The following is a 121,896-nucleotide window of genomic DNA, read 5'->3' on the forward strand; positions in this document are numbered from 1 at the left end:
TTGATAAGTAAAGCAAAAGCCACGCAGGCAAGCAAAGCAAAACAAAACAAGGAATTCATTCACCGCTTCCCACGGGCAGGCAGGTGTTCAGCCACCTCCAGGAGAGCTGGGCTCCATCATGCCTAACGGTTACTTGGGAAGACAAAATGCCATAACTCCAAACGTTTCCCACTTCCTCCTCCTTCCATCCATGCTGAGCATGACATCGTATGGCATGGAATATCCGTTTGGTCAGTTGGGGTCATCTGTCCCAGCCATGTCTCCTCCCAACTTCTTGTGCCCCCCCAGCTTGCTCGCTGGTGGGGTGGTGTGAGGAGCAGAAAAGGCCTTGAGAGCTTAACCACACCTAAAACCACCAGTGTGCTATCAACACCATTCTCATCCCAAATCCAAAACACAGCACTATACTAGCTGCTAATAAGAAAGTCAACTCTGTCCCAGCTGAAACCGTGACAGAAGTATCACAGCCTTCAGCCAAGGCTGGTTTGACAGAGCATTTTTAACCCATCTTATGGGGTGATCTGAGACTTGCTGCCTCGCTGAGGCAAGCAACTTTGTTCACTCACCCTAAGCAGCAAATACATGCAAAAAAACTTCCTGAGGGATAAATCTAGAGTCTGCAGCTGGGCAGTACCCAATGTGGAACATCTGGAAGAGCTGCGCTAAGGCGAACGCTGGGAACAGAAAACATCCAAGCCAGCTCACAACACAAGGGCACACACAGTGCCAGCCCTCCAACAGTACAGAGTTAATGGAAAGCTGTTATATGCTGCCTCTGTCTCTTTTTTGGCAGTCCCCCAAATTCATAATTGAGAATGATGCAAGTGTGATTAGAATATTCAGTGAAATCTGAATAGTTTATGGTTTCTACTAAGTTATTTCCCATGAATCCAAAGAGCTCATAAGATCGTTCTGAATAATAAAATAAGTTATTCTTATAGGGATAAGGTATCATTATCTAATATTCATCATGACAGAATATAGTCATCTTACAATTTATGCTGCAGTATCCAAGATATTATCTAACATTCATTACCAGCTATGTCTTCAACTGCCTATATTACGTTTATTTAAAGAAATTCAGACAGGTGAGATGTTCTACAAAGATGCCATTTTCAAACAAGCAAATGGGAAAAAAGGTATTGACTGCTATAAATGTAATAAACTCCTACTGACGTCTCAAACTCGTTACAGTTCACTAACAAGTATAAAGGCTGATTACTATGATAAAAGAAATAGAGATAAATAGCTTCCTTTCCTTTTTAGGAAAGGAAGTACAGTATCTACTCTTCGTTGGCATCTGCCTAACATGCTTCCCATACTTTTTGTTAATGCTACATTCATGAAATAACACTTTTTCCCCCCCTATTTTGCAATGCCAGGTTTTGAACACAATTTAAGATATAAGAGATGCAATTTGCAGAGCTATATTTACTATTTCTAGGGAAGTAATTTAACTGATTATTTCTTTTTCAATTCCAAAAAGTTGAAGAAATGATACAGCACAGCTGATATGCCAGTTCCTTCCTCTGGCTTACTGATAATAAGTTGCCAACAAGATGAAATTTAGCATCATGCAACTAGGCAATTGGGTGCCAAACAGGTTTTAAAAGATTTAATCCTGATGAAAACCATGCATAGAAATATAAAATCCACCAGGTATGTAAATCAGTGGCAAAACAGCCAGTTTATTCTATTGAGTCATCCTCTCGACACAAACTAGAACTAGGCAAAAAACCATGGCTTCTTTCTGCTGTGGAAATAAGCTATTTGGGAATAATAACAGCAAATATCTGTCAGATAATACAGACAGCATCCTGATCTCAAAGTACGTATCTGGAAAAGATTTTTTCTGTTGTGACTTTTCCCATGGTTTGTCCCTTGCACATCATCAGGATTTTAATCTTGCCTGAAATTTTCAGAGCCACATTCTTACTCATGATGTTGAAAAGACCAAGTCAAACTTGGTAGCCCGCAAGAGAGGGTGAGGTTTCCCTGGAGTCTGCAAGGGACTGGGGCAATTCCTCTCCAGAGTCGGGTGTAGGTGAGTTTCAGCATCTGTACTGGGGTGGACAAAGCAGGCAGAGAGGCTGAGCCCTTCCCCCTCTTCTCTCCTTTCTACCCCCAAAATCCCTCTGCTGCCACTAAAAAAGCACAATTTGACAGCGATGCCAAAATGCCTGAAGAGCAAACAGGGCAGATGTCCCATGCTGAGTGCATTTGTTCAGATGAAGCCTCTCTGGTTTTGTTTTTTTTTTTAATTATTGAACAGCAGAGTGGGGTAAGTGAAAAAGGGACCTTGGTACACTGCTGATGTCAGCCATCATTTAATGCCTGTTTTCCTCAAGGCCAAATATATAGCTTGATAATGCATAATGCTGATATAAATCAATTAATAATTTGATACACAAATGATCATTTGCTCATTTAAAGATTAGCTTTCCTTCCTTTGATCCCAGTTTGATGGTGAGACATGTGCAGCAGGTCCTTCTTAATCTCTAGCCGTGGCCACATTAGAAAAAAATTTTCTACCCAGAGCAGACTTTTTTTCTAGAATTTTTCTAAGCCAGAGCCTATGGAGTCAAGGACCCAATACACAACACAGGTGACAGTGCATCTCAGAGTAGCCTCATCTGAAACACTAGCCTTTTAGCTTTCTCCACTGAGTCTAGGAAAAGGAAAAGAATATTAAAAAATAAAACATGAAAAATAAAATAAAATTTTAAAAAAAATCACAAAAGCAAGACTACTGGGATCATTTGAAGCACTTCATCTGCTTAAATTTATCACAATTAAATATGTCCACATGGTTTTATTGATGCATCCCAAATCTGGCAATAAATGGTCCAGAGGAAACATAGGACTGAAATAGGTGGAAAAAACTTCACTATTCTGTGTTTTCCCCTATGGAAAACAGCAGGGATGATCCATCACCACTTCCAAGAGCTGTCACCAGCAACAAAAATGCTGGTTCTGCTCAGCCGTGGGGTGAGGCTTCGCATATCTCACTGAACTGAAGAGAAAAAATGCTATGGGGGACACAAAGGAAGATTCCAGCCCCACAGCCCTTTGCACAGTGGAGGTCCTCTGTGCCCACAGTGCAACTTTAGGGCTGAGGTCAGAAAACATTTAAAGAATTCCTTTCCCCATTAATTCAAGCCTTTGCGGTGCTGTTTGCAATTAAGGGATAATGCATTTAATTGCTAATTGCACCAATCAGTCTTGACTTCCAAAAAGCCAAGGGAAAGTTACTTTCCCTGAATTCCACTCACGTAATTGGCATGCACAAGCCAGTGTGCAGACTGAAATAGTAGAAGCAGTGGGTTTAGCTGTTGGAGTCTATATCCTTCTTCGATTCCAGGCTGCTTTGATGGCAACCATTCTGGCTGGATTTCTGGTCTCTTGCTGTACAGTAGTTCTATATTGAAAAAAAAAAAAAAAGTGAAAACAGAGAAAACTTTGCAAAGCAAGCTTTTCCTTTATGAAGATATCATCCTATCTTTAAAAAAAATAAAGAGAGAGAAACACAAACATGCAAAAGAAAAGGAAAAACTGTTCAATCTTTTAAATAAAAGAACAAATACCCAAATCCTAGGTCTGTAAATTGTTTTGAAAATATATGATGTGGTTCAAGCCTGGCTATAGCGCAGGAAGCGAGTCACTCTTGAAGAGAGATGCCAACAGCTTTGCAGTGAGCAATGTCATTCAAGTCTTCTGTGTGAGCTACAAGCCTCACAAAAAAGCCTCACGGTGGTTTTGAGCTGTTGTTATTATTAGGCAACAGCATATGTAAGCATCCTTGACACATTCAGCTTGTCAACACATTTCAATCTCAGAAGGAGTCTAAATAAAATCTTTGCCTCGCATGTTCAATAATGTTCTCAAGAGGCAAGAGGGAAAGGGGAGGGCAAGATTATGGCATACGAGCTGCAGCGGTCTTGGATTTTGAGTCACCCAAAGCAATGAGAATCAGCAGTGGCTTGCTTAATCTTTTATTTCCTTCCCATAATGAGCCTGCCTCTATGAATACAGTTCTCTTGCCTCTCAGCTGTTATCTGCCACTTCATAAAGCAAACACAGCTTCTAATTTGACAGCTTTCTTGTTGTTAGTATTTGTTCTGAAACCAACTCTCCTGTTGATCTATTAAGCCAGCGGCTCCCAGCCCTATCCTGTCCTGGTTATGGTCTTTTCTCTCTAGTGCAAAGATCTTCTTCAACTTGTTGTTACATTTTTTTCAATGCTTTATCTCCCACCCCATGAACCAGAGCATCTCTACTAAAATCTACACTTGCAGTTCTCCCTTATCCTTAATAAGGGAAACCTAAGCTAGAAATACTGCAGGACAGTAACAACCACAGCCTATAAACGGTCAGGTCTAGAGCTGATCAGGAATTTTTCTGACAAAACTTCAACTGTAAAAAAATTTGCAGGACGAGGACAGCCAGTAACGAATTTCACCAGTCACAGCAGCACCACAAACACCCACAGAAAAATTGCTGCTTCTATCAAACGGCTTCTGGGGGAAGGCACATTCTGGGAGTTGTCACTTCTTAAAGTCTGCAGCATATGAGCAACGTTAGCTAGGTTTGTAACATCTTGTTGGAAGAGCTATATTTAATAAGAACAGCTGCTCTGGATCTGAGAGAGGAGCCATCTACTCCACATCCAGGCTCCTACAGTAACGAGAAACAGATACCTCCGATACAGAAGAAGAACTGGGCAAATATTCCATGATACCTCCACCAGTGCAACTTCCCTTCTTCCAACTGTCTGAAGTTTGGCCAGATCCTCAAATAAAAATACGGTCTACTGCTTAGCAGCCAAAGGATTTTTCTTCTTTTGCTTTTTCTATGTTTCTAGGCACAGATAAACCTTTGGGAATAAAGCTTCCTGTAACAGTCATCTTGTGCAAGGAAGGACCTCTTTCGGTTCATTTGCAGCCTTCACAGACAAGTTCAAGACTGCTAATTCTTGTAGTATTTTCAAATTCATACTGTTAAGTTCAGTTGAGGGTCCTAGATTTTCCTAACAATGGCAAACCAAGACATACAGTCAGTTTCCAACTTTATCAAATTCATGAATAGTTTCATTTTCCGTATCAGGAATAGCGTGGCCAGCAGGAGTAGGGCAGTGATGGTGCCTCTGTACTTGGCACTGGTGAGGCCTCACCTCGAGTGCTGTGTTCAGTTCCGGGCCCCTCACTACAGGAAGGACATTGAAGTGCTGGAGCGTGTCCAGAGGAGAGCCACCAAGCTGGTGAGGGGTCTAGAGAGCAAGTCATATGAAGAGAGGCTGAGGGAACTGGGCATGTTTAGTTTGGAGAAGAGGAGGCTGAGGAGGGACCTCATTGCCCTCTACAACTCCCTGAAAGGAGGGTGTAGAGAGGTGGGTGTTGGCCTCTTCTCCCAAGGGAATAATGGCAGGACCAGAGGAAATGGCCTGAAGTTGCGGCAGGGGAGGTTTAGATTAGGTATTAGGAAGAATTACTTCACTGAGAGAGTGGTCAGGCACTGGAACAGCCTGCCCAGGGAGGTGGTGGAGTCGCCATCCCTGGAGGTATTTAAGGAACGTGTAGACATGGCACTTCAGGGCATGCTCTAGTGCCCGAGATTGTTGGTTTGTGTCTGTTTGTGGGTGGGGTGGGATGTGGTTGTGGGCGTTTGGTTTGATTTGATTTTGGTGTTGGTGTTCTGGGATTTTTTGGGTGTGGGGTTTTTTTGGGGGGGAGGGGTTTGTTTATGGTTTTTTTTGTTGGTTGGACTAGATGATCTCAAAGGTCCCATCCAACCAAAAATATTCTGTGATTCTGTGATTTTACTCTAATCTTTCATTTTCTGGGGAGCAGGGTGGGGGGAGGATATACAGAAGAAAGGAGATGAAGATATTTATAACACTTACTGGGAAAAAAAAAATCATATATTCTTTTAATTTTTTTTTATTGAAAGGAACTTCAAGATTCCAGCTGAGGAGTCGGGTATTCAAGAAGGGCCTAAATATAAATATTTTAGCAGTGGTGGCTGGCCATCTACTTTCATGCAGATCTGCTCAGCTGCAAAGACCACCATGCAAATGCTTTCTGGACATTCCCCACTAAACAAGGCAGATGTTGATGTGGCCCATCAGCTCTTTCACACATCATCTCTTCTACAGAACTGCAGACTGCAGTATTGGGCCTGCCCCAGACAGAGTCACACATGTTGAAAGGAAGAGAACATAAGAACGTGTGGAAAAAATCACATCTGAATGCAGCAAAGTAGTCAAAGATGCATTTTAGACATTTAAGAACCCAAGTAAGTTTGTTTAGGGCACTAGCGTATTATGTCAAACTCAGAAAACATACATACATACACACACTCTGAAGGCTCCAGACTATCCAGGGATGTAAACTGAAGTTAGGAGATGCAAACACATCAAGCGAACAGCCTTAAATGCTTAATAGGCTACAGTCTAAGGAATTTCGTTTATCATCTGTTGCTCTTTGCCTGAAACGAAAACAGAAAGGTGTTGGTTAGATTTAAATAACTGAAAAACACCTGACTATTCAAGATCAAGGTGCATGGCACCTCAGCCTTCTTCACTCAACACTAAATACCCCAGCAGACTGCCTTTGCTACCACTGCCCTTGTCCAAAGCGTGGACGTTCCAGTTAAGGATCATAAAATATCTGTGAAAGTACTGCTGTACTTTGTGGCGGACTCAGCAGTTACGGTGAGAAACCTCGGGTGAACCCAGCAACGCAGCAAATCCCAAGTGCAGCTGAGATAAGCCACAATGACACAAACACAAGACACGTTAAGAGCAAACTTAACATCCAGATTTACTCATCTACACTTGGGGTTTGCTCTTTACCTTAGGGTAAAGTCCCAGTGAGGGCAGAGCCAGTGTCACTCTGCCCTTACTCCAGTTCCCAGGTTGCTCAACTGGAGTCGAACATCCTCACAGCCAAACACGCCTGTCTATACGGTTGCTTCTAGATCCAAGCAACTGTCCCTAAAGCAAGGTTAATATTGCATGTTGCCCATCTGTGAATACACACTCTGCAAAAGGCTTCAAATACAGCGTTGCTTGTTCACATTTAGTGAAGTAAGCAGAGCCACGCCAACTACTCCATTTGGTCATAGAAGTGCATATGAAGAGACAGGAAAAAGATATTAAGAAAATACTCAAGGGTCTGATGATGAGATATTTCCCAGCAAATAGTGTTTGGACTTCAAAACTATTTTATGCCATTTTTATATTATTTTATGCTTGTCTAAGAATAAAAAGCCCCAACCTTGACAGTGTCAACTTCAGTAAGCTTTGGTAAAGAAGCGTGGCAAAAAACACTGGAGACGTTCCAATATTTACAGATGCAACTTTCTCCCTTTAAACTAGCAAGTTAGAAAGAAAGCTAAAACACAAAGTGCAAAACCTTATTAAAAATATCACACAATGAGACTGATCAAAACTTAATCGTGACCCGGTTAAATTCACCCAACAGTTACCACTGTAAAGCTTGTTACTAGAGTAGCCCAGGTCTGGGATTTCCCTCCTGACGACAACACCAGCAGAAATGGTTAAAAAGCACTCACCGGCAAAGCTAATTGAAAGAAAAAAGCTTTCCAGTGGTACAGGAGGGGTGTTCAGAGGGGGAAAATTACTGCTTACAGCCTTAATACGTATGGGGCTATTTTGAGTGGCACTATCTGTTCCCTCTCTTTCTCCCACACAACGCAATTGTTCTAACGATGAGCGGCGCTGCCGAAGTTAACAAGGCAGATCCAAACAAACTTGTTGTTCGTTACCTGACAAGCCCCTCAGTCCAGCAGATCAGTCTACCCCCTCCCGGTGCACTTTCACGGTTGGATGGAGGTGATCTAAACCCACGTTGTCACCACAAGGGGTAGAGCTGCTCCCAGCCACACGCTCCTGCCCTGTGCCAGCACTCCTGCTCACACAACGTCTGGCCGGCCAGATCCACGAGCTGACAGGCAGCTGAAAATCAACCTGAAAAATAAGGTTGCTGCCTAACTGAGAACAGATTAAACTCACTGCACAGCTGCCCATAAGTCAACGCTGGCCCAGGGAAAGGAGCAGAAACGGGTAGGCAGGCAAAGGGCAGAAGTAGCCATTTCAGAGGAGGCACAGACTTAAATGAACTTAATCTGTCACCAAACTACACCCCGAACTCAATCCCTGCATTGCTCAGGAGGCCCCATCTCCCAGCCATGTTGGTTTGTGATGTGCTTTGCAACAAAACACATGGTTTTGGAACAGCCAGGGGTTCCTATTCAGGGAAGTCAGAGCTCCATCTTCCCCCTGACTATCCCCTCAAGAAGTCCTATTCAATCTCCTCTGCCTATGCCCATTCATACATTGCAATGATACTTAAAATTACCTGGATCCCTATAGATTAGTACTTGAACTAAATCACTGCTAAATTTCTCAGACTACACAAAAGCATGAATCCTCCTTTTCTTTGGGGGCAGCCTCTCCTGAGAACATTTCTCTTAGGACCTTGTTCAGTGGAAGAATCAAAGTTTTCCTCTCTCTTTCACAGTCTGCCTTCTCTGATTTACCTGGTTTGCTGTAACGGAGACATTCAGCAGAAGCTACTCAAATACGAGTATGTAAGATTAATGTCAGGAGACAATAAATGAAATGTGAAAAATTATTATCTGGGTTGAATTTTTTATCAAAAGACTATCAGTTGGTCATCAACTCATTAATTAATGATTACTGTCTTCCACCTCGAAATCTCTTGAGGTTCTGCCTGAAGACCAGGGTTCCTTTCTGGTTAGCAGAAAACTTTTTTTAAACTTAAAGGTATGGACAGAAGACAAACAGCAGAAGTCGGAAGAAAACTGTAGTCTGAATCACAAACACTTCAACCACTTGGCTTCATTGTGGTATGTAGCAGGTTCTTCACAGTGAACTCTCACACCAGAGGTGCAACTACATACATTTGAAATAAGGGTCAGTCACTGTGGGACGTCTAAGCCACAGATCTACAAAACTGTCTCCTTCACAGGTCTTTCTCAGTGCTCAAGGAACAACTCTGGAAGTGAGCTACATGGGATGAAGTTCACACCAAGGAAGGGAAGGTCCAAGAACTAGACACTATAGGAATGCTTTTAAAGCCATTTAAGTCCCATGTAAGCATCATTTTGGAGGCCTGATGAGAACAAGCATTGAGTTGGTCCTCATGTTAATGCAACAAATAGAGGAGAAGACCCAAATTAAAGTTTAAGATTATATTTCTATCACACTTCAGGGCTGTAAGATTTTCACATAATGAGGTCCACAGGATATACTTAACAGACAACTCAAACAAAAAGCCAGAGAAATATTACGCTTTCCAATTTCTGAAAATAAAAATAATCAGAGAACAATTATCAAAGTTTAAGGTACTTTTTCCTTTTGAAAACAGAACAAAGCAAGAGTTGATGAGTGAGTTGTAAAAATGAATGATTCAGGCTATAACATGCCTCAGAGGAGGCAAACCTGAATTTAAAACAGTTTAAAAAAAAAAAAAAAGCCATGAAGTTGCCAGCCAACCAGTAAGGGAGATTTTGCCTCTTATTTGATTACTGGCATGAAAGTCACTAAATCCCAACTCTCCTGATGAATCACTGAGAGTGGGTTAACATAAGCCACCACTCTACATTTTTTGTTTCTTCAAAGTTATGTATTACGGTCCAATAAACAAAATTTTCCTTGACTCACCAAGTAGTCAGCTATCAGCATTAGATTTATACTCACTTGCTGAAAAGCATTAAGGAAGAGCCACTTTCACTTAAGCCAAACAACTCAGTTCATTTTTCCTAAAGTAGACAAGAAGTCTAACTTGTTCTAACAATAGAAAAGGGCAATTTTTTTCAAGAGATCATACAACATGGCTGCTTGTGGTAAAAAAAAAAAAAATTTAAAAAAGTCAACAAACCAAGATCCTTCCCAAGTACATCATTCTCACAGCTTCCAGGAAAGCCGTAAGTCATCAACACATCTCAATATCAGAGTCTGAATCTGAAGGGATGCATTTCCTTGATGATACGATTTATAGCCACTTATTACCACCGCTTGTAATCTATCCCTATTTCTCTATGACATCCATAGATATACACAGCGGACCAATGGCATCTGTAAAGATTTAGCCCTACAGGGGATTTTTGACAGCTGTCAATATCCTGTATGGTAATAGCATTTCCAAACAACTAAATACTAGGCAGAAGCTATCACATGGCCCTTGCTGGGAGGGAGAGAGCGCTATTAAACATACATCAAACCAGCTGCCATGCAAACCTAAAATATAAGAAACAAATTATAAATATATTTATAGAAAATGCCAGTGGAGGAAAAAAAAAACAAAACCAAACAATGGCTCAAGGCTAATGGTGACCACAGATTTTCAAACTATATTCACAGGCAATAAACAACAGCCTTCACAACTGACAGCATCTGCTCCCTGGTCTTTCACAGTTTAAAAGGAAAGTAGGTCCTTTAGAGTGAATCAAGGCAAAGAGAGCAGAAACGTCTCATAAAGGGAATAAAACAGTCTGTAGCTAACACTGTTAATCATGACTACACTTGAGGAGGAAGAGTGAAAAGATAGTTGATCAGGATCAAAAGGGCTAACTGCACTGGGGTCATTTTTAGCAGATTTTACCAGAACATACAATTTGACACAAGAATTGCAAAACCGACCTGGGACCCAGTTCTCAAAGGTGAAGATGCACCTTCATCTTTATGCAAGATGCATGTCATAGGAATCAGGTGTGTTCAACACCTTTCAGGATTAGGAGCCGGACCACAGCTGGACAAGAAGTACTTCTCTCTCCCATTTCTCCTTTCCTCCAACTTACTCTGTGGGTGCTCTGTCAGAACTCATCCTTGGTAAGAAACACGTTCTTTCTCACAGATGATCAGCCTTTTGAAGATATTACCATTTTTGCATTAGTCTATTCCACCACTGTTCCTGTGGAGAAAGGGCTCTTTTCAGAACAGCCATAACTTGCGAAGCTTGTGGAGTCTGCCTCCTTGGAGATATTCAAAAGCCATCTGGGCAACTGGCTCCAGGTGGCCCTGCCTGAGCAGAGGGGTTGGACTAGGTGTCCTCCAGAGGTCCCTTCCAACCTCAGCCACTCTGTGATTCTGTGATGTGCAACCTCCTCTGGGGCACCTGGAGAGGGATCTATAGTTCTGAGTTACAGAGAAAGTCTCCCTGTACAGAGTTAACTTCAGTACAGCAGTCAGCACTTTTGAGGGACCCGTCTGAGGTACACAGCCAGGAAATTCTGTCTTCAGCCCCAGTCTTTCCCAGGGCTTAAATATTTGTATCAGTGTGGGATTCACAGCGTTTTCTAGAGGTTTTCTAGATCACACCAGGTTTGATTATTTCCAAAGCAGAGCAGGAGCCATTTCAGACCTCACCTGTGAGAAGCAGCAGCAACCCCCCATCTTTGTACACCGACATCACTGCCCAAGCACCTCAACCACACTGCAGGCCAGACAGTTCCCAAAGGGAACTGACAGCCCCTACTGGGCTTTTGCAAATGTTTAGGGGGAGGAAGACTTTTAGCCTAGCAGAAGCCATGTTGTTGGACCAGAGTTGTGCTTGTTCTCATGGGTGAAAGAAAACCAGTGATGGTTTTGCATAGATGGTGAGAGCCATTTCCACTTCAGCATCCTTAAAGCATGGTGCTGAGAAGGAAATGGATGCCTGGGTCATGCCAGGTCTCTCATTTCCCATACATAAATGTCATAACCACCAACTAACCCTGCATACTTGGGGACAGGATACCACTACCCCTCTTCTACCCATCTTTTTGGGCAGGTGTGGCTATGACCACTATTTCCAGCTGACCTTTTATGTACCAGCTGCTGTCTTGCAGACACAGGGAGTGACCACAGATACCACGGAAATTCTACAACCCTTGAGCATGCCTATCACTTAGGCCCCAAGGAGGTTTGGAAACACCTGAAAATTACCTTTTAGGACTTAGACACTTAATCTTGCTAAATCTTAAATGATTAAACCTTTTTGCGGTTCTCTGGGATATGGTTGCAGGTAGGGATACACGAATTAGAAAAGACAAGAATGAGAACAGAATATTATTAAACAAGCAATAGTAATATAGGAGAATATGAATTATGTAATACCTGATAGTTTATTAACTCACCTTTTTTGGCATTCCACAGTGATAAATCATGAGGAAAGAGACAAGGCTGTTAATGCCATTTGTGGGCCAAAAGTTTGAACAGTTGAACAAGACTTGTCATGCCTTTGGAGAAACAAGTATTTCTGCATGTCAGTGTTCAAATTCGCTGACTGAAACAGGTAAACCTACCAAAAAGAGGTATCTAGAGTACTGGATGTTAAGCAAGGGCATATTTCTGCAATTTATAAACGCTACATTTAAAATTCACCTAACTGCAAGCAGAATACAACCTCCCCAATGTATCAAATCCTAAGTTTGTCACTAATAACAAATAGTATAAATTTCATCTTGATTCCATAAAACATTCTTTCTTTTTCTTAGCAATGGCCATAAAGAAACATCGTGCTAATAAAGGTAGCGAGATTTATTTTTTGAGGTTGATAATAGAAAGATGCTGCTCTAGAAGCAATCATAACATTTACCAAAGGCGCCCATAGATTCTATTGCCTGACAGGAAGATTAAGACTATATAGTCTGGGCCGCTATGAAACACCAGTGACAGACAAAACAATTCCTGCATCAAAGCCCATAAATTCCTGTTCAGACAATTCCTCACTTTCCAAGGGCTGTCTTGATTTACAGTTTTTATATCATATCACTATGCTCGTGTGACACAATGTCTATTAGCCCTTTCTGTTAAATACATTTCCCCATGTATTATAAACATGTGCATAAACAGTATATCTGTGTATACATATATATGGATTGTGAAAGTGGCTATAAATTAAGAAATTTTACATCTTTGAGTAGAATCAATTGGGCCTACACTCAAATCCTACTTGAAGGCTCCTCTTCGTCTCCCCACCACCAACCCCTCCAAATTGAACAAATCAAACTCAAACTTTTTGTTACTGGATTGTAAGAAACTTATCATCTGGGGCAACATTCTGACTTCAAGTTCTTTGTAAAAGCTGGATCACACAGCCGAATGCCCACCCAGCTGCTCATTCACTCCCTGCCCCCACAACAGGGCCTATTTACAGGGGAGTAAACAGGAAGAACAGGAAGGAGAAAGCTTGTGGGTTGAGATAAAAACAGTGAGACCGTTTACTAGTTACCCTTGCGGGCAAAACAAACTTGACTTGGGGTAAATTAACCTAATTTATTGCTAATTAAAATAGACATTTAATTATTGATTCAGGTAATAGGAAACAAAAAGGCAAACATTTAAACAACTTTTTCTCCTTCCTTTCCCATGCCCAACCTCCTTTCTTCCTTCCTGCCTCCTCTACCCACACCAAGTGGTACAGGGGTGGCTGGGGATGGGGTATTATAGTCAGTACACAGCAATTGCTCTCTGCTGCTCCTTCCTCCTCACACCTTTCCTCTGCTCCAACAAAGGCCTTCCATGGACTGCAGTTCCCATCAGGAAAGTCTGCTCCGGCACGGGCTCTCCTGAGGCTGTGGTATCTGTTCTGGAACCTGGAGCACCTTCCCCTCTAACCTTGTTTTTGAACCCTGTTGTTTCTCACTCTTTCTTCACTACTCCTCTGCCCATCCAGTGCTTTCAGCCCTTTCTTGAAAATGAATTCCCAGAAGCACCACCAGCTTGGCTGATGGGCTGTGTCCTGCAGTGGGGTTGCTGGAGTCAGCACTGTCCAGTACAGGGCAGCCCCTGTCCTCTTCTCCCAGAGGACACCCCTGCAGCCCTCTCCCTGCCAACACCTTGCCATGGTCAACCAACACAACAGGAGGCACACAGAGATGCCCCAAAAGGCATGGGTCACATCTGCACGTGTTCCCACCCAGCACAGAGAAGTCAAGAGCAGCAGCACGGGGCAGAGGGAGCCATCACCATACTATGAGGTTTTGCACCAGCTGTCTGTAAACACCCCCTTTGGGTGTCTCAGTACATACCAGGCTGAGCATCCATTTCTGAAACCTGCCACTGCTGAGGCGCTGGAAACGCAGGCAGAGCATAAGGGTTTACTACAGAAAGCCTTCTAAGAAAGAAATGAGTGAGAACAAAGACATCGGATTTGCTGCTATTTCGAGTGAACATCCTTGCTGGTTTCAAAAACCTGTCACGTAACTCAGAGAAATCCAGCCTGCGCAGACAGCAGAAACATAGAAATGAGCTGGTGAATCTGTAGTGCCAGGGAGAGGAAAGATTTTTTTTAAATGCAAAGCATCTTAAGAGAGTTTTAATAAAGTCTTTGCAAACTTATAGGCAGTTCAGTAGAGAACACTCAAGGATTTAATTTTAATACAGTTTAATGGTTCTGAAGTGGTACAGTATGAAGCCACCAGGAATGCATGTCCTCACACTGAAAACAGATGCCTAATTGTGCAAATTACATTTATCATCAATACCTGGAATAAGTGCCCTCTCAGTGTCTTCTGTCAGAAGAAACACTGAGCTCCATGGAAGCTTTTGAAGGCATCACTGCTTCACCTCGTGAAATTTGGTAAATGTTACAGCTATATATAGCATGTACTTGATGGGAAACCCCCTCATCTTGATATGATCATATATTCTGCGTCACAGCAAAAAAAAAAATCTCCAAATATGAAGAAAAAGGTTGAGATGGAAGAGACTGATGGAAGGGCTGTTCTGTATCCCAGGGAACTAGATCACATATTTATTACAGAATTTTCTTAGTCATATGAAAATATCAGACAAAAAGCTTGAGTTCACCTTGTTCTTCAGTATTAAGCAACATTTGGAGACACTTCAGGCAGCAAACTTGTGAAATTAAAAAAAAAAAAGGAAGAATCATTGGTCTGGAATTAAATCATTAAACTTGCAGCTAGAATCCAAATGATTATTCTGTTCACTTTGAGCACCTTTGTACGCCTGGAACAAAAGTCTGACCACAAAATTCTGCACTTCTGAAGACTGGGCAGCTTTCAGAAGTATGAAAACACTCAGGGAAAAATAATCTGTTTGGTTGTCCATAGCAAAACTAGAGTTTTGATTTGGTAACCGTAAAAAAACAAACCAACCAACCACAAAAAAAGGGCCTCTCCATTTTCTAGCTGTAGTCACTTTCTCTCAAGAAAATCCAAATGACATATTATTGCATCACTTGCCCAAAGGCATTATTCTCTGCTCTGACCTACTTCTTTTTTTCCCCCCCATCAAGTAATGCCCCCAGGTTTTTCTTTATTCTTATCACGGTTTTGTTTAGCAGTGGCCTTGCTACAGCAAATTCAAATAGGGCTCCCGTTTCTCAGTCAAAACTGGGTAGGTAACTAACTACTTCAAGCTCAAGGAAAACCATGAATCATCAGTGTTGGTGATGTTTTCCCATTTTTAACAAGGAAAAAAGGAAGACCCAGTAAACTACAGGCCAGTCAGTCTCACCTCTGTGCCTGGCAAAAGAGTTAGGGCTGTTCAGTCTGGAGAGGGCTCTAGGAAGACCTTATAGCGGCCTTTCAGTACTTAAAGAGGGCTACAGGAAAGATGGAAAGGTACCTTTTATCAGGGAGTGTAGTGATAGAACAAAGGCTAACATTTTTAAACTGACAGAGGACAGATTTAGATTAGATATTAGGGAGGAATTCTTTACTGTGAGGGTGGTGAGACACTGGAACAGGTTGCCCAGGAAAGTTGTGAATGGATACATGGAAGTGTTCAAGACCAGCTGGATGGGGCTTTGAGCAACCTGGTCTAGTGGGAGGTGTCCCTGCCCATGGCAGGGGGGTTGGAACTCGATGATCTTTAAGGTCCCTTCCAACCCAAACTATTCTATGATTCTATGTTCTGAAGAGCACCCAAGTGGCAGGTCATCTAAATCTGATCATAGAGAGGATCCTTCCAGTCCTCCCTAGTGCAACTACATACCGACCAGCATTTACAGAAACACACATATGTCTTCTTCCAGTGCTGTACAGCCTGATGGGAAGCAAAGATACCCAACACTTGGATCACTGACTTGTATCAGCACTGAGTCCCAAGATACAATTTCAAGAACAGACATACAGAATCATAACATTTGCTTCTAAATACATTTCCTTTACTACCTGGCTGGAAGTTATAGTGTTTATACTTTCTTTCTTCTTCATTTTTAAATCAACAGTAATATAAGCAAGTAGCTTCACAGCTTTGGGCTCAGCAAGAACAAGTTGAGCACTAGATACAATTTCAGGATCTCTGTGGCATACGTTTAATCCTCGATATGTAGGTTTTAGCATCCAAAGTCAAACAGCATTTCTGAGATTAGGCCCTGGAGAGAAGAAGACAAAGAGCAAGATAAAACAAGCTGAAGGGTTCATCAGCACAAAGCCAGCGGTGGGTGAAGGTGTGATTTTGAGCAATGAGCTGCTTTCTTCTAAACATCTGCTAAGACTGAGGGCACTGATTGAACATAAACGTGTTTGAACGGCTGCTCTGACTACAGTAATTAGTCCTACAGTTGCTGCATGCAGGTGTTTAATTATCAAGGTCCCGCTAGCTACATGCTTTTATTAGATTGGCTTTTTCCTTTTGTGGCCTTTCACTGATGTGTGTTCAGACTTGATGGGGATGGTACCCTTGAGAGAGCATGTTTTTGATCTTAAGGCTTTATTCCAGCCATCCAAAGCAAGCAGAGTAGAACAGAAGCGGTCTCAGGCATCACACACCCCGGGCTGAACACCCCGATGAGAGCGAACAGACTGTGCAAACGAAGGTTACTCACTAAGGCATGTCCTGAGGGAGATGGGGATCCCTGGTACCTTCTGTCTCTCAGGACACACATCACCTTTAACCAGGCACGCCAAGATCGGGAATACAGTTTTCCTCATTCAGGACAGCACCTAAACCATGTGCACTCTGCCAAAGCAGTTATGAAAATTTAGGGTTTCACTTTGTCTCGAAACCTCCAGAAGGACAAACTACACCAAAAAGATCTTTGCTAGTTCCCATAAAACAAGCTTAAATATATAATCCTTTGGTTTAGTGCTTTAAACAGTCTCTTAAGTGTCTTAAAAAAATCTTGGAGCTCCTTCTTAAACAACCATTTGTAGTCAGCTTCACATTTCTTTGCAGGAAGCACAAAATTCCTGTTTCAATGTTGTGAACAAAACAATCTTCATGCTGAGACTGACAACTAAGTGGTTAAAGACTGGCACAACCACTTTCACTTCCACAGCAAAAGTAACCAATTGTTTATGTGGTTTGTTATGCTCTCCTCCGGAGGGCAGGTGATTTGAAAGAAACAGAACTTAGATTTGGGCCAATAGAGTAAGCAATATCCTAAGCATTTCTGCAAATGAAATCCAATGTTAACTAGCATCTATGACCGCTCTTTATTTGCTCATCTCTCCTTCCTTCCTTTCTATAAATGCTGCCAGTGACCACAACTGAAGTTTTGAGACCCTTCCCCAGGGATTTATTCCCAAGACCAGCAGGAGTACACTTCCCTGAAGACATTTACACCAGCAGTTTCAGCACGAAATGCATCATTTCCATCAGAAGTACAACATACATTTATATAAAGATATTTAGCCCATCGATAACTGATGGGACGTCCATCACATCCAACAGTAAGTTGTCTCCTTAATTACCTTCACTGTTACATCTTGCACAACACACATTCGCAAAAATCTGTTGCAAGAGATGGCACCTCAGCGTGATGTTATCCCCTGAACCAGCCTCCTCACTGCTGCAGGCTGAACATTAATCTTCTGACCCAGTGCTCTCCTCCTCCTGCACAGATTCGGCAAAACTGACCACCAGCAGTGGTCAGAAGCACTGAATGGTAAGAAGCATTCAAGCTCTTTCACAGTTTGCAAGTTGGCCAAGCAGCTATTCCTGCACTTCTGTGTGAAGGCGACAGATCAGATGGAAAAGCCCAGTGGATCAGATCTGGCTCAGATGCTCCTGCTCAGCCCCATGAACAAGGGACAGAATCAAGTGGCTATCTGCATGCTGGTGCCACTGGTGTGACCATTCCCACAGGGGAAACATCACAAGGAGCGAGATGCCCCCTGAGCACCTCAGACACTAATGCTGACAGCTTACCCCTCCCCACCAATTATTCATAGCAAAGTTACGAGCCCCCCTCACTGTGTGCACAAGAACATCGTAGGCTTTTTTATCAAAGGAAGACTGTCAGTCAAGACCAGCTCTTCATCTAATGGGAACTAATACAGGGAAGCCTTACAAACTGAGCTATGGAGGAGGTCAGACCTGGCAACTTGGCGCCTCTGTTGCTGGTGTGAAGTTGGGTGTAGAGCTCTGAGCACCTGAAGCCCGTGATGGATGGATACCTAACCTACACCCCATCTCCAACGCTGGCAGCTTCAGGGTGCCCTGGGATTCCAGGGACGGAAGGCTCTTCTCCTGGCTGCCATGGCTTGGCCCTCAGAGACCTCAGGGAGATGGTTAAGGAAAGCTGGGGCATAGGTCTCCTCTCAACAGCCATGACATTGTGTCAAAAAGCTGTTCATTCAAAACCTTCTGCTAGAACTATCCTAACCATAAATAAAACCCAAAACCACCATTGTGTGTACAGTGTTGGCTTTACAAAACTACAACAGACGCACTGAAGGCTGCAGCTTTTGTTTTACTCTTCGCAAAACACGAACATCACCTAGAAAGGGCAGAGTACACGTGTGAGTATTCCCATGAGGCTGAAGCAGATGATGCCACAGGTTTGCTCCATCCTCTCTACCCAAATTTGTGGACAAACACAAGAAATATATGAAATGCATCTGTAGAAACATCAGGATCAAATCTGCAGAGCACACAAGAGGAGTGCTGGGTTTACACCTCGGACCAGCCCAGAAGGTACTTTTTGTCTCCTCTTGCTTCAGCACCAGCCTTTGCCCACAGAGGGATGTCCAGGCACAGTCTGTGGCCAGAGGAGTGTGCTTGCAGAGGCTCCAAATGAGAGGCCCTTACACCACCCCTGTGTCCCCAAACCATATGTTGGCCATGGACAGGACTGAGAGGAGTGGCATCAGACACAATTTGCCTGAAAATTGCTTTCCATTGCAATAAGATGCACCACACAAAGAGATTTGCCGATGGAGTGCATTGGGAAACCTGAGTGGTCAAAGGGCTGAGCAAGGGTCACCCGGACAACCTCTCATCCACGTATGTGGTTACTTCCTTAACGTAAGGATTTTACGTGTCCTCGTCCTGTCTCTCCCAATGAAAGCAACATCTCTATCCACAAAGCAGGACCCTTGTTTTTATTCATCAAGATTTCAGAAACAAAAATACAGGTCTAAGCAATTATCCCCGGAGAAAAAGCAACAGCAAAACTGGAATGCATTAGCCATAAATGAGGCAATTAAGTCTAACCTTTGCTAACCTGGCAAGTCAATGGTACAAACAGTATGCCAGGAGTTATTTGGGTCCTATAGATGCCCTTTAAAAAGCCAATTATCTGGAAATGAGTGACTCTGTCAGATGACAATACAGCAGTCCTTCAGAAAGTGCTGGGAGGGCGGTGGGGGGGGGTCTCTCCGCCGGGCCCACATGCAGCTTTCCAGTATAATTGAACAGCTCTCACTGTTCCGAGGAAGGCAAAGGTTCCTTTCAGCGTCAGGTCTTTGGAATTAATTACACCGCCTCTTACCGGGGAACGGTAGGGCACGTTTGCTTGGATGCTTATGTCAACACATGAGTAGGTTTATAAGACGTAGGGAAAAAAGTACAAAAGCAAAACAAAAAAAGAGAGGGGACGCAGCAAGCTGTGTAAGAGTGTGCCAATTCTTTCAAAAATGCCAGGGTGAGGTGAAACAACTAACTGAGCTTATGTTACTAAAAAAAGAAAGCACTGAAATGGTTGTTAGGGCACATAGCAGACCACAGTTACAACACAGGTAGGACAGGCATGCCCTTCCTCAGACAGGTGGGGAGGGGGAAAGGAGGGCCTTGATCTCAGTTTGGCTTTCAAAACTAAAATACTCATCTAAATGCTATTTCAGAAAGAGCCAGCGCATCAGTCCCACCCCAGGGACTTCTCCAGGTGACACAGCTGGGCTCACAGCAGGCACCTTAAGGGATTCCAGGTCCAAATATAGATTTGGGCTCAATTATTTTGTCTTGGCCCCATTATTTTTTTTTTTTTTAAGTCTGTGAAACAAACTAAACCCAGGGAAGTGTTACAAATGATGCTTCAGCTACAGCCCTGACCCAAAACTACACTGCCCCTCTCAGACTCAGCAAGAGGGAACCAGGAAAACCTGAAACAAAGGGCAAGAAAGGATGTTTACCTGCCATCTTGTCTCCTATCTACTCCTCTCTCTGCTGTCTGACTTACTCCCATCTTGCCCCATTGCCTTGAGCACCCATCCCATTTGTCCTTCACTTTCCAGCATCCTTAAGCAGCAGGGGCTGCAACAGTGCACCAGGAAGAATCATCATGAAATGCACCCACCAGCAGAAAAAGGAACGGGACAAAAACCACTACCTGCAGCCCTTGCCAGCAGGAAGCAAAACCCTCGAGACATGAGCCAAAGCTTCAGAGAGAGCGCCTTTTAAAGCTCAGCCTTCAGGGTGGCCTAGCCAAATGCTCTGGAAGGCAGACCTCTAAATATTACATCTGTGCATGAAGATAAGCCCTAGGGCCCACCCAGGCAAGCACTGTTTCCACTGAACTGATGAGGCTGCTCACAATCATAAGCACAGCAGTTATTCACACCATGGCTGGCCACCTTCCTGCACCTCCCCAGCCCCAAAGGGTGAGCAGCCTATAGACTATGGTCTCCTCCAGGTACCCACCCCTGCTGCTCCGATTACATCACTGTAAAGCACAGAAATCAGCACTGTTTTTAACCGCTGCAATACAAAAGGGGTCTGCAAATGAGCAGTATGGATACCACCTGCAGGACGTAGTCTGCAGGACTTAAATGCAATATACAAACATGGCAGGGACAGCAGCATGGCAGGAATTAGGCTGCTGCCACTACCTGCACCGGCACCGGGATGCAGGCCAGCCGGGCCAGAGCACAATTCCATAGGATATCATCAATGCTTGTATGAGACCATTCACACTATGCACTGCTCTTGAGGACTCATCTTCTCTAGACCACTTCTCTTCTGCCTGTGCCTGATGACAGGCTGGTTCACCCTTGCTGCAGCGACACACAAGACCCATGGCACATGAAAAGCCTCTGAAGGAGGAAGAGCATGATGCTGTCTGGGATTAGGAAATTACGTACAAAAGCACTGTTGCCAGGTAGGCTCCTGCCCTTACGTGCACTTGTCTTCACAGGCCAACAAAAGAGAATATGAAAATCCATAAAACATCAGCGGAGAGCAGGGAGCAATCGGAAAACATGAGATCATAAACCAGTGAAGTACTGCAAAATCATTTTATGCTTAACTTTGACACAGACTGTATGACTCCAGCTTTGGAAAACAAAACACAACTCTCACAGCACCCAATGGAAGTAAAACAAGCAGCAAAACCAACCACATCCATCAGCTCTGTAACTATCCCTCCCGCCCAAATCCTTTAATAAACATTTATCAGTTTTGCATCCCAAACTCAGATTTACAACAATAGACTACTTTCTCCCAGGGGTCCCCCACAGCACATTTCACTCGCCCCCCAACAGCTACTGGTCTGTAACAGCAGCTGCTCTGTACGCCAGCCTCTTACACAGGTGAGCTGAACAAAGAGCATCTCCTGGGGCGCAGCACGTTTAATGAGCTGGGTTCTCTTGACAGCAGTAAATTTAAAAATTTCATATTTATTAGAGCTTTCAATATAAGCAACTGAAATGCATGGACCATTAGTTAGGCTGCTTTTTTCGTTGATTACTCTATGTTATCAGAACTCCCTATGGTGATCTGACTACACATTACCCTATGTTCAATGGCAGTAACTGTTGGCGTACCTGATCTGACAATCACAGAGCTTTACAGTTTCTTTTCTACGAAAAAATATCTCCAGAAAAAGCGACCCCGTTGTCTTTCCAATGAATCGTAAGACAAAGAGCACACCGAGCTCTTCTCAGCAACACCAGTCTCCTCTGTTATTAACTTCCCACTCAGTCCACTTAATGCATGCCCCATTGACACCAGACCTCGCAGCTTGTTTCTTACAAGTGCTTTAACAAAGTCCTACCAATTCATCTCTGTTCCCATTGCTGTTTTTTTTCCGTTTCATTAACTGGTTAGGTCTGGTTTTTCCCCCCATTTATGTTATCACGGCAGTAGTTTTTATACACCTCAAGCCACCTCCTCCTCAGTAATCACCAAGGTCTCAATGCTGCTGCTGGCCCCGTGTTGACTCAGTCCTGCTGAGAGAGCCCAGGACTGGGTCTGCTCGCACTATGGCCTGGACGCGTGCTTCCATCAACTTATAATGGGAAAAGCATTTGTACAGAGGGTAAAAAAAGCCTACCATCTCAACTTAGCACTTTTGAAATCGATAAGAGCTCTCGCTTTGATCTGACCTTTAATCAAGCAACACAGGACAACAACAACAACAACAAAAAATCCCAAAGCCCTAAGATTACTAACAAGAAGTGCTAGTAAATCTCAAAAGCTTAAAAGACTCTCTTTGGAAAGCAACAGAAAACATGGAGGGCAGACCTAAACTAAGTACTTGGCATCACTATAACACCGCACTGCAAGGCCAGCAGAGCAGACTTTCTTATTTGCAGATGACATATTGTAAGTCACCTTCTTCTGCCATTTAAGCTTTACCCACTTCAAGTAACCGGGTGAAGCTGGAAATGAGATGAAAAGGCGGCATCTCATGAGTTTTCCTTGGAAAATAAAAATCATGTTTGATTCCACCTCAAATTAGTTGCTTTTTCAGCACTTGGGAACAAATCCTGTCCTCCTGAAGTCATGTCGAGGGGTTTACTGACAAGCACCAGAAAGATGGCATTCACAGGGCTGTCTTCACACACATGCCTTCTACTCTGAGATGTCTCCTCTTATCTCTGTTCTGCATTCAGTTCAACTTCGCTTCGCACATCAGCAGTGACCACAACAGTTTAGATACACCAGTGGTATTCTGGTTGCACGTTAGCACCCAGCCACAGTTCTCACGAGGTTCTGCACAGAGATAAGCTTGATCTCTGCCTCTTCCAAAGACTAACTTTTCAGCCTTCGTACCACTGCTTCCTCAAATCAATCTTTGCCTGCAGCACAAGCCTCCGCTCCTGTTTTTCTGGTGCTTCACATGATGTTCAGGACCCCGCAGACCCTCAGCATCGTCTCCCTCTGCTGACTCCACCCGTGCACGACCAGTGCCCGCTGCCCTCTCTTTCAGAGCCTGGAGAAGTTACCCTTCTCAGAGATATTTCTTCAGCACCACTGTCTGTCTAAACTTACCATCTTATGTTTAACCATCTGAATTCCCTCAAAACATCCTCTACGCTGTTTTGTTTTTTTCTTACAGTCTGCCACAAATGTTTTTCTCCCATTTTGTCCAGTTCCTTAGTTTTGCCTACACAGGGATCTGACCAGATCCACACTGACTATAAGGTCTTTCTCACTTATCTAACCCATTCTCACTGCACACAGCCGTGTTCTTTCACAGCTCACTTCTCCCATTTCTATGTTTTTAACCTCTGTTCCAGCCATTTTCAATCCAAATCATTTTTTTTCCTCCTCCTTTTAAAGATTTTAAATATTCTTTGTTGATTAATTACATGTTGGTTTCAGTTGCTTTTGGCCAAAGGCTCAAATAACAGGTCAGAATCAGCACATCGTAATATTGCAGCCCACTCCCTCTCTCCTAGCTTGTGAACAGGACTTCTTGCCACCGCCCTTTCAGCGTACCAACCCCATTCTCCATGGTAATTAACCCCCATTTGTAAAGTACTCCTACTGCTGAAAGTCCAGGAGGACCGGGTGTGCAGTCAGTGCAAATGAATCCTTCAATCCAGCTGCACACAAATATGCCAGAAGGTACACAGACACTGCTGTTAGATGCTCTCACGAGGGAACAGTTTCAGCCTCTCCCTGGAAATCCCAAAGCTTCAGGAGAACAGGTACCAAGCAGCCCAGTCACCTGAAAGCATTAAACACATCATGGCCATGAGCAGCAGGAGGTACCTCGAGTACCAGGAGGGAGAAAACCGTGGCAAAGAGGAACAGCACCAAAAATAGAAACCACTTTATCTGAAAGGCTCTTAATGGAAAGCAACCCTTAATAGCAATCCCCACAAATCACGATGTTCCTTCAATATGATGTCCATGGTGACAATTAGACTGAAGGGAAATTCTTCATACAACATTAGAGTTTGGAATTGTAACAAACCTTCGCGTTTTGGTCTATGCTAAACCCAGGTTGCCTGTCTTCATACAGAAAGAGTAATCAAGGAGTTAGTTCTGTTTATCTGTTTGGGTTATTCTTGCCTCACAGCGTCTGGAACAGACGCTGAATTCCCAACAAAACCAAATGATTGCCAGTTTGTTTCCACACTCAAACCTGAAATAAAAACAAGGATGCCACACACTCCTTGCACAGCCTCTACAAAGTGACTCTTTCTCGGAACAAGTTACAGTAATATGGACCTTCTTAGGTGGAGGCTCATCAAACAAAAAAATGCAAGGATTACCATCTCTTTTTCTATTTTATGTCAGGGAAGGCAGCCCAAAGGGCTTGCTTTCTTCACCGTAAGATTTCTTTTCATTTAGCACTTTCGTCAACAAAATTTAGGGATGTCAGAAATGTCCCTTCTTTCCTCTGAAACAACCCAGAAATACCAGGTAGGAAATAGGGTTCTGAATGTTTAGCATCCACAGCTTTTATTCCATTCTCCTGGATTTTAAGATAAATCTATTTCATAGACAACCTACGAAAGAGAACTGCAAACAGTCCTAAAACAAAGAATCATGTTGCCTCAGTTAACCAGATTTGTTTGCTTATAACGCATGATACTTGAACTCTAATCTTTCATTAAAAAATGGGGTAGGCAAGATTGCTTTCATATGACAAAATTATCAGAAGCAAAATTCTAGGTGTCATTCTAATATATCTTAGAAGAATAACAAAAAGTCCACCTCTTTTTCCTTTTTGCAAATGATTACATCAAGTCACTAAGGAGCTGCACAATCATTTCCAAATGTCTTCTCTACAACAGGAAGCTTCAATTAAATTAGTTACTAAACCAAATTAATTAAAGTTGCACAATTTCTATAAAGATGCACTTGGTTTGTTGAAGGGAGTCTTACTTGTTCTCAGTCCTCTTTCTAATCAACCCAAGCAAAATCAATATGTGAGAGTTGATACAGCCTGTTGGTAGTTGAAGGATGAATTCGAAGTCATTCAGTTACAGTTAATTTGGAAAAAAACTTTCTCTACTACACAAAGCATACCCAAATTGCCATTTGCTCTTATCTGAGAATCAATCGTTTGACTTGATGACTGGAATGGTGGGGGGATACATCCCTTCACGCTACAGTATTAAATGACTAATTAATCGGTACCAGGTAACATTTTAAGTGAGGAAAAGGGGAAATTAGACAGTTACAACTTGCCAGAGCTTGAGGAAAACCTCCTGTCCCACAAAATGGCCACAGCTGTTTAACCGACACCATGAGCTCCCACGAGCCGCTCCACACAAGGCCAAACCCGAAAAGGTTTGCCGTAGTTTTGACTCATTCTCCCTCTCTTCCCACTCACATCCCACTGGCTTTTCTAAGCATTTTTCATTTGGTTCTTCCATTCAACAGTTCTTTCAGGTTTTCCTTGTGTCTCCTACATTCACTCCTTATCCCCTTCAAATCCTTTCCTGTCCTTCTCTCCCTTTGTCTCCCGCCTTCTCCCAGTTCCCTCCCCATCTTTTTTTCTCTAAGTCCGTTCCCAGGCACTGGTAAATGTGACTGCTCAGCAGTCAAGCAGAAAGGGAAAACCCAGGCATCAAGGGAACCTTACTGCTTAGGCCTAACCTGAAATAGACTGACACAGGAGCAATTAGAATGCAATTTTATGTAATAAGATGATTTATTCATTAGTACAAGTCAGGGATAAAAGCTTACAGCTGATGAGAGAAGCAGGTTTGTTACAGCTGTCAGTTCCACCAGCAAAATGTATTAGTCATTTAATTTCTTTTTTTTTTTTTAAACACCAAAAGCATCCAATAATTATGTGTATGTACCCTTCCTTATCGAAGGAGGCTTTGCACAGAGTTCTTTATTTTCATAATGAAACAGCAACAATTAAAGTGTCATGAGACGATCAGTCTGTCAGTGAGTTTGATTGACCCACGTATTACCAAAAAACACACATTTTTTAAAAAATACAATAGTAAGATCTTGGACTCAAAATACCTATCTGCTTCTCCACAGTAGGAAGGTTAATAAGCATCAGGTACTTCACGCACACTCTTAGCCAAGAGACCTGTACAAAAATTCAGATGGTTTCTTTTCAAGGACAGCTACGTTAGCAGGAGTCACCTCTCATTTCTTTCCTGCTTTCAAAGCAATTTCAGCATAGAAGTCCGAGTACCAACACCTAAAGCACTTCTGAAGTTGGCTTTCCAACCAACACTGGTAAGTCCCAGCAAAGGATCACCATGAATAACTTCTCTACCACTGATGGCATGTAGACCAGAACCTCAAGGTTCATCATCTTGTACACCAGCCACAAAGCTTTCTGTAGAAAGTGAAGAGCACTCAGCTTTGTCTCTCAGTGACCATGACAGGAGAGCACACTTACCCCTTTGCAGTAGCTCCTATGTAAAATTCACATCAGACGGGAGCACTCAAAGCCTGCCCCATTCCTATCTGCTGGAGAACAATGGGAACACTTGGTCTTCAGAAAAGCCATCTCTGAACACAGACTCAGCACTCAGTGGGACAGAACTCGCAGAAAAAAATGTGGAGAAAGGACCCTTGTCCAGTACCAAGTCTCCTGGGTCATTCCAACCTCCCCCTACTTTCCCATCTGCCCTCCAAGGACTTTGTGTTCTTCAGAATACAAGATTATGGACCAAGCACGGAAGAAGGGTGTTATCAGAGCAGTGCTGGAGATGGTTCGCTTTAAGCAAAATTCTCAACCTGTATAAACCAGCCACTGCTCCTGCTATTCACCACTCAGCAGAAGAGTGGAGAACATCATTACCATCATTTCATTGTTATGGGGGGAGGTGGGTTGTTTGTTTTTACATGTCAAACCTCAGTAATTACATTAGTATGCATGGCCACGTTAATATTTCAGACAATGAGATTAAATCCCTAGAACCCAACCTGCAGGAGAACAGAAGACAACTGGTGATTTGTGGAATCATCTATGGCTGGTAGAAAGACATCACACACTGAGCAGAGTGATGCCTCAGACCAAAAAAAAAAAGTGACGTGAGAACAGGAAGGTCCCCTGGGAAGCAAGGAAAAACATGGAAGACTAAGTTCCATCTGTGGATTTCTCAGTGCAAGAAGGCCAAGTCGGATGAAGGCCAAGGCAAGAACCCCATCTTGGATGGGTTTTGGACTGCTTTGATGTCTGACCTAGGTAAGTTGCTAAGAAAATAACACCCTCTTTGAAGCAAGAGCATGAAGTCTAACTCAGTCAGTAGAGAGGTGCTGCGTTTGGGAAGAGAGCTGTGATAGCTGGGTTATATAAAAAAACCAAACAAACCACAACTGTAAAGAACTTAAACACCTCCTTAATTCTGTTTAAAAAGACTCAGATTATTAAATTCTGTCCTTAATCGTGCTCCTTTTGTGAAAGAAAGGTGTCAGAAAAAGCAACACTTTAAAAAAAAAAAAAAAAAAAACTAGTATCTTCCTGGTGTTACAAATCCCATTTCCAGCACCCTGTTCTGCAAGGAGACCTCATCCCTCACTGGAAGGAAATAATCCATCACTATAACATATCGACCTTGCGACACTGTTCAAGCAGCAGGTGCACGCCCTGGTGGAAGGGGCGTCTGCCTCTAAACATCAGAAGCAATACACAGAAAGAAATAATGAGGACTAGTCATAAAGCCCACAAGACACTTTGTTCCGTACGTTATGAGAAAGCATCAATTACAGAAGGGGAGGCGGCGGTTCAACATGGGAACAGACTGATGCTTTGCACCGACCACAGTGAGCAATGCCACCTGCAGCCCAGATGGGCCACAGGGAAGAGATTTCTCAGAAGAACATTCATTTCAGCTTGGACCTACCTTTCGTCACGGCTGACTCTACGCCCGTCACTTAGGACAGCACATCCAGTGCATTCTTACAGTGCATTGCACTATTTAGAGACGGAAGTGTTCATTCACATAGCTCGCTAGAGGCTTTGTCCTGAAACAGTCACACTACCCAGAGGTTCATCCAGGCATGTCCTAAAACCTCTTTCCAATGGATGGCTGGCGTTTGCCTCACAGCAGCTGTGTCAGGCACCTTCTGCTCTTCTGTGCAGAATCTACACCAGTCTCCCAGTTACACTGAAAACAGTGGCTCCTTCTCAGCAAATCTGTGATGAGATTTTAACTTCAAAATAACAGCAAATCTGCCCTCAGTTTCAACAGCACAGCTACTTGCTTACACTAACCAGCTTTAATCCCTCATTTTTTCGCTTGCTTGCTTGCTTTTTAGCTTACGATGGCATACCTTTCTAAAAAATTCCCAGATACATTTTCTAGTTCCTATATTCTCCAAAAACCTCTATTTGACTCTAGGTCTCACAGTGCACTGGCCAGGACAGAATACTACCATCCAGAAGTGATTACACAAGACGCATACACAAATCCCTCAAATATTAAATGGCAGTTTTGTACCTTAATCTCACTTTCAGATCCTCCTTAGGCACTCCTTGCCTTCTAGAAGCAAAGCACTAGGGACGTGCGCAGTCTGGAAGAGTGGAAAGGCTGCAGCTCTTCACCTGAGAGCACCAACTGATGGCTGTGAGAAACATACTCCAGAAAATATAAGTGGGAAGGATCTGCTCCACTCTCTCACCACACAACAAAGGGAATACTCGATGGATCCAAGGTTAGAACCTGAAAAGATTCAAAAAGCAGACACTTTTTTTTCCATTCAGTCTCAGCTTCTACCAAAGATAACCAAAGACAGATACAGAATTAGACACAACTTCCAGTGAGTTGAAAACCAGCAATTAAGTGTCTGCTGTTACCACAACTCCCGAGTAAGTTTCATTAGTGTCCTGGTTTTGGCTGGGATAGAGTTAACTTTCTTACTATCAGTTGATACAGTGCTGCGTTTTGGATTTAGGATGAGAATAATGTTGATAACACACTAATGTTTTCAGTTGCTGCTAAGCTCTCAAGGCCTTTCTGCTCCTCACACTGCCCTGCTGACCCCAACTGACAAAGGGGGGATGTTCAAAGTGATGGCGCTTGTCTTCCCAAGTAACCATCACATGTGATGGAGCCCTGCTCTCCTGGGGATGGCTGAACACCTGCCTGTCCACAGGAAGCAGTGAATGAATTCCTTGTTTTGCTTTACTTATTAAACTGTCTTTATCTCAACCCATGAGTTTTCTCACTTTTACTCCTCTGATCCTGTCCCCCATCCCACTGAGGGGAAGTGAGCGAGCGGCTGTGTGGTCCTGGTCACTGGTTAGAGCTAAACTGTGACAATTAAGGTGACACGGATTCCCATTCCATAAGAAGTTATGACTTTGAGTTTTTTTTGCTTTCCTTTAAGACCAGGGATCTAGATCCAAGATTTGTCACCCAAGACTTGAATGTCTCATCTGGAAGCCAATGTGTTTCCTTTGGTTTGGTACAGAAATAAGATATGCCTTCAAAGCAGTCCCTGTGGCAAAAGCATCCGGCTCTCAAAATATTTCAGAAATGATCATCTGCTCTATGAGGTGCAAAGCATCCAGCTTCTAAAGTCAGCAGGTTCTGTGGCAATAAACTGACAAAACAAGTCATCTCCAGGGGTCAGCAGTGCCAGTGCCTTTCTGCAGAGATTAGCTGTGCGTGCCTGACAGTGTCATAACTAAGGACAATTAGTCAGTTTACAGCAGCCTTAAGCATGTTAGTCTGAAGACACAGATGCATGAGTCATAAACAGGCTCTTTTAGGAAAACATCAGTACAAACATTTCTGCTCTCTATATAAAAAGCACTACTGTTTAAAAGTTTGAGGTGCTGCTATGCACCTTAAGAAGTGACAAAATACTGCACTGAGGATGTACTGTAAGAAATAGAAAAGATAATCTGCAAACATTCAAACATCAAAGGAAAAATCCAACAAAAGCAGGACCATGTCACGCTGGTTCCATAAATGAATTAGTAGAGAGAATTAATTGATATACACCTTTGGAGAGACTTGGTTTATTAGAAATCTTTGTTCCAAGTTAGTGATATAGCCTGAAAAATTTATCTCCTCTTCTCTCACGGGTGCTAGGATCCAGCATGAAAGCAAACACTTTTCCTGAAGGAAACAGGTAACACGCTGAATTGCGCTGAGAATAAACAGCCTCCTGCACGTAGCAGGCAAGGGTACTGTATGTACGGTTATTCATTGAACTGCACCAAGGTTTTCAGTACCTGTGCCGCAGTGAAGGTACTGCCTGGACTGAGGCAACATCCAGAGGCTCCTCTCGGGCTCTGGGATTTGTTATGCCACAGCAGAGGTTCACACACAAAAACTTTCTCCACCTATTTTTCTAAAGCAGGTGAAATAAATGGGTAGCAAACAGTAAGTGAAGGGAGAAGTCAGACTGAAAGAAAGAGGAAGGCGATTGCAGGGTCTTACTGCGTATAAGGCAATAGCAGCTCCAGATTGGACTTAAACTGCACACATTGAACCCATTATCTCTAGCTGCTGCTCAGTCTGGCCAGGAGCCTAATTTCTGATGGATATCACAGAAAAAAGTTACTGTAAATCTCTATATTCAGATTCTTTACAAGCACCCAAACCTCCCACTGAAATGCCCACATCAGTGCCCGTACATCACCCTTTGTCATTCAAGTGACCAAAGATCTTCCTTTCAGTTTAATGACATCAAGTATTTTCAGATTCGTACTTGCCACTGCCATAGCCTAAAGTTACCAAAAATCACACCATGTGCACATGCAAAGTACTTACATACCCACACAGCTCTGCAGGTGCACGACAGGACATTCAAACACCTCGTCCTAAGCATCTTGTCAGGAATCTTCCCTTTCCTGGGGCGGAGGGAGAGGGATCTGCCTGTACCAGGCTGAAAGACCTCTGGAAGATCAGCAGGGAAGGTGATCCTTTCCCTCTACTCAGCACCACGGAAGTCCTCTGGAGCACTGGCTCCAGTTCTGGGCTCCCCAGTACAAAAGGGACATGGACATACTGGAGTCAGTGCAGCAAAGAGCCATGAAGATAGCTGCGTGGACTGGAGCATTTACCACACGAGCGCTCAGCCTGAAGACCAGGCTCAGGGGTGATCTTATCAAAGCGTATAAATACCTGATGAGAGGGTGTAAGGAAGATTGAACCAGACTCTTCTCAGTGGTGTCCAACGAAAGGACAAGAAACAAAGGGCACAAACTGAAATCAGAAAATTCTATTTAAACATAAGAAAAAGCTCTTTTTATTATAAAGGTGGTCAAAAACTAGAACAGATTACCTTGAAAGGTTTGCTGTCTCTATCAGTGGAGATATTCACACCCAACTGGGCATGGTCCTGAGCAGCTTGCTTTGAGCAGGAGGTTGCACTAGACAGTCTCCAGAGGCCCCTTCCAACCTCACCCATTCTGTAATTCTGTGACATGCTGGTTCTAAGTGTCTGTCTAATATTTAAACAAGCAAGCGGAGCCCAAGTCAGGGAGAGTAAGCACATAAATGGATATGCAGGCTAAATCAATTTATCACTTTTTTTTTTTTAGATTTTTCTTTTCGTAGCATGTTTATATCATATATCTGTCTAGCCACATACTTGTGATAGTTGTGAGGTCTGCTCTGGCATGCCCCAAGTTGTTCACATCATCTTGCAGAATATTAAATTAAAATGTCAGCTTTCAGATTAGATACATTTGAGTGCCTTTCCGTATCTTTGTCAACAGCGGAGTTAGGAGACAAAGATTTGGATGCAAACAGGCTTTGCCCTAACATTTACTGACTCCTGGAGAAGAGTAACCGAGTTGAGTCACAGCATAAAAAAGAAGCCAATGCAAGTGCACACACACACGTGTGGTTTTTTATCATCACCCCCCAGATGTTGCACTTATTTCACACAGCAACACTTTCAGAAAGTAAGAGGATGCAAACCCCTCCTCCTGCATGAAAATCAACAACTACAAATACAGCTTCCAACTGACATTTTACACACTTCTTAAAGAAAAAGTTTTAAAGGTGTCAGCATCTGGAGAAATTTGATCTCTGACAAGGTGATCCATGGATCCAGATGGCCAGCTAAAGGCCCAATGCTGTAATAAGAATGTTCTGCATCCTTTAAGTGACCTGTTAAAGAAAGTAAGGCTTGAGTAGACACCTGAACATGAACAGAAAAGTCTTCTGTGTTGCTAGCTAGTACATGAAGTGATGCAGCCCTGTAAAGTTGTACTCAAAGGAAAAATACCCAGAAGATATCCAGTGGGGTCAAGGGATTCAGTGCAGAAAACGACAAGATTAAGCAAGACAAGATCCACAAACTGCAGATTGAAAATCAGATTGAGGTCAATCATTACCTTAATGAAAGTGGAACAACTCCTTTTCCACCCTGATCCTGCACAGGGCAGAACGTTCCCTGGCATGGAAGAAAGTGCACAGTTGATGTGAACTCATTCATTCACTTCATCTGAAGAGGACACTGAAACTTATCCAAAATATGTCCATGTCAGTGGTCCACAAAGTTCCACTTCCACAAAGAGCAAACTCTCAGAAATCTGCCCCAAATTAAACAGTAGCTTCTTGTTTCATTTTTCCCTTTGATTTTACATGCATTTCTTCAAATGCTTGGCTTATCATAAAAGAGCTTTTTTCACACTGTGTAATAGTGCAGACCTCCTCTCCGTGTGTCAACACATACCACATGGCAACACTTAGATCACTAGTAACTTTAGAGAAGGAGACTTTCAGCCCTAAACATGGTGCCCCCTGCCTCTCATTCCAAACACATACTTTTCCTCCCGGTTTCTGTTAAAGGCACATAAATTTCCATCATCATTTCAGTTAAACTTTTTTAAAAGGCTACAAGAAATTCTATAAGAATAGCATTTCAGCTTGAGTTCCCATCAAGAAACACTGGCTGACTAACAAAAAGCCACCAAATTCTCATGACACATTGCCCAGATATGTTTCTACTGGACCTACAGCTTTCCTATCTATTCAGGTGAAATAAATTTTAATATTTTCCAGGAAATTACAAAGTCTTTCTCGTGCATATGTAATTTGGGAATTACTACAGGAGCCATATGTTAATGCTGTAGCCCAAAAGAAAACGCACATGCTTTCATCCATACTGTGTTGCTCAACCAGAGCAGAACAACATGCACATCATTCCTATGCAGAATTCCTGCCAACACCTTCATCCTCAACCAAAATTACATGTCCTAGGTCAACACATTGATTTAAAAAGCAGAAGAACGGAAGGCGTTAGGCCTCCTCATCACACACCAGTTGCAAAGCTTTGAGTACACAGCAGGGGAAACAGTGACACTGGTCTGAGTTCACCAAACCACTAGAGATGGCAGTTTCAATCCACCTCGACTCAAAGCCTTTAGACACAGACTTAAGCACTTTCTTGATGCAGAATCTTTCTGATGAGGTGGGAAAATACTGGACATTCAGAAAGAGAGTGCTGGGAGACGTGGGAGGGATTAGTCTATATCTTGAGCTCTCTGCCTGTGGTGGACTTAGAGCAGCAGCACATATTCCAAACTTAGAATCATTTCTAGGGTCACATCAGATAACCGAAAACTATTGCAAGAGAAACGCTACCTTTATTGCACGGATGCAGTGAACAGAAGAACACTCATTGCCAGGACAGTATCAACAAGTGAGCTGTGAGAGAAGGGACACTTTGGTTTCTATTTACTTAGTTTAATCAGTGCAGGTGGGTTTCTTTACCTTCTCCTGGTTCAGGATTCCCCCTGGACCTTTAATTTCAGGCTTCCTGAGAAAGAGGTTGATAGCAGAAATTCAGTATGAGCTAATGGTCCAAAACATTTACAAACTGAATCTCTTCTGGAACGCTTGGCAAATCATTCCCTTTAAAAAACAAGTCTGCTTGCATCATATTCTGTGTATTTCTTTTTTTTTTCATACTACTCCTACACCAGGGAGAGCCGAACAAAAACAGGAGGTGTATTTCTCAGAAGTTCACCTCCTTCTGCTGCTTATTCCTCCACCTGAATGCAACTATGACTAGATCATCACAACTACTTCTGCTGTAGATACGCCAAACAAGCACAGCAGATGGGGAATCAACAGCAGATAAAAACCTGTATAGAAAGAAATCCATTTTCATCATTGGGTACCATTTGTAAAAAAAAGATATATAAAAATAACAGATAGGATTTTGGCAACCTCTCTCAAGGGACAAAGACAGTCCAAAGTTGAAGCAGAATTTTTGGGAGGTGGAAGGGTCCCATACGAATACTGATGAAAATGCAGCATTCCTGCCCAGCCCGATGACAATCTACCAGCCAGTGGTGTATTATCTGGCAACTCTTCCCCCACAGCAGATTAGATGTATAGGCAGCATACTCTAAATAGAATGTTTCCCAACAGGATGAGACATCCGTGGGTGTTTTCAGCCTTGTATCCAAACAAAGCTTGGTGTCTTACTAATCATATACCCATAACATTCTGGCCACAAAAGACAGTTACTGCTTGCAGCAATGCATTTGATAGCTAGCTAAGGACAACAGGCCTCTGTACAAAATAAACGACTTCAAAACAGATTTAGAGATGTACTGAACAAGACTTTGCAATTGATAAAGCATTTGCTCAAGTCCTCCTTGCAGGCAGAACCTATTACTTCGAGTGCTGCAGGTCTCTGCAAATGTCAAGCTGCCTCTGGTACAGAGCAAGTCATGTATGCAGCTTCCAATGATGAGAAAAGGCCAGCCACTTCTTAACCTTCCTAGGGCTGGAACTGCAGACACATCTCAATTGCATGCAGTTAACCTAGGTCTCCTTTCCCTGCCATCTGCAAAAAAGAGATGCTGACCCAGGTTTTTACCTTTTAATTTACCCAATTCCAAGTACTCCAAGTTCATTTTTTTCTTGATGAAACCAACCCATCTAATAGTGATGGCTTAAGGCAAAGTGATACATTGAAAAAAAAATTACAATGCCTGCGTCATTCCTGCCAGACAGTTTGCATTCGCTCACTAGAATACTGGAGGCTTCAAGCCTCCCTTAGCCCTGCATTCCAGTGCTTAACTATGCTAAATTAGAATGTTTCTTTCCCTAATGTCTAACCTTAATCCCCAAAGGGCAGAAGTAGTAATAACTCCATTTTGCTAATCTCTGTGCTAGGCTTTTACCTCTTTGAAGACTTAAAACCCACCCTTTCTTTACCCAAGTCTTTTTTCTAGCTTGTAGGTCCTGGTTTGTAGACCTTTGACTTTCTCATAGTTCCCCCTGAACTGTCTCTGATGAGTTTTAATTCTTCCTTGATGCGTGATGTCCAAGTCTGGAAGAAGTACCATGGCCAAGACAAAGGGGTATCCCTGTTATTTTGCTGAAAAGACAGATAGTAGGTCACTGGAGATGTTTTAAGTCTCCAAAAATCCTATCTTCTCATGAAATGAAAACTAGGAAGCAGCAATCCTAGAGGAATCTAAATACAAACACCAGAATGCATATAGGAATGCATACATATACAGGATAGTTTCACCCGTCCTCAACGCTGGACAGACAAGTGGCAGAAGGGGAGCCTGCAAGCATTTTACAAAAACAAGTTTAACTCAGTGAGAAGTGCCACCTCTTAGTGGCACACCATGATTATACCGTTACTTTGTCAAGCCTGTGCCTACAGCCAATACCCCAGCACTTTAAGCTTATATGACATTTACCTTAGCATAAGACTGGAAGCTTAACAAGAACTGCGGATACTGCTTTTATGATGAAAGACCACGGGTACAGAGATGCTGGTCATATATTTATATGCACGTAACTTGTTTCTCCTCACCACACTGGCTCCTGAAAAAGCAATAAACATTACTAGAGCAAATTCATTCTCGTGATTAATGCAAGATCTGATTTAGTAATGTATCTCTACCTACCTACCTATCTATATAAAGACTGATCCTTTCTGTAGGGCTTTTCAAACTTCAAAATGAAGTTAGTAGGCGGCAGATACTGTTGCTGCCATGGCACCTAAAAAGAGGGGACATTCCAAAACAAATCACACCGCTTGAAGATTTTAAACCGAAGGTGAACCCACAGAGAGTAATGAAAAGATTACACTTTCTCTAATTAAATTAGAGACATCAACCATTCAAGGGCCTGACAGTACTTCTGTAGCAGCACTGACTTAACATTAAGCAAATGCTGATTGCTTCCTGCTTACATCAGCCCAGGACCACCCCATAAGTGTCTGTGTGCTGATCTATGGTGGTCAGTCACCTTCAGCAAATGAACAAAGGCCTTTGAAAACAATTTGATCAAAGCATAAATTTTGGGTTGAGGTAGTGGTCATTTGATAATCTGAATGGCTTAATCAGCAAGTGCTCCAGTGAAGCACAGGAAGTTGTTTTGCAGATTTAAGAGGTCAGAGGGACAGATTTACTACGTACACGTAGGAACAATCAAACTTGCACTCTCTCCTACGACTGGGGTGAGACAATTCTGCCACCTTACTCTTGAGCTGGTGATCTGATAACACACTAAAAAAAGAAACGAATAGACTTATGAATCATAAAATGCTACTAACTGCAGCAGATGATGAAATTCATGACTCAGGCTACTAAGATTACCATGTTCCAAATTATACTACTTGCATTTCTTTTATGTATTCCTTTGCAGCTAGTATAATTTGTAGTTACCATCAATTAAATGACAGTCATAAATGGAACTTCTAAAAGATAAAAAACAAATCGTGATGTTGAGCCAAAAAGCAAATAAAAATGTCAAAAGATTAACTTCATAAATGCCCGGAGGCATAATATTAAGATATTAACACAACATGTCGGTCTGTCAGTACACTCCAACTAGAAAATGTTTTACATTTTCAATAAACCAAGTTCAGCCTTTTGACCCATCTAACAGCACTCACAGCCTGTTTCGTACCACCGTGCTCTTCCAGAGGACTAAAGCGGTAACTTCTTCTAGAGTTAGGACCAGCAGGAAATACTACTGCCACCTATGCTTTGAAATAGCATATGGGTGGTATGTATAGACACAATCAAGTACTCTTCAGAGGTACTGCACGTTTCTTAAGCTTCCTATCAAAACCTGTCTTTTTTTAGAGAGACTTTCATTGAAGCAGAAGTACCCAGGAAGGAAAAGGTGGTGTTCAGGGAGAGTGGTATCCACTCTCTCCCTGAGTTCCCCACACCACTTCTGTCTCCAGCGGTGGGAGCAGACGATTATAAATAAAAGTGAGGTTTTTCAACCCTATCTTTAAAGATCAGCTACTTTCCTAGTAAAACAGTGGGACAAGATGCAGCACGCATCCAGACGAGGCTGGAAGCCTATTATTAAGTTGGAGGAAAAAAGGCTGCTCTGTGACAAATCACTACAGCATACCCAAATGATCAGTCTCACAGTTCATGCACGTTAGCAGCCTCGTTACTCACAAATGGCACCAGTATAATAACTGGACAACAGTGTCTCCAAAAGAACACCAGCACTGAACCATTCGCACCTTCTACAACAGTGGTGTTTGTAGAGACAATGTAAGGAATTAAGTACTGAAATATAAAGGCTGTTGAGTCATAGTGACTGAACTGTGAGGCCCTGACAGCAAAAGATGTCCCAAGAATTTAATAGCTTTGCAGATACAGGACCTTTAAAGGTCCCTTCTAACCCAAACCATTCCACGATACTATGATAGTTTGAAATGTATTCAGACACGACATAATTCAATATGCAAGTACAAGTTTGATCATTTCACCAAAAAATTTTACACCAAGGTGCAGAGAAAACAGGTAGTCAAAGTAGCCAGCCCTTGGGCCAATGGAGAAGTTAAAAACAGACAAACAAAAGATTCCAACTAGGTTTAAAAAAAAAAAAAAAAAGAAACAAACAAACAACTTTACAGAGGAAAGGTGACAGCTGGAAGAACAAATGAACAACAGCTCCACCTCTTGCTGGCAAGACAGAGGATAAAAATTACAGGCAGACCGATAAGCTTATGACAACTGCACACCCGCAACATGATGAACATTGGCAACAACAACCAGCCTTCAAAAAGAGGCTGGTATTGCTTTTGTGGAATCATTTTGACAGTTATCTTAAATTAAGAGAATGGAACAGATCTGCATTTCCCAACAGCAGACTTTAAACAAAGTCCTATGAGGAAGGGAAAAAAAAAAAAAAAAAGTTTTTCAAAAAAAAGCACCTGCAGTTCCAGCAGCCTCCACCTGCATCTCCTGGTATCAAGGTCAGCAGCCTTTTACTTTGGAGTATTTATCCAGCTTTCATCATAGTAGCTGGACCAAAGCATCTTCGATCTATTTGCTCCAAAGGAATTCTCCCGGTTTCACTCCTGAGGGAGCCCGGATCAGTAATCCTCCGAGTTGTCCTCGCTACACACACTTGTGTTGCACGTGACTTTCACGCTGCACAAGGCTTCTTGCCCGTTTGTTCTGTAGGTTTCAGTTGGTAGGACTTGCACAGCTTGCAGTTCACCACAGTTCATGCAAACGCAGCATAAAAATTTGAAGTGTGCTAATTACCACTGAAAAATCCTTCTATTGAACCTCAAGACATTTGAAAGGCTGTCTACTGGGTACGTAACTCTTACATTCTCCTTCAGAGCTGCCCCTGTGTCTAGTCAACTCCTGCCTCAGCAGGGCAAGGCGGGGAAGCAGGCAATAACTTAACCCACCACGGGGTACGTAAGGCAACACTAGTAAGAACATGCATTTTATGGATTTTCAGGTTCCAGCAACACCACAACAGGCTGCCTTTGAGAGCAACAGAGAAACCCAATTACCAGAGTGAGGACAGGGAACAGAAAAAAAGTTCTCAAGCAGTTGGCTAGACAGAGAAGCTGCAGCAATGCATGAAGGGCTCGGTAAGTGATGGAAAGGATATTCTACATCCTCCCTCAGCCCTTGGAAATAACTACATGCAGCCACATACTGACTGCAAGGTCGTAACATGCACTTTAACAGCACAGGCATCCTAGGCCACGTCTAGGAGAAGAGAAAATCCAAGACACAACTAGTAAGGGCAAACCCTACTGTTGAGTCATCTGGAGGAATAGTATCTTGCATCTCAAAGCCCCGAGGCTCACACACACCATCTTCTCCCACCTCAAACAAGGGCTCTTTCTCCTGAGCTGTCAAGTCTGCCAGTATCCAGTATCTTGACGCCAGGCGGTACAGGTACAGCTCTTGGCTCTGCTGAAACACCAGGCCACAAGTCAAAAACAGATCATAAAGAAGCCAGAGGGCTGTTAAACTGACGGATTAAACTCACAGTACTCAGGATACCATCAACTTCTGCTCCACACTGAGACTGTTGAGACGAGACAGAACAGATCCAGTCTGCTTGACCACGCTACCAATCGTTAAGACTGCAGGAAAGTTGAAAAGCTGGAAGTTCACAAGTGAGAAACTGCGTGTCGGGGAGTTTTGGGAAGCTTTCCCAGCTCTGCTGTACAGCAAGTGGAAGGGGGTCCTGCCCAGCGGCCTCAGGCAGCTCTAACTGGCTACTGGCATTGCTGGTCCTAACAAACACAAGCCAACATCACATCTTCAAACAGAAGAGCAAGTCTTGTTTCCCCCCACCTACCGATAACACACCTTGCAGCTGTAACGCTTACACAGACGCCAGACAAAAGAGGTAATGATATATCATTACAAAAAACATTACAATTCAAACGGTTTTAACTTATGAAGATGCTTCTACGTGGTGTGATCTTGATATATTGCAGCCCCAGAATCTAAAGCTGCCAAAACCCAATTCCAACACCCGAGCCCGTGTGTCCCCACCACAGTGCAGGCTGGCACTAACGGAACAGAATTCCATGTCCTAACAGATCTGTCCACGACCCCAAAGGACAGGAAAATCTGACAATTGTTTTCAGTCTATGTAGCCACAAGTGTGTCTGCTTTGAAAAAAATGCACATTTCAAGAGAACTGCTGCAGGAGCTGCAAGTGCAGTGTGTGACACAGTGCATAATTTCAGCGCCTGTCAGCACACACCCAGAAATCTGAGAAAAGTTTTCACCAGTGTTTCAAATTACACGAATGACGATCTGGCTCCCAAACACCCACCATGGTCTATAAAGCCATCAACTTGCAAGCTAATAGACTCCTGATTGGAAATCAGGATGAATTCATACCAATTTCCTTGTCAGTTGGGGGAATGAAGTGACTGCAGATGAAATAAATCTTTGCCCATTAAGGGGAAGTCCTTGAGGCAGATGCCTACGAAGGAATGTAACTGAACCTGCAGGCTGTACAAACTAGCAGCCACCACCAGGGAAAAAAATTGTTAAAATACTAGCAAGTGCTGATAAGGACTCTGTACTAGCAGAAAGCTATTTTGAAGTATAAAGAAAACCCTACCTTCCCCTAAACCACACAGGCAGAAGTGTTAAATACTAATGGAGTGAGCAGCAAACTATGTGGAAAGATGTAGTAATGTTATTATGGATGTTAGGGTGGGCAGGAAGATTAAGAGGCAGTGAACAGAACAGCAGGAGTCTCCAGAAGTGACTGGAGGTGCAGCGCTCAAAGGAGTAGTTCCCACGGCTCCATCCAAACCATGGAAATAAGAAATGTTGATGTTCTCCCAACCTGCTGGAAGAAGTTCTCTTCCCAAAGAAAACCAGCCCTATCCCAGGTCTGCACACTAGGTTAGGTACAGCCAGAGAAAGTGGTTGCTTGCAGGTGCCTGAAGAAAGCACTTCCTCTTAGGTGATGCTGTTACTTGATCTACAACCAGAAGGTGACTGTAGCAGCTGACTTGGGTATGCCCAAACTGACTTGGGTCCTGAGCAAAAGCCAACACTGATACCGACACACAACTGGTGGACACCGAGGTCAGGAGTGCAGAGAGAACACAAATGTAACCAAGTAACAAAGGTAACAGTCCTCATGAAAGGAAGTTGTCAGCACCAAGACCTGTAACTGCAGTCTTACCACTACAGACCATGAGAAGATATGAATGTCTTGGGCCCAGGACAGCAGCTGAACTCCTTACTTCCCAGGGAAGTAACACTCAGCCCCTGAAGGTCCCCCACCAACCCGGTCTGTGCGAGGATACTGCTCAAAACTGTACAACACTGATAGCAAGGCAGAGTGAGGTTAAGTTTCATTTGGCCATCTCAGAGGAGGCAGCAAGTGAGTAAAGAGATAGACTGTTCCTACAGGATCATTTCAACCTCCTTTCTCTACCGTTTAGGTATCCACCTTCTAGCCAGAAAAGATGCAGTTGAAAAAGGTGAGTATCAAACTAAAGAGCAGGTAGTCCACTACCATGGATTACTATTCAGCTTTGGCAGGACCGCTGTGCAACGTGACCCTGAACCAACCTATTTTCTTAAGGCCTCCGGCAAGCAAGAAATGAAAAGAAAGCCAGAGCTACAAAATTACCATAGAAAAGGTCGAAGTAGAAACAAACAGAACTGGTGACACAAAGTCTGTAATCAACTTTTAATTCAAATGGCAAGGCTGTCTCATACCCTGACACTCATATGTACCAAAAGATTTCAAAAGTTTTATTGTATCTTTTAAAAAAAGAAAAACCCTCATGTGCCAGGTTCCCCATGTGAAAATCGTATTACTTACAGCTGGTGAAGAGATTTTGAAGAGACTGCAATTTTTTTAATCACAAGACTTCTGGTTTCAGAAAACCAAAAAGGTTAGCAATTTGGGGATTTAACAAGTACACTTTAGGTTGCATGGACTCTGGAGCAGGAAAACCCGGCAAAAATTTGTTCTAATATACATGACACAGCACAACACAAACCATCAGGTTAGTCTTCTAACCTCTATTCAGTGTTTAACATTAATTCAAATTAAAGTTAGCCTTTTATTAACAGTGAAAGACTGCAATTGATATTTGGAAAGCACCCCACAAAATTGCTGAAGTGTTTATTTTCATTGACAAAAAAGAAGATATTATTCTGTGATTTCTGTAATGAAAATATTTATCACACTAACTAAAAATTCTACAGAAAAAAATATTTTTAACAAAGGTTTTGCTCTCCTTGGTTATACACACATTACATAAACTAATAAGGCATTATCATTTAATGAAAAAAGGATGAAGCATCTTACATGCTAAAAAAATATATACCATATAAAATATATACCATGGTTTAAGGCTGGAAAACCAAGTCTACTATCAGAGGTGTATCCGCCAAGGTGGTATCTTCTATCCACTGTGGACTGTATTGTTGTACCCGAGCACTCCCCAAGTCCCCTGGTGCTGCTTCTTGCCCATTACATACTACATTTTTACATTCCTCATCTGACAACATGCAGCTTCAATAATACCTCTACAAAACACTAGTCTGCTAACAGCGCTGTCTAAGAGCAACACCCAGAGGCTAAATATATTGCTACAGCAACTCTGCACGTTTTTGATCTGTTTCTTTCCAAGAAGGAAAACCTTCATAAAGCAACAATTTCCTGTAAAAATAAAGAGCTGACAAAACTCCTTCAACGGTAACGTTAACAGCAAGGTGTTGCAGGCAAAAACTCGCTCAAGAAAATCACACCTTTACAGCTATTGCGAACAATGTTTTAGAACAGATGACATATACATACACTTATGTAGAGCAAATAAGCAGCAGTTTTTGCAAACGCATGTACATAGCATTCTGGTTGGCAGCAGCACTGCAAAGGAGCAACTAGAAGGATTCCTGGTCCCTAGAAAGCCAACTGCATCTTTCAAATGCAGAAAGACAGAAGAGGCAGGCTGCTCTCCATTTCCTTTTCCAGTTGTCAAAGCAGTACCTTTTTTTTTTTTTTCCTCAAAAAAGGCAGTTGCTGTAGGAACAACTTGTCTATGCAGTAACAAAAAAATCTCCAGCAAAAAGTTAATGCCCTAGAGCATCTTTAAGAAGAACATGTTATCTGGAATCACAGCAAGAAGAGTGGTAGAAAACTGGATACAAAAACAAATCACTAAAGCTTCACCTTAAAGATCTCTGGCGTCTAACATGACTATTCCCTGTAAATTTAAAGCCTACATAACAGACAAAGGCTGACAAAGAACACGATCAGTAACACCACACTTCTACCCACAAACACTTACTTAGAAAATGTACTAAAAACACAGTGAAGATCGTGTAATCACAAAACATGACTGCACCTACCAAACCTTTTATATTTTGAGATTTCAGATCAGGGCAATGATTTCAAAGCCAAACAAAAACAGAAGTCTCAATCAAACACCTGATGGAAAAGTTCCTCATCTATTGAGTAGGGTCTGCTCCATTCTCCTCACTTAATTGCATTTTTTTTTCACCTGTCTTCTCAGAATCGCGTTCTTCTCATGGCTCATGCTCTTCACTTGGATGTGGTGAAACTGGAATCACATCAACTGCAAGGAAGCAATCGTCCCTCAGCACCTGCTCAGCTGTCAGTCTGTTACAGCAGAACAAATTCAGGAGGAGAGATTTAACTTTATCATCCTACAAACAGAGGGAGAAGGGTTTCATCAGTAAGCAAAGCAAACTTGATTACAAATAACAACCAACTATTTGATGACCACATCTTGTAAGTGCGTAGGGCCCAAAGCCCTTACAAAAGGTTGTCCCACAGTATTCCCAATGGTCAGCAACACTTGACAGTCACAGTCCTCATTAACAACAAAATAAAAGTAAGCATTCAGCACCAGGTCTGTCAACCTGCTGCCAGCAGACTTCACAGAAGAGCGTGAGTTATTATATTTTAAAATATCAATTCACGGTACTACTACAAATTAGAAAAATAGTGAAGTTGGTCTTTCTACTAATAAAGCACAGAACAAGTGCCATTCTTCTTCTCTCAACTTTCGTCATATTGCTTTATCTCTCTACAAGAGCACAGGGAAAAAAAACAACCAAGTAATGGGGTCTAAATCAACAGCAGCTATTTTGCTATTAACCCATCACTTACACTTACTCTCTTTGGATTTATCAGAAGGGATTACGTGCCTAAATGCTTAGCACATTAACAGTGCTAGACTCCATAGACTCCATACACAAAAGAGAAAAACACATCTGCTACACACATGCATAAACATCAGCTGTTGAGGGAGGAAGAGCACACCTTGGGTTTGGACAAGGGGGATTGCAGGAAAGACAATCATCTCAAATGCTGATCTAGAGATCTAGGTTACCAAAACTCAGCAGGAACAGAATCTTTCCGTAAGAAGGCTTGTTTGTTTGCAGTCTTGAAGCCAGCAACACCTCTGACCGCGGTCAACAAAACAGCAAAGCACAAGACACCTCTTACACCTCTCACCATTTCACCCAGACAGAGGAATCAATGTGATGCAAAGGAATGTACACAAGTACCCCAAAACCTGAAAACAGGAACAACCAGACAATTTCCATCTCTTCCACTAATATCAGAGTGACTCTGGAGAATTAGCCACTCCCCAAGTAATCTGAAATCTGGGTGAAAAGAGAAGATCTGACTACTGTTCATCTTAGAAGCATAAAGGATTGTTAAATGTTTATAGAACATTTAAAATGCTCAAAGGAAATCCTCTAGTTAAGAAGATCCAAACACATGCAATGAAATACAGGAGTGAACCATGACTACACACTTCCTCTTCAAAATTATAAGTGAAAGTGTGAGCATTGAAAGAGCTTGAGAAGCTTTGTACTTGTATATCCACACTTCATGACACTATCAAGTGTCTGTCGATAACAAATATCCCCTTCTCACCACCTTCTTGCACTAAGGAAACTGAAAATTGATTCCACAAGGAATACTGCTGTAGGACAACATTTCGTCATGTTTACTCCATTTCATTGCGTTTGCTCTTCTTTACTTTTTTTTTTTTTAATATGCAAAACTGGGTGCTGAAACACAACGAACACTGAACTTTGGCATGGCTACACGAGTGGCTAAAGAGCTGATCTCTAAACTTTGCTTTTCCTCAAGAGTTACCTAACATTAATATCCCTGTTGTAAAGCCTAACATTGCTTTCCTGTGGCCATTTTACATTTGCTGAAAACAACAAAAATGCTACTAGTTGCAACTGTGCAATTCCCCTGGGCACGAGACTGAGATGGAAGGGAAATTACCAGTCTGTCAAGAGCCTGCAGATGGGCATGGAGATTAATTCTGAATAAGCTGATTATAGATAAAGCACTTAAAAGCAAAATAGATTTTCCCCAAGAACTGGGACAAGGATTAACAGCCAGAGGTCTAAAAGATTCCCCAAGAAACAGCTGAAAGATATTTATTAGTATTACATTTCATAGCAAAACCCTCATGTGCACTGCAGGCAGCAGAGATTGCTTTCCAGCAGACTTTGGTGGTTTGTGCACGTGCATTGCACACGAATCCAGTATGAATCCTTAAAAACTGCCAAAATCAAATGCTGTTTCTTTCATCAGGGAAAACAGTTAAAGAAACTTGTTCTTATAAGAAGCTGTACAACAAATTGTTAGCATCAATAATGAACAATAATGGCTAAATTCATTAGTTGTCATTAATTGTCTTGAGATGAAGGCAGCTGTTTGCACTCCAGAAGATACCTGCTATGGAAGAACACAGAAATATAGTACCCTGAAATGCCCATTTAACCTTTGAGTTGCACACTTCAGGCCTGATTTGCACAACACTATCACAGCAAAAGTTTTATGGAAAACAGAAGTGAATCAACTCCTGTTTTTAATGTCCCAATAAATCTTTTCTACTTCCTTGAACAACTAAGTTTCCCTTATGCATGAGAGAAAGTTAGGTTTTTCAGTATCTAAGGATTATTACGCATGATCCTCAATGACACACTGGGCAGACGGTTCTGTACAAGTTTTGTGGAATATATTTAAAACTCGTAGTTAGCCCTAACGGCGGATCATGAACTACTGAATCTTCTTTCCTATAGTATTGTGTGTTTCATGAGATCCATTTAATATGAAAGCAAGCAACTATAATAAGCAGTAAGAAATACTATTTACAGGATCAAATGCTGCATATTTTATTCTTTTATTTTCCGTGGTAGTGTCACATTGGAAATAATTTTGCAGAGAGATTCAGTAGACAGTCCTGTCTTTTATCAGCAATGTTTTCATCACTGGAGAATATTGTTGAAATCAAGTTATTAAAAGGCATACTATAGAGGATAACAGTCACCTAATAAAACAAGATTATTTACAGTACTGTGTTAAGCAGTAATACACAAGCTACCTTGCCTGGACACCGGAACCACTGCAGCTGTGTTAGTCTGGAACTGTATCGTGACAGTTTCTTAACCTAAACCCAGTAAACAGGATACACTAAGCTCATCATGAACACAACTCTAGTAATGTAGCCCCATGCTTTAATAGTTATCTCCACAAAACAGGCAAATCATTAATACACAAGCATAATCAATAAAGAAGGATTTATTATTTGTTTTGTTTTTTTTTTACCCTTGACAGAACAACTAAATTTATTTGACTAAGAGCAACTCCACGCTTTGTTTTCTGGAAAATACGGGGATTGACTCTTCCTTATATTCCTTAGACAATTCTATCCATTCCTATCCATAACCTAAGACTTCGCTTATAAGCTAAACACAGTAACCTGCTTGCAGGTTTTTTAATAACAGTATAAGGCTTGATTTAAGGAGTTTCATGGCCTTCTCAAATCTAGATAAAGCAGTAAGTTCTCACTTAAAGTAAGATCATCAGAATAAGCATGATAGGAGAAGTAGTCCACACAGATTAAAAAACACGAGGGCAATCCACTCAAGGGAGATGGAAGGTACACAGGACAAGAACAAAGCACTCAGTAACAAGAAAGGCAGAAGTACAGCAAAAAGTATGAAGCAGACACTAGTCTGAAAAGGCTGACGATTTGAAAAAGGTCCATAAAACTCCCAGTGAATGTCTTTAAACTACATACATATGGTGGCAAATCTTTTGTTATTCCAACTTTTATAAGGAGAAAAAGGAATCGCCTGCAGCAAAGGTAGAAGAGGTTGAAAGCAGGCAACAAAAAAGGTCTTAACTCCTGTCCAGAAGGCTAAAGTTTATGGTAAAGAGAATTACACGAAAATAAACCCAAGACAAGACAAGTGCTCAGGTAACTGAGGCACACAGAGAGAAGGCCATAAAGTTATCTGCTTATGATTAACATCCAAGAAATAAGTTAGTGAAGAATCGACTTCAAAGCTGAAGACCTAAGTTGAGAAACATTAAGGCACACAGCTCTACTTATTCTCAAAGAGTCACTGAGACACTGGGCAGAGATAAACTTCTAAAAAGGGACTGAAAATGGAGTTCAAGGTGACAACAGTTGCCGGCATACAGTGGACAGAGAACAACAGTTGAGAGTAGAAAGAATGAAAGCAGCAACACAAATTCGTATCATGCAGGGTCCACTTCTATCTGTGCATTTGTTTCAGAGGCATAGAAATGTTTGTGTTTCACACACACAAAAACAAATCAAAGAATAAAGGGCACAATACACTTTTACAACTGCGTTTAAGTTATTAAAATGGAATTTGGCTGTTTTATTAATGCTCGAGCAGTGTGCAATCGTTATGTAGGAAAACAGATTAATAAAGTCAACTTCCCTGACTTAGAAAAGATAGGTTCCTAACTCAAATACCTCCTATGAGGCTGAATCTCAATGACTTATTCCCCAAGTTTGTAACTTGGCATCATTCCATTAATAGTTATCCGTGAAGAAGTTGCTCCTTCTGAGGCTGGAGTTAAATATTAAGAAAACTCTGGGGTTTTCTACCTTCTCAAACATATTTTATTTGTACATGCCATTTAAAATTATCCGAATAGTCAATCAAAACATTTTCTAACCCAGCACTTACAATGAAGTCTGACTTTGGAAAAAAAAAAAAAAACCAAAACAAAACAATCAATTAACTACTTCTGAACAAGAGCAGTCAGATCTTCCTCATCTGACAACTGACATACCATGACAACTGCATCCACCTCAGGTGTTCCATCTTCTTTGATGCCAAACTCCTGGTTTTGAACGCAAAGCTGTAAATGAAAAGATACATAACACTGGTGGGGTTGTTTCCCTTTAGTTTAACAAAATCAAGCATCGGTCAAGGAGACTCCCGGTTTCAAGTGAAAATGGACTGTTATGGGAAAATGGTAGGGAAAGGCTTTTTTCCTAGTTTCACAGTAGGGTAAAACATGCAAGGGGTTCAAGTTCCCTTACACAGAAACAAGGAGAAAAAAAAAAGTAGTATCAGAAGAAAATTTTAGAGGTCAAAAGAAATAAGACTTTTAAAAATATGACTCAAAGTCCATGCCCAAGCTGTACGTTCAATTATATAATCCTCTTTTAAGAAATGCTGCGGGGTAACTGCACTCTAACAGAAAAATGCGAACCCTGTACCCATATACAAAGGAAAATTTCCCCAGTCTTTACGGTTGCCTAGAATCATGCCCGAGTACAGTATTTTTCAAAACCCTGCCTGAAGATTAAGCTGAAAATGCCTCTATTCTGAACAATTACATAGATGGCAAAAGGAAGCATGTGTTTAGTCAGTGCTGGGCTCTTGTGGCACAGATCAGCAGAGAACTCTGAAAAACCCTCTCAGTTTTAGAAGTGGCACTGCGGTTTAGTGAGGGAAAACACAATTTCAGATGCCAAACATGAAACTGGCAACTGTTGAACATAATACTAACACTTGAGCTAGAATTTTCCATCAAGTGATCAATACAACACCAAGTCTGAATTGAAGATTAGTTACATGTGGATTAGTCTAAAATTCAGCTGACAAACTTGGATGATATTTCAGAAAAATGTTGATCTTTGCTGCATCCCAGATATTCCCTTCAAACAGAGCCAGCCATTTGTAAAACTGCTTCTTTGTTTTTCTTTTACTCACTTGTGGAAGTCTTTTTTTTTCTAGAACAGCTGCAGATCTGACCAGCGATACTGAAAGTGTTCTAACTAAACAGTACCACATTCATTAATTATAAATATCTGCAATATTAAGCTATACTTTAATTCATTTATTTCAGTAGAAAAATTACTTCTTTTTAAGCAACTGTTTCCTAAATTGGGAATAAAACATAACAAAGAGTGACTTTTATATGAACCAGCTTCATGTTCTCAGCACAGATAACGGAGAGTGGCTACCTATCAACCTGCAATTTAGTTCTCCTTTAGGAAGTGCTTTTAAGATGCTGTGGCACGGAAGGGATTACTGAAGCCATCACCGTGCAGCTGATGGAACTGCCACACTGTTTCCCAGGAAGATCCCCATGTACCTGGAGCTCCAACTGGTACTCAGTGAACCAGTTGCAATACATCAAGCACTCCTGCAAAAATCACTGCCCGGGAACATCAGGGCTTGCTGGGTATCTCGTGGCTTTTCCAGTTTGAGAGATTTGCAGTTTTCCCCATTCAGGACACACAGCACTGACACCCAGCGTTGGGGAGGCAGCAATACAGTGCAGGAGAACAAAAAGGAGATGGAGGAGATGCTGTGCAACATACCACCTAACACAGGGAAGTAGATTGCTTTCTCCTCCCTGGAATAACACACGCTAAGAAAACAGTTACCTAAGCACTATTGCCAGCAACAAAACATGACAGTCCCATTCCGGCCTTCATCTTCCCTCTCTTTTGACTGGGGTAATTACTCAGGGGCAAGGTCACAAAAAAGAAGAAAAAAGGGCTCACAAAGAATGAACAGGAAATGCAGTAAGAACTGACAATCCACAGCATGAGGAACAAAATTCGTATTTTGTCCATATTACTATACAAATTACATTGTATATTTTACAGAAAAATGCACTGTCTTCTGCCCATAATGGCAAGTTCTACACTTATCACTCAGTTGAAAACACGAACACTTATTTTGACAAAATAGTTCAAAGCAGAAGTTGGAGAGAACAATTACTGCTCTTTACAAGCCTGCTACAGTCCCTTAATGTTGCTAAAAACTCTCCCCCAAGCCATAACGTACCCAGAAGAGAAGGCAGCCATACGCGTACATGTCAGAGGCTGGAGAAGCTGGCTGTCCCATCTTCAGTTCAGGAGAAACTAAGCTGAGGGTACCGACAACCATAGTGTTTGCAGCAGCGCGTTGTTCCTATGGGGGGAAAAAAAAAAAAAGTATACCCATAATTTCAAGCAAGACCAACCACACACTGAAGCAGATATATCTCCCCCTCCCTTTTAACGTGTCAGATAACTTTATCGGAGAGTTTCGTACTGACCCAATCTGAAATGTAAAATCCTCTACTGATCAAAAAAAGTGGTGTGTAAAGGAAAAAAAGAGATAATGTCACACATCTATCATCTGTAACTGTAACAGAAGAATAGGGACGGCAGATCTTACTCCATACCAGAACTATTAAAGCTTATAAGGTGGTAAAGAATATAAATTGCAAAACTTCTCAAATTAGGAAAAATCACAAGTATTAAAAGACGTTCAGCAGTATTTTGGAGAACTTTTAGAATTAAAGTTCAGTTCTGCCAGCTTTCCTATTTTTTTCTCTCTGCCTTTCTGGTCTTTACCTGAAACCACCTCCAGATTTTCAACATATTTTAGGACTATCTACTGTAAAAATAGAAGCTAGACCCTGAGTTTCTATCCCCCTCCATGACAACAGTCTGTACCAGCTATAGCCAGACTGGAGACGACTAGTCTCCAAACTGCCAAGAGTACTCATTAACACATCAGTTACTGGCTCCACTCACGCATTTGTGACCATGCAGAAAGGATGAGCACTGAGCAGCACTGACACCCCTACAGGGAAGGCACAAACTGGATCCAGGCTGTGGACCACGGGTGGAACTTTCCTGCTCTGTCACACACAAGCTGATCATCTCAGCACAGCCCATACGTGCAGGGAGGAGTAAAGAGAGGCATACTCTTCCTCAGCTCTTGCAGTTTTCACAATGACACCATCTGTACCGAGTATGACTTTTCAGAATATTCAGCTGTCAAAAATTTTTAAAGCATTTCTCTTTAGCATGTTGAAAACTGAAATTTATTTCAAGGGCAGCACACCTTGCCGTCCAAACATTTGACACACTTCCCGAGATGAGCAGATAATGCATTTCCAAAGCAGAAATAAGGGTTCTCAATGAAACTTACTTTTATTTATATTATGTTTATTATACTAACATAATGATATATGACTACAATAAATATTACTATTTTAAAAATTAACTAAACATGAAGCAGACCTCTAGCGCAAAAATGTTTTGGTTCAAAGAACTTGAGTTTAGAAAGTCAAAAGTTGACTGCAGAAGAGATACCATTATTGGAGACTTTGATATATAAACACAATGAATAGTTAAAAAAAATAGCTTGTGTTCTTAAAGAGTATTACATTCTCCCCACGAACAACTATGAAATTCTCTACTACAGAGACTGAGGACTAAATCAGCAGTATGTATAAATACAGGTATATGTAGGCAACATGTAAAATCCTGTTAATTTACCAAGTACTGTGACAGATTAAAACACATAATAGAACCCTGTTACCTATCAAAAGGAAAGGCAAAGACTTCATATGAGCTTGACCAGGACTTCTTAAGACAGGAGTTCTTACTCTCGCCTTCAATGATGCTGATTACCATTAGATATACAATACAGACAGCCAACAAACAACTGCTGCAAATTCTCTTTTTCATTCCACTGTTTGGTTAACCAGAGCCTACACTCAGTAATTCTTTTTTCCTCCTCGAGATTAGATTGCATTCACAAGAGTCAAACTGCTCAACCCTATTCAGAATATGAAACGGGAGTCTCACTGCTAAGCACAATGTTTATCAATAAATCTTTTAAATTGCAAACACAGTTGTCTGTTTTGATACATAATTCTAACTAAAAGTCACTAAAGGATTTATTTTTTTTACCTCTGATTTTGTGAAATCAAAGTCTCCCACAATTCCTTGTTTTCGATCCACAGCAAAAACATTATTTCCATGCAGAGAACCATGTACTAGATTAGCTCCATGCAACGTTTGTAGACCTTGGGCCACTCCTTTCATCACTTTTAATGCCTCCTAATGATTTAATTTGGGTGTTTATTACAAAGATAATGGAAAAAACAAAGCACAGTACCAAGTAAGTTTCTGTACAGAACTAAGACTTTTTTTTTTTTTTTAAAGTTTGTACACATTCAAAGTTCATGCCAATTCTGTTTTATGGAGTATGGATTAATTCCTAGTAAGATTATTATGACTTGCACAGCCAGGTAGAAAAAAAAATGCAGTCACTAATTAACAAATGACTAACATGAAAAAACATAGGGGCAAACCCCTCCCCCAAAAAAAACATGCAACCATGCAACTTAGACTTTTACAAGCAGGTCCAAGTCATCAAACAGAACTAGAGAAAAGACTGTAATGGCTTCTAGCTACTGCTTCTTTGAGAAGGGATGACGAGCCGAACTGCCTATACACTGTGTGGGGAGGAGGGAAAGGAAAAGGAAGGGGACAAAGTTGAAGTGAGGGAGAAAAAAAAAAGTTACACACATAGGAGTCCTCTAAAACCTCCACACAGAAATGCCTGCCCCTGACCATCTACCATGTTCTACTTCAGTACTTCTTTTAAAAGTACTACTAATACAGCTGAGGCACTAATTTCAATAAAAGAAAGCAGCGTATCCAAGCAAAATCTCTTTTAGAAAGTTATAAACTACTGCCTGACCAGGTGCTAAGAATGCCAGTCAAGCCATCCTGTGCAACTTTCTACAGTCAATGCCAGCCACCAAAGGAAATACAACTGGTGAAACACTATCGGCACCACAAGATACAGCAAAACAGTAAGAGTTCAGTTCAAAAACATACAAAATAAAATGCTGATAGTCCAAGTACTTCTTACTTACCTCTAAAGATAAAGGTGTATCAGCCTGTAAAGCTCCCAAACTTGCTCCTGGGTAGTATGGGACCATTAAATATACCAAAGGATCAGACTTTAGCAACAACAAAAAAAAAAGAAAAAGAAAAGGAAAAATAGATTGCTTCAAATATCAGAAACATTGGGAAGTTTAACATGCACTAGATATGTAATAAATCGATTCATTATGTTTACTAAGTAGACACCTTATCTGAACTCAGAAATGAAATGGTTTTTTGATTCAATGCTCTAACTTGATATGTTAAAGCTTTAAGGTACAACTGCAAGTCTTTCAGCTTGAACCGGAAATCAAGATAATGAATTTGAATCTTGCCTTGCAGAAAAGAAGAAACAACAGCTGTAATAATCCAGATTTCTCCTTCTGCTGATCCCAAGCTCTGTGATATTTGGCAACTCTTTCTATCACTTTGGCTTCTGAGCTTACATCTACAGAGAATCCCTTAAAAACAAAACAGATACCCAAGCTATTACTCCTAATGCTGGCAACATTACTGCATTAAACTTTTTTTTTTTTTAATTAAAGAAATGCGTATTGTTAGATGTCATCAAATAACTTCCTCTTCTACTTAACACAAAACTCAATTCCAACTGTCATAGACTACTCCCATATTTTCTTATTAACTCTTAGAAAGTCTGTACCAACAAAACAGGGAGCATGTCTCTAATTTGAGATTTAAATAAGCCAAGTCAAAAGCAAGACAACTATTTACAACTATGCCTCTCAAAATACTACATCCCCTGGTTTCCCAATTGCTAGCAGATTGGTAAAGAAGCAGAGCAGCAATTCTTAAAATTTCTCAGTGAAATGAGAAACCAGCATCTGCAAAAAGACAGGAATAACGAACAGGAAAAAAGGCCCACCAGATACCAGAAAGAACGGACAGTAAAGGGAAGCACTGTTCACTACAGCAGTCCTCAAAAGAAGTGGAAAAAAAATCAGTAAGAAATACAGCAGGACAACAATTCTTCATGTTCTACAGGCCTTGAGAAAAAAAAATGTGTCATCAGAAAAAGGCTGTTAAAAACAGGGATATGAAAGGAACAGCAGAGTTCATTCAGAATCAGCACGACAACAAGCCAAGGCATCACCTGCAGCACTAACTGAACCAATGTTACCTTTAAAGTGCCAACGTTACCTTTAAAAGAACCTTCTGGCCCTGAATTTCTGAACACACTAAAGGTCGCTTCGTGCTCAGTTCCTTCATGGGCTCTGCATCCAAAAGGTCTCGCTCCAGGCTGCGTGTCAGAAGTCCACCAGAGTTCTGAAGCACATGGACACACAGATATCCAGGGTAAATGTGCACAGCATTTAACAGCTGGTAGGATTCAGAGCTTTTGACTACCTCTCCTCTTCCTCAATCAACTTAGCAAAGCGCAAAACCAGGTAGGACATGTTAAAAAGTTAGAGCATCTGTTACCAAGAGGCTGGCCATGATGAGGCAGCTAATGAAATGATTCCTTGAACAACCTCCAAAAGATGGGGAGGAGGAGGAAGACCACAACAAACTATGTTAAGGGTATATGACCCCCAAATGGACAAAGACTGTGCAGGGCCTTGAGAGTGCCCAAAACAACTGACAGTGCATTCAGACACAATCTCTGCTTACCATATAGTTTAGAATTCCTGCTTCTGGATAAAGAAGTGGTAACTCAGGGAACCATTTCTGTACCAAGTAAGCAAGCTTCTCCTAGATAAAGGAAACAAGGCCCACAGCTTCAGATCATTAGTTTCTGACATACATAAATACAAATTGACATTTTCAATATATACTCAGGACATTCAAATGCACACTGTACATGACTGTAAATGACTGTACCTCCTTCAACAACAACATTCAAAGTAACACTGCCAGCTGCTTTTAAAAAAAAAAAAAAAAAGAAAAACCAACACACAACACCACAGAAAGAATGAATACAGAAGATCAATATGGACAGATCTTTTGAAAGCTCTGAGGGTGGATAGTGTCAAGACCCCAAATAGCTCATGCACTATTGAAGAAAACATTTCATCCTTTCTACAAGAGGCATTAGTAGGCCTAAACAAAGGAGAACGACTTCACTACAGGTAAGCGGAGGAAGACAGGAATCAAGTACTAACACAGACCAGGCCAGCATCTCCTCCATCCCCAGACCCCCCAGAGCTGTAAGGTAACTATTACACACAAATGGTACACCTGCAGAGGTAGGTATATCACCACCACAAATCCTGGTACCTTCCTACTCACTCACAAGGCAATGGTTTCCAATTCTTCCCTCCATATAAAGGACTTAGAGAAAGGGTTATCTCCTTCACTTCAGGATAAAAGCCTGTTTTAACCTAGTTATTAGGGAACAGTTCCTCTTCTTGCAAGAAATGCAGTATTTCTTCAGCAACGGAGCTTACACTTTCACCTGCAGCTCTTCTGTGTTGAGAACTACATCTCACATTTTTTCTCACCTCACCCCCTTATGGAGAGGGGAAGAGAGAGAAGGTTTGAAGAAACTGTGTTCCAATAACCGATCAGCCTCCACGCCTTCTCCCATAGCTTTCACCAAACAGGGGCCACATTAACAGTGAACACTATCAAAATCCCATTTTTTTATTTTACCCAGAGCACACATTAAAGCAACTGAAATGCAGATGTGCCTCATAGAGGTTTGGTTCAGTTGCCTAAGTATTTTAATACTTACATATTCTTCTTGTTCCTTGGATATTTCCTGAAGAACCCTATTTTGCAGATGAGCAATTTCCTCTTTTATTCCTGTCATTTCAAACTCACTGTAATCATCAGACTGCATTAGGAATAACAAAGTTAGTGTGTAATTTTCATTCTGCTATTACACCAAACAATGGTAACCTACTCTATCAGGACTAAAAAACAGCCTCCATATCACAATTCTGGAGTTGAACATATGCATATTTTACTCAATCTCGTTCCTGGAAACCCAAGAGAATCTCTAAAAACCTAATCACCGAGAAAGGTGTTCCCTTTATTTATGTGACAGACCAAATATCCCAGCCCTTTGCCTACTTGTTTCCTAAGTCAAAGAGCTTTTTTTTTTTTTTAATTAGCTGATCACATATAATCATAACAGCAACATCATTCATCTACCAGCAATGACAGGTTCCATAATTCATTCACTTTTTTCCCCCATAAGAGGCACTTTCCTCATGTCACCTCATTATTCAAGAATCCTTTTCCCAATGGGTTTCATTAGCGTGTCTCATTTTAAATCCCTCTTGGAAGCTTACTGCCCCTTTACAATGCTTACAGAGACACACAAGCACGTTCTTTTTTTCCGTAAGCATCACCAGAATAATTAGATGTGTGATCAAACAGTACTGAAGCTGGGGTAATATTTACATTCTTTGGACTTCTCTGAGGGGCAGTGGGGAACCCTGAAAATTAGAAGAGACGTTGAGGGGAGGTACATGCTGTATTAACAAAGTAAAAACTTAAAATCAATCACACAACCAGCACGGTAAAAAGAGATGACAAAACTGTTCATGCTGTGAACAGCGATTGTCACCAGAGAGACTTAGCTAAAAGTGCAGTGCCATGGCTGGGGGGCCTGTAAAACTTCATCAGTAAAAGGCAAAATTCAGGTCAGAAAACACAAACTGTTCTGTATAGTTACCACTTATTCAGAATAGACAAAATTAATGTTTCTAAACCGATTTAAAAAACAACAGACAAAACCATGAACACTGTTAACATTTTCATACTTCCTCCAAGTTGTTCTTTTCAACCAGCTTCCACCTTAACTGGGCCTTTAAGCTTTTCACAGTTTTCTTAATTGATAATAAGTTGTTAATATCAGGTCTTCTATTCAGCCATTCCTCTGCATGTTTTTTGAACTAGGAAGAAAAAAAAAAAAAAAAAATCAGAAAGTGTTCAAGCATTCTATTTTAAAATGCTTCAGTCCAATACGTTAGAGAAACTGCCTGAAGCCTATTTGAATTCAGCTTTTCAGGGTCCTTCCCCAGAGAAGAGGGTTTTTATTGTGTTTCATTTTAATTACATAAACAAACTTCCAGAAAACCAACATTCTACTTAAAGCTCAATCCCCTTAAGTTACATACTACTTGTAATGAATCCAGACATTCCAGATTCTACTGCTTTTTTTTTTTTTTTTTTTTTTTTTTTTTACAAACGTATCTTTGTATTTAAGTGAAATGAAGAATTGGCCGAGGTAATGCACAACTGCAATTCCCAAGTTTTCACCCAACCAATCTCTCATTACCAATATACTAGAATCTCCTTATAAAAGGATAAGAGGACAACTTTCAGAAAGAAATTATGTCAGAAAGGGTTACTAGTATAGATCAGCGTGACAGAAATAAGGCATAAACTCACCTCAACACTGGCCAAGTATCTGTTCTGTATGACAGTGATCATACTTTGCTCCTGACGAATGTTATGTATAACTTTATTGTAAGCATTCATAATTATTCCCTTCTCTGCTTCATCAGGCTCCTGGATTGAATTACACAGAGGCAGAATTAAAGATTGAGAGTTGTCCTTCATTTATACACACCAATGTTTAAGATGTAAAACCTTTACTGAGAAATTACACTGTTAATGGAAAAAATAACTTCTCAGATTTTTTACTCTCTTAAAGAGATTCTAAAAAGGAAAGTTAGCAAGTCTAGGAGTTCATCAAATAGTTTCAACAGAATAAAACTGATTGGCGCTTTTGGAGCACAAGTCTTACGAAGAGAGGCTGAGGGAGCTGGGGCTGTTCAGCCTGGGGAAGAGGAGGCTGAGGGGAGACCTTATTGCTCTCTACAAGTACCTGAAAGGAGGCTGTAGAGAGGCGGGGGTCGGTCTCTTCTCCCAAGTTACAGATGATAGGACAAGAGGCAATGGCCTCAAGTTACGCCAGGGGAAGTTCAGGTTAGATATTAGGAAATATTTCTTTACTGAAAGGGTTGTCAGGCATTGGAATGGGCTGCCCAGGGAGGTGGTTGAGGCACCATCCCTGGAGGTATTCAAGAGAGGAGTTGACATAGTGCTTGGGAATATGGATTAGTGTTGGGTGGTGTGGTGGTGTGTGTGTGGGTTGCGTGTGTGGTGGTTTTGTTTTTGTTTTTTTTGTGTTGTGGTTTTTTTTGTTTTGTTTTGTTTTTTTTTTTTTCATTGGTTGGACTAGATGATCTTAAAAGGTCCCTTCCAACCTCTGTGATTCTGTGATTCTGTGTGGAAGTCCAATTTCATACGCCACGTACTATGAAAGGATTTTTTGAAGGATCTCATGGTTAAATAGATATGAAGCATTAAAGCATGCAACTGTTCTTCTAAAAGAAAGTCACTGGTTCTATCACAAAGAGCAGTCACAAGCAGACTAAACTACTGATTTGTTGTTAGTATGATGCTACATTAGAGGACAGGTTCAACTTTTCTGACACGACCATTCTCTGGCACTGTAGAAACTCTCATTATAGAGCCAATGCAAGTGTCTCAAAGAATTAGTAAAAGAGAATGGAGGAAACGCTTATCAGAAAAGGTAAACAACTGAGAAAAAGGCTAACACAAGCACAGAAAATGATTACCAGAAAGGCAAGAACACTTGTGCCATGCAAAATTAAAGTGATGAAAAACTATTCATCTCTTAAGACTGGAAAAAGTAAATTTATCCATACAGTCACCTAGAAAGGCAATCCCGTTATTTTAAACAGAAACTTACTTTTTGTCACCTGTGTTTTCAACACAGGCACAAAAACCTCAGTACAGTTCAAAGAAAGCTTTCTCTGCACATACAGAGGGAAAAACCAGTTTTCCCAGTATTTCTTAGTTAAGCCAGTCACATATACAGCGAAGTTCCTGTAACCCAAAGCCATCCTCTGCCTGTTACCTGGAAAACATATTCTTTCTCTCTGGAGAGAAACCTGAGTGACTTCAACATATTTCCACAAAAAAGTTACTGCTTTGTAGAGAATACGTTCATCTAATACATCAAGAAAAGCTTTAAACTGAAATCAAAGATAAATAAAATATATAGAAGTCATGACACAGTAGGCACGATTAGAACTTACATTTAAGTCAGTATCCAGTTCTTCACAAATAGCCAACTCAACCTTTTTGAGAATTTCATCTGCATTGCCAACCACTTCCTCTAAATCTGAAGATGCTTCTGACATCAGATCAAAACACTTCAAAGAGAAGAAAAATAATAATCAGCCTTGGAATTGAAAGTAAGCAGTTAGCAAGCACACAGCAAAAACAAGCAAGAAATACAAAGAGTTATAGCACTACTGGAAATCTAATCAGGATTTGTGTCAGATCTCACCTTTAACTGCCTCCCTCGAGTGATATAGAGATTTCTAGAACTAAAAGAGCTAAGATTCACCAGGCAAGAAGAAAGTTGATTATTGCCTTGATCAGGTTTTATTTTCCGAATCTTATTTTCATTTTTACAAAAAATGAAAAGAATCCCAATTCTTCTCCTATTGAGTTTCATATCAAAAATCAACACGTGTGCTGCCCAAACAGTGATACCCAAAATGTATGGCAGTTTCACTATTTAGTGGGCTTTCCACCCCTATGTAGTACTACCTGAGATAGAGAAACATTCTGGCATCTGTTTCACAGTTTATCAAGTGTGAAATAAGGTTAAAGATTTCACCAGGAAACCTTAAGTGTTTTCATAGAAGTCAGAAATAACTTAGCTTCAAGATGTAAGACACAGAAGATGCCAGAGAAAAAAAAAAAAAAACAGTAAGATCAGCTTATCATTACACTGAATGTTGTTTTCAGCAAAGCTTGGTTACTCGTATCTGCAGAAAAAGAGATACTACATTTGCAACCAGAACTAAAATGACAATGTGGTCTCGTATTTAACACGCAAGCCACACTGTCATAATAGAAACTTGCAAACTTCACCTCGTTCATTTGCTGATCAAGCATGTGGACTCCACTAACAATTGTAGAAGTATTTTATTGCTTTACCCTCAAAGGAACTAAAAACTTTAACATGCAAATTCAAACAGCATGTTGCTCCCCAAAGCCTGGAGCTGCATGCTGGAAAGGTGCCATCTAGTCTCCGAAAATTTCCTTGTCTGTCATTGACCCATTTCCTATTGTAGATTCTGACTGATCATAGACAAGATTAATTTGGATTCAGAAAGAGAGGAAGAGGAATATCTATTTAAAATAAGGGGAGGGGAAACACTTCAAGGAAGCATTTGCTCTACACAATTGCTCACACTTTTTTTAAAAAGGGGCTAGAAGTTCAATGGCAACAGAATAATTACATATCAACACCTGAAATGTTTAAGATGGATAAATGAAAATTTCTTCCTTGGTCTACCTACCAGTGCTTTACCAATCCATGCCAAGACTCTGTACATTTCCTGTGTCTCTCAACTGTTTGCAGAAAAGTTCAGATTTGAAACGGGTAAATCAGTTCATCGCTACACTAACAAACTTCAGTCACTTACATACATGCAGAATAGCACTCTGAATTGCACCCAGCAATCACAGAAAACCACCTGCAGGTTTGTTTGCCCCCTCTAATAACTGACATGATCATAAACATCTGCAAGCAATTATATTAATTAACATTACACTGCACATGACATGAACGAAGCCTACACTGCTGCCAAACAGCATTTATTGTCAAGTCAAGGAACACTGTTTCTCATAACAGTGTCTGGCCAGAGTAAATGCTCTAGGTACAATATGAAACCCAAGGGCAGAAAACCTACTGGCTATGAAAGGGCACAACCCTTGTGGATTACGTACAATTCACATGGCCAGGAAGGTTATGCTAACACAAACTCAGAACATTTACACACCAGTACAAGAAGAAAGAGATCAAGGAAGGCCCGCAAGAATGGAGGGAGAGTAGTTTACGGTCTTCCCAAGAAGATTTAATAAGACTCCTAAACTGAGCAAGCACATAGACGTTAAGCACAGTGCTTCCTCCCTACTTTGTGCTTTCTTTACAAGCAGAACTCAGTGGATGGTAATCCACTTCCACCATCAATCTCCTTTTAAGACAAATAACATGCACTCAACTTCAACGCTCCAAACCTCCTACAATTCAGAGAGACACAGCATCAGAATGGTATTCCAGAAAATACTGCAGGACATGCAAATATAGGGGACAATTTATTTGCATAAATTGTTCACACTTAGCATTTCAATGAGGAAAAAAAATCTATTATATATTTGTGTACAACCTGTGCCTAGATCATGTCAAGTCAGACTGGCTTCTTCCTTGCAGTGATCTTTCATCATCCTTGCAGCAGCATTTATGAACTAGAACCTTTTAAATCTGAAATCTTTCTACCCAAAGGCCACTTGAAAGGACTAACTAAAGCATTTCAGTCACACAATGAACAGGTAGAGCACACCCATACAAAAGTTATACTTGCGTAACAGTATTGATCTCCCCACAAAACATGTCCTTTCATAAGAAAGCATAAACTCTGTCTCCTCGCAAAGGTACACTACGATTAAAGGTAAATTAACACTTCATTCCTCAAGGCATTACCTTTCCCTCTGTATTGAGGCACTGTCATTTGGTGCCACTGCTCATATGTACAATCTCCCTGCCATAGGTAGTTGTCCCTAATAATGCCTAGTCCTCACAAGCTTGGTGAGACACTGTCGTACTTCATCTTTTTCACCAATAGGGAAGACTGACTTGTTCACCTTACCTTTAAGATGCTGCTGAACCAGTCAGTAAGGATTTCCAGAGCTGTGTCTGTATCATCCCTGACGCAAATTAATTTCTTCATTTTAACACTCTTCCACTCAAAGAACTGTTGAAATGCGTCCTCCAAGCCATCTGCTGCAGAAGCTTGACCATACACCATCTCCAGAGAAGCAGACAGTTCCTGCGCATCAGGCAAACCAAACAAAAACAGGTTTGCAAACCAGAAGAATTTTGTGACAGTATACTATCTATAAAAATCAAGACATTTAACACAGAAAAAGTTAGCACTACTCGCTGGCATAAATTTTTTTCTACTACAGAGGCCTCTTTCTGTATCAAATGAAGTATATTTTATATTCCACTTCCCTCTCAGAACCTGTGGCAGTATGTCTACAATAAAATGCAATGCAGAAAAGGATCTCACACAAAGGTCATAGAGTCTGATTTTTCCCTTCAAAACAAGGAAGGAAAAGACACTACAAAAACCTTAACAGCTTATAAGAAGTCATTTGCATTCTAGTTTCTTCTTCCCTATAGATTGAACTTCAAAGTCATACTCATCAGGATAAAGAGCAAAATGGGGTTCCATTTATAAATGCTCCTCATAGAACTGCTCAAATTTAGAAAACAAAATGAATCTCTACTAAGAAACAAGGTGAGCAGCCAGACACCCAAGGAATGCTTTCGGACTGATCCCTCCCTTCAAAAGCCACTAGCCAAATCTCTTCTGACACACCTGTATCATCACATTGATTTCTAGATGGAACAGCAATTACCTACATGTCTGACACCTGAAGGCCCTCTGAAATGAGTTTTACAGTCTGGAAACTTCTATTTCCATCTAAAAGCCAAGTATTCTGCAAGTACATGAAGCACAGGGTCCACCTCCTTTTGACTTGCATTGGAAAACAAACTGAAGTGCTACAGGTAAGGGAAAGGATGAGGCTAAAGCTCAGGGCAAATAAAACCCACTTTTAAACAAAGGGCAATCTGTCAAATGACGTGAAGAACAAGCAGAGTCAGGGAGGAATGCATCAGTCAATTACCAGTGGAGACAACACCCTGACATAAAGCAGCCTTCTTTGCACCTGGGTAGGAAGTCCCACACTGAAAAGTACTTTAGCTACATTGGTGTTTGCAGGCAATTTGCTGTAGTTTGAAAGAAAAAATTCTCCCTAAACAGTAGGATTTGACTGAACAAACCTGTGTTTTTGTAATAAATAACATCTTTCAGCTTTCAAAATCCATCATTTTACTTATCCACATCATTCCTGACAAGATTACTAAAGAAACCCTGAGAAAGGCTGCTGACTGTTTGCTCATATACAGTTTCATTTTTTTTCTTCTCTCGGAACCCAGAATATTTGCGTTTAATATCACAGACCTTCCCAAACAACACCAAAGTCATGCAGATGCAGAACACCACAAAACCAACTCTCTCTCTCTCCTCCATTTGAGAGCAGTTTTCATCTTTGTCAGGAGCCTTGAAACAGGTCATATGAGCCGCCAAATGTAACTTAAGGTGAAACGGACTGTGTGACACTGACACTACAGGCCAGGACGTGGCAGCAATGAAGTGCCCTTCCCAAGGCCTGCCGGTACCGCACGTGTGAGGAAATGAGCTTGACTAATTCTGTAGAACTACACATGATGGTGCCACAACCAGGCCCCACCTTTACAGACACACTACAGCAAAAGTTCAAATTGGAGCCAAAAGCATGAAGGACTTCCTCACATAACAACTAACTACAGTGACCACAAAAAAAACCAACCCCAAAACAAAAAACACACCACCAAACGCACAACCCAAAACAAAAAGAAAACCACCAAACGGTATCTTATAAAATTCTAAAACTAATTTCACAACAATAGTTACTATAATGAACAGCATTCATTTAGTACAACAGATTGCTCCAAACTGGACACAGCACTCGAGGTGGGACCTCACCAGTGCTAAGTACAGAGGGACGATCACCTCCCGAGTCCTACTTGCCACACTGTTCCTGATACAGGCCAGGATGCTGTTGCCCTTCTTGGCCACCTGGGCACACTGCTGGCTCATGTTCAGCCAGTCATCGACCAACACCCCCCCAGGTCCTTTTCCGCCAGGCAGCTCTCCAGCCACTCTGCCTCAAGCCTGTAGCGATGCATGGGGTTGTTGTAACCCAAATGCAGGACCTGACATTTGGCCTTGTTGAACCTCATCCCATTTGCCTCGGCCCATCAATCTAGCCTGTCCAGATCCCTCTGCAAAGCCTTTCTACCCTCAAGAGTAATTTACGTGTATGCCCACACTCTCGGCCTTCCCCTTAACCAATGCAGCATTATCACTTGGAAAGCACAGAGCTCACCAAAGGTTTATTTCAGTCCTGGCCAGTTGGACCCAGCTGTGGCTGAAGCTGCTTGAATTTGTCTGTAGCTCAGGGCAACACCAGTTCTCACTGGAAGGTATAAAACATAAGTCAGAAGAGATGTGTGATGCAGAACAGGGGTTTGCAATACACAGCCTCAGTGAGAGAGGCACTTAGCTCCCAAGCTCCTGTTCTTCTGAGAGACACTGGAAAATACTTGTTTCTCTAGAACAGCACAGAATGACCTCCTTCAGCTCTACAAAACTGCAACCAAGGTCCTCACTGTTATTTGGTAAAAACTTGTTTCTGTTTTCCTACTTGGGAAAGCTATTTTGATCTTCTAGCTCCTAATACAAGAGAGGACCATCAACACAGTTAAGCTAAAGCACAAAATTCACTTAACACCTAGCAGCATTTCAGTACCCCTTCAAATATTTTCAAAAAAAAAATTTCACTGCAGTACAACCATCTAGAAGATGCTTAATGCCTACCACCTAGTGGATTAGCACAGCATAACCTTTAAACATACACCAAAAAAAAAAACCCAACCACAAAACAGAAAAGCCCCATACAACTACACACCACAACTTTCCTCTGCCTCAAGAAGCAGCATCCATAAAGGGCCTCCAGTGATAGAAAGCCATGAAACGCTACCCATCCAATATATTTTCTAATTAGACACTAATCTGCATATCAGACTAAAAGCAAAAAAATAAATGTATCAAAACATTTTTTTTTGAATGGCATTGAAAAATAATTCGGCTAAAAATTAAGGAATTAATTACATGAAAACTTGAATACTTCAATTTATTAACGCTGTTCCAGTCTTAAATAAACTTATGTGCAGCCTGTAATCATGATGATTTTTCATAAGAACCCAATCTCATACACGTGTGGATGAATACATCTCTGGAATTTGTACAGACAAGCTGTTAAACTATTGCCAACTTTTTTCCCCTCTCCACATACACTTGCACAGTCAAAATAAAAACAACTAATATTTCTGAAGTTAAAAAGAAGTAAAAGACATTGTTTGTAATAGCAAGGGCCAGAAACACCACCTTGGTATTTCTATTGGTAAAGTATTCTTCAGAAGTTCTTACTGCCTCTACAGAGGCTATTTCCCCATCTACTTTCCCCACTTTCTGTTGTTGGGTTTGCTGGAAGGGAGAGAGACTCCTGGTACAAACATGTGCTTCTGTAGTGTTTAACTACCACCTTAAAAAAAAAAAAAAACACACCTTTAAACATTTTACATTTTGCTACACTAGTCCAAACTACACAGTCACCTTAACAGAAAGGGCTAGGAAACAGCGCAACACAACCACAAAATCCACTGCGATTTGCAGGATAACTGCATTGACTTTTCAATTGTGGGTTCTCTCATTAACACCTGCCTGCTACTAAATATTCTGTGCTTTATCATGTCTTGTCAGTCACCAAACACAGTACCATAAGAGAAAAGCTGTTGCTCGAATCCAGGATCTAGATAATTTGCGTCTAGAAACAAAACATCTAGAAGACCAGGATCACAAGTAACACAGAACTACAGGTGTCAGATGTACAGCTTATCTCAGAAGTGTTATCTAAAGCTTCATCTGCTGCTGTCCAGGTCTCCAACTATATACTGTTTAACATTAAGAAACATTCTCCACTGGTTGTCAGTGTTTCAAAATCAGTACTGATAAAAGCAGCCTCCTTACCTGTAATGTTCTTGAGCGCTCAGAGAGGGGCAGTTGATCCACTTCCAAAATTAATTCTTCCACTGCTGAATATAAGTTCTGCTGCACCTCATCTCTCTTGGCAATTAATTCATCTATTCCATCCTATGCGGAAGAAAAAGCAAGTCAGCAACTCACACCCAACCACATATGTGGAAAGTGATATAAAAAGGCATTAATCCTGCAAAGTATGAATAGTACAATACATGCCTGACTAGGAATGAGAGAAAAAGAAAATTTTGGTTTTAACCTCTACTACTATGACATGACCACCTTGCAAAAATACAGCATCCTTTAGAGTGTAAAAATATGACTACATTATCAGACAACTAAAGAAACAGTTTCTGCGTGCCTGTTGGTAGCAGTGGGAGTACTAATTGCCACTGTAAACTTAATATGTCCTCATTGTCCTGCAGTTTTTTATTGTAGTACAGAAATCAGAATCTGGATTACCCACGCTTCTAGACATGCCAAATTACATCCACAAAGTCAGACTGTAAAAGATTTCTTGCTGGAGAATACTCTAGAATAAATAAAAAAAAAAAATCCCTTTACCAATTTTTTCCTTGTCTTCTAGCAGGAAAGGCAGGTGACCAGTGAACTACCTGCTGATTATCTGCAATGAGATAAACTAAAGACAATTTTCTAGAAACAAAAACAAAGTTACCCTTGGATGACTGGCAGGATTAGTTCTGCTAATGGGAGAGGAACCCCCCATTCCTATCAGACAAGGTACCAAACAGACTCACCAAAACCAAACCTTTTGAAATGGATGAAGCAAGTCACTCAGAACACGTTTGCAATGTTGTTTTCACAGTGATTTAACCCAACATGCCAATAGAAATATGAAAACGTATATGTACATGGAAGACCAAACTATAGATTTACAGAGCTGCTGTGAAGATTTGCTATTCCCTTCTACATCCATCTCCAGGAGTAAAATAGTAAGTAAAATGACTCAAGTAGCTATAACACTCCCCCATCCAAAAAAAAAAAAAAGCAATTAATAAAGAAACAGAAAACAACAGAAGAGTTAACCATGGCACTAATACCAGTTTCACATGGAGCCGAAGAACAGTCCAATGAACACTTCCGACTAGCAAGTAATATATAAATATAAATATATTTGTAATATAAATATGTATACATAAACACAGGTTCTCAGATTTTTAAATTTCGTTTACCAAGTGAAAGCTTAGAAGTTGACTTAATCAGGCGTTTGTAAGTATCTACAGAAGATAGACTAGAAACCTTTCACCTGTAACAAGAATGAAATCCAATGGTTGGAAAATGAAAGATGGACAAACTCCAACTAAAAATAAAACCCCAAGCTGCAGCACACACTGCTTTAAAACTTAGATTAGCAATTGAACAGCCATTGTAATTCAGCCAGACATCAGGGGACTGGATAATAAAAATCAGCAGATTAACTTCTACTATAGATGAACACAATGTATTGCTTCAGCACTTAAAACCATGAAATAACAAAAAGATCTAATAGGCATTTCTGCACTAAAAAGTGCATTTCTGCCTAAAAAGGCATCACTGGTGACCAAAAGCACACATAATTTTTACAGACTTCCTGCTGTTTTTCCTGCGTAAGACAGGAGCTAGTTTGTAAAAGAATACTGTAACACACTGCATGAAAAGTGTTCTTTATGACAAGGGGTCTTTATTCCTTTTTAAGACAAGATTTCTGCAGAATATTACTTCAAAAACTAGAGCAACTGAGACTTAATGTAGCAGAAGATTCAACCAGGCAACCAAACTCCAATTAATACTAGTTCAAGAACTAGAGTAAATTCACGTCTACGCATGACCAAATGACAATCCAGGAACTCAACAGACGGCTCAGGAGCCCCAGGACAAATCTCCTTCCAATGTCTGTGATTTAACTGCATACATTCGACAGTTCATGGTTCGGATATTGCCTGTTAAATAACAATAACTTCAGACAGCATTAAGTACACAGACACTATTTTAATAATCTGCTTTACAAAGAGGTAAACTCATCACAACAACAAACAGTAAAATTCAACTCCTTTAGAACAGGCTAAAGGCTTCACAAACTACGAAAGTTAGTTTATTTTGTGTCTGGTCCACTTCTACCTCTCAAAAAAACCCCAAAAACATCCACTCCACAAACAACCACCAGACTCGGTCATACCAAATACCAATGTAGCTCATTGTTCTGGCAATTATAGCAAAGCTTATGGAAGTCCGTAAGAGCAGAATATGTATAGTACAGTCACCTCATTAATACATTCTTGTTTAGTGTGATTTAATGACCTCATAAGCAAGAGGAAAAAAAAAAAAAAGAAAATCAATACCCCTCCATAGACAAGTTCTAATCCAATTTTAGAGCCTATTTATACTTTTGGTCCCAGTTTTTGGCTCCCTTTGGTTCAAGTTACTATTTTGCAGTATACGGAATAGCAAAAACTAGCTCTGGCACCAGCATCCTCATTAAACATCTCTATTTATCCCACCCTCCACCACTTTTTTTTTTTTTTAAATGAGCAATGAGTTCCCCTTTTTTAAACATTGGCATGATTATTTTTTCATCCTTCCCACTAAAAATGCTGACTATGTATGCTACAGTCTCTAATAAGTTTCTAACTCAAAACCATAAATTAAGCGACACATCCTTGAAAAACTATCTACGACGTCCAAAAAGTCAGAATTTGTATTACATTCTATTACTACGAGTACCTGCCTACATTGCAATCAAGGGAACTTCTAATGATCCCTCTTTTTCCATCTGTAAAGCTGCCATCTTCTCAGTCATGTTTCATAGGAGAGCTGGTTAACTTATCAGCACCACTGCCTTCTTATTTGGACACATCAAATTCTATGATCAGTTTTGAATACACTTCTAAGCATTTCCACTACAGAAGAATCATCATTGTTATTTTCGTACACACCGTGCCCCAGTATGACCTCAGTTCACTGCTTGTCTTCTTATGTTTCCAAGATATACATTACATAAATATCTTAGTAAGAAGAAATGCTCCAGTCACCCACCTTCATTTTTGGGACAATATCCAGGACCAGACCCAGCTAAACCAGCATAAACCAACTACGAAAGCACAGACAATGAAAACTGAAACAATGCCATTTACTCTGCACTCAAACTTTATTGGGTTTACCCACGCCTGTGATATCTGTTTAAGATACATTCGTTTCCTCCAAAGCAAGAAAAGATGTTACCTCCCAAGAGCTTACAAACAGATGAGGCTTGTGACAGTGAGAGAAGGCATTAGCCCTGCAGGGAGGTTCAAGGAAGAGCACATTGCTAAGGCAACTGAATGGTAAGATTTAACTTAGTAAATCCAACTTGGACAGCTAGGTTGACAGATGAAGCATAGTTAAACAGTCTGCTACAATTTAATAGCCAGCTATTTCATCCATCTGTTTGGGATCACTGGACGTCATGTACACTGGATTTACACATACCTCATTTGAACCAAGGAAGAAATGTTAGCGCAACTGAGTATGTTGATGTCACTATCAAAAATATTTGTTAGGCTATCTACAGTCAGTATAATTTAAGTAGGGATGACAGGCAGAATAACAAGCACACCCTTTCACTGTGTGCATCCGGGACACTTCTTGTATTTGAAAATACAGTAGCCAAGATTCTGTGGCAAGTTACAGCACATAAATCAGGTATTTAAAAATAAAAATGATTTTCAGGGAAGAAAAAAAGTCAGTAAAATGACTGTGCATTAAAATAGTACAACCTTTATGGTACCATAGCTCCAGCATGATGCAACCAAAAATCTTGCTCTGTACCCTTCACCTACCAAAGTCTTCAAAATACTTAAGACAAATTCCAGAAAAGCCTTGAGATACCCTGCTTCCAGCTGCTACCAATTCATCTTGAAAACTAAATTAATTCTTCAGGGAGCTCTACAATTCTACACACATTCCCACTTGCATACCCTTTGCAGCATTCAGGCACTCTAGGGGATACCTGACACCTAGCAGAACTCACATCTTCTTTATTTTTCCCCGTTTGAAATATTGGTGACAGTACCATGACAACTTCCCCTCTTCAGATAGCTGGAATTTATTTATTTATTTACAGCTGCATGCTCTTGAAAAGTCATAAGATTTCATGCCACCATTCACTTACACCTTAGCTTAGGCAATGAGGAACCATGTCAGAATGGGCAGGGGGTGATGTTGATTTTGGAACAAAACTAGTTTTCAAGCCATGTGTCAACACAAAACATAGGGCTACACAAACACATGTGGAGTTACCAGAAGCAGCATAGCGCTGTAAGCTCATTTCAACAGTATTTCAAGTATTTTGGCAGTGTAATGCACTACAACGCATCATGCGGACATGACTTCATTGTTAGCCATTCACAACTGAAACAGGTGACAATGTCCAGACTTTCTAGCATATTCCAATGAACTAGTCCATCAGAAAAACCTCAAGCACTCTTCAAGAATGAAATCTCTTTATGTGATGTTTCTTATGGAAGAACGCTGCTTGCTGGGGTTGGCAGCTTAAAAAAAAAACCCCAAATCAATAACCCACACACACTGCCACCTGAATGACACCAAAGCAACCACCTCCTCTATTGAATAAACGCTTTGAGACTCCCCAGTCACACATGTCCTAACACCGTTAAGGGTTTGTTTCCCTTTATCCCCAGTCCAACAGAGTTAAAGCAAAACCAAGGGGGACAAAAAGCAAAGACAAGAGGGGCAACAAGTTCTAAGATGGCTTTGCAACAGATGGAGAACAATTTGTCTGCTGTTACTCAAGAAGGCTTACAGACCTGCCTGAGCTCAACCATCCCATGTAATCTCCAGAAAATTGCAACTGCTGCTATTTCATGTGGAATCAGGAATTCACCCAAGGAAAGCTAAAGCTTGTGCAAGGGAATCCCTGAGCAGCCCTGGCTCCTGGGTGCCTCACAGTCTAGCCATCCTTCTACACACTGCTCCCCTATACAAGATGCAACACGAAAACATCATCTCCATATTAATGCTCATCTTAACATTGTGAAGTTTAAACATTTGACTGTCTTTTGTTTAGTAAAAACTATTTCTTTTCACTTACAACAATCAAATGTATGCCACGCCATAGATGTTTTAATACTTTTTTAAATACTTTTCCCTGCACAAGCAACAACAGAGCTTACTTGGGTTCTCTTCATGGCTCGTTATTTTCTAGTCCATTTCACAAGCTGCTAAATTCAGTGTAATACAGCAATACTTCTTAAGCAAACACGTTTAAAATGTTTTAGGTCATTTTCCGAGACACACAACTACCATCCCTTCCATGCCTTACCACAATGCCTGCCACAGACCGGGGAACCTTCCCATTCCCAAAAGCTGCATCGCCACACACGAGAGAGGCAGCAGATAGCCTGCCTGGGAACTTGGGCATAGTGGTGTTGATAAGGATGTTTTTTTCAGACCCGTGGTTGCAGAGAAGTTGCGCTAGATGGCAGCTTTCCTCTATACAAATCATCTTCCTATACAACCGTACCTGCACACTGCTCTCCCTACGGGTGAAGCACGTACAAAGTAGTGGCTGCTGCTGTAACAAAAGGTTTTAAAGACAGACACTGCACCTGCACAGCTGAAGCCGTTTCTCACTACTACAGAACAGAAACCTTTTAGCTATCCTATCATGTCCTGATTTCCTTATGTTTCTTTAAAAAAAAAAAAAAAAAAAAAAAAAAAACAACAATCAAGGGCGTCAAAAAGTCTAGGTTTAACACAAAAAAACCAGTAACACTCCACAAATTCATTAGCTGTGGCAAAGGTAGCAAAGCCTCTAACGTTATCTAGCAAAGAACAGACGTTTCTATGTTGTGCTCATGCTATTCAGCTACACTTGTAAGACTAAAATACTCCATCAGTTACTGTTAAATTACAGATCTTGAGAAAAAATTAATTCCAACCTACCACATTTATGCATAACTGAATCCTCTCTTGAGCCAAGTCATACTCTGTCCAAATCTTCTGCAATTTTTCCAAGGAACACGGAACAGTTAGACATCCCTCTGTAACTACTTTTATGGATTCTGAGAGCTGCTCCCTAAAACGACTGTTCTTATTTGTGTGCCTAAATTGTAAGGAGGAAACATCATTTTACCAGGATTATTTTTTTCCAGAACTTAAGCAGTTTGAAAATCAGTATTATTCAGACTCTTTGGAACATATGAATTTTGGGATAGCACCTGCCATGTGAGTGACCTAGTTTCTTTCAAAAGGTAGCAGCAGCAATTTGTCTAATTCGGCTGCTAAATCTTTTTTTGACGAAGGACCAAGAACACTTTCATTATACCTCAGTACTGACAAGGCTGTACATAGAAACTCTCTCCTGCTTTTAATTTCCCTTTTGTTCTATTTCCTCTGTTGGTATTTTTTTTTTACTCGTCTTCCATGAACACACACACACACCCAATATATGTATTTTCCTTCTTGGAGGAGCTGATGGTCATTTCTATTTCAAGTCTTCTTCCCACTGAAGTTTTGGCCTTTCTTTTAAAACTAGAAAGGTAATTTGGGCTAAAAAGAGATACACCTCTCACAGCAACACAGGCACCCAAAGACCTGTGATTACCCAGTTACTTTTAACAACTAGCTGCATTTACTAATTAGCACCTTCCTTGCAGGTGGAATTGAAAGCTCTTTTTGCAACAGCTATGGTAAAGGAGCAGAAGTGAATTCAAGTCACCTGATAAACACTGAGAAGCAGGCAACGCAAATTACAATGTGAGCTTCCAAAAAGCTCAGGTTTTAGCCTTGCCTTTGGGAAGTACTCCCCTCTGTATACAATACTGCATTTCTCTTAGAAAATTAACAAAACAAAACTTTTGGGAAACAAAAAAGCACACATTACTTCAAGAGACAAACAGCACAATGATAAATAGTACTATTTTAGAAAAAAAAAAGTACATACCTAACTTCTTTCAATGCTTTCACCTTAGCAGCTAAACTTCTCATTTTTGTTCCAATGTAAGTATGCAGGGTTTCCTCAAAATTTGTAGCAGTTTTCCTGGATGCTTCCTTCTCTCTCTGAATTATTTACCATTTTTGGAGCAGCGTTTCAACAAAAAGAGGCAAAGATAGATCAATATTCACAACAGACAGACAAGGTCACTAAGATTACTAAGATGCAGACCATAATTTAGACTTTTGAAAACTAGACATAAACACACACATGCACACACACATACACAGAGCTGGCCTTCTTCAAAACACTTAACAAAATGCCTAGAAAGACATACAAACCAATGAGAATAAAATTATTTTCTTTAATAGCTTCTTAAAGGTTAACGGTTCATTTCCTTCCTCTCATTTCAGTAGTGATGTGTTTAATTGTATTTCTTCAATTACTCCCCATTTCAGACAACATCGAACTTTTTTCTTTCCTTGCTGAAAAAATCAGGGAAATCCAAGTCCAAGACCTCATTAAACTCCTTTCTCTTATCACTACCACAACTCAAAGTGGTGCAGCAAAACAAGAACTCTTGCTGTACACACGACCATGCTGACCTTCCTACAAGGAATATTTTCAAGACAAAATAAGGAATATTCTTGACCCGAAACAAGCCCATACACCACATCAGGTTATATTCCTTCAGGGGCAACTTAAATTTAAAAGCTCTTGCTCTCGTACCACAGAGATGCTTTTAAAAATTCCACTTTAAGTAATGAAACAGAGTCTTTAAAATTTGTTAGCCTTTGAGCCTCGCTACATGTTATACTTTAGAAACAAAAAAAACCAACAAACAAAAAAACAAACATAGAAGGGTTTAAATAGTTTTGTATTTGCAGACGAGCATGAGGATGCATGAATGCAGGATGGTTTTTTTAAGTACCCCTCAAAGCCATCACCACACATCACCATTCTAAAACAAATCACTGCCTACCACAGTGTTTTAGCAGGGAGCAAACTATTTTCTTACTTAACAGAATATCCCCAACTGTTGCTTTTAAAGCAGTTTACTTGCATTCAACAAAAAAAATTAAAATTTGTAGAAAACAGGGTTTTGGGTTTTTTTAAATCATCAGACTATAGATAAGAAACACTTCTAAGAATTCAATGCATTCAAGTATTTTTTCTTAGCTGCAGACATGTATTCTGTTGCTTTTAATTTTAGTTTGCATAGAAATGCACAAACATTTTTATCTTCAGTTGATGGGAGAATGTGTGCAATAACAGGTTAGTGTATGTAGAAACACAGGTGTTCTAGGTAGAGGTAACCAAGTAGCAAAGCTGGTTATGAGTAGTTTTATTCCACAAGAAAGACAAAGGAAACAGCTGTGCGCAAGTTCAGGTTTCAGGATGTCAAAGGGATTTACACAACAGCAGGTTTTCCTTTTGCATCTGTAGAGATAAGGCTTTGCACAACATTTTTGTGAATTCATGCAAACATAACATCCTTTCACACAATCTCTTCTTACCGCTGCTGTCAATCACACTTAAAACCATTCCCAGCATTTTTAAGCCTATCAGTAACTAAGTACTGTGCTTCTCAGACAGTGCTAGGAACTTCCCCTGGGAAGAAATATAAGCATCTTTTCTATTAAGCAGCAATTAAGGAAACAATAATTGTTATCCAGTTCTAAAATTCCACAGTTGCTGTGATTCTGTGATGCTTAGGAATTTTCAGCCCCACACACAGAAAGCTGGTTTTTCGCCTCTAAGTGAGCTAAAAAAAAAGGCAAGGATTACATCCTTATACACAAAGCATGGTTTTAATCACAAAAGTGCAACATTCAAACTGAACACCTACATCCAAACCAGCAGCTGCATCATCAAAAGGAGCGGTAAGCCACTACACACACCAAGGGGAGCGAGGGTCCAACCTGAACTTTAAAATGCGTGCTGCCACACACTGACAGCATCTCCCTGCATTAGGGCAAGACAAGTCTTCACTCAATCAGTTCAAACCTTCTGTGTTCCCAACAACAGTGCACAGCTGAACTGCACTACAATGAAGCAGTATGACAGAAGCATTGTCAGAAACACTCGCAAGGAGGAGAGAAGCATCCTCCGGGCATTTCCACATACCTGAAGTTCACATTTCAGCTGTTGAACCTTCAGTTGTAGTTCCTTCTGCCTCTGCAAGAGATTTGCATTCTCCCTTCTGAGAACTTCTTTATCTTCAGACAGTTTCTGATCTGGTCTTATTTGTGCTAACCTGGGGTCTGGCACTGAGGTAGAATCTAGCATTTTTCCCCTTTTAAAAATGAATGAAGAGGAATTCATCAAAAAAAACCAAAAAAGAGAAACCCAACACCACACAACGTGCATTCTTTCATGCTATTGTAATTTCAGTAACGACTACAGAATGCCACGTCAAAAGGCTATAGAATCACCTACACAATCATGCCTTACTTCTTCAGAATTTGTATCCCTCTCCACGCCACTCTTCACAAAGACTGTTACACAACACAGAGGAAAAAAATACAACATTTGAAGAAAACCCTTTATATGTTTTCACTATCACTAACTCCAAAGTCTTTCCTGTCCAAAAATGATCTTACAAATACCACACTGCAGACCCAGAAAAGTCAAAGTCCATTGGAATTCAAATCTTCTATCCACTAAATAAGCCAAAGCACTTCAAGGTTAGTGTTTTGGAACTATACCCTACAAGTTATTTTTATAACGAAGAAGAGTGATGTGAAGCCATCTGTCTGAGAGCACTGTGACAGCACGGTACAGCATCAAAGCTCCACTAGACCTCGCATCAGCTTCAGCCTCACCTGCAAGGCTTTGAGAAAGAAAGAAGCTAGGATGTAACCGATTTCCTTCGCAGGCATACCAACCCAAAAATGCCTGCAGTGTGCAAAAAACTGAAGGACACCAGAGCATACAGAAACGAAACAGAGGATCTGCTAGCTGCCAGCTGCTCAGGCAAGTCAGGATAGCTTTATCTATCTCAAAAGTATCTCAACACTGCAGACCACCAAAAAACAAACAAACAAAAGCAGCACTATTTCTTTTTTATAAACAGATTTACAGCATATCTCCAACTCAGAAAACAGGTCAGATCAGAGTATCAAAATACTGATGATACTCATCCTGAATAGGATGAGGTGCTTCACTATAAATTTAGACTTTTTTTGAAGAGCACTTCATTCCGTATTAGTATTTGTTAACAGCATAGACTTGCCTAAATGATCTAATTATAACACAGATTTGGATACCGTGCCAGTATGTGGAAGGGAGTGCCCTCAGGTGATTCATTAAAATGTTCTAGAAGCTCAAATTATGGGACATTAACAAATTCTAAACAAGTTTTTTAGGAGAACGTTCTTTCTTACACCATCTCAACTTTCTGAATGCCAACTACCATCTTTCCCACCCACAAACATTTTTCTCAGCAGCCTGTTGCCATGGCAATCCTAGCAACTGTAGGAAAAGCCTCTTTAAAAAGATTTCTGACAACAACTGCAAATTCCAACTTACCACTACCTCTTGTCAATGTAATTACAAGTTGTAGAAACACCATTATCCCCTAAAGCTTTCCCACTAAAACTGTGATTGCTGGCTTTATTTCTTAATAAGCACACATTGTTACATTCCTAGACAAATAAATCACCAGAATATGTTTGAACTGCTACATGAGGGTACCTTTCCATTCTACATTTGCCCAGTGAATTTTTAATAGAGGTAAATAAGTAGGGGGAATAGCTACAAAAAGTCTTAAGGACAAGCCGGTGGAAATTACACAGATGCTAAACCAAACATTATTGCAATGCCTAGCACTGCAAAATCTGCTACAGGCCTGATGTCCTGCAACCTGTGCTTTCAGATAAGCTTTATGGAATCTTCTCTGCCTACTAGCTATTGCCTTTTCCTTCTTTTTCAAAATCTTGCATTAAGATACATAATACCAGTCTGTCTCTGGAAATCAAATGAGGAAGAACAAGCTATCCAACCAGCAACAACACCAATGAATAGGTTTTTTATGAAATTAATGCCCTAATTCCCCTCACCACAGCATGCACAAACATGTAAACACACTGACTCACACATACCTCCCTTCCCTTGAGTACCACTATTATTTGATGCTGGAAAGACAGAAACTGAACTTTGTATTTTAGATACTCACTTACTCCTCCATCTCCTCATATACCCACATCCCAGCAACTAAATTAATCAGATCATATGTCACATACAAAGTTTTCTATGACATCCCACTGCCTTACTTTGGGGCAAACACACGGTTCCCAGTAAAATTCTGATTCCTTGTGCTGGCAGCTACTTGGTCACAGCGCCTTCTTGGTATGCTGTACAGTGCATGATCAGAACGTGATCTGTTTACGCACAGCGGAACTGGAACTTTTATCTTCCTATGCTGGTTTTGCATGACATCTACTTTTCTTTCTTCCACATCTTTAGTATTTCCTGGAGACATGCACTCTTCAGCAAACCCTGCCTTGACCACCTCTTTTCCAATATCTATTTTTTCATATTCCGCCTGGGCAATAATGGTACCATCTTCGTGCCTGCCTTTGTGACGTATTTTTATTCCTTTTTCAAAAATGAGTCTGCTCAAGAACTTCTTCCCCTGTAAAATAAAAATACACCGAAGTTGTGTACTGGACACTCTAAATACTGTCAACTGAAATCTGCCATCTTTCTTCTAAGAAAAAGAGGACGTGTTTAAGATCAAAACACAAAGAGCTGCACAGGCAAAGCTTACGTTTAACACATTTATTCTGACACAATGCTGTATCTCTACAACTACAACTGCACTTGATTTAATCACTGTCAATGCCAGTCTGGACTTCAGCACCAATAGTTCTCCCTCGGTGTTCAGCTTTGCAGAATTCGGTATCATTTATAAGTTACAGAAGACCAAAGTCCTTCTCAACAGAAGTTGGCAGCTGGGTTATCCAAGTCTTTCAGAGGATACTAGACCAGCTATTTAACAGTATTATAAAAACAGTATGAAAAAATATTTGACTTATTACATTGTTTAACAGCCTTTCAATAAGTGGTCCAGAAGCTGAAATAGAACATAGCAACAAATGAACTATGACATGTATCTACTTTATGGAAATCTACCTTACTGAAACTACTCATTTAGAAACTGGGAAATGCCAGAATTGGCAGCTGTCAGTTTCATCAGTAACATCAATGAAAAACAGCTTTGGAAGACTGGGGAATGCACTCAAGACCTTCACAAGACATCTGGGAAAAAAGTTAACTTTTATTAACAGGGTTTTTGGGTGTTTTTCTTTGCCCCACTGCTTCTGAAAACAAGCTGGTTTTCCCGAAAATTAAGAATGGAAGGGGTGGGGGTGGAAAAGCTACACAGAGCAAGCAAGTAAAGCTTTACCTCAATCAACAAGAACTGTTTTTGAAAAGCAAACAAACACACACACACACAAAAACCCACACAAACAAAACCCCAGGGAACTGAGAATAGAGATTTTCACTTGTCTTAAGAAATCACAGTAAGCAATGTCAATAGGACCATAGGGACAAGACCATAGACAAGGGGTCTCCAGATCTCCCCTAAATGATAGGGGGATGCAAGGCAAGCAGGACAGCCGCTTCCTGCCTCCTCCCCAAGCAGCTGCCGCTCCCAAGCCACCAGCTGGTGAAGCACAGGCAGTGCCAGTGACAAGCCTTGAAGCAGCATGTCATTAAGACTGCAGAACGAGCAACTGGTGTCCCAGAAGAGAGACCACCACTAGTAAAGCTCAACCAACAGTCAGCAGCACCACTCAAGAGGGCTCAAAGCTTTTTATCAGCCCTGTTGGCATCAGCTCCTGAGCTTTTCAAATTCATTGCCAGCCAGGGATGACAGGGCTCCTACTACCACTGACATTCACCTGCTATCCTCTCGCTTGACCAGAAGTTTGTGCAGTACCCAGGCACACAGCACTTGAGGAGCTCACAGAGAGAAGTGAATTTATCATAAGTTCTGTGACTAAGGGAGGTATTTTTCCCTCTGAAGGGAACGAAACAGAGGTACTTTGTTTCCTTGGCACCAGAAAGAACTCAGTCAGTCAGAAATAGACCTGGGGCCCCGAAGATGGCAAAAGTGTACTCTAAAAATAACCTCCCAGCACAATCTGAACCGTTTTTGACAAAATCATTTGAGTTTCTAGAGTTTCCGTTTCAGGCCAACGGATCAGACAGTCCTTCCCAGCGTGCCCTGCCTTCACAGTTAAACATCCAGTTCTTAGAAGATTCCTCCCGGTGACACTCTGCAGCATCATTTGGCAGCATCTGTTACAGATCTCATCATTTAAGTTCTTCAAAATCGGTTACTCACCTCGTCAAACATGTTTAAGTTCTGATCAGTTGGTATCTGCAGTCCCCAGAGTCTGTACTTCTTGGCAACACTTGGACATTGCAAGTTTGATGGAATTTCAACTATGTCTGATCTATTCAGAACCTCAGAATTCCCATAGTCAATGTACAATACCTGACACTGCAACAATAATATAAATCAGCAGAGGTTACACCAACTTCCTACAGAAATATGTCCTGGCAACTACTAGAATATAAGCATTTTAACACACACACACGTTGCAGAGATCAGAATAGCCCATACTAAGCCTAGACACCCTTCAGAGGAAGGAACAGAGTTAGAGAAATCTCTTATGTTGGCACCTGTCTAAAAGCTTAGTGGCAAAACTTTAAGTAACAATACAGATCTTTGCTGGCATTTTTTTCTTCCTTTAAGGGCTACAATTAAGAAGCAATACAGAAGACTTTCCTCAATGGACAGATATGCAACCTAATGTTTCCATGCCAACCAGCCTGTCTAAAAATTATCATTTTAAACAGGAACTACTACCCTCCTCTATCAGTCACCTAATGATGATTAACAACTCTTTCAGGTCATTTGCATCAGTGCTAACATTTCACACAAGGCTGCTATTTCCACCACTCAGAAGTTCTGAAATTAAATTACGTTGCTTAACAGTATTAGCTACCACTTGTGAATCTCTTTATCAAGAGATACAAACAGCACTTCACAAGTATGTCATGTTTTGCCAGTCTTTCCCTCAGCATTTTTCAAAATTACCGGTCACCTGAATTTGTGTCCCATGTGTCTTTTGACTACTTTTAAATGCAATCACACAGCAAGTTTCAGAAAGAGAAGGAGGTGCATTTATTCGTATCATCATGCATGGAGAACTGATACACAATTTAAGACTTAAAAAAAAAATGGTTCCTGCCTTTTCATTGTTGATCACTTGCTGTACCATACATCTGTACCAACATCCATCTTCAGAAAAACACCCACCATAAATCTGGAAATTAGGAAAAAAAAAGATCAAGAATAGCATTATGAAAATATAAGCATATCTCAAAATGTTATTTGTAATACGTTACAAATCTTATTTTCACACTCTCCTATAATTATCCCAACAGCAGCATGAAAACATATTAATGTTTTTGATATTCTATCTCCCTTAACTATCTATGCTAATGCTTCAAAAACATAATCCTCTACTCCAAGAAGAAAAACACCAGCATTTTTACACAGCAGGCTCCCGTGTCTTTTCCGTTAATGTGTTGCTACAACATTTTATTGACACCGAGGGCTTAGTAAGCCTAACAAAGGAAAGGGCCATTCATGCCACAAACATGCTGTGCTGACTGTTCTTGCGTTTTCTTCCTTTTCAGGAGGAATGTAGGTCACTTACCTGGACACGCAAACAGTTCAGACAAATCGTTTTATTTACCCCTTACGTTGCAATAATCCCTCGGTAGTTAACACACAAGAACAAAAGTTGCCATCACTCTTTGTACGCTTGTCACACAACTGCTATTAAATATGTCCTTGTTAACTACTTAAGAGTACTTTGTCCAGAGCATTTAACACTACAGGTTTTTGTAAGATCTTCCACATTTTTTGACACAGAGCAAAGAATCAGTTCTCTGAAAAAGCACTGCTCTATTGCTAAAGATAACCCATAATGTATATAACGTATACCAGAAGCGAATTCAGTGTCCTGTGTATTAACTTCTTGTTGTATTTCCCAACTGTTAAAAAAACCCTATGGTTGCATAATTTAACTGAAGTCTGAAGTGCAGAAAGGAAAGATTTAAACTTGCTCACACAAAATAAGCATTTTCTTTACGAAAGTTAGTGCTTCTTAGAGAGACCTTAAGAGAATATAACCCACAGCACAATGAAAGATCAAGAAAACACCCAAGAAAATGGTTTCATAGAACTAAGGCTTTTACATCCAGGTGAAAAACAAACTCCACATATACACAACCTACTTACCTTACTAAAATCAGGTTTGCCAAAAACTGCATTAGCCTGAGGACAAGCTTCTGCCAGAGCACAACTTAATTTCAAGAGGTCATTACATCTACTGACATTCTAAGAAGCGTGAAGAGAGGGTACAAGTTATTAACTGTCACTTTTAATAGACGCTTGATGGATTATAACAGCCAAAAATTAAATCAAAACAGTTGCACTGCTGTTGAGGCAAGTAATGCCCCACCTTAAGCTTTCAATCTTCATGATTTTAGTTGCACTTGTAAGCCTGCTTTCATTTTCTTCCAAAAATTAATGACACGGATCAGGGGCAGGCAATGTACCACAGAGCAATAGTTTGAAACGAACATTTTTAACAGTTTAATTACCAGCTTCTGTGAGCAGTATGCAGATCTTACTTACTAATCCTTCCTCACAAATTTTAACATGTATTTCGTGTTCTTTTTTCTTTCTCTCCTTAATACAAGGCAACAACAGCTCTGGCAGACCCCTCATTCTCTTTCCATGCAAGACTTGGGGTTTGGTTCAGCTGAGAGAAGCAGAGTCTTTCCAATTACAACCTGGTATCTGAACCACTGTAAGACTGGGTCAATTCCAGTAACATGGCATTTATTAGACAACGTTCTACTCGTAATTCAAAGGAAATGATCCAGAGCAGGAAAGAACACACTAGTGCGACTAAACATTTTGCTAACCCTAGAAGTACACTCCTAACTTTTGTACCTTACAACATTAAATAAAACACTGTGACTGAGTCTCAGAATGCCAGGATAGGAACCTAAAGGAGAATTACCTATGACTATTACACCTAAAAATCCCTTTATTAGAATAAGATATTCCATAAAGAGAACGAGCAAAGTTTGGTCCCCTTCCCCAAATTCCTAGTGAGAACATGAGAAAACAGCATCAACCTCCTCCAACTGGCTCAAAGCTACACAGAAATTGACTCGTGCACACACCAATTAGTCTCAGGGGTTCGGGTTTGTGGTTTTTTTTAACTTTTCCTCACTCCCCCCACCCATCAACACAAAACTTGAAAGGATCTGGTATCTCTGAACCATCTCCACTTTAAGCTTCCTTGAAAATGCCCGAAACGCTCAGCTGTGAGAGAGCAGAGGATTCACCCCCAGCAGAGCTCCAGCTGCCTCCTACACCATTCTTCAGTCAACAGCAAGCATTTTAACCTTCAATTTATTTTTTTGGCCTACCAAATATTTAAAAAAACCCAGCTACGATACAAACGATGAGGAACAATTCTCTATTTCAGAAAGAATAACTGATTTCAGCTTAAAAAGGCGCAATAATACTTGCAATTCTGAAATCTAAATTAAGGTTTTTTTTCCCCCAACATCAAGTGCTATCAATTATTCTCAATTCTACAGAAGCTTTTTTTTTTTTTTTCCCCCAACATCAAATGCTATCAATTATTCTCAATGCTATAGAAACTTGCTGGGGGAGGGGAAGGAGGAGATAAGATTAAACACCTTAGTTAAAATATACAATAGTTGTCTGAATTCACCTGTGCCCAAAACGTTACAGCATCTTCAACGTGGCAGCCCACAACAACTTCAACTTGAGACAGGGGAAAGAAAAGAAACAAACAAACAAAACCCTTTACGTTATTCTCAACCGTGATTTAAATTATGAGTCGTGTGGCGATTCTTTTTTCTAAACCACCTCACGTTACCTTTGTCATGCTCTGTCTCTCCATCCATGGTAACAGATTCTAAAGCGTTACAAGACATCTACAGTTAAAAAAGCGAAATTAAGGTATTTTTCGCGCGGGGAGGCCCACGCACCCTCCTCGCAGACCCACACGACCCGTCCCTGCGAAACCCTTCATGGGCTCTCCCGCTCCCCCATGGCCTCACTCCCGCGCTCCTCTCAGCCCTTCTCCCAGCCGAGGCAGGGCCACCCATTTCTTTGGTGAAAAACACTTTTTTTTATTTTTCAGCCCCGGACGGGTGCCACGCGGCGGGCAGCCCCGCGGCCCTGGGGACACCGCCCGGCTGCCGGCCTCCGCGACAAGGGCGAGGCGCCGCCGATACCTGAGGCGGCTGGGCCGGCTCGCGGCGACGAGAACCGCCGCGGCCGCACGTGCTGCCGCCGCCGCCCGCCCCCCCGGCGGGGCCCTCAGCGCTGCGCGGACGCGGGTGGGGCCTCCCCGCTCCACCCCTCCCTCAGCGGGGGACGCGGGGCGGCAGCGCTCGGGCCGTGCCCTCTTCCGTGTACCTGCGCGGTGAAGGAGGCGCCGCTACCGCCCGCGGGCAGCCCCTCACCTCAGCCGGAGCAGCCCGGCCCGGGGCAGGGTGGAGTGACGAATGGTTCGGGTTGGAAGGGACCTTAAAGATCACCGACTTCCAACCCCCCTGCCATGGGCAGGGACACCTCCCACTGGACCAGGTTGCTCAAAGCCCCATCCAGCCTGGCCTTGAACACCTCCAGGGATGGGGCAGCCACAGCTTCCCTGGGCAACCTGTTCCAGTGTCTCACCACCCTCACAGTGAGGAATTTCTTCCTAATATCTAATCTAAATCTCCCCTCTTTCAGTTTAAAACCATTACCCCTTTTCCTATCGCTCCACTCCCTGATCAAGAGTCCCTCCCCATCTCTCCTGTAGCCCCCTCCAGGTAATGGATGGGGCTTTAATGTCTCCCTGGAGCCTTCTCTTCTCCAGGCTGAGCAACCCCAACTCTCTCAGCCTGTCCTCACTGGAGAGGTGCTCCATCCCCTTGACCATCTTCATGGCCCTCCTTCACGTTCCCACAGGTCCATGTCCTTCCTGTGCTGAGGATCCAGAGCTGGACGCAGTTCTCCAGGTGGGGTGTCACCAGAGCAGAGTAGAGGCACAGAATCACCTCCCTGGACCTGCTGGCCATGCTGCTTTTGGTGCAGCCCAGGATGCAGTTGGCTTTCTGGGCTGCCAGCGCACATTGCCGGCTCATGTTGAGCTTCTCATCCATGAGCACCCCCACGTCGTTCTCCTCAGGGCTGCCCTCAATCCATTCTCTGCCCAGCCTGTGTTTGTGCCTGGGATTGCCCCGACCCACGTGCAGGTCCTTGCACTTGGCCCGGTTGAATGCTCTGGCTTGGGTGCTCTGCAAAGCTCACAGGCATCAGGCTTCTCCTACAAATCCATAATTGTGTGCCCAGGTGTGCCCTTCCCCGCATGAGAGGGCGGTGATCAGTGCACGTGGATCCTGGTTTCAAAGCAATAAGCGAAGCAGCATCAGGGAGGCTCCTGCCCTGACCACATCCTTGCCGATGGCCTCGACGCATCCTCTGAACACGCTCACCCCATTCCCCTCGTGCGACGTGTCAGTGCTCATCTTTTGGTTTTACACACAGCGATTTGCAATTTTCCTGTCTCTTTTAATACGAGAATGAAAACTGACGAAGCCATTAGCGAGGCAGAGGTGCCAGCCTTGCACAGGCAACCTGTTATGGTTGAGTCAGGGAATTTCCCTTGGGAGGTGACTGAAGGAGCATGTGGGCTCCATGCCCAGCCCGGGCCGACCACATGGGTCCAGTGTAATGTAAAATTAGAGATAAAACCAGTGTAAAGCAAATAACGAGTTACTCTGCCAGAAGACAAATGCTAAGGGCTCCAAAGCAAGAGTAGGCTTCTAGACAAAAGGAGTATCTTTTGTTATGGGGGAAAAAAAAGAAAAACAAAACAAAACCAAAAAACAAAACAAAGCAAACAAACAAACAAAAAAAACAAACAAACAAAAAAAACCAAAAAAAAAACAAAAAAAAAAAAAAACAACAAAAAAAAAACCCCAGGTACACCTCTGCAAGGTCTTTTAAACTGGAAAACCTTTGTTTTTCAATTATATTTGTGCTAAGAAAAAAATACTATTACTACCTGCAAAGTTGTCTCTTTCCTTAAGGTACATGGCTACAACAAAACTACCACCAGAGACCCCGGGGACAGACAGACAGGAGACCTGAAAACTGTTTAATACGCACAACATGATGCAAAGACACTGACAACTTGACGAAGCGATTCTGCACGGATGGCGTTACCGGCTGTGAATTCACACAGGACGCTCCCCTTCCCCCCAAACCCGAGACAGACGGACGTGCTTTATATTTAGTATCAGCCGGATAGGAATGGGAAGGAGCCCCTTCCCCTCCCCACTTAGGATCACTGACCGGTCTCTACTGTCATAAATAGCCAAGGTACATCGAAGCCTTTTCATAGGATAATTAAAATGAGTGAGAAAATGCTGTTCTGCACTCGAGGAGTGTTATAATAATGGCAAAATATTGATTTGAAAGCCAGCTATTTGAAAAACGAGACGTGCTTAAGCATTGCCCGAGACCTACGCAATTAGGCTCTACCAGCTCCGAGCGCCCTGCGTATGACAAGAAGCCACTTCCCCCCTGCCAGATTCCTTGGATCAGAGTCAGAAACGGTTAATGCGCCTGGCTGAGCGACAGATATACGCCCACAAATAAATCATGCAGATGAACCCATAACTTATCTGTCCCATGATATTACGTTCAAAGTTCACGACTGCTCCCAGGAAAACAGACCGTCAACCACTACATGTTAAGCTGAGCTCTTTATCTAATGACTACTCTTAATGGCAAGCATGTATGGTCTCTGCTTTTACCTTAACAAACATTTTTCTAAATACAAGTATAAGAAGATTTCTCGATAGAACTGGAGCTTGCAATTTCGATCCTACAAAATTATTTATTTTTTTTCAGGATAAAAATAGGAGTAATTCCAGTTAACTCTCGATTTCACTTAAGACACGGCATCACTGTTCGGTTTTCACAGCCAGCAACATTATGAGATATACAGTACCTAGTTCTTCATGTATCGATATGAATAAAAGTTCTGCGAAAAATACTGCGTGAGTACCAAGAAGTCCAAAGTATGCCTTCTAGTAAGGAAAGGGAATTTCTTTTACTTGGACGTCATGAACATGGATGAAAAGTAGTCACAGCCCCTAAGCAATATTTAATGCATCCGGTATTTTATGATCCCACCCATTGATTTCCAACTAAAAAGAAATATCATGCAATAAATGTAATAACTTCTTTAGTATCATTTAAGTGTAAATTTTAAGTAAGTTTGAGCACAGAATAAAATTTTTAAAAATTGACTTTGTTAAAAAGTTCATGATGATCACAGCACAGTTTAGTAAGACTGAATGTGACAAACATTTAAAGCTGACATGAATTTTTATCTCAAAATGTCAAAAAAATACATTATTTCCTAAAAGTAAAAAGTTATGTTATCAGTATAAACAGAAACACAAAAGGCAAGATTTTTGTAACTATTAAAACCTCTGTCTTTAACAATATTTTGCTGTGAGAAGCCTCATCTCTGAAATACACACATTTCTGGAACTGCATTCCCTAGTGGGTATAGTGGGGATAAATATAAGAGTAGAATAAATTTCCACTATCAAGCTTGTAATAATCTCTCTGAAGACTGAAATAAAAATATTTTTTTATATTTTTATTTACCCTTTTTTTTTACCAATGTTCTTTACATTTGCTTGTTTCTTGTAATTCTATTGTGAAATCCTCATTTACTTATGAGACTTAAGTAGAGTATCTGTAGAAATGATTGCTTATTAGGACCAGAAGAGGGAGCTCAAAATAATATTAATATTTATTAAGTTAGAGCAGTATGTTACAGTATAGAATTTAAAGCTAAAGGTAATTAATTAGACATCTTGATATATTTATTTAATATATTTATTTAATATATTTAATTAGACATCTTGTTACATTTAAATTAAAGTAACAGACTGACCTTTCTGATTGGCATCTGTAGTAATGGCGGTATAGCTTGCAGTCAAGGTAAATGGCCTTTTTTAATCTTTGGATTTAGGCAACTGAGCCTTTCATTCCCTTCTCACTCGGATTCCAGCCGCCTCCATCAGTCCTGTACAACCTGCATGGATTCACAAGAACTCTCTTTCCCTCCCACAGATGGTATCTGAACAAAAAAACAAGCTGCCCTGCACTAAATGCCTTCAACTTCCCCTCTTTCCTGCTGCCCATCAGGCACATAAAGCCATCAGGCGCAGAGAGGCGTTCTCTCCCATGGGAATGAGCATCCTGGCTTGTATTAGAAATAGCGTGACCAGCAGAAGTAGGGAGGTGATTGTGCCCCTGTACTCAGCACTGGTGAGGCCACACCTCGAGTATTGTGTCCAGTTTTGGGCACCTCAATACAAGAGAGATATCGAGGTGCTGGAGCGAGTGCAGAGGAGGGCAACGAAGCTGGTGAAGGGCCTGGAAAACAAATCATATGAAGAGCGGTTGAAGGAGCTGGGACTGTTTAGTATGAGGAAGAGGAGGCTGAGGGGAGACCTCATCACTCTCTACAACTACCTGAAAGGACACTGAGGTTGGTGCTGGTCTCTTTGCACAGGTAATTAACGACAGAACAAGAGGGAATGGCTTCAAGCTCCAACAGGGTAGGTTTAGACTGAACATTAGGAAAGAATTTTTCACAGAAGGAGTGGTCGGGCATTGGAATAGGCTGCCCAGGGAGGTGGTTGAGTCACCATCCCTGGATGTGTTTAAGAGCCGTTTAGATGTGGTGTTGGGGGATATGGTACAGGGGAGAACTTTGTAGAGTAGGGTAGATGGTTGGACTTGATGATCCCAAGGGTCTCTTCCAACCTGGATGATTCTATGATTCTATGAGAGCTTTGTAAGCTTCTCCCAACTCTTGCTATCAAATCTCGGTACACATGTACCACCTCAAAAGTCTTCCGTCCAAGAGACTTTTTCAAGTGTTTTTAAGGAAAAACGGACTTAGACCTCTCTGTTTTCAGAGGAGACTAATGAAGTTAGCTCAGGCTCTGCTTTTGCCTCCTAAGCTGCAGCCTCTGCCCATCAGTCTGTACCACGTTCTTGCTGTGCTGCTTCACAGATTTAAACCACGACACAAAGTTAACAAATTTTAAATTTTCCTGTCCCCTACCTTTAGCACAACATATGCTGCCACAGCTTTGAATATGGGCAAAGAATACAAAAGCACTTCTCCCTTCTTGAGGGACTCGGTCTGTGTTGGATTAGACACGACGGAAGAGTATCTGTTGGACAAATAAGCTAACATCAAACACTATATAAATATTTGTTTACATGCAATAAATAGCATATCCATTTCCACTTAATGGTTTCAGAAGTTTAGTGTAACAGAATCATTGTTATGGACCATATCAGACAAAAAGAATCGGGAGAATCCTCCTCCACTAGAGAAATCCGGCATAAATTATACAAACAGGGACCCCTGAAGTAGCTAGTGAGTGTGTGTGGAAATGGGTTTACACGCACACAGAACCTCACGTGTAAAAAATATTTGTACATTGGCAAGAATAGAGCCTAGAGAAGTGTGAGAGAAGGAGGGCACGTTTGAATTTTGCGTAAAGGTGATGAAACCAACAGAAAGAAAAAAAAAAAAAGATTTAAAGAAAAGGTTAAAATGTCAATATTAACTGAATAAATCCCACCAAGTAAAAATCCATGAAAAAGATGAGTTCCAAGGACTCTACAAAGAAAGTGCATCATAAAAGGATTTTCTTTACCCAACTAGGAAATAGATTTTCTTTGCCATACTACAATTTAATACTTAAATACATGCTTATTCTCTCAGATCTTAAATAACAGTTCTGTAAATCTCTAAACATGATTTTCCATTCTCAAATGAGTATCTATGTAACAATTCTGGAGATTAGAAACGCATCAATTAAAGTACCAATTTTATTACAACAAGAAAATTAAAAATTAATTACAGCAACAGACCAAAAGAGCAGAATAAAGAAATGAAGAAATACAAGTATGCAGGTAGGCACAGCAAAAACTACTCTCCAATACAACAATTAACACTGTGCCATATAAGAACTATTTCTTTATTAATCTCATGGCTTCTTTGATGGTACTGGACTTTTCTCTTTCCGTTTAGCAGCCTTCTCCTTTTTCAGCTGTAACAAAGAAAGACACCAAGAGCAGTTCAAGCGTTAATTTGCAAGTAATGCAATATTAAACCTCTTCATCCAGTCATAAATTTACTGGAGTGATACATGCAATGGAGAGAGCTATAGATCATTATTAGCCCGACCTCACACTTTTGTATCACAGGGCAAAGGAGCACTTCCACAGCTCCTCCCCTATTCAAACCAGGGATGCCTTTATCTCTGGTAATGGCAATCTAGGTATTTATGTACCCCTCCAGGCCAAAGTGCCTCACAAATGTTCACGGTTTTATTTTTATGGCAATGAAAGGTAAAGAAGTTTTATTACAGACGTGTAACAGACGCAGTTAGACTAACCAGCACGCAGAAAATCACACAGGAAGTTTGTTGCTAAATCTGCATCTCAGTGTCTCCTCACTGACCCAAAATGTCATGTCTTCCTCTCATCAGATTTTTCTACACAGTGGGCTCTTACAGCATGGTATGATTTACCAACACACATACATTTGACTCTGCCATTTTGTAGTAAGGCTATTAATCCAAACAAATTTATCTGTTGTTTTTAGAAGCAACAGTTGTCCTCAAGTATTGTCACATCGGTGAATGTAATTCTATTTAGAGCAATTATATAGAAAGGATGCATGGACTTTTGCATCTCACCTAACATAACACAGCATGTTGCTATCAAAAATGCAAGGAAAAATAAAATAATACTTTTAACATGCTTTCCCTCCTCCCCCCCCCCCATAAAATAGTGTGAAAAGGAAGCAAGGCCCCAGTCCTGATTTCAATGTCTACAACTGAACCTACTGCTAAGAAATTCTGTTGTTGGTCTACACAGAAACTCATTTAAAACATTATTCCGTATTTGGAGGCTTGAGGTTTGTATCTGAAATTCCTGCTACCTTTTGCAAAGAAAAGAAAATCTTAGGGCAAAAAAGAAACATAGCAATTTGGGTTTGATAGTAACACGTTTTCTCCTATAAACTGATAATATATGTGTAACATCTTACCATATTTTGTGATTATTTCCAAAATAAAGAAAATTATTTTAAATTTCACAAAGCTAGAACAGCTTTCTTATTAACAAACACCTTGTAGCAAGCAGCGAGCATGACAGCAGTTAAGATTTTGAAAGTTAATTATCCAACATTGCCTTACGAAAGAATTCATAAACAGTGAAGACATAATTCCAGCTCAGACATTGGAGCTGAGGAGCTAACGTGGGGAAAGAAAAGGTATTCAAGCATCTAAGTAACCTAAACCACGGGACATGTAAATTTAAGATAGTCAGTGGGGTGGAGGAGGCACCTCTAAGGGAGTAATTCAGACCATCTAAGACAGACACACCAGATTTAGCCCAACTACACAGGCATTCTTAAGGGAAAGAACAACGTAAAATTATATAAATGAGGCAGCAGACACACATTCTGAAATGTCACAGGGGACTTTCTGTGAGTCTGCTTTGTTATTTCAAAAAGTAACTATGTGACAAAAAGTCACACAGTAAAATATTTTGGTTTTCCATAATGGAGAGTTACCACAATAAAAATCTGCCCAGTGAATACCATCCCAGACATGACCGACCTCTGAAATCCTGCAATAGCTCATAACGGTATTTAAAACTTTATTTTAAGAAGCTAATGTTTTCTCAGGCAGAGAACAAATGATATAATGCATTTATATGCCACTTAAATAATAAATCTATTTTTTTTAGACATCCTGTTGTGAAAATATATATGAATTAAGCAATAAATGTAGTCACTTGCCCGTTCTTGATAACGTTTTTCAAAGTAAGCCATGTCATCATCTTCTGATTGCTTTCCATGAGAAACTTGCCTTGTAGCACTGGAAGCACCTGAAAAAAAAAAACCACCCAGAACTTTTTAAATTAATTATACTTGCTATTCCATTAGTTATGTTTTATGTTTGGCAAAACACATTTAAAAGGAGAACTCACCTTTATAGGCAAATAACAAACGCCAGCAACTGCGACCAAAGAGTAACCTTTTTACTAGGCTAGCAGCTATTATACTCCTGGAGGAGTTCAACAGTTATATTAATTGCTAAATTCTTATACTAAATAAGGGACATAAAATAAGCACAACCGATCCATAATTCCATGCAGAAAAGACTTTCTGGCAGAAGGCGGTTTCACAGGATTGCGCTGAATATGTACGATCCATTCAGATATATGAGCTTCTAGTAGGAATTAAAAATTTAAAAAAAACAATCCAATGAATAAATGACAACATTAATGGGGAAGATACCAGATGCTACAAAAAACCAAAATTCATTAAAGTTAAAAAGCACATAATGAGCAAAAATAACAAGGAGTTACAGTTATTCTAAGCACTTCAAGTACATGAATGTTGCACTAACTTTTCACATAACAAGGCTTCAATACTCATTTTAATTTTTAACTTTGATTTTAGCCTTAAGCATCCTTCAACTCAAAAATAAAACCAATTAATTTTACATTAAATGCTTTTTGTAAAACAGTATTATCCTACTGATATAGCACCTGCTATCTGTGAGATGGTTTGAGCAGAACTAGAAGGTCCCTGAAATGCTTTTAGAAATGGATGATCCATGCTGGTAACAGGGGATTCTAAAAGTTCAGCAGAAGGAGCCCCTGTTAGAAAATAAGTTGAATGAAAACAAAAAATTAACTTAATGAGAAATATTAAGAACATACATGATGGAGTCAAAACAAGGCTACAGATTCGTATCTACAACCCCCAGTGCAGACCCCATAAACTTGAGTTAACAAAAGCATTAAAGAATGGCTTCAAAATAAATGAAAAGTTTTGTTTCTTTAATTACTATGGCTATGCTATAGTTCCTAAACTTCAGACAAAGTCAGGAAACCAGATCAGAATTCGAAAAAGAAGTAGAGTACACGGCAATAATAAATCAGTATTTCAGGACAAAATGTGTCCATTACTAAATGACACAAAATCACAGAGCAGCAGAGGTATCAAGGCCAACTAACACGCCTGTCAAAAACAAAGTTCTACAAATGACCTCTTTTTCTTATGCTGAACAGCTGTTAACCTTTGAGTTTGGGAAAAAAAAAGCTCTAGCTGTATAACAAAGAAATACCTGGGCAGTATTAGGCTAAAGGATTAACGCAAATATAACATGGAAGTATTAAGAGAAAAACAGACATTACAGAGTTCTTTCTAAAAGAAATGCTCCACTTCAACCAGAAGGTACTGGGCTGAACACCAGAATTGATGATAAAGAATTTTTTTATCCATTCACTACAGAAAGTTGGACAAAATGGTCACAGTGGTCTCTTCACACCTAATGACTTCTGGAAGAAGTAAAAAAACCTGTCCTTAGGCCATACTCTTATTGATCCAGTTTGCCTTCCAACTTTGAAAATCTTTGTTGAATTACTACTTTTCAAAACTACTTAGTTGGAGAATTAAAATTTCAGCTGCACTTACCTATTCCGCTGTCATCCAGTCTCATGTAGCCTTCTGCTAGTGAACTAAAACCAGTCAGTCCTCCCATAGCAGCGTAAGGAACATCGTGCCCCACAGGCTTTCCCTGGGCTAAGCGCTCTTCTTTAGTTTCCACAACGGTTTCATGAGCGTATGTCGGCTGACCACACGCACAGGTAAAGCAGCTGTGAAAGCCCGAACACTTGGAACCTAATTAACAAATAAATAAGTGTAATGAGTGAGATGAGAATGGAATTTATACTTCATTGCAGACAAAACAATGTTTCCCTAAACTGATCTTGCCAAAAAACAGAGGTCCTTCCCTGAAAAAGCTTCCAGCTATGCTTTCTGTTTGGAAGCACGTACGTGATTTGGGGCCAAGCAATCAGCTGTCTTTGCTGAAACCTCTTACAGCTTCTTTTCATCATGATATGAAAATACTGTATAAAACAGGAGAAAGGATGAATGTGGGGATTAAATTATAGGAGTCGTCCAGTCTCCAGGTCTCATTGAGTCAAGTGTTGAGTACCTCCAAGGATGGAGATTCCACCTCTCTGAGCAGCCTGGGCCAATGCTGGTCTTCTCTTGGAGCAGACATTTCTTTCCTAATATCTACCTGCATTTCCTCTGTTGCAACTTGTGGCCATTGCCATTAGTAACACCAGCATTTTGGGAGTGTTATCTCCAAATGTGTACAGCACGTGTCAATGTTGCATGCCCAGAAGACTTCAAATCGCAACTTCTGATACAAACCATAATTTAAATGTCTTTTAAAATTAGCAAAATTATCTGGGTAGTAAAGAGAGGCTGTGGTAACAGCAAAATAGGTTCTACGTAACAGTACCATGAGACTGACTTTCAGGGCTTTTTAAGTTTACATAGCCACAGGATATAACTGAAATAGTTACACAAATGACATGTGACATTCAGAAGCAGAGTGTGAAGCGATACATCTGCTATCGCTACAGCTAAGACCATCATCAAAGTCCTGCTGGAGCAATGATGTGAACAAGAAATTGAGGAACTGATTTTGCAAATACTTCATTACACAAATTACCCTGCTTCCAACTCCCAGTTACAGTTCATTTTGCAGAGGACCAAGAAAGATTTTTTATAAGTCTTGTGTAATACATTTAAGGATCACAGTGTGGGAAACATGAAAAGCTTTTTCATACCATTTTGGGCACTCCTCAGTAACAGAGCTCTTACACTGTGTTTGGATACAGAATAAAGTATATCCAATATATGAAGTGCAACAGTAATATTTTTTCAATTATAGAGAGTGTATATCTCTAATTTATTTATCACATTAGATTTATACAGCACTGGGCTTGAACAACACCAGTGCATTAAAACAACACAAGTCCAAAACAGAAGCAAGTCTTTGCACTCCTCTATGTAATCCTTGAAGCCCTCAGAAGTGTCAGGTATTTTTGAGAAACACTAGAAAAAGTGCATAATGTAAATGATTTCTGTTTTCTAAGGATTCAGTCTGAATCATGCAATTGCCCATTAAGTCTTTCACATTACTTAAAGCAAACTCTTGAAAGGCTGTCATATAAATATTTTATGATTTATTCTGTGGGATATGATTCTCATCCAGCAAAAGCTGTTTATGATTTTTCCTGTGCAAATTAGACAGAGTTCATTAAAGAAATTTAGTAACAGTATGGAACTCTTAACAAAAAAATCTTCAGCTTGTGTAACTTGAGGTTTCAAAATAAACATCTTTATGCATTATTTAGTTCCTATGGTTAATAATTACTGCTGTTTTATTACAATAACCCCGAACAACTGAAGCAAAAAGCTTCCTCTTAATGCCTTCTCAAACCTTTTGCTTGAAACTCCATTCCCATTTGCATTTCGGGACCCACGCTCTGTATGCTTGGGAACTGCTTTGTTAGAGTGCTAACAATAGTACTATTTGGGAACAGAGAGATATTTTTTATGTTAAAATACATTAACATTGTATTCAACCAGGCAATAGAGGAACAGAGATCAACACTTCTCTCTTTCAAACTACCAAGTTCAAGTAGAAAAGTCACACGCGTGCAGCAGTGGAAATGACAAACTGCAAATGGGGTGTTTTCATACTGCCTAGCATTAGGTGGCTGTCTCCATGTGTACCTCACCAAACCATTCAGAAACTTGCACTCCTTCACAGAACTGGGGGAAGCTAAGGATGTTGTTCTAAACCCTCCCGTGCAAAAGGTGATGTCTTCCTTCCCATTTCCCATCCTTCTGCAAGGACCAAAATACACATCAGTGACAAGCACAGCATATACCCTAATACTCTGGGCAGAATATAGATCCCTAACATGCTGTTCCTATTGAATTTCCTAGGAAAGAACGCTGCGAGTCCACCAGCAACTTACAAGAGTTACATGAAAATCCGGGTGCTGCGCTGTGCTGATCAGCAAAGTGTTTGCACCTACAACGGATGGGCTGTGTGCCATTTAGAGGGACATAGTGATAGGACTGGCACGGACAGCGGCTCACTCTGCAAGGCACACAAATAGGACGTTCTTTGGGAATCACTTCATAGTCCGTTTTATGTTGCTTGTACCTAAAACAGGCAAAACCAGTGACTTTTGTAACTTTGTTAGTATTCATCAGAAAACTAACTGAAAGGCTTCTAATTTATCTTACAAGTTCTGTTTTGAAGTATCTCTGATTATATTAATTACTGTGAATTGCTTCTTTTCAATTAAATGCATAATATCAAGTGCTTTTACATCCATTCATTACATAAATATCACAAATCCTTGTATTTAATTTTACAGCACTATCAGAATCAATCTGACCTACAATAGCTTGTGCCTTAAAGCTGAATTTATTGAAGACCACAAAATCATTCTGGTCTCAAAAAAATGTACTGAAATTTAGATCTAAGAACAGTTCTTACAATTTAAAACCTAATTTTCTCAACCCTTAGACCTTAATTTAACTTGCCTATACTGCACTGTAATATATCTGGAAACATTTAACATTTTCCTGATTTTAAAAAATACGACAGTTCAAAAAAATGAAAAGATTCCTACCGGTGAGTACAAAAGCACAGTGTCTCTGGTCCCACAAGCTTACAGTCCATTCCAGTTGGTGATCTCCAGCTCACATACAACCTGTTCTGTAACCGAATTGGTAATACTTTCCTTTTGTACTCCTCATATTCCTCAGGGGTAAAGAGCTTTCCTCCATCATCATCACCTACAATTCTGTAAGCGTGTCATTAAAAAAAAAAAAAACACACATAAGAAAATGAAGACAATTAAAAGTAGGTTTCTCGAGATTTTTTTTCAAATAATATATAACAACACTTTTGCTGTAAATGCAAAAAATATATATCAGCTTCCATAATACTGTTCTAGTGATAAACATTTAACAGAACTATAGCTGATCTTTCGAGAAATTTTGTGAATAACGCTCCCCTAAAAAATTTGCTCTGGCGGGCTGAAAACCAGGGCTGTAAGGAAAAAATTATTAAAGCGAGCTACCAAGCTCCTTTTCACACAGCAGAAAAAGCGATGGGCATCAAGGGTTGTGGAACCAGCCGGCTCTGCCTCAGACTTCTTGAACAACCTCTGGCAAGTCACTTCACCCTTCTACACCAAACTGTATCGCAGACCTGTATCAGGTTATCTACTCTTAGTCCAGGCTGAGTAAGATTACTCAACCGCGAGCAGGTAACCACACCGCCATCAAATTAGCAAATGCCACAGCCAGGCTGTCTTCTGCTTTGCAAGCAGCCTGTGTTAGTTTCTGTACCTAAAGGGAATAGCAGCCGGATTACTTAATTATTAAAGCAAACTACCAAGCTCCTTTTCAGACAGGCCCATTTGTTTAAGCTGTCACTACGTTCAAATTCCCAGTCACCGAATAGCTGGAACTTCGGAGCAGCACCCAAACCCTGCATTTTTGGGGACAACTGAAGACAGTAAGTAAAATCTGTAAAGCACTATATAGACTTGATTGCAGCACTTAACTATGCCGAGGGTTAGTTTATTCATGTCTGTAAATACTTCGGTTGTAATCTGTTGGGTGTGTTAAACCATAGTGAATGATCCTGTGTCATGTATCCTGTGAATTTGTACGCTGAAAACCCGAATTCCCGCTGCCGGACAGCCCGCGCTTCCCGGCGGAGCAGCACCGTCGGCAGGGGAGCCCCTCACCCAGGGGCACCGGGCTGAGGCGCTGCCAGGCCGGGGCACAGGCCCGGGCCTGAGGAAGGACGCGTTACTTCGCTGGGCCGGTCACCGTTTGCAACATGCCTCCACAGCGGCGGGGCGGGCAGGGAGGGAGGGCGGCCCCGGGGCCTGCCTCTTCACCGCGGGCCGGGGAGAGAGACTGCTCCTCGGCGGGGAGCCGCCCTCCGGCACCTGCAGGGAGTTGGTCAGGCCGCTTCCCATCTCGCCGGTAAATGGCGGGGGGGGGGTGGGGACGGGGCAGCGCTGTGTGACACAACGAAGCCGCCGCCGATCCCGGCGAGGCGGCTTCGGGACGGCGGGAGACGCGGGGAGCGGCGCCCGGGCCGCCCGCATCTCCTGAGGGGAACCGCGGGCAGGGAGGGGAAACCGCCGCCGCCCCTCAGCCCCTCTCCCCTCCCCAGCGAGGGCGGGCGAGGCCCGGCCCTTCCTCCCCTCCCCTCACCGCCGGTACTCCGCGTACTCCTCCAGCGCCGCCGCATCCACCTGCAGCCGCTCCATTGCTCGCTCCGCCGCCCTTGGGCCGCCGGCGGGCAAGGGCGCCCGGGGCGCCGGGCGAGGCGGCAGCAGGTCCGGTCCCCGCGGCGGAGCGAGGCGCGGTGCGGAGGGGCTGCCGAGGCTGCTCCAGCCTGTGCGGGCTCACGAACCCGCCTGGGTGCTCACACGGCCTCCCCGGGGGGTGGGGGGTGGTCACAAACACACCCCGAATCCTGAATGCACCTTCAGTGAACTGTGGGGCTGGGACACGTCTGCCTCCGGGTGCGGTGCCTCAGAAAGGGCATGGACACAGCCACCGACAAAACCACCACCCAACACATCCCTGTCCCACCCCAAGCCCTCCTTGGAAGTCTTCTGCCCCTGCACTCACCTTGTCCTGAGCAGCTGCTAAGGTAGGCCTGACCTTACCACGTTTCTGGTGTGAGGTAAGGGGTATTTTTGCGTGGTGACTGATTCCCTGGCAGGTGCAAGGGAGGGAAATCTCAGGAAAGCTCAAGCTGGAGACGGGAAGAGCTCAGGACCTCCACTCATGAGGGGAACCCGCGGTAGGTCCCTTTACACCACACCTTGGCTGCCCTGTGTTGGCATCCGCAGTACAGAGCACGTAGAAAGGCCGACTCCACAACTACCTGGAAGGAGGCTGCAGTGAGGTGGGGGTCGGTCTCTTCTCCCAAGTAACAGGTGATAGGAAAAGAGGAAACGGCCTCAAGTTGCACCAGGGGAGGCTCAGATTGAGTATCAGGAAAGATTTCTTCACTGAAGAGGTTATCAAGCGTTGGAGCAGGCTGCCCAGGGAAGTGGTTGAGTCGCCATCCCTGGAGGTATTGAAAAGACAGACAGAGGTGGTGCTTAGGGATGTGGTTTTAGCAGTGCTAGGTTAACGGTTAGACTTGATGACCTTAAAGGTCTCTTCCAACCAAAAGGATTCTATGATTCTATACGCAGGAGGTTATGTTGTGGGTACAGGAATACCTCTACAATATCCTGACAAAGTATGAAGTACAGTTGTGTTCTTTACCTACAAAAACATGCTCCAGCTTGCCTGAACTAAATAAAAAAAGCCTTGCTACCTTCACTCAAGAAGCACCATTTTGATGATCTCCAATTGTTCTTAGCTGATACTACTGCATTGAAAAAAGGCTGCAGTATGGGTCTTGGATAACGATGTGCCAGTGCTTCTGCATGGTGCAAATGAGGCTAGTTTTTCTCTGCACTGCAAGGCCATATACATTTGTTTTCCTACTACATGTTAGCTCAGAGGCGTAAATTTCAACAACAGTAACATTGACGACGTTAACCCTATCACCTGCAATCATTTGATTCTAGTACTAGAGTGGATTTCCTCTTTTAAGTTACCCCTTTTTCCTGTACATAAACAGCAAGCCTATCCTACAGCACCACGGCTGTCTTCCTGGAAGGCGAGTAGACTGCACCACTTCAGTCCCACCAGGAATAATTAGTGTGAGCTGGTAAGGCTTACTGAGGCTCCAACTGCTGCCACAGTCTTGTTTAACCTTTAAATTCCCACTCAAGCTAAATAAACAAACCATGTAAGTTACCAGTTTTCACCAGTTCCATGCTCCAGCAGATATACATCCCCCTTTGCTTCCGATTCTGCTGTTGTGCACTGTACACAAACAAAAGGTCCCAGGAACATACTATGTAAAAAAAATGCTAACAAAATCATGTATAACTTGGCTTTCATTTCCTAATCAAGCCACATAACTGAACTCAACAGTATTATTCTATTTATTAGGGGTAGAAAGACAGGGTGTGGTTTGTAACGATGTTGGTGAGCTGTAACCAAGTTGACTATTGCCAGGTGACAAGCCTTCTCTTTATTGTGGATTAGGTGTTTAGTTTGGCAAAGTTTATTGCGAAGATAACATTTTTTATTAGATCAACTGATACAACAGGAAAAACAGATAAGCTTTACAGCAAACAAAGCTTTAGTCAGGATTAGCTTTGACAGACAAGGTCCTCGTGCAGAAGAAATGTTCTTTGGTTTTTAGAGATTGCGTTGATGGCAAAGATGCTAGCAAAAAGAAAAACACTAATTCAGACATTAAATTAAAAGAGATGTCTGAAAACACAATTTTGGCATAAGCATGACTTCTCCATCTTTTTTCCTTATTCCAAGTGGTTTTTAATTTTTAGCTAGAGTAAAAGGGGGTGACTTGGTAAACAAATCTATTCCAAATATTTACTTTTCAACAAACAGCTTAAATATTTAATATTTTGAGGCAGGTGTGAAGAACATCAAACAGCCTTAGATGCCTTGTATGTTCTTTAATTCTTGATGTTTAGCACAATGCATTGTATGTCTTGTCCCATAAGGTATATATACATTTAACAAAGAAACCCCCTCCCCTGGATTTCCCAACACCACGTGCCAACCCTTCACTTTTTGGTGTAGATCTTGAATCTCAAAGTTACCTCAGCGGGTGAGCTTAGATCGATGGAGAGTTTCATTCTCAGTGCATGAAAGAATCTACAGAGAATGTGAAGAACATGACCCAGTTACAGCATTGAGGAACTCAACTGTAAAACTCCTCAGAGCAGAGACAGTCCCTATCTTTGTGTTTTAGAGAGAATCCAGAGCTGTTGATCCTAAAAAAAAAAAATAAAAATACTGTTGTCATTTATCTAGAACAGCTAGAAAGATTTATTTCATCTAGAACAGGAAAGCTGCCTCGTGATATCAGAATCTCACCTCAAACTCACTGAGGTTTTTTGAAAGCTCTTCCATTATAAAATACATGTTTTGTTCATGGTTCAAGACAAAAGGAGGCAACTTTGGGAAACACTCGTAACCAAAGATGGTTCTCAGACTGGCAATTTACACTTCCTCACCATGTGCCACAAACAACTGAAACAACTCCTCCAATGTGCTTGAAGGCTGTAGTCAATCGATCACAGGCTGCTGTTTCTGATACTGCACCATCTCTGCAAGTTGACTGCTTCTTTTTCACACAACCACATTGGTCACCCAGGCACTGAGTACATGAGTAAAAGATCTAGTATGTTTTTCCTCATTGAGCTTTAGGAAATTGATGTTTAAATTGTGCTGTGTGTCAGCATAAGCTACAAGCCCTCAGACTGTCAAAATGAGACCCAAGAGGGTAGGCTTTTTCCATACAATAAAGTGACCCATCAAAAAAAGTACAGCAATTCAAGGACATCTCCAGATTGTTTTGCACTGGGCAAGCCACCAGCAATGCAGCAGAAGGTCAAAAGAGATGCCACAAGGACCAAGGCAGTGTTTTGCCAAAACATCCCCCAGAGAGAGATATAAAACAACGGGGGGACACTCAGGTTTCCAGCACTATCTAAATAAGGTGACAGGGCAGATGGTCTGGGCATCTGTCCTGTGGCTGTGCCACAAGTATAAGACATTTCAGCAGAGCAGCCAGCACTGCGATACGACACGTGTGTTCTGTCACACTGAGATCTGAACACAAACAGGTGCCTCTTAAAGGCAGAAGAGACATGGGCACAAGTCATCACTGCAGTCAATACAGCATCAAGTCAGCTCGCTACATAAAAGAAGACCACACACACACAAAAAAAAAAAAAGTCAGGATTGTTTCTCCAGGGAAAAGAAAAACTCCTCTTGCAAAACAGATGGGGAAAAGGGACCTTGAAAACAGGACAAGAAGCTCTGCAGACAGGGAATTTGAGTGTACCACGGAACACACCGCTGCACAGGAGCTGCACAAAACTGAGGATCTTTGAGATACCTGATCTGTATGCACATTCCTCTGGTGCCAGAGATGCCAGCAATGCCAATAAAATCGGGGGAAGAGCTCTGGCAAGCCTGGTTCAGGCAGAATGAGCTGAGCTCCTATGTCATAGGTTGATGTACCTCAACTGTGCAAGATCTTTGTTAAAAACAATCTGAAAATACAGTTTGGGTTTGGAGAGCAGAGCCACGTTTCTGAATTAGGCAGCTTTTGGTGAGGGCTACAAATGTTAGTCTATATTGTACTTTAGTAGGAGATTTCCTGTGAACAGACAGCGTGAAGGCGTTGGGAATAGGAAATCAAAAGTAATTTTTTTGTGGGGCATCTGTCCTATGAACTACATCCCATCTTAGAAATGGAGGATTTATTTCCGGATTTGATCACAGCAACTGTTCTCTGTGATAAAGAGACAGTGTTCAGCTTATTAGCACCCCAGCATCTGTTTGGACCCAAATTTGTGCTCATAGACTTATTTGGGAACAGATATACAAGGAGAAAGACTTTATAATTAAGAAATTGAGTTCTTAGCTAATAAAGATATTCAAGCACCCACTGTTTCACTGTCACAGCATGAGTATTGGAATAAATATTGGATTCAGAAAATCCTCTCCTGACTCCCATATCCTTTCTAAAAGATAGTTAATGGACATCTGAAATAAAATTCATTAAAGACTGAGTCAAAACAGATTTGCCATTGTAAACGACCAAATAATTTTGAATACCGGGGGAAAAAAAAAAAAAAAAGAAAAAAGAAAAAAAAGGCATGTAAAGAGGCCATGTCACAAGGTAAGTAAAAGGAACAGAAATCCAGATGGCACGTTTTACCTCCTATGGTTGTGATGGAGCATACGGACGCTGCTGGCCCAGGATCTCTGAACACATCAAAGCGGGTTGAACATATGGACACTCGCTTTCAGTACAGCTCTGTGAGACCTAAGGTGCTGCCTACACATCAAAGGCAACAGCTTAATGCTGTGCAGGGTGTTGACAGTCTCTCTCAACACCCTCTGTTAACAATAAAATGTGTGACCCTTTAAATTTTTTAAAATCCTTACAAGTTTGACAAGTGCTTTAAAATTCATCTCAGTGGAATATCTATGTAAATTGAAGATAGCCATTTTATTAATGCAAGAATACATAATTTAGAAATAATTGTTTTAATATTTTAGACCTCAAGTCATCATTTTGAAGTAGTAGTTAGTCATTCTATTTCTATGCATTTGGTCAACGACAATTTAGCTATTCTGAAAAAGAGAAGAATTGAAGTGGCATGAAGAATAATGGAAACTGTTTCCATCAAACTGTGTCCTCCCTCCACTTTTGTTATCAATATTCTGATATACTTCAAAGTAAATGCAAGCAGTACTCACTCATTATAAACTTTTAACCATGACCATAAATTACGCTACAATAAAAATTAGTTTGCATATTATTAACCCTAGTTTACAGACCTTTAAAAAATGTCAACATGTTTCTCGTCAGTTTCGCTGTCAGAGAAACAATGTAATTAAACATCTACTGCACAGAGTAGGTTGGTGAATGCCACAGGGAATACGCAATTCCTATTGAATAATGAAATATTCATTGAATTCCTATTGAATAATGAAAGTTTTTTGCTGGAGGTACTGACAAACGTAGTTGTGAAATTTGTAGTAATTAAGATCACTTAGAGATAAGATAATTCCATAGCATGTGATGGCACTGCTGCTTAAGTGATGGGATTTCATATATGTATGTAATGGGAGGTTCCTTCTTTAACTTGTGCCTCATTTTAATAAACTAAATTAAATTTTAAACGGATACAAATGTATGTTTACAGATACAGACAGATACATGCGTGCATCATCTCAGACAAACCAAGATTTAGTGAAATAACCACTCCGTGACAGTCTATTCCATGAGAAACATTGCAAAAGTCTAATTCACCTTCTTAGCTGCTATAAAAAGAAGTCTCCCATTTCACTCTTGCCTTTGAAAAAGTATTTTACATACTATCAAATACATTAAATTGAACCCCACAGAACGCAGACAGTGTTGTTTTGTGAAGAACTAATGGAAGGACACAATCTCAGGTAAGGAGGCTGTATTTGGAATGTTAAAGATTTCAATAGACACTCTACATGACCTTTAAAAAACCACACCAATTAAGTCAAAATGTTTTAGAGATTTAGCGTATTCCATTGAGTATTTTGAGGAAGTATTTTCTAAAAGGTTTTTAAGAAAATGTAATAAACTGGGACCTTAAATTTCACGTAGTCATCTTTCTAAATAACCTTCTTGTAGAGGTTCCCAAGCTTACTCTCCTTCCGCGTTCCCACAAGCGGAGGCCACGACGGCAGTGATTACCCCCGGAGTACGAACCTGGGCAGGAGGCACATGGGAACTTGGGCAACTCGCACACATCACAGACGCCATGCAGTTTGGGAACCTCTGCACGAGCAAATATATTCAATTGGAATTTAGATCTATCTAGCCAGCCTCTTTAAATGATTGTGTTAATGAAAAACAAGTATTTAGCAGTTATTTGGAAAAAGAGACAACTGTGCAATATGTTAGGCGTACTGGATGCCAAGGATACAAGAACCTCTACATCTTTGTGCCATGTTTCTATATTTTTTTAAATTATTTCATTAAAAACAGATCAGCAAACTTCTGTGATCCCGAACAGTGAATAAGCAGCTTAAGAGCCACCTCCGTGTGTTTCAGTGGAGTACCTCTCTGCCCGTCCATCCGTTCATCCCAAAGGTTCTTTAATGTGGGGCCACTCCGTACTTTTTCTTCTTCACACACAATTGTGAGACGATGCTTGGTATCTTAATTACATTAAGGTTATTATGGCGAGATTCAAAAATGATTTATTTAGACAAGGAAAGCAACAAAAAGAACTGGGAATCAAGACAATCTTCCCTAAAGAAAGGTGTTTGCCTGCCAGTTATTTGGTTGTACTTCAGAGCTATATTGAGACCTGTGGTCCCTCTGGCTGTTCAGATGGCAATCAATATACTCTTTCCATTTTTCTTCATTAAACTTTTGTTTGGGAGTGGATCTTTAACAATTTTTGCTAGCTACATTGAACAACCATTTACAGGCACAGGAAGGGCTATCAATTACCTACTGAAATCAGCAGGTAAACACTCATGAGGCAGCTGGAAAAATCCAAGTTTCATAATTTACCAAAAGATTTAAAAAACAAAACAAAACCAAACCAAACACTACCACCCCCAAATCAGGAGTTCTTTATATAAGGAGCTTATACATCCCCCTGCCCTCCAAAGAAAAAGAAAAGGAAAAATACCCAAATCCAACCCAGCCTAAGAACCAACCAACCTTAAGGAGATTCTGTATTTCACAAAACTTGAAGCAGGTCACTTTGGGGGAAAATTGTGGTGTCATCTGAAATGGGAAATACATAACTGCATCACAAAAACTGTAACACAGCAGAAATACTAGTTAAATATTTCTTAAAAAATAAAAAAAATCTAAAAAATGTTTAGCAACACAACCAAATGCTGTGATACTATCAAGCATTTTGGCCCTGGCGTGAGTTGTAGACTCTCTCTTTCTTGTTTTTCACAAGCCCTTGGGTTTTTTACACAACCTCCTGCCATTGCAGGGCTGCCACACCTCTCAAAATACCTTATAAAGGAGGCTGCAGGGTAGAACACACAAATGTTTTCTTGCTACTGCTGTTGATAGAAAATGTAGCCAAGACCCTCCCCTTACCCCTTTCTTACCCTCTTCTCCTTAGTCTGCACGCTTGACGTTTAGCTTTGCCACTCTCAAAAGTGCTGTCATCTCAGCAGAAAGGACAAAGCTCAGCTTCTACCCTCTGTGCTGCTGGAGCACAGGAATGATGGAATTAGTACCGTGCTGGATAGTTGGTGACAGGAGAACACAAGTCAGAGGCACAGCATGGCAATAAAGCACAGAACAGGACCAAAAAGAGGGGCAAGATTTATCATAGACAATGATATATTGCTGTATCAACCCCTAATAACGCTGGTTTCATGTAAAATTAGATGTAGGATGTTAAGAGTATTTTTAACTCTCTTCTTGATAAACAGTTGTTCCATTCATGAATACAGTCGAAACACTTGTGCCATGAGATATAGATAGTTCACAGTTGTCCCTAGATATTTGTCAAGTACAAGCCGATTCCAATGAGCCATTGTACTACTGAAATCTGAAAGAAAAGCAACTATTTGCTAGTGACACCATGAATTGCTATGAGGAGAACAAAACTGCATGTAAGTTAGTGTATCAGTCTCCAAAATCCCTGCATAAAACAAGCTGGGTGTGCACACAAGTGACAAATATTCACCCTGCAACTTTTGTTACGCTTTTTAGATGATCCTGAATAACTTTAGACTTCATGTACCCTTACGAGAAAATTAAAAAAAAAGTCACTTTGCACACACACACAAGACCTACTTATGTTACAGTTTATAGCACAAAGGGACACCATGCACCAAGGTTTTGGTCGGTATCAGTCAAGTACTCAGGGAATAAAAAGCATAGATAGATGGATATAAAAGCCTGTCTTCCCACTGTCTATTAATAGAGACTTGCAGATTCAAAAGAAGTTAGGCACCTGCCTTCTTCACTCTTAGATCAAAGAGGGAAGTCTTCACCATTAAAGATCTAAACCAGTCAGTTTATTTTCTCTTCATTTCTTTTCCCCTCACCTCTAACCTGAAGAAAGTTTCAGGGCATTAGAATGTCAAGAGCAAAAGAACCCTGGGACCGAGCAGGAAGAATACCAGATAGACTACTACTAAACTTCAGAGACATACATATTTTCCAACACAGAAACACCTAGAGCACAAATAGCAAGAATGACAAGACTTAAAAAAAAAAAAAAAAAAAAAGAGAGAGAGAACAGGAGCCTTTACAAGTACAATTAAAAATTTATTTTTCTCTTTCTGCATTGAAGTGAGTATATGTTTACACACAATGTGACAGAAAAAAATAATCATCTGGATACTAACAAAAGTTGTAAGTGTATTTTTCTAACAGTCCAGAATATCAGCAGGGAAATTGAAGAAAAGAAAGAACACGTAACTTTGGATGGTGTATCATCCAGCACCTCCGGTTTTACTGGTGAGTTTTTTTCCTTAATAAAGGATTAGATCACCCCCACCCACAGCACACTTTTGGCAAAAGTCCCTGAATATACCCTCCCTCCCCCCAACATTCAGTACATTTTAAAAAACAGGCTCAGTGGCACGTTCTCTTTAATATGACTTCAGTAACGTTTTGAAATACAGTGCATCCACACTGCAATTTGCTTTGCTGTAAGGCTAACTTAGACATAAGGCAAACATTACCTTAGCTCTCAAATACTCCATAAGACACCCTTAGAACATGCATCTCCATTAAATGCAGAGATGCCTTTTTTCCCTTCATTGCTTTTCATCCTGATCAAAAAAGCAATTCAGGGAGATGGTGTGCTATACTCATCACAAATTGCAAGGTACTAAAAAGTTAAAAAGAAACAGCAATGAATAAAAATAAACAGTATTCACATATCCAAAACTTATTTCCATCACTTAAATAATCTTATCTGCAGTTACAAAATACATACACTTAAATATCTTTGTAAGAAATAATCATCTAAGATATCACAGATTATGATTTGCTTTCGATAATCTAACTGCCCTAACTCCAGCGTAAAGATATACCTGGACAGTGTTACTACCTAGGACGTTTTCCTATTATAATTAATTTGCTTAAATATACAGTAAATTCTCTCTAGCTATTATGACAGATAGTGCAAATGAAGACATTCTTTGGGTCACAATTTTAAAACATCACCGCCAATGCTAGCCTTAATTTAATAGTTTTTTAGTAAATGCGTAACAAAATATTGTTAAGTATACACATTTTCTAACATCTGTTGAACAACTTGTTTTCCTCAGTTACCTCAGCTTAACGCGGATCACAAAAAATGAATAAGCTACAATACTGCTCACCTATCCAAAAGATATGTTATATTTATACTTAAATAAATATATTTAGAAACCTACCAGTAAGTTCCCCATTGCTTTCCATTTATTGTTATTATCCAATGGCATACTACATCAAACTGGGATACCAAAATATCTTTAAAGACAACAAAGATCACTTCAGAAGCACTGCTCGAAGGCAATGAAATAATGCTTTGAGAACCTATGCACATAACTTAGGCCTACGTAGATCCAGCACATTGTATAACAATAGTTTACGCTTCTTTTAGAGTCAACTACTGCTTTGCCCTAGCCAGAGATAAAAAGCTTATCTTAAATATTACCTATCATATTTGTAGCAATACAAAGCAGCCCTGTTTGCTATCTAATGTTGCCTGCTGGTTTTACACGTTTATTTGAAGTTACTGGCACCTGATTGCTAGTTCCATTAGTGGTATTTGTCGCTGAGCCGTTCACAACAATGTAATCAACTTTGTTTTCCAATTTCACGAGGCGTTGTAAGATGTCATCCAGAAGAACAGCAATTGTTCTCTTAAGATCAGCTAAAGATAATGGAAAAAACAAGTTAGATCCTATTATTTACTATGTGTGGCAAAGAACTGCTATTTCAACATACATTTTAAGAATTGCTATCCTTCCTCCTGTACTTTTGGGGAAAGAGTGCAGGTTGGTGTACAAGTATAGAATTAAATAGCTGCTTGATTTTTCTTTAATACCATTTCTTTGTTATTTTAGGCAAGGAAGAGACCACTGTAATAGTGAACTGTGAATGAAGCCAATTAAATATTAAATAATTAAATATTCAAGCTCCAAGCTATTTTAAGCATTAGAATAGTGACTATTCGAAGGCAATATTTCAAATTTCATCCAGACAACAGCACTAGAATACCCAGCTATGACATCTTTTAGCCTTTGCCAGCAACAGAATATATTTAAATACTTTCCAACATTAGTTCTTAATAGCTTTCCTCTAAGTAACAGACCTATTCCACAGAAAAATGCTATGAGAAAGTATCTTATCACTTCTTACATAAGCTATAAAATAGGAAAAATAAATCCATATATTTAGGTCTATATTGACTGAAAAACAAGGAAGAGGACAGTAAAAAAATTCCCAGCTTCTGGAACACAAAAACAGTAACAGACCACTCAACAAAAGCAAATTACGCCGTTGTCAATGTTCATATCACTATCTTCTCTCAGATTTGGAAAAAACGAACAAACTTACTAGGTCTCACAAGGTGTTAAGAACCATCCCCAGTACACGCAGACACTCCAGACTGTCTCTTCCCCCAACCCGCTAATCAGTTCTTAAGTGACCAGAAAAATTGGTGAGGAAAATCACAGGTATGAAAGTGGAAAAAGAGGAGTAACCCAGATAATTTACTACTAGTGTTTTAATTTAAAAAAAAAAAAAAATAAATAAATCATGTCAGTCCCTCCCTCTAAAAGTAACTAGTTCTTGTTTAGCAATGTCATCTTGTTTTAAAAAAAAAAAAATTAAAAAATTGCTTTACAATTTGAGCCAGAGCAGGGTCTGCTGTCAATGACATGCTGTGGGTCACATACTCTGTAGTACCACTCTGTGCTCAACAGTCTGAGGGAAGGAATTGTCTCCTCAAGTTGTAAGTCTGATGATCAGCACATAGATCAAGAGTTGACTTAATTTTTTTATTAAACTTCAGACAAAACTTTAGAAGGCAAATCTCGTTTGGAAATACACTGTGAGACTTACACAGCAGTAGAAAGCTGCAGTATACACAGTTTTTTTTAAAACAAATTACACAGAAAAGTAATTACACAGTAAAGGCAGGAAATCCTTGAAGACAAAAAAAAAAGGGGGGGGAAGGGAGAAGAAAAGAAAAAGTAGGCTCTTACTGTGGTAAAAATGTTAACTTAATGAATGAAAGAATTAAAGGCTAAGAATTTTGATACTGTCCTCCTCATCTTGTCATTACAGACCTGCCTCCTTGTTCCTGAGCAGCAGCAAAAAGTTCAGACGCATTTTTCTCTTTGTGCTCTTACCAGGTGCCTATAAAGAGCACAACTGGTAAGAGCCCATGCTTTTAAGGACTCCTTAAGAAGGGGATTAAAATACATTAATATACATCTTTACATATATATATATTAATATTTCTTTTTAATCCTTGTACTACGCTTATTTTCACAGACACATTTTCTCCTTTATGACAGAACATGGGTAGTTTCTTCAAACCTAATCCTTACGGGATTAACTACAGCTCATTGCAGCCTTCCCTCAAGAGAAGCTATGAGGGACAAAATGGTTAAAATTATTAAGAAATTTTTATAGTTTTGCTAAAAAGATCTCAACACTATAGTCTCAAAACTATCTTTTCTGCATTTAGAAGACAGGCACAGGCTCTAGTATTATATTTACTAGTGAATTCTGGCCACGCACTCATCAAGTCAACAGGTAAACCAGACAGAGAGATAAGATGCAGCAAGTATCAAAGCTCTAGAGATGAGGGACTTTATCTCTAACGGCTACTTCTAAAGCAAGGGGAGATTCTGTTAAATTCATAATTTCCTTGCAGTCTCAAGATTGAAAACTCAACTGGTATGTTGCTTTCTGCTGCTGTTTTACTACTTAAAGAGAAGAAAATTAAAGAAATAAAAGCAGAAAGTTAGCAATGAGGCACAAGAAGAGTCTGGAACGTTGAACTGACTGAATCTAAAATTTCGTTCCTGTATCAAGCAGGGGCTTATTCCTCAACAGCTTAAGATTCAGAAAAAGCACAATGTTACTGTTAATCCTTTAAGTAACAGCAGTCATATATCTGGCAATACCTAAAAAAATCCTGGGGGGGGGGGAAATCTCATGTATCAATCTTGTTTTTGCACCACATCTTAATCTTCAAATTCAGTGAATAAACTAAAATCAAATCAGTTAATAAAGAGTTTCTTCTATTAAAAAGCAGTATATATATTACTTTAAAAAAGAAAAAAGTGTAACTTTAGTTTTCAGGAGGGGAAAAAAAAAAAATATTTGAGTAACTAGTATGGCTTTTTCCTCTTACCGTATCCTGCCATAGAGGCTCCACCGCCACCGTTCATTAAATTTTTATTTTCTTCTGCCAGTGCTTTGACATATCTTTTACTTAGATCTAGTATCTGTCCACGCAACTCAGCGCTGCTTTGGCGTCTTGGATACTGAAAAGTGTAACGTAGCAACATCAAACCCCAAATGATTCCGAAAACTAGTAAAAACATACTCAGTTTCTGGGACATATTTTTTCTTGAAAATGTTAGAAACATTTCTGCTGAAGGCCACAGGTGCGTCTTAATTTCAAGAGAAGTAATTGAGCTTGGCTTCGTCAAATTATATTACATATTAAACAAAAATAAGATTTCTATGAAGTAAAAAAATCTTCTGGCTGGATCATCTTGAATACATCTCATGTTTTAGTTGGTCTTGATTCCTGAAATTTGTAAAATATCACTTAGTTATTCAAAAATGCTACAGTTGTTGAGATCAAGGACAAATATCAGTTTCCAAATACAGTATTATTGTATAATCTAGCAAACAGTTGTGGATTTGTATCTGCTTAGAGGAGCAGTCATTTTTCTCTCATCTGTTGTTTCCAAGGTTTCCTCTTCTTACTTTTACCTTTACTTTTATTCTTCAAAAATCAAAACTTCTATGCTTCTACAAATCACCTTAAGCATTTTAAATACCGTAATTTCAACTGACATTAAACCCAAATGCATCTCGAACAAAATGCAAGATCTAGAACAGACTTGTAAAACACTTACACACAACATTTTGATGAGACATACACATATATCTACACACATGGAAAAGATCTTGTGAAATTATTCACTTCATTCTTATTCCTCACTGAGAAGTATAAGCAAGTATAAACAGATAAAATGCAGAACAAAGTTTCTTGGTTGGTTGGTTCGAAGTTGGGCATCATCCTTTTCTGGTTTTGTACAGCATTAAGATTATTTTTTTTTGGTGTCTTGCAAAGAAAGAAAGAAAACCAAAATGAACCGGCACATTGCACCCACTTTTACCATTTTACTACCACTTTTTAAAGTCTTACCATAGCAGATGATTCTGATCCCTCAATAGATTAAGGCTTGGGAAGAAAAACAAGCAGTAGAAAAGCTTCAGCAGTTAAACAGCAAATGTCCAGACAGTTTGAAGCAATGTAAGCCAGACATCTTCAGGGAGCTCTGTATTGGGAGGTGGAGGGAGAATAAACAATAAAAATCTTGGTAAGAATCTCACCGAAATATGTCCCTCTTCCTGTGTTAGAAGACAGTGACAGCAGATGTTCCAGATTCATCATATATGTATAGATACATATATTTACATATGTATTATCCTCTTATTCATTTCCCCCCCTTCAAATAAATCCAATCTTTTCAGTCTCTTTACATGTGTCTACCTCGTATTTCTCATTTGCCAGCCACCTCTGAAACATCTCCAATTATTCGATACTTTTTTTGAGAGGAGCTTCTATTATTTAACATAGTCTAGATAAAGCTACTCATTTTACATAATGGTTATGTTTTCCCTGTGATTCCCCATTCTTCCCCACATATTACCTGACATGAGCAGTTTTCAGACTGAAGTTACACATTTACTAGAGTTCCCCACCGGACTTTCTATAGTGGTACGTAGGTCTCTGTTTTTATTAAAATATCGAGATTGAACTTCTTAGCCTGCTAAGCACTCATCTAATCCTAACTCCACCTCCATGGTATTTTTCATCGCCTCTGCTGACCACTTCAACTGGCCTCATGCCGACACACCAGGATCTGCTACCAACACAAGCGTCACCACCAGCAGGGATCCAAGATGCGCTTGTTGCTCATCCTTCACCCTCCCTCTTGAAATAATCCTCTCAATAGGCAGGCCAAGGGGACTGATTCAAGTAGCAAATTTTCAAAGTGCTCTAAAATCAACACGGATATCTAAATTATTCCAAAAACGATCATCCTAAAGCAGGGGCAATATTAGGACCTGGACAACAAAGTTGCTGTAAAGTAACAGATTATTGTTTAAATGCCCTATAGTAAGTGCCAGTAAATAAAATCTTACTTTTACTGTTGGGTGTACTAATGTAAGTGGCAACAAGTCGCTGAACGAGGAATATCTTCCTTCGCCTTCACTGTGGGGTATAACCATGCACATGGAGAGCTAGCCAACACGCAATAACTTGAAATCCCACTGTAAATTCAACGGAATGTACTTTGTTCAAAGAATGTGCTTATCCCCCAAAAAACTATTTTTAAGACACAAATTTGTCTTAAGTACATAAAAGGAGAGGGAAAACAATAAAGACTTGTATTCTACAGTATCAGCATGAATATTTGGAATTGTGTGGTAAAGATTTCCTGAAACAGATCCTCCCTAAACATGAGCTCGCCAGAACTTCTTTTCCCTAGCTCTTTTCCAAATCCATGGCTCTGCACTCAAGGTTTTAAAGCATGAACTGCACCTACATCATTATGCATCTACATAATCCCTGAATAGTATCGAATATGATGGAAAACATTTACATATGAGGTCCAGTAGTAGGGTATTCACATGATGGCTCAGAAGACCAAACAGAATCTCTCAAGCAGAGACCACAAGTTTCAACCCCCACTCCAAAAAGTCTCATTTTATATTACTAAAAAAAAAAAAAAATAATTGTCTGAAAATAACAGATAGCTCTTGCAGAATTTAAATTAAGTTCAGCTCTCCACAGATCTCTGGCCATATCTCATCCTAAAGCATTTAGACAATATCACTGCAGAGCGTTGGAGTGGAAATAACTCTGCCACCACACTGTAAATAAGACCACAAGCCAGGATAAGAGTCCTAGCCAAGAGGAACAGATTGAATGAACTCCTGCCAAGGAGCAGTAGGGATTGCAGACTGGGTCTCTGCCATGTATATTTGATGCACAGTACACATGCTGACTACTGAAACTAATGGAAATCAAGGACTTAACCTGCTGGGCAAACGGCATAACATCCAAATACTGTCACTGGGCAAAGGCACTGGGAGTAAGGTGTACCTAAACGAAGGGAACTATTTGTACTTGTCACTTTTCCTATGCATTTTAAGAGGCCATTCAGCCTTAGCGAATTCCAGTGTAATCTCAAAGTTCTCGAGATTTAGTCTCCTCTTTCTTCCTGAAGCACGCACTTCTAGTGACACATAACACACATTCATTTATTTTATTCTGAAAATGACAAGCCCAAGCCAGGGGCAACATTAGAACTTGGAACAACAAGCAATTCCTGAACAGAGAATCTGAGACTAGGTTTGCCTTTTACAGGCATAGAAAGAGTTTGGTTGTCTTCACTGTTGCTACCACCGGTTGTGTAAGAAACGTATTGCCACAGCATGCCACTATGGATTTAACACTGTCCAGTGGTACCACAACGAACACTGACATAGTTCATTGCTTTCATTGCCAGGTGTAAGGCACTCATCCTCTCCAAAATAAAATCATGTTTCTATCCTCTGAGCTGTGTTCCAGCATCAGACATATATAAATTATATTATTGAGTGCACAAAATGAAAGTAACAAGGGTCAAAAAAAAAAAAAAGGCAACAGAAAATCCATTATATGTTGTGTTATACAGCAAAATTCCAGTATCTCTGATGCTACTTAACTAAACAGTAGCATTGGACTTCAGTTTGAATACTGACCCTTCTCCATGGAAACCAGTCCATACTTAAACATCACACTTGAATTTTGTTACAGAGTCTTCCTCAGATTCTGCTTTACTTATTTCCAGCAAACCCCAGAGATTATATTTATGTACAATGCAAAAAATGCAATAGTCTGTAAGGCAAAGAAATGTCCCATACATCCCCTGAAACAATCTCAGGGTCTCCTGAAAACAAGGCATACCCAAATCCTTAAAACGTTACAGCACACCTTATAGTGCTGTGAGTTCGGCTCATGAGTCATGAGTCAGCTCATGAAAGACCAGAACATATTCGTTATCATTTTTCTAGTCTGTCCGAGAAATCCCAGCCTTCCCAAACCAGTAGAAGTGGTTATTGGCATCAACAGGGCAAATTTAAAACTGCATTGCAAAAGTGGTATGTTCTTTCTAGTTTTGAAAAATGTACAGGACAGATGATTATGTATGAGATAAAAAAGAAAGCAGCAGGCCCACAGATATTTTTGGTAGTTATTAGTAAGCAGCTTTAGCAAAAAACTAACAAAACAGAGTCAACAAGAGATGAAAAATACAGAAAGCTGTAGCCTGAGAATACCATTCCATTCAAAGATCAAAAGGACTTTAAGGATAAAGCCAAGAAAAATGCACTGAAAATAGTATTGTTAACATACAGTCCAATAAAGTCATCTCTGTTTATATATTTTGAGAGACAGAATGCCAGATACTGAGGCAGCAGTTCCTCAGTGATATCGTAGAGACCTATATAGGTCTCTAATGAACAAATATATTAAGAAAGTAGCCTTGATAAAAGGGAATTTTACTCAATCTATTACTTACTACCATAACGCTTATTTGTTCCTCACTGCCAAATTACGATCAACAACAACGGGACACAGTGAATTCAAAAGCAAGTCTGGCTTTGTGACCAACTATTATTAACTGTATGATAAATAACTTCTTGTGTTCAAGACTGAGATTTAAAAAAAAAAGGCCAGATATAGTCATAGGAGACTGCATCCAACTACACAGAGAGGAAGGGGAAAAAAAGTCTTGTAACAGAACAGACAGCAGAAAGAAATTAGGAGAGTACAAATAAAAACTGACTTAATAATTACTATAAAATAATTGTACGGTATAAAATTAGAAGTTATTACTATCTCAGTGGGAGAGTAACAAGTTTATGAAATTATTAAGGATTTAAAATTAACATATTAAAGTTATGTCTATACAAGAAATTCTTATTAAATTCATGGCAGCAAATGTCTCTCAGTACAGTGAGGCTACTGCATTAGTAAACAAGAAGCTCTGCTCTAAACAGGTATGATGATACCCCACTGCAATAGCCAACGAACGTTTCAAGACGACAGAAATCACAGGGCATTACAGAATACCTGGAAATATTTCCATAGTTCTATCAGCTTTGCCCTATTAGTTTTCTTTTTTGCATCTATTTAGAGTATGCTCCCCCCGGCCCGTTTACCTCTGTGACCTCCAAAACCTTTTGGTTTTCTGATTTTCCAACAGAAAACTTTGAGCATCATGGTCACTCGGCTGACAGACATTGCACTGACCGTGCTAAGAGCAGTCAGGTTAGCTCTATGTTATTCGGACACCTATCGGCACAGTCGCTGTGCAGCAATGAAAATTGTAAGTCTAAAGAATGACTGACATGCACACACACAGAAAAAGCATAGAATGTATTTCATAGAATGGTTAGAGTTGGAAGGGACCTTAAAGATCATCGAGTTCCACCCCCCTGCCATGGGCAGAGATACCTCCCACCAGACCAGGTTGCTCAAAGCCCCATCCAGCCTGGTCTTGAACACCTCCAAGGATGAAGCATCCACAGTTTCTCTGGGCAACCTGGGCCAGTGTCTCACCACCCTCACAGCAAGGAATTTCTTTCTAGTATCTAATCTAAATCTTTCCTCTTTCAATTTAAAACCATTACCCCTTGTCCTATCACTACATTCCCTGATCAAGAGTCCCTCCCCATCTCTCCTGTAGGCCCCCTTCTGGTACTGGAAGGCAGTTATAAGGTCTCCCCGGAGCCTTCTCTTGTCTGAAGACAGGGCCGTGAAATAAGCACACAGATGCCCATGAGCTACGTGCTGAGACTTTTTGGAACACCAAAAATTACGTTTGCATTCTGGTAATTTGCAGTCTTAGATGGCTACCGGTTTGACAGTAGGAGAATAATCTGCCTGAGGTGCAGCTGACAAACAGGTGCCCAAAGAAATTAAGTAAATCCTGTTACACGGGACCACAATTCTTGGCAATACACAGAAACTTCAGTTCTCCCTTCCTACACATCACACAAAACTCCCTTTAACAAACCATCTTACCCACACCATTCACATTTAAAACTGGTGCTCAAGGAAGAATCACATTTCTCATATTTTTCAGAGCACGTGAGTTCTTGGAAAAAGGCCAATAAAACCATTTTGCTGTACTGGCACATCTGTACTGGTGACTTTTGCAGACCAACACTGTCCTTTGGTTCCCAGGTTCATTAATCAGGTTCACTCAGACAGCTGCATAGCACCATGAAAGAACAGAATATTCTATTCGGAAGCAAACAATTATCAGCCACGTTTGAGCTGTCTTTTGACGAGATCAACTCTCAGCTTGTTAAATATTCCTATTATTGTTGCTGTAAAATTTGGTCAACAGAAAAACATCACCAGCAGACAGGGAAAAGAGAAGCACACCCTATTTACAAAACCTCAGCAATGCCTGACACAACAGAGCCCATCAAAATGCTATACCTGTGTGCTGATAAAGTTTGGGGGTCTTTGAAGACTGCATCATAGATCAGTCAATAGAAGACAGAATTTATATTAATACCTGCTGGGCTCAAGTGAAAAGACCAGCAACATACAACACACTGCCATCTTAAGAATAGGTAAGATGGAATATTTCTGGGGGAAAAAAAAAAAAAAAGGCTGCCCTATCAGTATGACGGCTGCTGGACTGCAGCTTTTAGCAGTTCTGTAGCACTTTTGGAATGCGCTGCCAAAGGAATCAGCCTAGTGCTTGGTGTCTCTTCCAAGATATCTATCTTCATACCTCCTCCCATAGCACATCTTCCTTCACTCCCTGCCTATGCATGCCCTAAGACTTGCAATTACCAAGGAACACAGGGAGAAGGGAAAAAAAAAAAAATCCCTTTGCCTTATTGCTACCTGTCTTTAGAGGAATACCTTTAACGGACATTCCCAGTGAAATCACAGGAAGACATGAGGTTCAAGGGAATAGTAAAAATGGGTAAGTAACTACCAATAATACCTATTCTTCTACAGCGCTGCAACAAAGAAAGAAGAAAATCTCCTTGTGTGCTCCTGCCAGTCCCCGTCTCTCAATGGAGCCAAAGAATATCTGGGCCAACAAAAGTCACAGCTCACCAAGCAGACAGATACTGTTCCTGCAGAAAAGCTGCTGGGACTACCTCAAACATATCCTAAACCAGAAACAGTTTTACCTCCTACAGGCTTCTAACAACAGCACACAAGCAATCTGTTTTGTAGCAGGACTTTGAGTTGAAAGCAAAAACAGCGCTTTAGATTTGAAAACCCACACATCAAGTTCACAGTGGCTCTGGTATAAAAATCACCTGAGTGCCCAAACACCAGATTACCTTTTGTATTTCAGTATTTTAGAAATACTGGTAACCTGTTTCTATTTTCAATGCATGTAGTCCTATTTGCATTGTTCTTATTTTCCAGTTTCTGCCAACATTTGGTTTTACTTTGCATTATGTCTAAGGAGTCTGCTTAAATACTTTTTGGTACCTTAAAGTATCCTGGCCTTTTTTTAGCACCTCCTCCCCCACCCCACCCCCCCAGTTTTATTTTGCTTACTACTGTCAGTAAATGCTTTTAAAATAAACCAACTATTTAAAAACAGAAATTCTTTGTTCCTCGCCTGTGGGCAGTCAGCCAAGATTCAAGATTTTGAGAGGGGAAATGACTTGGCAAGGGTTGTGAAGAAAATTAAAGCAAGCAGATATCAATGGGGACAGTATATTATACTTGCTGAAGTTCCCCTCCTCCCAATGGGTCCATCTGGGCCTCAAAATATTTCTGCATCTCTACATCAGATCCTAAAAAAAAAAAAAAACCAAAAAAACCCACAACAACAACCACACTCAGCTTCATTCCATCTGGGACACCTTTTTTTTTTTTTCTTTATACTATATTGCTGCCATTCAAGTCACAGTAGGACCCTTGCTCGTAAAAGCCACAGTTATGACAGAGCATGTGGTAGACGTGGTGCTGAGGGACATGGTTTAGTGGTGGTTTTGGCAGTGTTAGATTGATGGTTAGACTTGACGATCTTAAAGGTCCCTTCCAACCTAGGGGATTTTATGAGGTAACTTCATAGCTTCTCGTTTCCCAATAAGACTGCCACAATTGTTTCACTGCAGTTGAACACTAGGCTATGTCAAGTACTCCCTAGCAAAGTCCTAATTAGTACCCATACTCCCTCGTGAAATTTCACAGCTGTGTTTGCACCACTCTTCCAAAGTCCCTGAGACCCCAAAATGTTTTTCTAAGACAATGATATAGCTAATTTTAGCTAGTTTTACAGAGAGACATACCTGCAAGATCATGAATGTAGGCTACTGACCAGAGAGGAATTTTCACTGAACATTTTAAAGAGAAATAAAAGGGAGGTGTCATTAAAGAGAACTAAAAGTGTGGGGGGGGGAGTCAACTGACAAAGTGACGGCTGCAATGGCGGAGAGATTGCCACTGCAGAACTGGTCAGACACATTCACAGAGCGCAGCATCCACACAAACACTATTCCCATAGAACAGTAACAAAACAGCGCTTGTACCTCTGGGGAGAGAGGAATAGTTTCACTTGTCTGGTTTTATTGTGAGAAACCTGCAGAATTCAAACTGAGTATTGACATGTGCAAGGTGTCCACCAAAAGTATGTTTCAGTGGTAAAACTACAATACAGCCCCGGCCTCAGATCCACACCCCCTCCCAGCAGGCTAATCCAGCTGAAGATTTTAGAAAAATAACATGGGGGAAGCGTTATAGACAAGTAAGTTCTTTTCTTCTACATCTTTTATTATTTCTAGATTGATTTGTCAGTTTATCTTAGCATAGTAAAGAGGTATGACAGACAGTAGTTAACCATAGCACCACAGTGGTGTACACTGCAAAATATTTTATTGTTAGAATTAAGTAGAAGGTGCTCAGAAATTTAACTGGATTATTTTTATCATGGTAGCCTCTTAATTCTTCGTTATTACTGAAGAGATCGATTTCAGTGGAATAAGTTTTAAGTCTTCTTGTCTAGGCCCCGTTTTACACAGGAAAAGTACCCATTTAGTTCTGAGCAATTAAAAATTAATCTTTTAAATTATATAGGCAAATGCTATTTTATTTATTTTTTTGTAAAGTTGATAATCATAAAAGAAAATTTTAGTAACGCTTAGCCGAGGAAACCCAGGCCACCTAATGGTACAAGTTTCCAATCACAGCTCAAAGAGCTTGTCAAATAACATATACCATATAAAGTATATTTTAGCATTAAACTCATACCAGGACAAAACACACGCATTTGAATGAATGAGCTCCACAGATTTTTGAAAGCTACTGGAAACAATTTAATGGCTTTTTTGACACTTGCTAGTCTTCAGATATGTTGGCTACGCAGCTGACAATTTAAGTTGACAGCATGCATTTATCCTACTTACAGTTTGGGCAAGAAGCAAGAACTAGTGCCCTTCACTCTCCTTGGAAAAGGTACAAGCGATCACAAACTCAAGTGGAAATATTTTACTTTTAGATGTTAAATGATGTCCAATCCCCAAGCTAAACCACAATATTTGATCAGCTAATACCAATGCCTCCTTCAGGAAGCTAAAAGTCAAAAGAAGGGCCTAAAAGCAAAGACTACAAAAGCTTTAAAAAAAAAAAAAAAAAGGAAGTAGCTTTACTTCCAACTGTAAAAGCTATAGGAAAAAGACCTATTTGCTACACCAAAGGAATTCCAGCATAATTGCTTAATCCTCTGGAGTTCTCAAGTACCTGAACTGAATTATTAAACAATTATATATTGTAGCACATAAAATAACAGAAAGAGGGCAGAATAATTTAGGCTTTATACACATAGGAATCTCCAGCAGTCAAAACGGGAACAAAGGTAGCAATAAATTTCCACATTTGATCTAAAACTGCAATCACTCCACTTGTGACACTAGAACAAGACGCGACAATATGTTCTCATCTTTATAGCGTCTCCTTTCTTTGATATTCTCATGAGACTGAAACAGCAATTCCCGACATTTGCTCCAAAATAAACACTACGTTACAATTAGAACACGCGTGCTTGGGTATTATGTTCAGCATGTTCATATTCTGAAGGTTCTGTTTAAAAAAAAAAAAAGTCACAATTCCTACAAAGCTCACTTTTCATGGTGAAAAACTAACCCCGCAATTCACCCACTGAGGGGGCAAAACAACAAAGAAAACCAAAACAACAACAGAACCCCCCAGTTGTTAACCTGATCTAAACTGGACATCGTGTCTTAGGACAGAACAAAAACTCTTGCTGCTTTGGTTTTTGGCACACAAACACAAAAATCACACTCCATTCTACCTGTCAGTATTTTAGATGACAAGATAAACAAAAGAAAGTTTAGAGGATGCTACCATGTTAGATTAGAAAACTGACAAGAAAGTTTATTAATAATGATTGACTAATGGAGCTACAGAAATAAGGTAGGGATAATAGTATGTTATAGGTATTTACAGAAATAAATTTAATGGAACACTTAAAATGTAGCTAAAATATAATAAGATGTTACATATAAACCCAATTTTATTACATTGCAAAAGGAAGCATTACTCCACAACTTTTGCTGTCAGGAAGATCCATATTTTACAATCTCCTAAAATTAAAACTAATGCTTTGCCCAGCATTTTGTGCAGACTTGTCTGTGCCAGAAGATCACTTCACCTGACATTATTAAGGATCCTGCCTTTGCTTGAATATGGATTAAACATTTTTTTTCTTCCTTCTAAGTTCCATCGCATCATTGTAAGCATGCTTTGCCTCTTTGAAAGTTAGGTCCCTACAGTACAAAAAAGACATCAATCTTGCAGAGTCACTGCAGTCACAGTTCATGACAGGAAGGCCACTGCAAACGAGGAGGGAGACCAGAAAACCCTTGTTTCCTTTGCTGCTTCCTCACCACCCAAGGACATTGCATCACGCCCCGGGACTACGGTTACCCAGCCCAAGGGAACGTCCAGAGCAGCAGAACACAGCGTACACACACCGTACCCCAGCTCCTGTGAGCGGGGCCTGCAGTAACACCGCTAACGCCGCTACCGACAGCCGGAGCTCCCACAGCGGGAACGAGCCCGACCTGAGCACCGAGGGCTCGGCCAGCCCAGCGGCACGACCCGCTGCGGAAGGGCAGAGGAGGAGAAGGGAAGGCTGACGGCCGCACAAACGCCGGCGGGGAGGGGCAGAAGCATGGCCGAAGCCAGAAGGAAGATGAACCTGTCCCGAAGCAGGGGGCAAAGCCTAAGGGGAAGAACAACACGGGGCGCTCAGCCGAAGCGAAAACCTGGGCTTGCCAGGCCGCGGCTACCCGGCTCCTCTCCTCACACACCGCCCGGCTCCCTCCACCACCCCCGGCCGGCGGGGCCGCCCCGTCTCCCCACACGGGCCGCCGGGCCTCCTCCACCCTCACTCAGCTGGAGACCTTTCCTCTCCCCCTCCCCAGCCACAGCTCTTCCACACCCCGCTCCCGGCGCCTCAGGAGGACGGGGCAGCTCCACCCGCCCCCGGCAGCCCTCCTCTACCTCCGCTCCCGGCCCGCCGCCGTCTGACAGGCGCCGCTCCCTCCGCTTCCGCCCGCCTCGCCGCGCAACGCACCACCTGAGGCCCCGCCCCCTTCTCCCGCCCCGCCCCACCCGAGAGGGCTGCCGCAACGCCCCCCCACCCCACGCGCTCTGCCTGCGGCGCATGCGCGCCCGCGCTCTGCCCCCTCCCCGCCACCTCAGCCAGTCGCTGCCGCCGTTAAACCGCCGTTGGCCCCGCCGGTAACCACCGCTACCCACCCCACCCCCCCCGCCTCGCTCGGGGCGAGGAGGCCAGGCCACAGGGCCCCGCGCCCGCAGGACCAGGACCAGGACCAGGACAGCCGCCGGGCCGGCGAGGAGCGAGAGCCGCAGCGCGTTGCCGAGGATCGAGGCAGGCTGTGTGGGGGCGGGGGGGGCGATACGTGACTGCAGGCCTAGTAGTTCTTTCCTAGACACGTTCACCGTCGGGCTCCCCGTCCGCTCCCGGGGAAGCCGGAAAGCTGCGGGGCTGTCAATT

At 40.9% G+C, this 121,896-nt stretch overlaps 3 protein-coding genes across 6 annotated transcripts; all 3 read right to left on the reverse strand.

Moving 5' to 3' along the window:
• Positions 1-43,529: 43,529 nt before the first annotated feature.
• STK31 (serine/threonine kinase 31) lies at positions 43,530-82,792 on the reverse strand. Its single transcript, XM_074150314.1, is given in 23 exon segments — positions 43,530-43,748; positions 48,193-48,261; positions 50,208-50,333; positions 52,112-52,261; positions 53,086-53,172; positions 53,431-53,556; positions 54,254-54,379; positions 54,725-54,805; positions 55,788-55,889; positions 56,824-56,955; positions 57,455-57,574; positions 59,134-59,250; positions 61,762-61,941; positions 65,815-65,937; positions 71,764-71,923; positions 72,764-72,879; positions 74,870-75,050; positions 77,029-77,390; positions 79,110-79,268; positions 80,023-80,097; positions 81,081-81,179; positions 82,597-82,649; positions 82,765-82,792. Coding segments are annotated over 23 exon segments (2,991 nt in total).
• Positions 82,793-88,800: 6,008 nt separating this feature from the next.
• FAM221A (family with sequence similarity 221 member A) lies at positions 88,801-97,208 on the reverse strand. Of its 4 annotated transcripts, XM_074150318.1 has the most exons (7): positions 97,129-97,208; positions 95,523-95,696; positions 94,857-95,047; positions 92,485-92,691; positions 91,554-91,664; positions 90,799-90,887; positions 88,801-89,038 (listed from the first exon to the last, which is right to left on the reverse strand). In XM_074150318.1, the coding sequence occupies exons 1-7, from the start codon at positions 97,182-97,184 to the stop codon at positions 88,976-88,978; spliced, it is 891 nt and encodes a 296-aa protein (XP_074006419.1). In that variant the 5' UTR covers positions 97,185-97,208; the 3' UTR covers positions 88,801-88,975. The 4 variants fall into 4 exon arrangements, with proteins under 4 accessions (XP_074006419.1, XP_074006417.1, XP_074006416.1 ...); XM_074150316.1 differs by lacking the exon at positions 95,523-95,696 and having other exon boundaries at positions 97,129-97,184; XM_074150315.1 differs by lacking the exon at positions 91,554-91,664 and having other exon boundaries at positions 88,976-89,038; positions 90,799-90,877; positions 92,481-92,691; positions 97,129-97,195.
• An 8,618-nt stretch (positions 97,209-105,826) lies between these two features.
• CCDC126 (coiled-coil domain containing 126) lies at positions 105,827-121,445 on the reverse strand. Its single transcript, XM_074150842.1, has 4 exons — positions 121,380-121,445; positions 110,958-111,090; positions 109,929-110,330; positions 105,827-107,432 (listed from the first exon to the last, which is right to left on the reverse strand). Exons 3-4 carry the CDS (start codon positions 110,164-110,166, stop codon positions 107,251-107,253), a joined length of 420 nt encoding a protein of 139 aa, XP_074006943.1. The 5' UTR covers positions 110,167-110,330; positions 110,958-111,090; positions 121,380-121,445; the 3' UTR covers positions 105,827-107,250.
• Positions 121,446-121,896: the final 451 nt, after the last annotated feature.

Source organism: Numenius arquata, chromosome 7, assembly GCF_964106895.1.
Source record: "Numenius arquata chromosome 7, bNumArq3.hap1.1, whole genome shotgun sequence".
In the NCBI taxonomy this organism is placed as follows: domain Eukaryota; kingdom Metazoa; phylum Chordata; class Aves; order Charadriiformes; family Scolopacidae; genus Numenius; species Numenius arquata.

What these genes read in the sequence shown, in the direction of transcription:
- FAM221A (XM_074150318.1), bottom strand. Translation starts at nt 97,184, where the DNA reads ATGGAGCGGCTGCAGGTGGATGCGGCGGCGCTGGAGGAGTACGCGGAG. An exon ending in GAGTACGCGGAGTACCGGCG is followed by an intron (nt 95,697 to 97,128) that starts GTGAGGGGAGGG and finishes ACACGCTTACAG; the next exon opens with AATTGTAGGTGATGATGATG. An exon ending in AACCATCTCACAGATAGCAG is followed by an intron (nt 90,888 to 91,553) that starts GTGCTATATCAG and finishes TTTTTTTTTCAG; the next exon opens with GTGCTTCCAGTGCTACAAGG.
- CCDC126 (XM_074150842.1), bottom strand. Translation starts at nt 110,166, where the DNA reads ATGTTTCTAACATTTTCAAGAAAAAATATGTCCCAGAAACTGAGTATG. An exon ending in AGCCTCTATGGCAGGATACG is followed by an intron (nt 107,433 to 109,928) that starts GTAAGAGGAAAA and finishes CATTATCTTTAG; the next exon opens with CTGATCTTAAGAGAACAATT.